Below are 144,179 nucleotides of genomic sequence, written 5' to 3'. Positions count from 1 at the left end.
TTTGTTCTGTCCTACTTCTGGTGACCCATTACTTGCTCTCCAGTATGCATCACCTGTCCGGTCGCTGACTCCCGCCGCTGGACGCTCCCCCCCCCCCCCCCTCGAGGTTTTCATGGTGCCTCCCATGGTGCGGCCTCTGCTTCTGCCCGTGCCTGCTTCCACAAAAAACGTTTCCTCTTACTGCTTGTTTCACCTTATGCTCATTGACATGCATTATATGAAGGGCTTACTTCAAAAGTGGTACAAGTCCATTACCTCCACTTTTTTGCCTATAATGCTTCTGCAATTAATGATCCAAACAAACAGAAAGAAAGGTTCATCTCTATCAAGAAACCATATGCTTGGATATTTCTGGTATCTCAACTGCAGATTTTTCAGCGCTCATTTAACTTTAGGACTCTGTCTCTCACAATGAACAAAAATGGACTTGTACCACTATTGAAATAAGCCCTTCATATAGGAGCGGTGTGTTATCCCTTTTGCATTACATACTTATAGGCAAATCTGCTCATTACCGCTGAAGTAAGTTAGGTGTCATATTCACCTTCCCATTACGATGTATAAAACTCTTATGTAAGGTGCGAAATTGACCTTCATTTATTCTGCCACCTTACAACTCTTCCAGACTCGTTACCTAAAGTCTTTGTTCAAGAAACACTCATAGACTGTGACTTCATAATGTTAAGAGATGACACGGTGCAGCCTGCCCTACAGCCCCCACCTCCCTCCCTACAGAGGACTACACAAAGTACACTGAAGAGCGATGGTATCTTCCCTGTATTAATCAATGGAAAACCTTCAACCAGGGACATCAACTGACTCAAACCCATGTGGATAGTTCAAGATGCCTCACCTGACAACAACACATGTCAAGCAGCCCCCCTCCAACACTTCCCGACTCTCACGGCAGTGAAAATGTACTGTCGACCTTCTTATTACATCAGGACATCCGAGACTTCCTTCCCGAATACCTCCACTTGAAACTCATAGACACTGACCTCCTTATCAAAGTCCAGCTTGCCGGTCGCAAGACTGCAGATGGTCCCATCATAAGCCACATCTGCCAGGCTATCAAATTGCCGCACAACATTCATACTGCCACTCTCACGTCTCGTGTTTTCAACAAAGGAATCCTCGGTGTAGCATTACATGGGTAATCGTCCGAGTAGCCCACGAAATCTTTAAGCAATAATCTTGTCGGGATGGCCATTAAAGTCAGATTACTTTGTGTCACATGAGAGTAGGAGGAGTCAAAACAGGTAGTAACACGTGACGTCATCTCAAGTCGAGACTTTTTTGTAGTGCAATCTTTGCTGAGAGATCGACGCTGTATAAGAATCAATAGGTAATGCCTTTTTTTTGACATAGCAGATCCAATGCTGCGTTGTGCGTGTTTCTTTTTTTTTTTTAATTTGAAAAAAATAATAACTTCTGAGTTGCTCGAGTGCGCGGACAAGTTGTAATCGAGTGCGAATCCTCTTTAATTTTAAAGAACTGACCTGAAACTGATAATCCATAATCCGGAGTTGGTTGGGAAAACATTCTAGAGAGCTACGGCCAAACTCTGTTATAAACAGATCGCGCGCGGACTTTGAAATAATGGCGCGAAGTTTGAGATACGCGGTAGGCTTTCGCGCGTTATAGTCGCGTGAAGGATTTATTGATACTCCCCGTGATTTCTTGACAATAACTTGGTAATAATTATTAAAGAATTAGTGGAAGTTATAGTAATCGTTCTTGGTGCTTACAGTAATTAGGGTTTGATTTACTGTTTGAATACGACATGTATTTACTGTTTGAATACGACATATATTAAACACGGAATAGTCGATTGATTGATACGTTGGTTAGCAACCAATAAACAGATTGTAATTGAATTACTGTAACGATCATTTCAATCATTGGTGACCACTACACGCAAACCAGAAAACTAACTACTGTCGTTGTGAATGACATTTTGAACGGATGAGTTTTGTTTCATCTCCTTGGGATCAATAAACTTCATCCGAAGTTGGAACTTTATAAACTGTGTCGTACTCCTTCAATGTAGTAGATCGATAAAAATTATAGTCTACACAGTAATTTTCACCTTTTGAAAAAGAGAGCGCTTACCTTTTTAGAGAAATGTTTCAGCTTTAGTCATCAGTCTTCCCAAAACGGAGATACGGATGACATTTACACATAGCACTACGTCATCGTGATCAACCACATATGTTCCCCCTTCTCCCTCCCTTTTGTCGAAAACCCTGAGATATGACAGCGGTACGACGAAGGAAGAAGGAGGAGGGTTTGGACAGCCGAGGAGAAAAGAAAAAAAACGACGACGACGGGGCAAGAGAGAGAAAGAAGGAGAGGGGAGGTCACATCGCGACAAAGGCACCACATTTACTTCGAACAAACCACAAACCATCGCTGGCACCATTCAGCTCTGGCGACACATCCTCCCACTGATACCACCAGTCACTCACGCTACAGCCAGAGAAGAGACAGCAACCACTGAACTGAACTGTGTCAAAAACTAGAGAGGTGTGTCTTGTCATGCACTTGACTCTGTAGCAGTGATGCGGTGCGGAGGGGTGATGGTGGTCAGCATACCCGCCCATTGTCAGCTCCCCAGACAGTATTTTTTTGGGTGGGGGAGGGGGGATGGGCCCCACCCTCCCCTACAGCCCTTCCTTCCTCTTATCAAATGTGCCTTCATCAGCCAGGCTTCAGCGACATCTGAATCTATGTACTAACAATAAATCAGTAAAACAGTCGTGTATGTCTGTTTAAACACACTTCTCCAAAACTACAAGACGAATTTTCGTGGGGTTTTGGCAGGTAACTTGAGATTAATTTGGGGCACTGTATAGGCTTTAGTTCATCAAAATCTGATGACAAAAAGAAAAATACAGTGATATAAATTTTTTCTAAAATCATCTTGTCTGTCTCAATGAAAATGCAAATCTCCAAACCTACTAAAAAATGATTCTTATACATCCCCTATATTGTAGATGAATTGTTGGACATTAAATCGAATCATAACCGAGAACTATAATTACCACTATCTGTTGGAAACCTCAGAAGCTACCAAAGTAAGAAATACGCATTAATTTTCTCAAAATACAGGCCATGGACCTGAAAAAAAAAAACCATGCTGCTAAACGAAAGACTCAAAACTATCATACAAAAAAGTAAACTAGAAATACACTTACAGGTTCATCTACTTTTCCAAAGTCTGCTACTATTGATAATGGCTCCCATGAATCTCGAAAATAATATTTGGGCCTTGCGGGGTAGCTGTGCGGTCTAATGGAGGTGGTTTGCCTTTGGCTTCCTACGACCCTAAGGGGGACGAATGATGACGACGACACAACAACACCCAGTGACCTCGGGGCAGGTGAAAATCCCTGACCCTGCTGGGAATCGACCCCAGGACCCCGTGCCCGAGAAGCGAGAACGCTACCGCGAGACCACGAACTGCGGACAGAATGGGTATAGTACGAGATATTTTTGTGGAATTTTCCGTCGGCTCTTGGAGAAACAAAGACATATTAATAAATTTAATACAATGTATTGATGTTCCACAATTTTTAGAAAATTAATAGTTGTATTCAAGTTATTAATACAAGATAGATATATATTTGAAGGACCTTATGCAAATTAAGGAAAATACTTACTCTTTGAAACAGTGAACACAAATTATTACAAAAATTATTAAATTTGTTGCATAATGTGTGGTGTGACTTGGCAAGACAGCCAAGCCACTATGAGGTAGCCGAAAGGCACGCGTTTAAGCTCACGCAGGCTGGCGTGAGGTCTGGAACAGTTAAAGGAGTTGAGTCTAGTAAAAAAAGTAAGTAGCTTCTGGAATACTTAACTTTAATCCATAATTGGTAAACATCGGTCTGACGGTACATGCATCACAAGATAAATAGCAATTGATAATGGCGCCTTTCTAGGTCGTAGCAAATGACGTAGTTGAAGGCTCTGCTAACTATCGTCTCGGCAAATGAGAGCGTAATTTGTCAGTGAACCATCGCTAGCAAAGTCGGCTGTACAACTGGGCCGAGTGCTAGGAAGTCTCTCTAGACCTGCCGTGTGGCGGTGCTCGGTCTGCAATCACTGATAGTGGCGACACACGGGTCCGACGTATACTAACGGACCGCGGCCGATTTAAAGGCTACCACCTAGCAAGTGTGGTGTCTGGCGGTGGCACCACAATGTGAAGTAGCATAACGCATAGATGTGCACACCTGCCCACACCCATCCGCATGCACTGCTAAGCAGCAATGCTGTATGCATGCCTTTTCGTCTTGTGTTGGGGTAGTTGGAGAGGGTTGTATCAATTGTAAGTAGGCTGTTTATGTTTTCTTTATGTAAGTAGGCTGTTTAGGTTTTTTTATTGGTAACGCCACCTCTGTATGAAAATCACTGGCTGTGCTGTGTGCAGTCTGTGGGTAGTTTGCATTGTTGTCTGCCATTGTAGTGTTGGGCAGCGGCAGCTGGATGTGAACAGCGCCTAGCGTTGCGCAGTTGGAGGTGAGCCGCCAGCAGTGGTGGATGTGGGGAGAGAGATGGCGGAGATTTGTAATTTGTCATGAACTGCTATATTTATATATGATGATATCAAGGTAAATACATTGTTTGTTCTCCATTAATATCTTTCATTTGCTAACTATCCCTATCAGTAGTTAGTGCCTTCCGTAGTTTGAATCTTTTATTTAGCTGCCAGTAGTGGCACTCGCTGTATTGCAGTAGCTTGAGCAGCGAAGATTTTTGTGAGGTAAGTGATTTGTGAAAGGTATAGTTTAATGTTAGTCAGGGCCATTCTTTTGTAGGGAATTTTGAAAGTCAGATTGCGTTGCGCTAAAAAATATTGTGTGTCAGGTTAAGCACAGTCATGTATAAATGATCAAAAGGGGACGTTTCATATGTCGATCCTTAGCCGAGGATACCTCACTGGAATCTTCTGATTTTTTGTTGTAGTTTGTGTAATTAGTGTAGATTTTGTTTATTGCTAGCTCGTAATTGTAGAGAAAATCTCCTTTGTAGTTGCAGTCTTTCATTGTTGTACAGTAAAACAGTTGTGGCATGCATGTAGATTTGCACCAAGTATTTCGCAGCTGCAATTAACTAGATATTATTTTCATCCACAAGCATGGCTCCATCAATTCTCTCATTGTTTTCCTCCCAACTGGTCGTTAGAACACAGATTAGAATTTATGTGTGGCTACTTGGAGAATGAACCAGCTGTAAGAATGCGATCGGTAATTCACGATTGCCACAGTGAAGGAGAGTTTTACCATGCCTTCCTCTCAGCATATTGGTCTCAAGCCACACAAGACCGAGTAAAACATGGCATCATAATGATGAAACATTTCGAACAATCTGAATTTTCCAGTCTTGTGAAATATTTTGAAGACATGTTGCATAAGAATCAGTATCTTTCAAACCCATACAGCCCCTCAGAACTCATCCGCATTTGCTTACTCAAATTGCCTGAACATTTACGACATATTATTTTAGCAGGACGTTGTAAAGAAGACATTGAGGCTTTTCAGGGACTGTTACAAGAACTGGAAATTGACACAGACAGTCGCGGGATGCGAAAACAGGAAAACAATCACTACAGGTCACTTCCGTCACAATTCCGTGACGACAGAAACAATAACTGGACACGACAGGTCTATTCTTACAACGCAAATCGTGACCAAAATAGACACCACCCGTACGACAACCGTTGGCAGAGTAGTAATAATTACAGGGAAAGATCACCTCTCCGCGGTAATGACTATTACAGAGACAATCAGAGAAACAGACAATATGGGAACGAAAATAATTATTATTACGGGAGACAGAATAACTTTAGACGCAACGGTCCAGCGCGCAGTTACGATTCAGGGAGAAATTCTCCACCACTTAACCGACAAGAAAGAAACTACAGGAACTACCGACATGACGACAGACGATGTGATCGTAACGACAGACCTGAATTGCATCAGAACTGGCGGGATTTAAACAGGGTAGGGCCCTCTCGTCACGGTGAATTTGTAGAAGTTAGGTCTCCAAATCCCAATAACGACGCTCGCCAACAAAGAGACAATAGGCAATGACTCACACCGCTGGCAGGCACAAAACGTTCTTATGACACTAACGACGCAGCTGCCGTAGCTAGTAATTACGTAAAAATGGAAGACATTAGGGACATCTTACTCCAGGAACACGACGTAAAACATAACAACATTGCATATCCTGTGATTCACATTACTGTAAATGACGTAAAATTTACGGCAGTACTTGACTCTGGCAGTCCCATTTCAGTAATCAGTGAAACAGCCTTTAGCAAATGCAACAAATCGAACGATTGCCCCACACTTCCGTTACGTAAGATTAAATTACAAGGTGCAATCTTTGGAAAAAGTGTAGATGTACGCCAACAAACCAACTTAGAATTCTTTTGTCAAAGCCACAGCTTCTCTATGAACTTTCTTATTGTTCCATTATTGTCGACGGAAATTATACTGGGAGTAGACTTTTTGAATGAATACAAAGCAATCTTAAACTTTCACGATGCTGAAATAACTTTAGAAAAAGAAGGTAAGTCAGTAGCTTTGAAATTTGAAGATTGGCTTTCAAACCATGACGAAGAAATTAATCGGCTTTACCTCCTGTTCGGAATTTTCGACGGAACTTGACGCTAACAATCATTCTGCAAGTACTGACAGGGATGATATCGACGGCGCATTTGACACTAATAAGTTAATTCAGAATAAAATTCAAACAATTGAGAATTGTAATGACACTGATAGGCAGGACCTTTTTGAGATTTTACAAGCACATTCCACAGTTTTTACTCACAAAACAGGAACAATCAAGGGATTTCAATACCAATTTCTTGTTCGTGAGCATACTAAATTTTGTGTTAGACCATACGTAATTCCAGCACATTATAGGGACCGTGTTAGAACAGAAATACAATCTATGCTTGACGAGGGCATTATTGAGCCTGCAGTAAGCTCATAGAACAATCCGTTACATGTTGTTGAGAAGAAAAATGGATCGATCAGGCTTGTCTTAGATTCGAGACGAATCAATACTATCATTATTCCTGAAACAGACAGGCCGCAGACGATGGAAGAACTTCTTCAAAATTTTAATGGTGTAAAAGTGTTGTCTTCCATTGATCTCAGATCCAGCTTTTATCAGATCGAACTTCATCCAGAATGTAGAAAATACACTGCTTTCCTTTGTTCGGCGTTTGTTATCAGTTTCGGAAACTTCCTTTTGGTTTGAACATTTCTTCAGCAGCATTCATTCGCGGGCTAAATTCCATATTACCTGAATTCTTAAAACGTCACATCACCTTATATGTAGACGATATTCTGATAGCAGAAGCCTCATGGGAACAACACAATCGCATCCTCAACAGCGTGTTACATATTTTTGCAGAATCTGGAATTACAGTTAACTTGGAAAAGTCTGAATTCGGTAGGACAAAAGTGAAGTTTTTGGGACATATTATTTCTTCTGAAGGCATTCAGCCGGATCCTGAAAAGTTAGAAGCAATCAGAGCCATTCCAGTTCCATCTACAAAAAGACAAGTCCGCAGTTTTCTAGGTCTCGTAAATTTTTACCGTCGTTTTCTGAATATGCAAATTCTTGTTACACCAAAACTTTGTTCTCTCACTGGAAAAAATACTATTTGGAACTGGGACGAACAAGCACAGTTGGAATTCAATTCTTTGAAAGAATCGCTACTTAACGCGCCCATACTAGCTCATCCAGATCTGTCACAAGATTTCTGCCTTAGCACGGATTCTTCTAAAGTCGGTCTTGGTGCCCATTTATTTCAAGAAGCCATAGAAAATGACACTACCGTTCAGAAAACCATTGCTTTTGCTAGCCGAGTGCTAACGAAATCTGAAAAAAATTATTCCGTTACTGAATTAGAAGCTTTGGCTATCGTTTGGGCATTTAACAAATTCCGTTTCTTTCTTTCTGGTAAGCACGTAAAAGTATACAGTGATCATCGTGCATTACAATTTCTTATGTCTTCAAAATTAAATCATGACAGGTTAAAACGTTGGGCATTGTTTCTGCAAGAATTCCGCTTCACAATAGTCTACATTCCCGGCAAGGAGAACATTGTTGCGGACGCACTGTCACGCGCACCGGCTGGGCTTGAGAAAAGTAACACAGAAGGCAACCTCGAGAAAAATTTCAGTATTTTTTACATTCAGAAAGTCGCCTTTGAAAACTTCATCACCACATCTTTAAAGGACATTGCTCATGAACAAGATAAAGATCCGATTTGGAAAGACATCAAGAGCAAATGGCATGAAAAGACACACACACAGATTCGGCATTATTACCTGGTTAGAAACAACATACTCTTCAAACGCTGCACTGTTGATGACAAGCTATGGGTACTTTGGATTCCAGACGATTTTGTTAATAAGCTCATTTGGTACATTCATTTCAGCTACGCACATTTTGGTCCACGAAAATGTTATCATATTCTTCGAACGACTTGTTATTTTGACAATATGGAAAAGAGAATTCGAAGAGTCTTGTCTATTTGTAAACTTTGTCAAAAGGCGAAACCATCTACTGTCTCACATCGTGCTCCGTTATTTCCTATTATTCCTTCTAAATTAAAAGAATTTGCTGCTGTTGATCTCTTGGGACCGCTTGTCAGAACATCTAATGGATTTTCGTACGTTTTAGTCGCTGTTGAACTTACTTCAAAATTTGTTTCTTTCACTCCGTTACGTAAAGCCACTGGACGATCTGTATCCAACGCCTTTGTTAAAAATTTCTTACGTGAAGTTGGACACGTTAGCAAAGTCATTTCAGATAATGGACCTCAATTCAGATCTGCTGTTCGGTCATGCATGCTTCGGAATCATAAAATCAAACCTGTTTTTATTTCATTGTACTCACCACATTGTAACCCGTCTGAACGGATTATGAAAGAAATCAATAAGCTTTGCAGACTTTATTGTCACAGAAAGCATCAGCATTGGGACAGATATTTACACTTATTTCAAAATGTGCTGAATGAAATGCCTCATGATTCCACTGCTTTACCACCTACTCTTGTACTAAAGAATGAAGAACCACCGAACAGAATCAGAGAGCTTGTACCTTTCCCAAATACACGTAAACTTCGACACAAAGACATAATTGATTTGGCTCTTAAAAATATAAAATCTGCAGCAGACAAAAGGAGAAAACTACACGGTAAAGCAAATGCAAAGAAATTGTATATTGGTCAGAAAGTTTTCATTAAAGCTCATTCATTGTCACATAAGAAGAAACACTTGAGTCACAAATTCTTTCTAGTTTACAATGGACATTACAGAATCCGACGTATACCACATGATAATTGCGTTGAAGTTGAAACTCTGCGTACTAGGAAGAGTAAAGGTTTACACCACATTTCACATGTAAAACCGTTTATTGAAAGATAATCTGCTTTTTAACTTTGTCTTTGCCATATAACTTTTCACTTTACATTACTAGTATGCTGTGTCAGACTTAAGAAACTGTTAACATACAACTATGTTTGAAGTTAAATATCCAGTCTAGAACCTAGGGAACATTTTTAAACAGAAATTACGAATGCATTGTTATAGTGAACAGACGACACAGTGTTGTATTTGTACATTCTTGCTTGTTAGTTGCACGATTACGTAACGACTATAAGGCTCACATACTTAGAACATTTACCAGTACTGCTAATGAGATTTTAATGCAACATTTTGGTTTGCTTGAAAATACATTCTGGGTTTAAAGTACTTTCTGTGAGATACCAGACGACACAGTGGTTAGTTTATGTGACAACTACACGGTTTTATCACGACGCTACTAATGAGTGAAAATTTACAATGTTGCTTTTGCAGTGTTTCTGTTTTATATCTGCACAGTTTTCTGTTTTATTCTGGAAAGTAAAACAGGTTTTAGTAGTAACTTTTGTAGTATAGCTACAATGAGACTGCCTTTTCCGCAGCACAACAATACGTTACAGTACAGTACTTTCTTCATCACGGCAATAAGCGTAATAACCAAGACATTTATACGCAAAGCATTTCACTTTTGTGTATTATGAGGTAAGTACATTGACTTCTGCAGAACTTAGCTTTCGGAGGACGATAACTACGACACTTCCACACAGATTATGTTGCAACAAGATGCACATTCAGCGCTACAGTACACGTATTTGAGTGATTAATTTTGTACTTAAAACATTTATTTTTAAAGATTTTTTGAATTACAAAGAAAGTTTTCCGTGACACATTTCATTCCATTGCTGTAATCTGTAACACCTGAGGGTATAATTACATTAATCCTCAGGGGGGTACACGCTTACTTTGTGTACCATGCGTGTGGCAACCACAAGGAACCCTAGCTAATATGGTATTTGCTTATACAACTTTACACATCGGTACCATATTTCTCTAACACACAAATTACACAGCTATCTGATCATTTAACTGAGAGATAAACATTTTTTTTACTACATCAGTGACACATGTTTACGCAATACACAGTTGGGTAACTTCACACTTATGAAACTGTATTTTGTCTGTACTTTGTAAACTGTTCATATTTTTTCGGAATCATTGTGATACTATGAGAGCTTTGAATGATGTATTTGGTAAGGGAGCATGATTTTAAAATACGTTTGAGGTAGATGACACTATTGAAATGAGCAGAGAATTTTTTTTAGGTTTTGAAATTATTGGAGGAAGCTACGACGATTTTGAGAATTGACTGAGATGTTATGATATTATTACGACGACGATGTGTACTATGCTGTTGAGATATGTTTATGATCAATAAGATGATGCTACCGTATATGAGGAATAAGAAGTATGTTGGAAACCAAGAATCGTACTTTAAGAGTTATGAAATGTGCGTAAATGCGTGACTGTATCACAATGCTGACGAATATTTTATTTGGACACTTATATTTATAGGATTTTATTTCTACAGATTTGCAACGCTAATTCTTGACCTGTGAAATATTTTTATGTGAGACTGTCACTGTAGCGGAAACTGCTGTCGTAAATATTTCCGTAAGAAAGTTAAGTGACCACCTGCACGTAATGCGTCGCGGGCACCCACCTGGGCGACAGCCGCCCGAAAAAAAGCCATTAGCCTTGCAGCGGCACAGGTAGAAAAAAAAAGGGAGGCCATTATCCTGGCTATTGACGTTCCTTTGTAGAAGGCATCGCAAATATTACACGCTCATTACCTGAAAACATATGGTTACTCGTACTTTGTGCTAATTACTGAAATGCTTATGAATTGATGGGAAATATTCGTACATGTGCACACCTGATTATGACAAGTGTCTTTCTACGAGAGTTGAGAGCTACTGACTTACGAAATGCCACATAGCTATTGAATGATGTTTTTATGCTTTGGTTTGCGTAATTGCTTATTTCATTTGACATCTGTTTTCCAGCTGTGTTGCAGCATTGGTTTCATAAAATAAAATAAAATGCATTTGCTAATGTGAACACTTTCTGTCAACAGATCTGTTAAATAATAATTTTGTGATCCACATTCTTCAAAAAAGGAGCACTTGGAAAGGAAAGAACAATAAGAAGGGACTAGTAACAGTAACTGCATACATAATATTCTTTTCAAGTACATGGTAATATTTCTTTTGCAATAAGTTGTTGTGGTGCACCACTTTAATTACTTAGACATTAAGATGTGATTATACATTTCCCTTATCTGCATTGTTATCTTTAGTGTACTATTTTTTTTGCTTGAGCTATGTCATGTTTAGATATAAGCTGCTGTTTGCCAGGCATAGTGCTACTGAACTTTAATTTGTGTTACTCTGCTAAGCCAGATTTATTTTTTTGTTTGCTGCGCATTGCCTCATATTAGTTGTAATGTTGAATTGCTTGGTAATTTAGATTTAGTGTAGCTTGCTTTGCGATTTTCCATTTTTTTCATTGCTGTTTGTATTAATTGTTTTATGTGATGCTGCATTGCCTCGTCCCTAAGTTTAGCATCTGAGCTCAGTAGATTTAAGTTCGCTTAAGAGGGGGTAGCCTATGAGAGAATGAGTTGCGATGAATTTGAAGAAATGCACTGAGTGGCTATACGAGAAAAGTACAGAAAGCAGGTATAGATAGGACTTTTGGAAATAATGAAGAACGAAGGGAGATCTCCGAGAAGTAAAGAAAGTTTTGTTTGCAAAATACTGCAGTACAACAAACCCTGTCCTTTCCTTTTGTATTATCCCACTATATGTTTGTGTACCCTTGTGTATTTGTTTTCTTCCTGTCTCTGTGTAGTTTCATAGAATTTTCTCTTCTAATACTAAGTTACATTCACTATGATGAGGAATACTGTTATCCTCAAATACAATTGGCATTAATAATGTGTTATTTACTTTGTAAAGATGTTTAGACATTATTTATTGTTTTGTGTTAATGCTCATGTGTGAAGTTAATGTTTCGAAAACTATTCTCATTATTTTATATATTTACTTATGTCACAATTCCTGTAACTCTGATGGATATGTTATTTCGATTCCTTTGTAAAGCCGGTACTACAAATGTTATCTGTATTGTTATGTTTTTAATGATGTATTTTGTACCTTTGTTATTGTATTCTTATGTTATAAAATTGTAATTGTCACCAGTTCATGATATATTAGTTACATTTCACTGCACACGTTTCTGTTGGTCATAGTATATGGACAATATGCGAGAAGTTGGGACTGTTAGTGTTTGCACGTGTGTTACTAATTCAGCAAGGGACTGGATAACAGCATTGCTGGTTCTAAGGACAATTCCAAAAACTTTGTGAGTGCACAAGTGGTGGTTTATGGACTCGCTATATTATCCGCAAGACTCTTCAGTGGTGGTTGTGCACCTGCACAGTCACAACAGATGGCTGCTGGCCATTTCTACAAGGACTACAGTGGGTCTACACCTTTGCTGACTCACCAGTACCATTATTTCTACAAGGACTGCAGTGGGTCTGCACCTCTGGTGGCCCACCAATACCGTAATCTCTACCAGGACTACAGTGGGTCTGCTCTGTGATGACCTACCTACCAATACTCTTCAAAATTTCGACTGACTCTGCTGTGGGTTTGCTCTGTTGTGGCCCATTACCTGTATGCATGTCAAGAGTCAGCACTGTCTTTCCGTTGGAAGGACAACACTACTTCTTCAAGACTGCATGGAAATCCACTACTTCTGTGTGCAATTTCTTTTACTAATGAGACTTTGTGAAAAAAAACCCTGTAATTACTATTATGATGAATGATCAGGACTATCTTTATGGACTGTGAGAAAATTTTAGCTTTTGACCAACATTGTATCAATAAGTGTGTGCATTTTATATCTTTGTTACTGTAATTGTGAAAAATTTTTGTCAAATCTGTATTGGCCAGTGCCCAACACCATTTGTAAAAATTTTTTGTGGGGAGCATGGGGGCTATGTAAGTAGGCTGTTTATGTTTTCTTTATGTAAGTAGGCTGTTTAGGTTTTTCTATTGGTAACGCCACGTAGCGCTCTGTATGAAAATCACTGGCTGTGCTGTGTGCAGTCTGTGGGTAGTTTGCATTGTTGTCTGCCATTGTAGTGTTGGGCAGCGGCAGCTGGATGTGAACAGCGCCTAGCGTTGCGCAGTTGGAGGTGAGCCGCCAGCAGTGGTGGATGTGGGGAGAGAGATGGCGGAGATTTGTAATTTGTCATGAACTGCTATATTTATTTATGATGATATCAAGGTAAATACATTGTTTGTTCTCTATTAATATCTTTCATTTGCTAACTATCCCTATCAGTAGTTAGTGCCTTCCGTAGTTTGAATCTTTTATTTAGCTGGCAGTAGTGGCACTAGCTGTATTGCAGTAGCTTGAGCAGCGAAGATTTTTGTGAGGTAAGTGATTTGTGAAAGGTATAGTTTAATGTTAGTCAGGGCCATTCTTTTGTAGGGAATTTTGAAAGTCAGATTGCGTTGCGCTAAAAAATATTGTGTGTCAGGTTAAGCACAGTCATGTATAAATGATCAAAAGAGGACGTTTCACTATGCACCATCTATGCTTATGCGAACAGGCAGACAAGTGATAGGAGCTGACGTTATTGCATTTACAACTTACCACCACTCATCATAACAAAACTACTGACACGTGAGAGTAGCCTCAGGTAACAATCAGTTTTAAATATATGGACATATCCGCATACTGAAATAACAATATAAAATTTTCCAAGTCGAGAGCTTTAACATCCTTTCGTTGAAATTATGAAACAAGAAACGCAGTGGGTCTTTCGATTCCATCAAGTAATAAAATTCTTTTAGCACAAAACGTTGAACTAAGAGTAGGCACATATTACTTTGGATAAAATAAAATGTATTAACTTTGCACTTGAAAAGAAAGTGAAGTATTTTCTGGACATTATGGAAAAAAACTTTACAATAAAATAATTTATTTCTTCTCATTAAATAAAATCAGTCATATGTAGATGATGATCATGAGACAGTATAATATTCATCTTCCACATGAATAAAAGCCGATCTTCTTTTTCTGAGAATTTCTGTGTTTACATATATTTCCTGAAATTCAAATGGAGTGTGTCCTCGGACTAGATAAATTACATTCTAAGACAAAAAAGACACATTATGAAGCAATTATCTGATTGGGAAGCAAAATGGTAGATGTGACGTACATGTACATAAAAATAAATGACTGTTAGTTCAGAAAAAATTGATGATTTATTTGAGAGAAAGAGCTTAACAAATTCAAGAAGTTAATAAAGTGTCGGTTCACTCCTGGCCAATATGCAATCGGTTGTTCAGTTTGGCATTGATTGTCAGAGTTGTTGGATGTCCTCCTGACGGATATCATGACAAATTTTGTCCAATTGGCACGTAAGGTCAACAAAATTCCTGGCTGATTGAAGGTCCCTGCCCATAATGGTCCAAACTGTCTCAGTTGATGAGAGATCTGGCGACTTTGCTGGCCAAGATAGGGTTTGCCAAGCATGAAGATAATCAGTAGAAACTCGCGCCTCATGTAATCAGGCATTATCTTGCTGAAAAGTAAATGCAGGATGACTTGCCATGAAGGGCAACAAAGCTGGATGTAGTGTATCGTCGACGTACCGCTGTGCTGTAAAGGTGCTGCAGACGACAACCAAAGGTGTTGTGCTATGAAAATAAATGGCACTCCAGATCATCACTCCTGGCTGTCGGGCCATATGGCGGGCGACAGCCAGGTTGGTATAAAAACGTTGTGTGGGACATCTCCAGACATGTCTTCGCTTGTCATAGAAGATAAGTTCAAAGTGGGACTCATCACTGAAGACAATTCTGTTCAGTCAATGAGATTCCAGGCTGAATGTGCACGACACCACTGAAAAAGGGTTTGCTATTGCACGAAGGTCAATAGTATTGTATTGTATTGTATGTTAACCGGGGACCTAGAAATGACGGAGAGGCTCCGTCCCCAATGCAGCCACAGTGGTCCACAACCCCACGACGAATACCGCGGTCCACTTCACCCCTCCGCCGCCCCACACCGAACCCAAGGTTATTGTATGGTTCGGCCCCCGGTGGACCACACCGCCCCCCCCCCCCCCATAGAACGTCTCGTCTCACACCAGACGAGTGTAACCCCTATGTTTGCATGGTAGAGTAATGGTGGTGTACGCATACGTGAAGAACTTGTTTTTGCGCAGCAATCGCCGACATATTGTAACCAAGGCGGAATAAGGGGAACCAGCCCGCATTCGCTGCGGCAGATGGAAAACCGCCTAAAAACCATCCACAGACTGGCCGATTCACGGGACCTCGACACAAATCCGCCGGGCGGATTCGTGCCGGGGACCAGGCGCTCCTTCCCGCCCGGAAAGCCGTGCGTTAGACCGCACGGCCAACTGGGCGGGCTGAGGTCAATAGCCAGCCGTTGTGGCCGAGCGGTTCTAGGCGCTTCAGTCTGGAACCGCGTGACCGCTACGGTCGCATGTTCGAATCCTGCCTCGGGCATGGATGCGTGTGATGTCCTTAGGTTATTTAGGTTTAAGTAGTTCTAAGTTCTAGGGGACTGATGACCTCAGATGTTAAGTCCCATAGTGCTCAGAGGCACTTGAACCACTTGAGGTCAATAGTAGTCGCCGCAAGGGAATCTGTGAGATCAGTCTCCTTTCTGTAAGCCGCTTATTAATGGTCCTTATGGTCACTGAAGTACCAGTTGTACGTCGGATCGATGATAATGACGAATCCAGGTCTCTGAGTGCCTCTCCAACGACTGCTCGGTCTCACGTTCTGTCATCTCTCTAGATCGACCACTTCTTTCCTGACGCTGTGTTTGACAGCGGTTCACCCCCTGCCAACATTGTCGAACTGTGGCGTCACTCCTATTCAAATGTCGAGCGATTCTCTGATTACTCCATCCGTCTTCTTTGAGCCCAACTACATGTGCTCTCTCTCAATCCTGACATCTGCGTATACTTGTTCACACGCCTGTTTGCGAGGCAGAATTACTCTCCACCTGAGTACGTGGAATGAAATTAACAAATACTTTTTGCCCTGGTATCTATATCGTCTGCTTAGCATACTCCTAAATGCCAGCCGCACGGTGAAATTATGCTGCAGTGTCACACATTCACCCATCGACCGCCAAAGTTTACAATTTTTCATTTTCCATCGACACCTGATTGAATATCACTTTGTGACCAATCTGCATAACTCCTTCGTGATGCGTCATTTTTTTCCTCTTTTTGTCTTAGAGTGTATTTCATCCGTAGTTCACAATACCAGAACGCAGAAAAGGGAGTTTCATGCATGCAGAGGTTTTGTTGTCTTTTGAACATCTACATTTGCCTTCTTCCTGTGCTTGCTTTCTTCTCTTTCCTCGCGCACAACTACTGTGCTCTGCGAAACTTAAGGACGAGATAGATAAAGTGCAGGAGCATGTTTCCAGAGGTCTCCCAGTCGTGCACAGAAAATTAGACGTCACATGTGAGGTTAGCATGACTGTAGTCCCAAAGTGGATTGGCCCCACAACACGAAGCAGTTGAACGAACAGGAAAAGACAGTGTGTGCTGTGTGTCTATCAGCAGTTAAGTGCACTGTAGAGGTGTTCTTCATTACAAGATGGCCTGGAGATAATTTCATAGGGAGAAGAATCATCAGGAAACTGGAACTGGAAGAAGTAGTAAGGATGACGAGAATAGTCCAGCAGTTTGCTATTGTGTATATATCTGTGTGTGTGTGCGTGTGTGTGTGTGTGTGTGTGTGTGTGTGTGTGTGTGTGTGTGTAAATTGGTAAATTGTGGTAAGGTCTTATGGGACCAAACTGCTGATGTCATTGGTCCGTTAATCTAACTTATGCTATGGACAACACACACACCCATTCCCGAGGGAGGACTCAGTCCTCCAACGGGAGGAGGCTCACAGACCATGAGAAGGCACCTCAGACCGAGTGGCTACCCCGTGAGGCTGTGTGTGTGTGTGTGTGTGTGTGTGTGTGTGTGTGTGTGTGTGTGTATGTGTGTGTGCGTGCGTGTAAATAAAGAAAGAATAATGTGGAAACAAATTGTTCTCTTTGTTTACCTATATTTTAGTGGTATCAGAAGTATTTTCGAACTTTATCAAACTTTTTCCCCATTAGAAAAGCTACAGCAAAATCAGTATTTAATAGAATGACTGAATATTTCAATGCAATAGAAAACCAAAGACAGTACTATTATATAATGGACCCCAATTCATTTAAAAAATCTGGAAGGAAGGGATGGAACAGAATGGCATTCAAGTAAAATATATTTTAGCATACCATCCTGCAAGCAATCCTGTGGAGTGCTATATGCGTTAACTAGGTAGATTGTGTCGAACTTACTGCTACCACAATCATAAGGCGTGGGACAGGTTTATTGCAGACTTTGAAATTACAATGGATACCCTCCACCATGAAACTACAGGAATCACACCCAAAGAAATCCTACTTATCATAAGAGCAAAGGTATAATTGAAGAAACCTTACAATTTCTATCCTCTGTAGAACTAGATTTGAGGGAGAAAAAAGACTTAGTAAGAAAAAGAATAAAACAAAAAGCGGAAGCCAGGCTTGATATTTTCTTGTCGCCCAACACTGTTTTGAAGTGTTACTGATGTTTCATTTACGTATCCCTGTCGGGAAACATCACTGAAACATGGGGCATGTGTAACACTTATATCGATTAGGAGTAGGTTTATTTTAAGTGACCAAATACAAAATTGGGGATTTTGCTCTCGTAAAAACTCACGAAAAATCAAGTGAAATAAACAAAGAAATTTCTAAGTTCAAATACATTTATAATGGTCCCTTTGAAGTGCAATGAATTCCGCACACTAACACATATTACCTTCCACGGGTACACTTCTGCGAATGGTTCATCCAACAATGTGTCAATCCTCATTTCAGTGCAAATGTTCTCTTTACGGATGAGGATTCATTCCAACGTGATCAAATTGAAAATTTTCACAATCAACATGTGTGGGCTGACGAGCATCCGCACGCAATTGTGCAATCACGTCATCAACACAGATTTTCTGTGAACGTTTGGGCAGGCATTGTTGGTGATGTCTCGATTGGGCCCCATGTTCTTCCACCTACGCTCAATGGAGCACGTTATCGTGATTTCATACAGGATACACTACCTGTGCTGCTAGAAGATGTGCCTTTACAAGTACGACACAACATGTGGTTCATGCACAATGGAGCTCCTGGACATTTCAGTCGAAGTGTTCGTACGCTTCTCAACAACAGATTCGGTGACCGATGGATTGGTAGAGGCGGACCAATTCCATGGCCTCCACGCTCTCCTGACCTCAACCATCTTGACTTTCATTTATGGGGGCATTTGAAAGCTCTTGCCTACGCAACCCCGGTACCAAATGTAGAGACTCTTCGTGCTCGTATTGTGGACGGCTGTGATACAATACGCCATTCTCCAGGGCTGCATCAGCGCTTCAGGGATTCCATGCGACGGAGGGTGGATGCATGTATCCTCGCTAACGGAGGACATTTTGAACATTTCCTGTAACAAAGTGTTTGAAGTCACGCTGGTATGTTCTGTTGCTGTGTGTTTCCATTCCATGATTAATGTGATTTGAAGAGAAGTAATAAAATGAGCTCTAACATGGAAAATAAGCGTTTCTGGACACATGTGCACATAACATATTTTCTTTCTTTGTGTGTGAGGAATGTTTCCTGAAAGTTTGGCCGTACCTTTTTGTAACACCCTGTATACAGGAGTCACCTGCTCTTTTCTCCAGTCGCTTTTTGCGCTGGGCGAAGGATTCGCGATAAATGCAAGCTAAGTAAGGGGCCAATGCTGTAGAGTACTCTTTGTAAAACAGAATACTCACTAGGAGCGCCGCAAAATGGCTCCATAGTTCCTATTGCTGTTTTAACGGTGATTTATTATTCCCGCTCCCTGGCGGTTTATCACGTTAATTGTTACCGAGCGAGGTGGCGCAGTGGTTAGACACTGGATGCGCATTCGGGAGGACGACGGTTCAATCCCGCGTCCGGCCATCCTGATTTAGGTTTTCCGTGATTTCCCTAAATCGCTCCAGGCAAATGCCGGGATGGTTCCTTTCAAAGGGCACGGCCGACTTCCTTCCCCGTCCTTCCCTAATCCGATGAGACCGATGACCTCGCTGTCTGGTCTCCTTCCCCGAAACAACCAACCAACCACGTTAATTGTTAGGCTTTTGCCTGCAATTCCGTTCCAGATGTTATATTCATCCACGTTTCCTACCATGCGACTTACGCTTTCCTGTCGTATGTCACTCTTTCGTTCACACCTGGAAAACTTAACAGCTGCATTAAAAATACCTTGTATATCCTGAATTCGCGTCACTGCGCCTATCTCTTCCAATATCATAATATTTTGTAAGGTTTCAAACAAGTTCTTAGGAAACTCAGTCCATATTTCGGTTCATGCATTGGGCGGCAATCCAACAAAAATTATCCAGTGATCTTTATTCTTCCTTCTGTGGAAAGGCCTTTTGATGTCATCACTTTCAGTCAACTTGTACGAATTGACATTTAGAGTCCTAATCCTGTTCACATGGCCTCAACTGGCCTCCATTGATAAATTAGCTCCTCCAATTTTTGTGACACATCGCTCATCTGCTCCCTGTAATACCTACAGCTACCCATCATTCTACACCGACAGAAAAAAAGTCGCAACACCAAGAAATAATTAATGTAGAGTAATGAAATTTCTGGAATACATTTGTCTAGTTAACATATTTAAGTGATTAACGGTCTATTGACACGCAATCAACATGGGTTTAGAAAACATTGTTCCTGTGAAGCAAAACTAGCTCTTTATTCGCATGAAGTGCTGAGTACTATTGACAAGGGAATTCAGATCGATTCCGTATTCCTGGATTTCCGGAAGGCTTTTGACACTGTACCACACAAGCGGCTCGTAGTGAAATTGCGTGCTTATGGAATATCGTCTCAGTTATGTGACTGGATTTGCGATTTCTTGTCAGAGAGGTCACAGTTCGTAGTAATTGATGGAAAGTCATCGAGTAAAACAGAAGTGATTTCAGGTATTCCCCAAGGTAGTGTTATGGGCCCTTTGCTGTTCCGTATCTATATAAACGATTTGGGAGACAATCTGAACAGCCGACTTCGTTTGTTTGCAGATGACGCTGTCGTTTATCGACTAATAAAGTCATCAGAAGATCAATACAAACTGCAAAACGATTTAGAAAAAATATCTGAATGGTGCGAAAAGTGGCAGTTGACCCTAAATAACGAAAAGTGTGAGGTCATCCACATGAGTGCTAAAAGGAACTCGTTAAACTTCGGTTACACGATAAATCAGTCTAATCTAAAAGCAGTAAATTCAACTAAATACCTAGGTATTACAATTACGAACAACTTAAATTGGAAAGAACACACAGAAAATGTTGTGGGGAAGGCTAACCAAAGGCTGCATTTTATTTGCAGGACACTTAGAAAATGTAACAGACCTACTAAGGAGACTGCCTACACTACGCTTGTCCGTCCTCTTTTAGAACACTGGTGCGCGGTGTGGGATCCTTACCAGATAGGACTGACGGAGTACATCGAAAAAGTTCAAAGAAAGGCAGCACGTTTTGTATTATCGCGAAACATGGGAGAAGAGAGTGTCACAGAAATGATACAGGATTTGGGCTGGAAATCATTAAAAGAAAGGCCTTTTTCGTTGCGACGGAATCTTCCCACGAAATTCCAATCAACAATTTTCTCCTCCGAATGCGAAAATATTTTGTTGATGCCGACCTACATAGGGCGGAACGATCACCACGATAACATAAGGGAAATTGGAGCTCGTACGAAAAGATATAGGTGTTCATTCTTTCAGCGCACTACACGAGATTGGAATAATAGAGAATTGTGAAGGTGGTTCAATGAATCCTCTGCCAAGCACTTAAATGTGATTTGCAGAGTATCCATGTAGATGTAGATGTAGAACACGGTGAATGTCAGTGTCAGATAAGTCATTGCAAATGTGAAATGCTGGTACCTTAATAAACGGTGTAACCGCCAGAATGTAGAATGCAAGCATGTAAATGTTCATGCATTGTGTTGTACAGGTCCTGGATGTCAGTTTCTGGGATGGAGTTTCATGCCTATTGCACTGGGTCAGTCAATAAAGGGACAGTTAATGCTGTGGAAGGATGACGCTGGAGTTATCATCCTATGATGTCCCATATATGCTCGACTGGAGACAGATTGATGATCGAGCAGGCCAACATATCGACTCTCGGTAGAACATATTGGGTTACAACAATAGTACGCAGGCGTCGTTGCCCACTGGGAAAACACTCGAAGTGCTGTTAAGGGAGGTAGGACGTCAAACAGGCCGACTTGGAGCAGGAGAGGCACCACAGGACATTTTAATTTCCACTGTCTATACTTTTACACGTAAATTCGTAAAACTTTGACAGCATGACCAGGAAGGATTGAGGATTCACACTCGTAGCAGCGGAAGTTAAAAAACATAACAAAATAATTTTTTACATGCGAAATTTCATCTTTTTTGACTTACTATTGGCTGCATTTGTTGTAATAGGTACACTTTTCTTCATAAGTAAGAGAAACTGTTCGATGAATTTTGCGCAGCATACAAACCATACTAACAGGTGTCTGAAACTCTAGAATCTATTTAATTTATGAAAACATGAATGAGCTGTTACGTTTTAAGCTTTATGTTTAGAAAAAAATAAAATTTTGTAATTAATTATCTCAATTTTTACCACAGTTATTAATAGCTTTGGAAAATTCTAGAGTTTCATACACTTGTAAGTATGGTTTGTATTCTGTGCAAAATTCATCAAAGACTCTCTCTTACTTGTGAAGAAAAATGTACCTATAGCAACAAATGCAGCCACCAGTAAGTGAAAAAATGATGAAATTTCATGTCTAAAAAACATTTATTTTGTTATGTTTTTGCACTTCCACTGCTATGAGTGTGAATCCTGAATCCGTCTTGGTCATGCTGACAAAGTTTTATGAATTTATTTGTAAAAGTATAGACAGTAGAAAATAAAATGTCCTGTGATGCCTCTCCTGCTCCAAGTCGGCCCGTTTGACGTCCTAGCCCCCCTAATGAATGGCAGCACCACATGTCGGATCAGCAGACTGACGTACTATTTTGCAGGCAGGGTGCGTGGATTACTCACGAGAGTGCTCCTGCTGTCATTTGAAATCACATCCCACACCGTAACTCCAGGTGTTGGTCCGGTGCGCCCAGCAAGCAGACAGGTTGGCTGCAGTCCGTAAACTGGCCTCCTTCTAACCAACATACGGCTATTATTGCCACCAGGACAGAACCAGCTTTCATCAGAAAACACAACAGACCTCCACCCTGCGCTCCTATGAGCTCTCGCTTGACACTACTTAAGTTGCAAATAGCGATCGTTTGGGGTCAATGCACGCTACAGGTTGTCAGGCTCGGAGCAATCGTTGAAGTAATCGATTTGCAACAGTTAGTTGTGTCTGGGTGGCAACTGCTGCTAATATTGTTCTTGCAGACGCACTACGATATGCAGAACATGGTCTTCCCTCTCAGTAGTGTCACGTAGCCGTCCGGAGACCGGTCTTCTTTAACCATACATTTTCGTGACCACCGCTGCCAGCAGTCATGTACAGCGGCTACATTCCAGCCACGTCTTTCTGCAGTATCGAAGAAGGAACGTCCAACTTCTGGTAGCCCTATTACACAACCTCGTTCAAACTCAGGCAGATGATAATAGCGTGTTTGTCGCCTTACAAGCACTCTCGACAAAAGTCAAAGGTAACTCGAGCATTTAAAGCAAGCCTGATTTGCATCCTCTCTGTGACGCTATTAGCTCGACTCTAATGTAACTGGCGCGGAATCTGAATAGACATCATCTTTCAGATGTAGAAACACGCCTACCAACATTCGTTTACGTCGCACAACTTCTTGGTGCTCCAATTTTTTCCGTCAGTGTATATCGCTGTACCGAGCCCGCCCTCAGAGTATCAAACGTGTGAGCATTCCTCAAATCCTCATGATATATCACGTACATCCTAGCACCTCCCTCCAAATATAATTTGGCCACATGCCCCACCCGTTCGTCCGACCAACGTCACAGCTTATTAGCTGTTGCTAAGTTGTTCAAGAACGGTAATACATCTTGCTTCACCAGGAAAAAAGAAACTAGGGTAGGGTTATTAGCTATGTTGATGCTAAAATACTGGACGAGGACCTATCCTCTCTTAAGGCATCTGCAACTCCGTATTGTCTACCTTCAATTGTACCACCTGATTTAACAAGTTCTGAACCCCCTTTGAAGCAATAACCTTCTTCACTCCTGATTCGTCCGTTGCAAAGCCTTTGTCCGCAATAAAAGGAAAAATACAGGAGGAAAGGAATCAATACCAATATCACATTCGCGTTTCTTGTACTAAACACACCTAATTCTTACGTCTGAATGCTAACCATGGTTATTCCCTACATTCCCTGCCGAGATATCCCGGCCTCATAAGTTTCAAATAAATCGCAGCAAATGACTGGGCACAAGGAGCACTGTGCCCCAGGTGGTTCATCTGCCCCTATCGACGTCGTTTTATTCAACCTGCAATGTAATGTCTGGTCTTTAAAAATCACGCGCGAGATTTTCGTATTCACTCGCTCGCTGCGCGCAAGCTATTGGTCCTACAGAAAAAATTAACTGGTCTTTTTAGTAGGAATTTTAATGTAGTTAAATTTTGTACTGGGAAACGGTTTCGTTGGAGGCCACGGTTTTCCAGTTATTCAAGAAACCTGCAAAAGTGACCTTCAAACGCACCTCCATCCCCACGCGCATCTCTCACCAGTCAGGATTCCTTGTATGTTGTTTGTAGCATTCCCCCCTATCACTGTACAAAAGTTTCCGATTACACGAACTATTCCCGACATTCGACCTTTTTTGGTCTATATTGCTTGGGCTATTACGCTACCAGCGTATTTCGTTAACATTATTAATATAAACATGCCCATGAGGATGATGAAAGAAAAGGGACTTTTGTAAACGTTATATCAAAACTAACTACGCTCACAATTCGATCCAAACTTAATCCTTACAAGCACAGTTCTTTCCTAGTCAGAAGACATGACTAAAATTTATTTCATGCTGTTAAAATTAATAAAAACGTCAGCTTTACGGTTTGCAAGTGCTAGACTAAACCAGTGGCTCAGTAAGGTCAGTCAATGAAGACCAAAAAAGGTTGAATGTGGGAATTAATTCGCGTTGTCGTAAATTTTTGTAAGGTCAGTCAATGAAGACCAAAAAAGGTTGAATGTGGGAATTAATTCGCGTTGTCGTAAATTTTTGTAAAGTGGAAGGAGAGAGTGCCGCGAACAACGTGTAGCAATACTGACTGGTGGGGGACAATCGTGAGGGTTACTTCTGTACTTTTTTCTTAAGTAACTCGAAAACCGCGTCTCCACCAGCAAAAACAAAATTTAAATTTAAGATTTTGTTGTTAATTTTTTTCTGTAGGACTAACACTTTGCGCGTAGCGAGCGACAGAATATGAAAATCTCGCGCGCGGTTTTTGAAGACCAGATATGACAATGGGGTTGCATAAGCGCCATCGGTTGTGGCAGCTGAATCACCCTTGTAAACACCTAAGTGGGTGCGAACTACCATCTGTCTTCTTATTGTGCACCCTCAAATCACTGAAGTTACCGAGTCCCCTTTCAACAGTTGAGCTTCCCACCCAGCCCTCCAATCTTTGCGATTAGACATTGTTTGTCCAACCCAGTAACACGGGAAAAAAATATACACTACTGGCCATTATGAAAATTGCTACATCACGAAGATGACGTGCTACAGACGCGAAATTTAACCGACAGCAAGAAGATGCTGTGATATGCAAATGATTAGCTTTTCATACCATTCACACAAGGTTGGCGCCAGTGGCGACACCTACAACGTGCTGACATGAGGAAAGGTTCCAACCGATTTCTCATACACAAACAGCAGTTGACCGGCGTTGCCTGGTGAAACGTTGTTGTGATGCCTCGTGTAAGGAGGACAAATGCGTGCCATCACGTTTCCGAATTTGATAAAGGTCGGATTGTAGCCTATCGCGATTGAGGTTTATCGTATCGCGACATTGCTGCTCGCGTTGGTCGAGATCCAATGACTGTTAACAGAATCGGTGGGTTCAGGAGTGTAATACGGGACGCCGTGCTGGATCCTAACGGCCTCGTACCACTAGCAGTCGAGATGACACGCATCTTATCCGCATGGCTGTAACGGATCGTGCAGCCACGTCTCGATCCCCGAGTCAACAGATGGGGACGTTTGCAAGACAACAACCATCTGCACGAACAGTTCGACGACGTTTGCAGCAGCAAGGACTATCACCTCGGAGCCATGGTTGCGGTTACCCTTGACGCTGAATCACAGACAGGAGCGCCTGCGATGGTGTACTTAACGACGAACCTGGGTGCACGAATGGCAAAACGTCATTTTTTCGGATGAATGCAGGTTCTGTTTACAGCATCATGATGGCCGCATCCGTGTTTGGCGACATCGCGGTAAACACACATTGGAAGCGTGTATTCGTCATCGCCATACTGGCGTATCACCCGGCATGATGGTTTGGGGTGCCATTGGTTACACGTCTCGGTCACCTCTTGTTCGCATTGACATCACTTTGAACAGTGGACGTTACATTTCAGATGTGTTACGAGCCGTGGCTCTACCCTTCATTCAATCCCTGCCAAACCCTACATTTCAGCAGGTTAATGCACGACCGCATGTTGCAGGTCCTGTACGGGCTTTTCTGGATACAGAAAATATTCGACTGCTGCCCTGGCCAGCACATTCTCCAGATCTCTCACCAATTGAAAACGTCTGGTCAATGGTGGCCGAGCAACTGGCTCGTCACAATACGCCAGTCACTACTCTTGATGAACTGTGGTATCGTGTTGAAGCTGCATGGGCAGCTGTACCTGCACACGCCATCCACGCTCTGTTTTACTCAATGCCCAGGCGTATCAAGGCCGTTATTACGGCCAGAGGTGGTTGTTCTGGGTACTGATTTCTCAGGACCTATGCACCCAAATTGCGTGAAAATGTAATCACATGTCAGTTCTAGTATATTTGTCCAATGAATACCCGTTTATCATCTGCATTTCTTCTTGGTGTAGCAATTTTAATGGTCAGTAGTGTAGTTCTTTTCCACTCATCGTATTGAAATTACGTTGCGGATTATTGCTAAGCGATGTAGTTTGTTTCCGCTGGCTCGTTTGACACCAAGTGTAATGCTGTTGGGTCTTCGAAGTCACTTATGGTGTCAAAAAGTGCCTGCGTCACACCTCAATGCAGTACGTGACACAGCGGCTGTCAACACAGACACCCGTACTAGGCAGGAAGATCGTTTCCTGTCCCAGCATGGGGAGTGCTTGAACTGTAGATTGTGTTCTACCAATGGCACAATGAGCACGGAGACAGAAAAGTGCATCTGCACTTGTTGAAGTACAAGATGTGAGTCTAATGATTTTTGGAGTTATGTCAATTTATGTCAAACCAAGAAATGTTAACCTATACACAGCCTCTAGACACAGCCATTGGGACATTGCACCATTACCCTAAAAAGTAATTCTCAAAACACAGTGTCAAAGTACAGAACTCCCTTCAAATTAACGTTCTTAATTTTCAGATTTTTATAACTGCATTTGGAACTATGTAATTTTCAGGTGGTAAGTAGCACTTTTCGTATTTAGTTCCTTTTTTTTCATGTCACAAGCAGAACACCAAATTCTGTAGATACACCTTTCACATAATTTGTGTGCTTTGCTAAGCAAGAGTTGAAAGATCCTTGCTTAACTGTACATGACTATGACCCCTGTTATGTTACTATTCAGTATTTTACACTTATTGCACTACGGTTCTAGTGTATGACCTGTAACAGACACCTTTCTCATAAAAATGTATTCTAATCCCTCAGATGGTTATTTCCTCACTTTGTTTGACTTTTCTATGCCCTGTGACTGGTGAGAAAGCTATGTTTCAAATGGAATATTTTATCTGTTGTTTTTGCTAAGTGTAAATTTATCATTTCTGGCGCTGTCTCTATTTTGATTAATTTATTGTCCTTAGATGTGTAACTAGTGTGTTTTGTTTCACTTATTTTGCCACTAACTCACATGTCATCAATGGTATGGGCTGTTAAATAATATCTACAACTGCTCTTATCTGAAAGGAATATTGATGTTACTCTCCTAATACAAATAACTTTCTGTTGTTCTTGTAGAGTAGTTCAAGAGTACTTGTAAGTTACAATGAAGTTTGGAATATTAATTGATGCATCTTGATAACTGTTAAATATAGCTTTTCTAATTTTTGTGTCTGTAAATTGTGGCGCCTGCGTCAGTTGAGGTTTTGATACAGTTGCGCTACATTGCTTCTTGAAGTGAAAATAGCAGTTATGTTTTACAACATTTCGAATGCTTTTTGTGACAATATGGAAGAATTCCCATTTTTCTGTTGGCAGAAAGAGTCTCTCTCTCACCCTAAAGCAGACTAACATTCCATATTGGTATCTTCAAGGATAAGACATGAGGAAGGTGGGTGAGGAGGGGGGGGGGGGGGCGGTGGAGAGAAGAGAGAAAGTTTGTGTGTGTGTGTGTGTGTGTGTTAGTTTCAAACATAGCTCTGTATCCATATCCATTGCTGCCAGTTCAAATCTAGCTGCAAGCTAAAATGCTCATTGCCTCTAACAACACTACAGTAACTGCATGCATCATAACACGAAGTATGAGAAGGAAAGTCACAGCACCACCACATTTCACACACTAACTTTCACTTCATCTATGTTTGTAGTAACTTCAATATGTCTGAATCGCTCACTCATATACGTAATGCAAAGTAATTATCTATAACAGTTGTTCCTCGTCACTTATAACTTCGTTTCCCTATAAATGCAGTCAATCTGTTTTTCCATTTCAGAAAGCTGCTTCAGTGGAATAAAGAGCAACAATCTTGTAGCACAAAATACAAATTACGTTTTAAGCCTGCTGTTCTGTTCAGATCTATATGACCCAAGATGATTATGAATTTCATTTCTGAAAAGTTAAAGACCAAGATAACTTCATGAAATTCAGTGACTGTCAGAAAGTGTATATGCAATATGTACATGAAATATTTTAATTAGTTTGATCACAAACCTTAATAGTGATATGTAATGTTCAAGCCCTAATGATGATATGATACAAATAATATTACAATAATTTCAAATACTTTTTTTTGTTATCTTTAATCATGATAATGCTTTCATCATTCCATCTTACTCTTAACAACCAACAAAATCTTTGTATTTACACCAGTATGCTTGCTTCTTGCTTTTTTCAAGAAATTGTTTAGCACTTTTCAGTTATAAATTCGTATTGTTTCTGCTGAGTTTCAATTGTGGGACCATGGCTACTGGGTCATTGACTGATGTTGAATTCGAGGTAATAATAAATCCTGCAACAGATGAAGGAGTTCTTCGCAAATTTTAAGATCGTGTGTGTATGCATCAGAAAGCAACTGTTCTTATAACAGTGGCTACAGTCCGCAGGCAGTACAAAATAGTGCAAGGCCTTTTCTTTCTAAATATGGGAATACTGAATGGCAGTAACACTCCTGGCACAACATGGTCACCTATCAGCTTCGAACACCATCGTATCCCCAGGGTTACCTGGTATGCAACCAGCAGAATAAGTGATGTAAAAAGTTCATTTTAAATAGTATTTTGTACAGTGATGCAAAATGAAATAACAGAGACGTCACATATTGAGGGGCAGAATATTCTTGGAGAAAGAGGGAAAGTCACTGTAGTAGAACAAGTTGCTTCACGGAAGCTAACAACTCATGCAATAAAAAAAATAATCAAATGAAAAATGGATTTTTTTGAACCCCCTAATGTGGTTTTTCCCCTTAAGGCAAATGCTGGGATACATCATCTGAAAGGGCTCAGCCAGTTTCCTTCCCCATCCTCAACACAATCCAAGCTTGTGCTCCGTCTCTGATAACCTCGATGTCGTTGGGATGTTAAATCCAATCTTCCTTCCTTTCTTTCCTCGAAGCATGATGTATGAAGATCCAGAAGATGGTCGGGGCATCCAGAATAACGATGATGCGGTACGTGTCAGAATCCGCGACAATACAGAAAACCTACTAAACATACATGCCACAAGCTGTGTTCAGAAAGCAATGATAATAAGCACATTGGGTGGAAAATGTAATAAGATGTCACCTACCTGAATCCAAACAGTGTGTAAGAATAAGAGTTAGAAAATAAACGTTGAATCTTTCAAAAATAATTGCTTGTACTTAAAACTGTTGTTTCATAGCTATGATTTTGTTGAAATTTAAACAACTACTCATGTCCAAATTGCAACCAATAAAGTAATGAGAAACATGTGAAAAGAAAAATAATGCAATGCTTTCTAAGGATGACCCCTTATTGAAAACTGTTCTAAATTTGCCCAACACAAATATCAAAATATGAAATTTTCTTGAATTTTAATAAAGCTTGGATTATTATAATCATCATCATCATTATTACTTTCAACGACACATTGGTATAACAATGTCAACAACTCTACAAAAATATAGTGTTGGTGGAAGTTCCTCACAGTGTTTCAATGTCAGGTCATGTGGACTGAAATGGTAAATTTGTGTAGTATAAGTGAACAGAACAGTGGGGTTAAAATGAAGCTAACACTCAGGTGATCAGCTCAAATGACAATTCATCTCATACACAGATTTATTCCACAGTGCAAATTTGTTCAGATGTCATCTTTGAGAATGGTTGCCTTCAATGTGAACTGTCTGCAAGAATGCCGAGAACCCCACTACATTTTCGCCAATAACATCTATAGTACCTGCAGGTAGAATTCTGATCTCAGAACATACCACTTCAGTGTGCCTACAGATTCTTACGATATGCATAGTCCACCATGTTCTACTTCAGCAAAAATGTTTTTGATCAGTCTGTATATGATTAGGAATTCTCTTTACTTATTTCTGGCATTGAACTGTACATCAACATGCAATGTAATAGGTTGATGTGGGAGCATGATCAAAAAAAGAATTATTTTGCATTCTCATGACATTTCATGGCAGCCATGTTGCAATTAGGCAAGAAACCAGATATGAGCATTTTGGCTGGCACACTCAAACACCTGGAGTTTGACATCCAGATAGATCACAGATTTTGACTCTTTAATAAAGGGAGTGCAGCGTTGCTGCCAAATGCCCATATTACAACTTCTATGAAAGCTAAGACCACACTGCAGAATTAGTGGTGATTTAAAATACAGACTGGCAATAGCAAGAAAAACTTATACTAGTATGACAAATATTATTCTCATCAGATATTAATGTGCCATTAAGTCTTTTCTTGTGGTATTTGTCCAGGGTGCTGTTATATGGAACTAATATCTGGATAATAAACTCCATAGACAAGAAGAGAATAAATAGGAGCTTTTGAAAAGCAGTGCTACAGAAGAATGATGAACAGATGAGAATATTGCAAACAAGTTGGTAAAGCAGTGCTGAACTGAACTGGGAAGAAAAACTTTTGGCACAACTTAACTAAAAGAAGGATAAGTTCTTTTAATGGGACATGCCCCAAAGCACCAAGGAAAAATTAATGGTCAGAAGCCAAAGCTAGTCTACAGTGAACAGGCTGAACTGTAGCAATTATTAAGATATCGAGGGATTTGCACAGGATATATTAGCATGGGGGGCTACATCAAACTAGTCTCCAGCCGAAGATCACAACTGGAATACCTCTGTATATTATCATAGATTTTGTTAAAATCAAACAATACTCTTGACTAGTTGCTGGCAGCTTAAGCCAGACTTTATGTTGTGCCTATCTGCAACTCAGCATTTTGTAAAATGTGTATTTTAAAACAATATTATCTGGATTTAGAAATGATCAGAGACTGTGTAGACAGGAATTTCTCGCCAAATGTACCCTGAAGAAAAGAGAAACACTTCAATTAAAAATGTCAAATAATATCACATTGCATTTCTCTCCTCAATAGCCTGCTTATGTACGCATGCCCACTGATAGTTGTAAATCTGGACCCCCTGCTCTGCTTTCCTTTTGAAACTCCTCAGAAATTTCCTAGCAGTTGAGAATTTGTTGCTACTACTATTGTTATTCATTAGTCTGGTTATGGGTCCCATTTCCAGATCTATGAAAGAACAAAATGTTTGGATTTTATGAACAATCTATCAGCCAACACCCTCATTTAATCAACAAATGTACACCCTAGGCACATTGTTTCATGGAATCACAGTGACAGTCTTTTAATGTAATTCTTTTTTTGTGTTTTCCAGCCTCGTGTCATAAAAATGTTAATGTAAAAGATTTTCACAAATATCTATTTGAAAGAGAAGAGGAATGGGGACTAATATAGGAAAGAGAGATCAGAAAATCTGACTTTAGTAGATGATTCCACACACTTTAATACACTGCATAATAACTTGTCAAGTTAAAAAGAAAGTACCCAGCCATGGCACATTGCAGAGTGTCTGTAGGCAGGTGGCATTTGATCCACTTCTAGTTTAAATCTAGCATACCTACAGCAGTACTTACAGTACACTATGAAAAAGTTCTTTTTAATCTTAAATCTCTGTTTAAAAATTAACAAATTTATTGATTAGGTAGTTAACTGTAGCCTTCAGTTTCATCAATCACAGAGCAGAAATATTTACATTTTGGGTGGCTCACCCAGCTTGTTCAATTGAAGATGACTGATTGCTGCATAACCTATTCAAGTGCATGTGCAGAAGATTTGTATTTTGTTTCTTAGTATTTTGCTATCCACTTTTCTTTCTTTTGAGCACATCATCTGAGAATGACTTGCTAAGAATTCTACATAGGTTATCATACCATTTGTGAGACCTGAGGCTGAATATACAATAAAAGAATTTTCTAAATAAAAAGGAGCCAACTACTAAATGATTTGGTCCATTTAAAGCTGCATAACTTGGTGCTGAAATCGACATCCTCATAAGTTTTGTTTGGTATTTCAATGTATCTTCTTTAAGGACATCTTTAAATAAAAATTTTCTGCATTCTTCAATTTCACATTTATTTTATAAAAATACCACAGCTTTAGAGTAATGTGATTCAATGCGAAGTGCACGTAACACACTTATAAATTAACACAGAAACCACTTAGTGGAAGATGTAACAGGAAGAAAGACAGGAGAGAAACATAACACAAATGTCTTCCAAGTGCAGGTAGGGCCACAACACAAACATTTTTGTTGTTCAAGTTTAAAAGTGCAAAATAACAACTGGCAGGCACAGATTTGTGCTGCATGTGCCACTGTATCAGATACACAATGGTTGCACCCCACTGTGTTCTTGGAATGCAACAATTATGAATTACTACATACATTCAATGTATGAGAATTACATAATCAAGAATTGTACATACACAGTAACAAAACAAAAATACCTTTAGTGAAATACAAAATTCAATTAAATAAGAATTTCTCTGCCATCTACAAATGTTAATCTTATTACTTTCAAAATGGCTAAATCAAATTTCTTAAATAATCTGAACAATAATTTCTTGCAAAACATCAAATTTTTGTTCACACTTTCCTTGCAAAATAAGGAGTCCACGCGAATGGAAGAGTGGAATTTTTTTTGTCACTCCAAGACAGATCATTAAGAGTTTTTATATTTATTTCAAACGATTCCCATTTGTACAACACAAAACATAATAAGCTGTATGCCGAATGGGGAATTCTCAACAAGTTCAACAATACTGTCACTGGTATTTTGTCATTTTCCCTCCATCCAGAAACAGTTAAAACATTTAAAATATTTCTGCCACTTCTGACAACACAGCCATGAGAGGTTTGGGTAAGATTTTCTCCTACTCACATTCAACTAGTACTTGTGCCATACATAATGAAACATTTATTCCAAAATCAAACAAAAACTAAGCTGTATCTAATAAGTCTACTATAAGGGCTGCTCACAGGTATCAACTCTTGAATTTTCCAAACAGTTCACAAGATGAGCATTCCTGCAGTCTTTCATTTCACACACCCTGGAATATTTAGCAGCACTTTTCCTTCACACCATCAGTTGTTTCTGCTACTGTTGCAGCAGCAGCAGCTGCCTCGTCGTCCTTCTCCTCCTCCTCTGGAACAACTTCTCCATCTAGCAAAGCTGATGTCACAGTGGTCTCTGCTGTTACGGACGGCTCAGCAGATTCCTGAACACCAGTTATCAGTTCTGTGTCCTCCGCCGGGATGTCGCGATCTCCCCAGCCCCATACACCACCCTCATGGCTGTGTCCATGACCATGATTTTGTTCCGCAGCACTGCTGTGTGTGCCGTCACCCGTTCTCTGAGCTCGCCTCTTCACCATCTCCAGTGGAACAGTCTTGAGGTCATACGCCCAGCCGATGCGGGCCATAAAGTCTATGAAGGCTGTCGTAAAATTCGTCGAGTAAGTACCCAACTCAGCTGTCTTGTAGTCCCACGGGAATACGTGATGGTAATTGTGCCAGCCCTCTCCCAGAGCAAGAACTGCTACACTTAAGTTCTCAGCAGGGTTGATGAACCTGCGAAAGACAAAGCCAAGTACGAATTATCTTACTGAGATAACGCAATGGAAAGTTACTTACACAAAAAATAACATTGTAACAGCAGAGGCAGAGGGTAGCAAAATACATGCCTGTACCTGAGAGATAAAGAGGCACAACTTCAATCTGTGCAGTGAGGGATATGCACCCTTTCAAAACTGCTCAAATCGGCCTTGAGATGGAACATGACTGCCATTCTCCTTCCACAAATAAAGCAGTGTGGGGGGTATTAAAAATATGATCTTCAGTCAAATCTGTGTAAAAAGCATTTGCACCCTTTTCTCTCTCTAGCATGGATATATTAGCTGAGGTATGACTGTGGCAACCTATCATGTTAAAAAACAACAGCAGAAGTTCCCAAGCAATACAGAAGATGTGGGAAAGTTGCAGGCCCACATGCAACAGGAACCATAATTTTCTTTACACCCCCCCCCCCCCCCTCAAAAGTGTGCACCGAAGTGTTCCACGTGTCAAGTAAATTAGATGAGTGAACAACACTTATTTACTATGTAAGACTGTGTCCTGATGGAAAATGAAGTAAGTGTTTGCAATATAAAGAACTATGAAAGATTAATTCATTTCTGTAAGACTGTGGGGTGGGGGTAGGAATGCAATGTACGTAAGCAGTGAGGTGAGGGGATTACTCCATGCACAGTTGAAAATAGTTCAGAAATGTTTTCCATAGCTGCATGCAAACTAAGTTGCAGGGAGTGAAATCTTTGATATTTGGGCTTTATTCATCAACTAGCTGACAGTTTTTTAAGGAAGTGCTTCTAGATGAAGCCAAAAATGTATTATCTTATATAGTTAAGAGTGGGTATATGGATACGTAGTTCAAACAACGGGAATCGATGTTTGACAAAATACTGTCACAATTTGAGTAGACTGCTGACCTTACTGAAGGGAGAAACACTAATTGCGTAACAGAGGAGTGATGGGACGGAGTACTTTAGCTCTGTGTGTTAAGCTGCTGCTTGAATAACAGCTACACAACCATATCCAGAAATCTAAATATGGGAAATACTAAGAGATGCATCATATCCAACATTATAAAATCACTTCCTGGCATATTAAAACTGTGTGCCCGACCGAGACTCGAACTTGGGAGTGCAGAGTGAAAATCTCATTCTGGAAACATCCCCCAGGCTGTGGCTAAGCCATGTCTCCGCATATCCTTTCTTTCAGGAGTGCTAGTTCTGCATGGTTCGCAGGAGAGCTTCTGTAAAGTTTGGAAGGTAGGAGACGAGGTACTGGCAGAAGTAAAGCTGTGAGTACCGGACGTGAGTCGTGCTTCGGTAGCTCAGATGGTAGAGCACTTGCCCGCGAAAGGCAAAGGTCCCAAGTTCGAGTCTCGGTCGGGCACACAGTTTTAATCTGCCAGGAAGTTTCATATCAGCGCACACTCCGCTGCAGAGTGAAAATCTCATTCTGGATTATAAAAATCAATTTACAATGACAAGAGAGCCTCTAGTATAATAGTAATTTAAACTAAGTACAATTTTCACTGAAATAAAATTTTGGGTTCCAAAACATTTCTACGACTATGCATCACATAAATGAGTATAGGGCAGGTTCTGACATAAAACCCAGCAGTAATATAAATTTAAAGAAAGATGAGTAGAAACAGATCCAAATTATATGAGCAATACTTTCAATCAACTTATGTTGAAGGAATGGAAAAACTTCTACTACAGTGCAAGAAATAGGGATGATTATTATCTACATAGGACGAGGTTCGAGTTGAGCGAAACCCCCCCCCAGCTGACAACTGTCAGAGACATTTCATAAAACAAATTATGACAAAATGTATTGACAAAGGCATCTGTTTTCAGATATTTTAAGATTTAGTCTCTTCATTTCTATTTAGCATAGAAGCATACCAGTAGAGAGGATCTCCTTCAAACAAGAAATTAAGACATCTTTGTACACATAAATCAGGAAAAAAGAACATACAATATACATACACTTTAGTTATAAAAAAAAAAATGTTCCTGCTGTTGCTGGCAATTTCTTTGATCCAGGTGCTTGGAAAAAACTTCACTTCGGAATAGAAATCATGAAAATGTGATGTGGGAATTTCACATGGACATCAGTATTGTTAATCACATTTTATCTAATTCAGTTCATGTTAAGGAAATCTTGGATGTGTGTTGGATACTTATCTGAGAGCGACTGCATTTAGTTTTGACTAAATTAGATACATCTGCACGTTATGTTTCGAGTGTAAATACAACTGAAATTGTGTACATCCTGCTGACATCTGTGCTATGGAAACTGTTCGCAGATGACTAAATAAAAAAGAACCAAGTTCCACAATCATGAATCTATTCGATTTCCAAATTATTTGAATAATACTTTACACTTACTTGTCATATGGTTTGTTCCCCCACATGTGAGCTGCACTGTTCACAAGCCACGATATGTTGAGAGTGAGTGTGTATCTAAACATTGTTGCCACAAACCATGCATTTTTCCAGGTCTCACCCCAGCAATAGACTGGGATGCAAGTTGGTATGAGAAAGCACAGAACAGGCATCAGGATCAAATAATACCTGCAAACCAAAATGTTTTGTGTAAATAATGATGAAGATACTACTGTACTACTCTATTATTAGTCAATTTCTGAAGAGACAACAGAAGTGATGAATTATTAGCGTACAATAAAAACCAGAATTGGATTGCAAATTTAAAACAATCAAGTTTTCCTTGAAATCTGCCGCTTCTACAGAATTAGAACCATCACAACTCACCTATCGATTAGATCAGTAAAATTACGCCACATCGCAACACACAGTTTCCCAGGATGATTATACGGTACATTACACACAAATAAAAAATTAAAGCAAGTATGGTGTTTCTTTAAATGATGTGTATTGAAATGTGCATAAACTGGCAAATGAACCAGCTTTGTTAACTTTGAAATGGAAGTGGACAGGGCATGTAGTCAGGAAAATACATGGGCCGCAGTTTAAGTTATTTGCAGGATTTTGAGAGGATGGGAGATGAGCAGATGAAATGAGAAAATTTGTAAAAGCAATGTGGATGTATATACCATAGACAAGTGAGGAGCATATTACAAAGACTAATGGAACACTACTGATCAGTCTGTCACTAAAAGTATGACTTCAAAGGTGAGGGGGAGTGGTGGTGCCAGTATCACACTAGCTGACAATTATTTTCAACATTAATACTCACTTCTTTTGAAACTGAACAACAGAATCTCTTTCCAGATCACTCAGATCTATCTGCTTTCCCTTGAGCATCACGTCTGGATGCTTCCGTACCATGAGCCAACCTACATGTGAGAAGAAGAAACCCCGGGTTGCGTTGTGGGGATCAGCATTTGTGTCTGTGAATTTGTGATGCACTCTATGATCACGAGCCCACTCAAAGATGTGGTTCTGAAACAATGCCAGATTAGAAATAAATATGCTGTATTAATGTCGGAAAATTTGTGAATGCACAGTCAGTTCAAAACATACGGTTAAAACTTTCGGAAGGAGATAAAAAATAAAGCTGTACCTGGAAAGCTAGTGTGTTAAAGACCATCAGCAAGACTCTAAGGGGCCAACGTGCTTGGTAGGAACGGTGGGACCAAAGTCTATGCGCACCAGCAGTGATACCCAAGCCCGATACTTGGTACATTAAGATCGCTACAAAAGAAAAAGTATATTTTTACAGTACACTAAAGAACAGTAATGCCACTGATATTTTAACATTCACACAAATTTTTCAATTAACGACTGCTATCAAACATTTAGAAGATGCTTACCGAAAATGCTGGTCAGAATTTTCGCGGAGCTGAACATCAGGTAAGCACCATACAATGCCGCAAAATGCAAATAAGCAAAAAGGAGGACATTCCGCCAAACAATCTGTCTCTTGTACTCAGGTGCAGGCTTTTTCTCTTCCCCTTCGTTCAGATCCATCTGCTTTGATTCCAGAATCGAATTACCATACGGAACGCCCGTCGGCGTAGATGTGATGTTTGGGGCCATTTTCAATGACGTTCTGCAACAAAGAGTACGATTTTTCATTTTACAATAAGCCGTCTGTATTAACAGATGCCTTTCTATAACTTACTTATTAACGATAAAATAGTTTTCTGCAGAAAGCGTTCAACAGCGAAATCAGACATCATTCGGATACATGTCTAATTTACTAAACGGGAAGTTATGAAGTGCCCGACGCTTGCCGTCGTTGCTAATGAATTTAGATATGGGCCACTGTTAAAATTTCACATAAGAGCATTTACGACATTGTTTAATTGTGCAAAATCTCTGGAGCACTGTGACACTCATTTGTTTCACTGCGTGATAAACAATGCACCGCAACAGTGAATTTTAACTCGTTTCTTATAACATTGCTATCGTGTTTATTAACTGCAGCAGCAATCACAATGACGCCACGCATGTCAGAGCACACGCGATCAACGCGTAATCGCGTCGTCTGTTGTTTCCGTCTGACGCATTCAGAAAGACCGGCCGCTAACCTCGACCTAGCTGGCGCCAATCACGAACTTGAAAACAGCTGAGAGCGAGGCCAACTGGGCAGGCAGGCCCGTGCCGGTGACGCAGCCGCTGTCTGCCGAGATCGAATACAGTGGCCTTGCGCGGCATTGACCAATTACTGTTCCGACGGTGGCGCCTCACGGCAGCCGTCTTCGCAACTGTAATTAGCAGTTTCAGAGATGCTGGAAATTCCGCTGCTGACACTTCATTTCAATAGCCAGACTCTTTATTTTGAGATTGCGGTTTCGAAAATATTGTATTGTTATCTGGGAAAAGCTAGATCATCATCAAAAAGCTTCGTCGTTAGTGATTAGATTTACTTTGCGCTGCAACAGATCCACAGTGAGGAGATCCTCCAAGATGTAGAACACTTTAGAAAAACGAGAATACACAATAATATTTACAAAGAAAAAATTGTGCCAACTTCCACAGAGCCCAAGCGAAGTGGATCCTCATGGATGTTGGGAATAAGTAAAAAGTATTTTCATTTAAAAAGTGATAGCTCCACACTAAACTATAAACACGTTGAGGTGCATATGATAATATTTAGATTATTGTAGTCACAATTATGTGGTTAATGTGCACTAATGTAGTCCAAAGTCCAGAAACTAGTTAGATACAGCTCACCACGGTAGCTACCGGGTGCAAGCTTTTTCATCCCTGGATAACTACTCCTACCAACATCCATTTGGACCTGCTTACGGTATTCATCCCTTTGTCTACCTCTACATTATTTACCCTCACACTTAACGTCCATTACTACACTGACAATTCCTTCATGGCTCTGGATGTGTCCTGTCAACCTTCTTGTATCAAGTTTTGCAATGAATTTCCTATTTTCCCCAATTCGATTCAGCATCTCATTAGTTACTGTATTTACCCAACCAATCCTCATTATTCTTCTGTAGCACTGTATTTCAAAAATTTATTTTCTATTCTAGTGTGAACTACTCACTTTTCACTTCCATACACACAAGATCAGTGGTTTCCATCATGGTGGTATTACCCCCAGAGGGATAAAATGTAATTTTCTGTGGCGTAAAAACAAGAGTTCAAATGTATTTCAGTTAAGAAACTAAATTATTTTTAACAGATCATTACTACTGCCGGCCGGTGTGGCCGTGCGGTTCTAGGCGCTTCAGTCTGGAACCGCGTGGCCGCTACTGTCGCAGGTTCGAATCCTGCCTCGGGCATGGATGTGTGTGATGTCCTTAAGTTAGTTAGGTTTAAGTAGTTCTAAGTTCTAGGGGACAGATGACCACAGACGTTGAGTCCCATAGTGCTCAGAGCCATTTGAACCATTTTTTCATTACTATGATCATGATTTAACCGCCACGTTAGCCAAGAGTGCTAATGCGCTGTTTCCTAGACTCGGGTAAGCGCGCCGGCCCGGATCGAATCCGCCCGGAGGATTAAAGACGCGGGCCGGTGTGCCAGCCATCCTGGATGTGGTTTTTAGGCGGTTTTCCACATCCCACTACCTAAATACCAGGCTGGTCCCTACATTCCGCCTCAGCTACATGACTCGCAGACATCTCAATACGTTCACACTATTCCATGGATTACTCTAGACGCACACAGCTGGGGTACACTAATTCCTTCCCGGAGGGGGGCGGGGGAGGGGGGCGGGGGCGAGCAGGCACGGGGTGGCGGCAGGAAGGGCATCCGGCCACCCCTTAACATTTACGTTGTCAAATCCGTAACTAACCACGCCGAACCTGCGAAACTGCGGGATAAAGGTGCAAACAAAAGAAAGAAAGAAGAAGATTACAATTACAATTATCATCATTTCGTTAAGGAAATAATACTGATTATAAAAGGCACCAATAATTACATTTTTCTTTAAATACCACCATTACTGTGGCAGGGTTAATGTTTGTGTAACAAATGTGGGATCATCATCCTCACACAGTACATCCCCTACACACATACTTTGTACCACATATCTTTAATATAAAACAGAGCATCACGTATACTTAAATATCTTATGGAAATGCTTTCTCTAAGTGGTACATGGTCTCCACAAGTGATCAGATATTGCTTCATTATTCATTTTGCAAAAATAGACGAACTACCAGACAGCACAACACAACAGTAACTATGTAATGGGTACTACACTGCTGCATGGCCTACACATTATTACTATTACGATCAAACGATTTACAGGCACTAGGCGTAATTATTGCTCAAACATTATAATTTATGATAATTTTAAATGTGGTGCAGGATATGAATGAAATAAATATCGGGAGAGAAGTATTTTGTTACAACTGTCTATCCAAAGTACAGATAGCTTTATTTTTTCAGGAGTTTTAAGTAGCACTCGTGTTTCACTGATAATTGCGCTATCATTCTCTAAGAAGGATTGCTAGGAATAAAACGGCACAAATTTTGCCACTAACTCATTAGTTCGTGGTTTATTAAGAAATTTACAATGAACAATTTCTTTCGTCATTTTGAAAATGGATGTCTTCGAAGAAAATTGTTTTTCATTGTGGCGATTAAGTGTATGGGGGGGTTACGAACTCAGTAAGGTTGGAATCCAATTCGCTACACAAATACTCTCAGAAAAGATTTCCTAAGGCAAATTTGTTACCAAAGTTAAATTTCTCTTTTTCAGAAGCATGTTGCATTCTCTCTTCTAAGGTCATCACCAGTTATTTTACTGCTCGAACAGAAAAAAATCACTCTTATATATATATATATATATATATATATATATATATATATATATATATATATAATGTTTTCAGAAAATGTTGACAAAGTACTTAAAAGTATTTGTTAAGCACTTATTATAAGCTTGCAGTTGCTGTAACTTTGCTCTACAAGTGTAATTAAGTTATCTACCTACTTCATAATCACCCACACTTTCCCTTTGATAAGTTTTGCATTGTACAGAAGACAAGATACGGCCTATTAAACTTCTTAAAAGTTAAATAATCACAAATATTTTACGTTAGTAAATATTTTAAAGCCTTCTGCTCTTCGTGAGCCTAACACCAGATTGCCGCGAAGGATATGTCAATGGAATTTTTAATTCGCACGAATCACACATGTAGACACACAAGATAATGCAAACCGGAAGAAGAGAAGGTTGTGCTACTGGCGGGTGACCTTTGAAATGTAAAGTTGCTGTACTGGAAATGAAAACCGTCGGCAGAATTGGCGTAGGGACTACGGCGGGGCACAAAGTAACCGCACCCTTGCATCACGCGAGGGTCATGTGACGCAGGGCAGTGCCTACGTGCTGTGCCGTTGGGCGCCCACGCTGCGGATCCGAAGGCTACAAATGCGCATGCGCGGAATCAGCAGCACGCCGCTCTCGCGTGACGTGGAAAGGGCCAGAGAACCGTCCGTTAACTACAAGTGCTGCTGAAGTATGCAGACTTTGTGTATCCCCATCGTACTTGACTTTTTAACTGTAATTTTTATGGTAACTTGCACGGGTATTGAGTGTCAAGTATTGTTATTCATATACACTCTCACATATAGCGTATATACGCCGTTTGTTAGTGACTTTATCATACTGAATGACGACGACAAAACCCCTTAAATTCTTTTAGTTTCTGTACTTCCTCTGCTTCCAATAAAATCGTCCTGTGTGTACCGATGGGCCGCGATACACAATACTAAAAACACTCAGTATTTTCGGCTATGATGAAGTGGTCTTCCTCAAGGAGTAGAATTCAGATTCGTCCAAAACTATTATCCAAATTATGGAAATATAAATGAAATTGACCAAACAAAGATGCGAGCGATCCGCGTCCCCCCCCCCCCCCCTGTCCAATTTATTCTTGTTATATGAGGTTAGAAGTTGAAGAGATCACTTTCCCTCCCACAGCTTTTTTTCAGTTACTCTTCTTTCAAAGCACAGCCTTGTCTCTGCAACCACACATTCCCCTCTTCGGCAGACTTCCATCCCCAAGTATAAAACATCTTATCTCACTTATATTTTCCTTTAAAGACGATGTTCTCGGTCGTCTTCCCGCTTTGTTCAACGATCTTGCTACGAAAATGAAAATGTTTTGTAAAAGAATACCGCGTCAGAGTGTCCAATGATTTTTGGTTTGTTTTGGCCGTAAGCTTTCAATAGTTCTCCGTTCTCTCCTGTTTCTTGCAGAACCATCTTATTCTTTTTCCTGTCAGTCCAATTATTTCTTTAAATTCTTCTTCAGAAGTAAGCTTCAAGGCGAGCTTTCTCCTGCTTTGCAGACGGCCAGGTTTCGCATCCGCATGTCAGGTCACTCCATGTAAAAGTCTCCACAAGTCTTTGTTAGTAGATAAGGTTATGTGCTTGTTCAGCAGAAGGTTTTTATTTTGCCAGACACTGTTGGGCATTGCTACTCTTCTCTCAATTTCCCTACGACATCTATTATTAGATTTTAGTTTTCATTATTATTTTTGAGATAGAATGTCTACCGTCTCAGAATTGTGGAAAGGATAATACCCAGATTGCTTTTTATCAATGTCGTACAGCGATCCGCGTCTCTCTCTCTCCTCCTCCTCTCCCCCCCCCCCCCTCCCAACACCCAATTTATTCTTGTTATACGGGGATAGAAGTGGAAGGAGGTACGTGGTTCTGCGGCTAATTCGGTGAATGTTTCGCTACAGATCGATAGGTGCAGCGTTCAGTCCTCAATCCGAGGTTTTTTTTCACTTATCACTTCTTTTACCTCTGGGAATGATTTGTGCATGAGAATGCAAAACTGTTAAGTGGTTTAGAGTACACGTTATAATGTAGGACAGTCTACAATTGGCCGACGAAGTACGTTCTCATGTCAGAGGAATGTAACGGCGTAGCACCTTCAATGGTACAATGCCTAGTAAAGTGTGGTGGTTGAACCAATCTTAGGATTGTGGGTAGCTTTACTTACTGAAAGAATGGAGATTGGGGAAATGACATTAAAGTCGGAAACCATACAGACATTTGCTGAAAGTGATATATAGCGAAAAATTTAAATTTGTATCAACCAGTACGCTGCTTCGAGGCTGAGGACTACAAACCTAACCTAATCTGCTTGGTCTGTAGAGAATTCGAGAGACTGTCAAGCATATCATCAATACTGCCCATAGACGCACAATATTTCTACCTAGCACAATATGTTTCCGATGTTTTTGATGCTCTTAATATTCTTGCGCAACCTCTGAATCTCATTCCTAGACGTTCAATATTACTGCGCACCCGGGAAATATTGGCAGTTAAATCACCGTCTAGGGGTCGTTTTAAATGTGATTCGCGCAGGGCGGGATGGGTGATTTTGATGAGTGTATAAGCAGGTTTTTTTTCCATGGTTTAAGACGCACAATATTTCCACCTAGCGCAATATGATTCCGATGTTTTTGATGCTCTTAATATTCTTGCGCAACCTCTGAATCTCAATCTTAGACGTTCAATATTACTGCGCACCCGGGAAATATTGGCAGTTAATTCACCGTCTAGGGGTCGTTTTAAATGTGATTCGCGCAGGGCGGGATGGGTGATTTTGGTGCGTGTATAAGCAGGTTTTTTTTCCATGGTTTAAGACGCACAATATTTGCACCTAGCGCAATATGTTTCCGATGTTTTTGATGCTCTTAATATTCTTGCGCAACCTCTGAATCTCACTTCTGGACGTTCAATACTGCTGCGCACCCGGGAAATATCGGCAATTAATTCACTGTCTAGGGGCCGTTTTAAATGTGATTCGCGCAGGGCAGGATAGGTGATTTTGGTGCGGAGACAAGGTTTTTTTTCATGGTTTAAGACGCCAATGGCATACTCATAAAATCGCTGCTATGAGCGAGCATCACCCTCCACTGTGCACTGCATTGTGGTTCGGGGAATGCATACGTAGGGTGACCAGACGTCCGGATTAATCCGGACATGTCCTCCTTCTTAGCTCTTTTTCCGGGGTCCGGGCGGATTTTCACAGTGTCCGGCTTTTTTGCAAAGTTTAGCGTAATACAGTTAAATTTACAATTCGTCCCGTTCTATTGCTCTTTTCTTAAAGTATCAATAATTGTTAAAGAATGTATGCATGTTATGTCCATAAATAATAAACTCATTTATTAAAATTGAACGATGTTTTAATGGGGAATACTGCAGATGAGGATACCACCCGTCAGCTTTGGACAAGTCTCATGAAATTAGCCAATCAGGAGTGGCGTTTAGGCAGCCGCCTTTGATAAATTTTAAAACTACGCGTAAATATAAAAAACATTGCTCTGGGAATCACCACCTGACCACCAGTAACAATTAACTACTAGTTTTACCGGTAATTCCCGGCAGTCACGTGACTTGTCCAACGCTGACGGGTGGTACCCTCATCTGCAGGTGACCCGTTTGATGTGTCCTCTTTTTTCTTCCTTTGTCCTCCTTTTTGAACAATTGCATCTGGTTTGATTAGATTAGATTAGCTTTTCGTTCCATAGATCCGTGTTGAGATCTTCGTGGATGTGGAATATGTCACCCTCTTTTTTCTTTTCTTTTTTTTTTAAAGCTGAAATAACAATACTAACAGTATGAATATATACAATACATCATTTGTTTCTATTAAAAAATTCATCAATGGAGTAGAAGGATTTGGCCACTAGTAAGTCTTTCAGGCTTCTTTTAAACTGATCTTCATTTGTAACTAAATTTTTTATGTTTGCCGACAAATTATTGAAGATGAGTGTTCCTGAGTAGTGGACCACTTTTTGAACTAAAGTAAGTGCTTTTAAGTCCTTGTGCAGATCATTTTTGTTCCTGGTATTGTATGTATGAACTGAGGTGTTTGTTGGAGAAAGAGATATATTATTTATGGCAAATTTCATTAAGGAGAAAATATACTGAGAGGCAGTAGTTAGTATACTCAATTCTTTGAAGAGGTTTCTACAGGACGTCCGTGAATTTACTCCACAAATAATACGTATTACACGCTTTTGGACTCTGAAAACTTTTGACTTGTAGAGTTACCCCAAAATATTACACCATATGACATTATGGAATGAAAGTAGGCAAAGTATGCAAGCTTTTTCATTTTTATGTCGCCTATGTCTGCTAACACTCGAATTGCAAATTCAGATTTGTTAAGGCGTTTCTGCAGTTCTGTAGTGTGCACACGTAGGTGTTGCAACCCGACTATTTTTATTCTCGACTTCTGACTGCGAGAATGTGCCTGGTGGGGTACAGCAACGCCAGCTGTGTGACACGATTGCGCCACGTTAAGTCTTATCCGTGAGACGAACCATAAAAATGCATCACGCCTCGAGCTGCTCTTCGATAACGTGGGCGAGCACGAACGCCTCCCGTGACGAGGTTGCGAAAGCGGGCCTGCACGGAGGAGAGTGCTAGACACGCAGGGAGGTTGCTCAGCAAAACGGGGAGGTCGGTCACACCAGAGATGGCGCGAGCCTCAGCTGACGGCCGCGGGCCAATGGGGAGCCGGCATAGCGAGCGGGCGCCGGAATCGATACCGCCAACGTGCCGGCCTACCGCAACCTGCCGACGCCAACTCGCTGCACCGCTAGTCCAATGGCATGGCTGCCTATCCAGGGCGACATGCTTCACTGACTGCAAACTATCCTGGGACTAAATTTTCTTCGTATTCACCTGGCAAGATCTTCAGGCCCCTATCTTACTTCATCTACATACATACTCCGCAATCCACCATACGGTGCGTGGCGGAGGGGCGGATCCGGGGGGGGGGGGGGGGGGGGGGGGAGGAGGCAATTGCCCCCCCCCCCCCTGGTGCGTGACCGATCTTTTTTTTTCCGACTGCTTAAGGGGCTGATTGCGACGGCCTATCTAGTATGTTTTACTTGAAGTCGAAGATGTAAACAATGGCACGCAGTTTGACGTAACAATTCAAAAAGAGACCTTGAAGCCTCTCCCATTTAGTGAATAAACTACAGAAGAAACAACTATACTTACGAATAAAATGATAATATTCGCTAAGGCATGAGTGATCTATGTCCCTTTTTTAGCACTTTCTCTGCAGTGCGTATGTAAGATTTTGTTTCTAGTGGCAATTGGGAAAGAGATGGTGTTGATAATTAAGCGATGAACACCGAAGGAATACTTGAAAATATTCTCATTAGTTGCAAATAGTGAGAACCTTACGACAGTCCCTTTTATTCTGCAATTGCACGTTTTCGATCTGGATGAACGCTTCTCCCCCATTTTGGCTTTATTCTCACTTTGATGCGGAATGTGAACAAACATTAATTAGCCAAATGTAATAATGTACACGAAAATAACGTCTGTTGATTCATTCACAATCCATTCTCTCACACAGCAAGAATATAAATGTTACGGTCAGCAGATTTAGACAGATACTGACGTAATTAACAAAATAAGATGATTTCCTGAACACAGTCAAATACCATATTATAACTTTTCGCAATCGAATCGTCATTGCTGCGTATAAACACATGCGCGAATTCGATGGCAACATTCTGTCATATGAAAGCAATTGGTGAACTAATTTCGAAGATTTAAGAATGGAAACGAACATGAGCATTTTTATAGATTATTTTACATTAGCAGACAAACACGGAGTTTTTCAAGTGCACGTGTCGTATTTGAAAAATATTTTTTCGGTAATGCAGTAAGTAATTTCATTAAACACACTTAACACATAGCGGTACACAATTAAACTAAAAGCAGAATATATATATATATATATATATATATATATATATATATATATATATATATGTGTGTGTGTGTGTGTGCGCGCGCGCGCGCGCGCGTGAATAGAGTATTAATGCTTTTATTTGGAATTAATTTTTTGGAAGGCAGGTACCAAAAATTTTGCCCCCTGACCGAGCATCTTCCCTCCCTGTTCCACTCCCTAACAGAACGACGGAAAAATGACTGCCTATATGCCTCTGTACGAGCCCTAATCTCTCTTATCTTACCTTTGTGGTCTTTCCGCGAAATATAAGTTGGCGGTAGTAAAATTGTACTCAGTAGCAAGTCACGAAAAGAACGCCTCCTTTCCTCTAGAGACTCCCACCCGAGTTCCTGAAGCATTTCCGCAACACTCGCGTGATGATCAAACCTACCAGTAACAAATCTAGCAGCCCGACTCTGAATTGCTTCTATGTCCTCCCTCAATCCGACCTGATAGGGATCCCAAATACTCGAGCACTACTCAAGAATAGGTCGTATTAGTCATTTATAAGAGGTCTCCTTTACAGATGAACCACATCTTCCCAAAATTCTACCAATGAACCGAAGACGACTATCCGCCTTCCCCACAACTGTCATTACATGTTTGTCCCACTTCATATCGCTCTGCAGTGTTACGCCCAAATATTTAATCGACGTGACTGTGTCAAGCGCTACACTACTAATGGAGTATTCAAGCATTACAGGATTCTTTTTCCTATTCATTTTCATTAATTTACATTTATCTATATTTAGAGTTAGCTGCCATTCTTTACACCAATCACAAATCCTGTCCAAGTCATCTCGTATCCTCCTACAGTCACTCAACGACACGTTCCCGTACGCCACAGCATCGTCAGCAAACAGCCGCACTTTGCTATCCACCCTATCCAGCCAGACGTGTTTTGTTAATCACCAAAACTAATATAACAAAGCGATAGTAGTATAGTGGCGATTATATGGAATTCAAAGAATGCCAAACTTATTAACACTGTATCAGTCAAGTTCCTCATTGTCTCTTGTCGAATGTGAGTAATGACATCTTAACAGAAATCTATGGTCGATGCAAGAACGAATCCACCACGCAGAAAAAGTTGACTGTTTACAGGAAACGCGAGAAACACTAGGTTAAGATTAGAATTTGAGATGGCAGGAAGAAACAGTAAATAGGAAAAAGTATGGATGTGTTGACAACGTGACAACTACTGGACAGAAAGAAAACTTGGATAAGCCGTGAGGGCAACTACGCCGATGATACAGCCTGGAATAAAATGACAAAGCCTGGATTAATTCTTCAGTGCAAAGTGGTTTGTTCCAGAGCCGTATGGCTGAAATGGAGAAAGACTTGAGTGTTATGCATAGGTACAGCCACGATGCTGGCCGCTTCCGATCTGGTGTTATAGATGCGTAATGAGGGTGGTATCTGACATTTAGGGAGAGGTGGAACACTAGTAGCTAGGAAACCGACGAACAAAACAAGAGCATGAAAATCATTCGCATCCACCCTTACATCAAATGGTTCAAATGGCTCTGAGCACTATGGGACTGAACATCTGTGGTCATCAGTCCCCTAGAACTTAGAACTACTTAAACCTAACTAACCTAAGGACATCACACACATCCATGCCTGAGGCAGGATTCGAACCTGCGATCGTAGCAGTCGCGCGGTTCCGGACTGAGCGCCTTAACCGCGAGACCACCGCAGCCGGCCCCTTACATCACAGGAGCGACGGTGATACTACTGTATCACATTAGTACTACTGTATTACAGTAGTGTTTTCACCCTGTAGCTATTTCACATAGAAGTACACTGTTCTCAGCGGTGGGGGGGGGGGGGTGCAATAATAACTTTGGTCGCCTTTTTGGTATTTTTTTTCTGATCAGTTACTTATACATTTGCACACGACCATCCGGTGTGTCGCGGATGGTACAGTGTCCCAGCGTCATTTTCCCTCGTTTCTTTTCCTTTCGCAGACGGTATGCAGAATGAAAAGCTCTGTACTTTTCTTCATGACCACGAATTTCTCTAATTCTACCGTCGTGATCAATACCCGAGATAATAGTCCGGGGAAGCAGTATGCTTCTTGGTATATTTTCCGTTAGTCCAAGGTAGCAAGGATACCAGACTGGAGAAGAGTCACGAATTGACTGAACGAGGGTTTCATAAGCTATCTCTTTAGTGGGTGTATTACACTTCCTTAGGATTCTTCCAATAAATCCGAAATGGTCAGATGAGTTGTATAAGAGACCTACGTCTGTCACCGCAATTCAATTGTGGCCCGTTGAGCAATGTTACTGACTACGGAACTGAAACTGCATGTATTGAATTACGACACAACCAGATAAACAACTCTGCCTTGGATGGTCCCACAGAGCTGAGGAAATCAATGAAAACCCTAGGACAAGCTTTTAGATGAGAAACTTACAGTACAATGTAATGAAACAGATGTGTATCAAGCGCAGATGTCATAGGTGTCACAATGATTTTCCTTTGTCGTCATAACCCATATTCCTGGGCTGTTTTGAGGGAAGAGACCAAACTGCGAGGTCATCGGTCTCATCGGTTTAGGGAAGGACGAGGAAGGAAGTCGGCCGTGCCCATTCAAAGGAACCATCTCGGCATTTGCCTGGAGCGATTTAGGGAAATCACGGAAAACCTAAATCAGGATGGCCGGACGCGGGATTGAACCGTCGTCCACCCGAATGCGAGTCCAGTGTAGAACCCATATTCCCATATACACATATTGAACATACACAGAGAAGGGGAGCACGAATTGTCACAGTTTGTTTGACCCATGGGAAAGCATCATAGAAATACTGAAGCATGTGAACTGGTATAGAAAATAGAAGTAAACTCTCTCAAGAAAGCCCACTAACAAACCGGCATTAAGTGATGACTTTAGGAATATACTACAATCCCTTACGACTCGCACACATAGGGATCGTGAGGACAACATCAGACATCAGAATAACTGCAGCATGCACAGAGGCTTTCAATCGTCCAAAACTGTTATGCGAATTATGGAAATTCCTACCGCGCTCCATACGTGAATGGAACGGGAAGAAACCCAATGACCGGTACAATGGGTTGGTTGGTTGTTTTGGGGAAGGAGACCAGACAGCGAGGTCATCGGTCTCATCGGATTAGGGAAGGACGGGGAAGGAAGTCGGCCGCGCCCTTTGAAAGGAATCATCCCGGCATTTGCCTAGAGCGATTTACGGAATCACGGAAAACCTAAATCAGGATGGCCGGACGCGGGATTGAACCGTCGTCCTCCCGAATGCGAGTCCAGTGTCTAACCACTGCGCCATCTCGCTCGGTGGTACAATGGGGTGTACTCTCTGCAGGCACTTCGCGGTGGTTTGCAGAGTATAGCTGTAGATATAAATGTAGATTCCTTATTTATGAGGAATATATTTTGTCAGTTTCAAAAGTTGAGAAATGGGCGGCTTAATTGGTAAGTTTTGTGGAAGAAATCCCAAAATTATTCTCACTGATGAAAGAATATGATATTGGGTACGAAGATGCCAAACGCATTGTCCCAACCATCTGTGTTATAATCCTGCTGTTCACAAAGAAGTGAAAGAGGATTCCTTAATTACGGATTGACAGAAGTCTGTTGACTTCGACCAGCTCATGTTTTCTTTCCGGCCAATGCCAGCCTCAACGTTGTTATACAAATTATTGTGTTGTAGCCATTGCGAAGTGTTTATTGTGAGAAGCAGCTAATACACAGAAGCCGGGGAAAAAGTACCTGGAAAGCCAGTAATTAACGAGACGGTTATGCTTATTAGGTTAAGACGACTTGCTTGTATCTCTAGGTCTGCGCTAGATTAAAAACTCTCCACGTTTACGTAACATACAAATCTTTTCGGCAGGATGGAACTTTGTTAGCGTGACAGGAAAAGGGAAATCCGCACGCAGACACGAAATGCTGCACAAGGCTCACGGAGTTATCTTTCATCTATTACATTAAAAGCAACTTCCGCCTGTTTGAACATTCCGCTCGCGAAACGAAAAGTATTTCATATTTAAACCGTGTAGAAGCAGAAAACTAATCGTATGTGTGTTATGTTTTGTGCGGAAGGGAGGGGAAAGGAAACAGTCTATGTAGAAGACGACTTGATCGGCCATTTAAATATTGTGGTGGTAAGGTTCTGTGGGACCAAACTACTAAGGTCATCGGTCCCTAGGCTTACACATTAATTAAGGTAACTTTAACTTATGCTAAGGGCAACACACACACACCCATGCCCGTGGGAGGACTCGAACCTAAAACGGGGGGGAGAGGTGCGAACCGTGACAAGACGCCCAAGACCACGCGGTTATCCCGCGCGGCGAAATACTGTGCATAAATGGACAACAGACCAGAAAACGCAGCATTCACCAACAACGTCGAGAAGGTCTGAGAGATTACCCATTACAACAAACTTTGATACTAAGAGTTATATAAAAGCGGCCACCCACACACAGGAGCATGGAGGGAGGGAGAGAGAGAGAGAGAGAGGGGGGGGGGGGGGAGAGAGAGAGAGAGAGTGTGTCTAAGCACAGCTCCCCCAGGCCGACTTCATGCGATCAATAGCCACGCCCCAGCGACCCTTCAGCATTCTGTGCTCCGGAGCTGCTTCTCCAATGCTCTTTGGTGAAGTTTCATAGTTAAAAATTACTCAAACTCTTGACTGTACCAGTTACACAAATCATGTGGCTATCTGAAGTGAATTTTGATACGGAAACGCTCCATCAGCTGTTGAAATATGACTGTGCTGTTCACAATTAATTCAAGTATTATTTTTTAAGGCTCCACCAGACAATGCCATCTACTGCCCGCTGTTACCAGCTATCAACTGCTGCGAATGGGCGTCTACGAAAGAAAAACAGAGACCGGGGCGTACGAAAGCTCGTGAAATCGAAACCGATAGTTTCACGTCGAATTTCGTACCCTTTGTCATGGACAAATCGAAATTAAAAAAGGGTCAGCTGTAAAACTTACATGGTGACAAAGAGAACATAGCACAATAAACACTTCGCAATGGCTACAACACAATAATTTGTATAACAACGTTGAGGCTGGCAATGGCCGGAAAGAAAACATGAGCTGGTCGAAGTCAACAGACTTCTGTCAATCCGTAATTAAGGAATCCTCTTTCACTTCTTTGTGAACAGCAGGATTACAACACAGATGGTTGGGACAATGCGTTTGGCATCTTCGTACCCAATATCATATTCTTTCATCAGTGAGAATAATTTTGGGATTTCTTCCACAAAACTTACCAATTAAGCCGCCCATTTCTCAACTTTTGAAACTGACAAAATATATTCCTCATAAACTTTCACCAAATTACTCTTAACCACCACTGCCGACAAACAATATAAAGCAAACTTCTTTTATACCTATCCATTTGATCGACCCACGGAAGCCGCCGCTGTGGCCGAGCGGTTCTAGGCGCTTCAGTCCGGAACTGCGCTGCTGCTACGGTCGCAGGTTCGAATCCTGCCTCGGGCATGAATGTGTGTGATGTCCTTAGGTTAGTTAGGTTTAAGTAGTTTTAAGTCTAGGGGACAGATGACCTCAGATGTTAAGTCCCACAGTGCTTAGAGCCATTTGAACCACGGAAGTTGCTTCAAAAGGCTGTATAAACGAAATTATTGCGACGACCACGTTAATACTTCACTCACACTATGGCAAAACGTACATCAATATAATACAAAATCGTTGATTAAAGGTCATCTCTTTGCCACACACTGGTTTTTACTTAGCCCACGCACATACGACGCCAAACGTGTAAAAAACACCAAGTCGCTCTATCAGCATGTTTGTTGACGTGTATCTGTATCCTACGGTTTTGTTTATAAACAAACAGCCTCGCTAATGACTTGTTTGCACCCTACCACCATCCTTCATGTACAGAAAATTGAAGATGTGAATTCATCGACTTAATTTTGAAAAGCCTGTTCTTTAGTGAGAGCTACACCAAAAAAATTAATGAAACAGGTCGTTTCGGAAGTCGTCATCTTTGAGACCACGAATGTCAAAGGCTACATCTTACTGCGAAATCGATAAACAACGATTTATTTACAATGTAACTGGTGCACCATCGCTGGTAAATTTCGATCATATATGAAAATGCCAGTTTCTTGTCCAGAATCAAACATTTCCTTGGTCCGCCTCGGCACCTGCGCTGTCGACGCGGCGGATTGCCAAACGAAGGGACACGGGTTCGATTCCCGTGAGGGTCGGAGATTTTCTCCGCTCGGGGACTGGGTGTTGCGTTGTACTTACGTTCGTATCGTCATAATTGACATTTAACTGTTGAGTTGGCAGATGGGCATCCCCCGAAAGCTAATAAATTGAAGAAAAAAAACATTTCCTTAAATACTACCAGATAATTATTACATTTCAGTGTGCCGCTCCAGCCTAAAGACAGTGTGTTGCCTAGTGGACGTTAGCTGCTACAACAACTGGCCAGTGACTGATGACTACGTTCTGCGAAATGGCGGCGGAAGATTTCATTATTGCCCGCTTCCCGTGTTATGGCTGCCGTGCGGGAGATACCGACCACCCAACGACGAGATGTTAACATCCCCGCGGCCAATAATTGGCGAAATAACGGGCAGTGCTACTCAACAGAACTATTTAAAGATTCGTGTCCGAGTTTTGTTATTATGAGAACATTATACCTCGAAGTGCACAGAAGCGGTTGACACCAATAGCAACTATCTTTATTGATAGTCAGTAACACAAGTGGGGGTAAAAACCTGTTCTACAGTTAACACATCACAGGAAGCTTGGAAATAACGAAGGTCAAAATGGAATCTGCGCACACTCTGCTGCGAAGTGAAAATTCATTCTGCAGACCAAATTAATTAATAAATGCAAACCAGTTAATAAATTGGTGACTCAGACGGTCCAAGTCTTTCATTCTATAATTAACTGCTTAAACGATTAGGTTCCCCTATAGGTGGCTGAACAAGCCGAGCCAATTCAGATGTTGCGGGAAGACAATGGCATACTACTCCAATAAACCCATGCCTGGTTATGCATTATGATGTTCAAACAGGTTTACTTTTAGTTACGTCATAGCGCAATTCAGTGTGCAACTGCACAAGTAGCTCCTACCATTTTACATCCACAATAGAAATCAAATGAAGTGTGAAGGGAGAAAAATCCATTTGTTTACCTGCGGCTTATGTAGAATGAGGCCTAAGCGATAAAACATACACACACAAAATCAATCAGTCAAAAAAGGAGGGAGACGATGAATAACTTCTATAGACTGTGTTCACTGAGCAAACGAGGTACAGTGAAACGAGGTACAGTGATAAAAAAACACGAGCGTTGTTCAAATCTCTCTCTGGTCATACGATGTTTCTGTAGGGTGTTATCTACTGTGCCCAACTGTTTTGCATCTGTAACTAAATCAGCCGTGGTGCTCTCGATTTCTTGCAGTCTTCCGCCTAGAGCAGATAAAGAGAAGTGTGGTAGCTATTCAGTGGCTTGGAACTAGGTACTCTTCGTTATTTGAGGCATAAAAATTGCACAACGTTCTCATTCTACATGAAGACAGACACTAATGCAATTCTTGCCATCTGTTAGAGAATTAACCCTCTGAGTAACAGTGTTTTTATGCCTGAAACCACAATTTTATTAACTTTTAGAAATATCACTGCCTTTCGCATGAAAACACCGATGCTATTGCAAGACAGAGGCATCTAGTGGTACACTAAGGTTTTTCTGCGAATGTATGCACTGTAGGAGCCACGTAACAGCGTTCAATGAAACCGTCTGCGCGGAGATTGTGCCATAGCACAGGGGATAGTGATGTTTTTAATAGTGATCTTATTGAGGAAATCATTGTAAAATTAAGTATATCCAAAGGTATTGTAGCATAATCTGAGTTTGTACTGCTGTTTTCATGAGTTTCTTTTTAATGAAACACTAGAGCAGTGTGTACATTTAACAAATTTATTAAATTTTAGCCCCATTTTTGCTTGTTATTAAGGACTATAATGTATTTCAGGCTCTGTGAGTTCATGGAGGTTTCAAGATTAGGGATTGTGTTTAGGTAAAACGTAAAATTGCTTTCAAATATATCTCAAGAAACGATGGTTGGCTGACAACTGTATACCCCATGGTCTTGTACTCTAATTTTTGGAGGGCCAATGCGCCCCACAAATGATCCAATCACAATCCAGTACCTATGATATGCCTGAATTAGTGGTTGCAATGTGACAATGTCTTGGAAACAATTAAGTGTTTATTTTTTGCCACTTTCTTCATCTATCTACTGTTTACTATGTCGAGGCCGGCCGCGGTGGTCTAGCGGTTCTAGGCGCGCAGTCCGGAACCGCGCGACTGCTACGGTCGCAGGTTCGAATCCTGCCTCGGGCATGGATGTGTGTGATGTCCTTAGGTTAGTTAGGTTTAAGTAGTTCTAAGTTCTAGGGGACTGATGACCACAGTAAAGTCCCATAGTGCTCAGAGCCAATACTATGACGATACACGTCAATTTTGCGAAACTTTTCAAAATTCAATGTTGTTTTATATTGTTGGAACTCAGAGAGTTAAAGAATCTCACTGCAGTTATATTTCTTGTCTATTTTGTCCTTTGTCCCTTCTACAACAGATGTGCCCCCATTCTTGTGAGACCGTGTACTACGAAAAATCTTTATTGTAGAGCTGTTTATAACGCACATCACTAACGTTAATTGTTAAAAACCTGTAAATTCTTTAACATCACGATTGTTCCCAAAACGTGTATAGAAGAATTACTTACCAAGAATGTGTGAGGTGGCTTCCAGCTCATTTGACCAATGTTGTGTGTCGGTTTGTTGTCATAATGCGCATGTGCAAAAAATAAAAATAATGTAGACAGAATTCGTTACGGACAAAAAAAAGAAGGAGGTTTTCGTAAAATATAGGTACAGTATTAATTAGCGTTTCAAGTCTTTGCCATTTATTTGTCAACCGGCGACCCGCCCCACCTTCGCAAGGTTAGAACTAAGTATCTATGACTGGCGACTTTCACAACATTCCTCATCAATCTATCAGTGAAAACCGTATCATAATCCCTACATTTGTTCCAAAGATCAGCCTGAAAATGAGGACAGAAACCGCGGCGAGACTAATTTATAAAGGTTTTAAAAGACAGAGCTCGCCCTCGTGTGACTGATTCGCGAGACCACTATCGAAAGCCTTATTAAAATATCGAACTTTAAAGATGGGCACTTCGCACCGAAATCAGTGCTGTTGTTATTGGTCTTTTGTCCGAGGTTTATTCTGTGCTAGTGTCCTAATCTTTGCATAGCTACTCAAATACTGCAAGTTATAAGAAGCCTAAATACAAACAGTTGTCGGAACTTCGATTAATAAAATATACACCAGCGTCTATGAAAGGTGTGCACTAAACGTCTTATTTGCAAGCAGCATTTCAAGTCGACACTCCAAGGCCTTTGTGCATACGTGCATGTGCTCACGTAGTGGTGATAAGCTTTAAACAATGTTTACAGGTGAGGCATCAGAGAGACCTTGGTTGCCAACGAGGAACAGAGCTCGTGCCAAGAAACAGTGCAAATTCGTCTGCGTTAGCCATTCAAGATGAGATCGGCATGTCGTGCTCAAAATAGCCCAAGTGCAACGAACGTAGCTGGCGCTAAACATACACCGCGGTATAGTCGGGTCCGCTTACAAGAACGAACTGCACTTTGACGCTACATGCTGCCCCGCCACAATGCTGGATCGGAATACAAATAACAGCAGCTGGCAAGGGCTAGTCCCTGGACTCCCTTTCAGTAATTCTTGGCAACTACTTCGGGTCACGAGTTGTCATTCATCAGAACTATCTACACTTTCAGTTTCGACACGACCATGACTATGGCTAATGCATTAATTCCTTCAGTAGTTTCAGTCATTTAAAAAAATATATTTACAACGTAATTATATTATACACAACTGGCGATTAAAATTGCTACATCACGAACATTATGTGCTACAGACGCGAAATTTAACCGACAGGAAGAAGATGCTGTGATATGCAAATGATTAGCTTTTCACACAAGGTTGGCGCCGGTGGCGACACCTACAACGTGCTGACATGAGGAAAGTTTCCAACCGATTTCTCTTACACAAATAGCAATTGGCCGGCCTTGCCTGTGGAAACGTTGTTGTGATGCCTCGTGTAAGGAGGAGGAATGCGTACTATCACGTTTCCGACTTTGATAAAGGTCGGATTGTAGCCTATCGCGATTGCGGTTTATCGTATCGCGACATTGCTGCTCGCGTTGGTCGAGACCCAATGACTGTTAGCAGAATATGGAATTGGTGGGTTCAGGAGGGTAATACGGAACCCCGTCCTGGATGCCAACGGCCTCGTATCACTAGCAGCCGAGATGACAGGCATCTTATCCGCATGGCTGTAACGGATCGTGCAGCCACGTCTCGACCCCTGAGTCAACAGATGGGGACGTTAGCGAGACAACAACCATCTGCACAAACAGCTCGACGACGTTTGCAGCAACATGGACTATCAGCTCGGAGACCACGGCTGCGGTTACCCTTGACGCTGGGCATCACAGACAGGAGCGCCTGCGATGGTTTACTCGACGACGAACCTGGGTACACGAATGGCAAAACGTCATTTTTTCGGATGAATCCAGGTTCTGTTTACAGCATCATGATGTTCGCATCCGTGTTTGGCGACATCGCAGTGAACGCACATTGGAAGTGTGTATTCGTCATCGCCATACTGGCGTATCACCTGGTGTGATGGTATGGGGTGCCATTGGTTACACGTCTCGGTCACCTCTTGTTCGCATTGACGGCACTTTGAACAGTAGACGTTACATTTCCGATGTGTTACGACCCGTGGCTCTACCCTTCATTCGATCCCTGCGAAACCCTACATTTCAGCAGGATAATGCACGACCGCATGTTGCAGGTCCTGTACGGGCTTTTCTGGATACAGAAAATATTCGACTGCTGCCCTGGCCAGCACATTCTCCAGATCTCTCACCAATTGAAAACCTCTGGTCAATGGTGGCCGAGCAACTGGCTCGTCACAATACGCCAGTCAAACTCTTGATGAACTGTGGTATCGTGTTGAAGCTGCATGGGCAGCTGTACCTGTACACACCATCCAAGCTCTGTTTAACTCAATGCCCAGGCGTATCTAGGCCGTTATTACGGCCCGAGGTGGTTGTTCTGGGTAATGATTTCTCAGGATCTATGCACCCAAATAGCGTGAAAATGTAATCACATGTCAGTTCTAGTATAATATATTTGTCCAGTGAATACCCGTTTTCCATCTGCATTTCTTCTTGGTGTAGCAATTTTAATGGCCAGTAGTGTAGGTTTTGGCTAACTTCCGTGATTGTATTACCCATGTATTAATGATAAAGTACACAACTTGAGAAGTAACGTAGCTCTCGGGAACGGGTGGCAGCGCAAAATGAGAGAGCTATGGAGGAACAAGTTTTAACAAATGAAGCACACAAGACCTACGCTGCAATTATTAAACAGAAGACTTGGACAATTCAGTAAAACAAGTCACGGTTGTGCTAGAATGCTATGGTTCAAATGGCTCTGAGCACTAAGCTACTTAACTTCTGAGGTCATCAGTCGCCTACAACTTAGAACTAATTAAACCTAACTAACCTAAGGACATCACACACATCCATGCCCGAGGCAGGATTCGAACCTGCGACCGTAGCAGTCGCTCGGTTCCAGACTGTAGCGCCTAGAACCGCACGGCCACTCCGGCCGGCAGAATGCTATGGAAAAGCCTCTATTCGGCACAGATACTATTTTCACTACTCTGTACCAGGTTTCTACACGTAAATCCGTCCCTCTCTTTCTCGGCCATAAACACTTCAATTTACCCTGTCAGTGTTTTAATGGAGTCGTTTTGTTTACAGCAAGAAAACTACTGTTTACTTAAAATCTGACTGTTGTGGCAATGATACTCAACATACCCGCGCATTGCTTACATTGTCCACTGGAGGCGTAACGTAACGCATACGATCTTCGGCGAGCCCCTCTGACAATGGCTTGTATCATCTGTTGCACTGCCGTGCCGCGTCAGCTGCAAGGCATTGTATACAGAAGTGCTGCGGCCATGAGCTCACGTTCTCATCGTGGGAACGCGCTAGGAATACCCCGACAGTGACCTTGCTACGCGGTGCAGACCTAGCCAACTACCTCATGCATTATGCCACAGCAGACGTCTGCAATCGCAATTACGTCAGCATCCCAGCAGCGCGCAGCCTGACACCTGGTGGAGTCGCCAGTACTATTAGGTTGGCCGTATCGCTTCTCATTCAACTTGCCTCGGCAACGACTTTAGCTCCGCGAAAATCACACTTTTAAAAGTTGCGTCGTTGTGGCCCATATGCGTCACTTGATATCCGAAGACAGCAACTAGCATGTGGCTGGATTACAGTAAAGTAGTACTTTCATCTGTCTTCCATAACGGGACGCTTCTTTTTTGGCCACATATTAATGATTGTCTCTGTTGTGTAACTGTATCACCTAACTGCAGCTGTTGTTTTCGGACGATACAATCATATCTATTAGATTCGGGACAGAAATACAACAATACAGCAAATTCTGCTCAGGAGAGAAGCATCTCTTGCTTTAGATCTATTTAACTGACTCTTAAAAATAAAATACAGTATGGGAATTACGTTTTGTGGAATCTCTTATCAGAGCTAAAACTTTTTTTTTAGTCAAAAATGAGCCGTAGATAAATTAACAACACTCACGTACACCCGGGTAAAACGGAGATTCTGACACCGAAGAACATTACTAGAATGTGCGGCCTGTAGTTGCCATGAAACTTTTTAAAGGTTACAACAGTATCCGTTCAAGGTGCAACCTCGCTCCAGGCAAATGACGGGATGGTTCCTTTGAAAGGGCACGACCGACTTCCTTCCCTAATCCGACGAGACCGATGACCTCGCTGTTTGGTCTCTTCCCTCAAACAATCCATTCCAATCCAAAGTACAACCGCCAAAGGAAATAATTTTTAATTCGTTAGTTCGGACGTAATTATTGTTGAAAAAACTTTCTGTAACATATAACACCAACATATTCACACAAAAGTTGAAAATGATTTGTAACAAACGGGGGGGGGTTAAACCAACGACGAGGCTTTTTTCCTGACAAACCACTTTATATATACTTTACCATTTATGAGGATATATTTTACTGAAACGAATTAAACATGAGAATACTATTAATATTGGGCTCTTCATGTGCTCCGTATTTTATTTCAATTGCATGTCACTGGAAAGCATAGAAAAGTACAGAAACCGCGTGAAGGATACGGGTATAAAATTCCGATTTGTGTTTACATTCCAGAGGAATGACTGCTTGGTTCAACTGGAATTAACAGTACCATTTAGGGAAAAATGTATACTGGGACACTACTCCGACTGCGCAGAGTTTCATAGTCCTCGCAGCCAAATAACACGCAGGCTGACAGCCAGTATACATTTTGTAAGCCGGCCGGAGTGACCGTGCGGTTCTAGGCGCTAGTCTGGAACCGAGCGACCGCTATGGTCGCAGGTTCAAATCCTGCCTCGGGCATGGATGTGTGTGATGTCCTTAGGTTAGTTAGGTTTAATTAGTTCTAAGTTCTAGGCGATTGATGACCTCAGAAGTTAAGTCGGATAGTGCTCAGAGCCATTTGAACCATACATTTGGTAAACATGAGAGTGGTTTTTAAGCCGTTTCCATGTCAGTTTACGCACATGTAAGGCTGATTCCTCATTTGCGTCATAGGCACACTAAATTATAAACATTTGCGTAACAGTAAAGTCTGTGAAAGTCATCCCATAATACAAAAAATGGTTCTAATGGCTCTGAGCACTACGGGACTTAACTTCTGAGGTCATCAGTCCCCTAGAACTTGGAACTACTTAAACCTAACTAACCTAAGGACATCACACACATCCATGCCCGAGGCAGGATTCGAACCTGCTACCGTAGCGGTCACGCGGCTCCAAACTAAAGCGCCTAGAACCGCACGGCCACACCGGCCGGCTCCCATAATACACATTAGTTCTATATGAAAAGACAGAATAAAAAGTGCCTTTGTAGAAGTAACCGCAGGCGCACACAATAGAATCAATACTGATTATCTGCTACGTCACACAGCCAATAAGCATACTCATATCACGTCTCGATGCACGCCTGATATAGCTCGCATCCACGATAAAGGGGAGCACAGTTCCAATACAAAAACATATCAGCTGTTTGACGATACCCAAACTGCTAACGTAGCGACTAAAAGATTCACTATCGCTTAAAAGATTCACTATCGCATAATCTAACACTCTTCAGTGTTACATAACATCTATTAAGTGCGCAACTGTGCTTATTGTGTATCTATGGCCAGTAGGAGCTTTTATCTTTCGCTCTTGGATACTCAGTCTGACATAATGAGGGCGGGGCGGGGGGGGGGGGGGGGGGGGAGAGAGAGCAGCGGCAGAGAGATACAAATAGACTGTAGTATATTTCTTACGACTTTAAACTTCCAAACAGGTTTGTGGGGCGTTCAACTGCTCCGTCATCAACATCCGTACAAAAGCCCAATTTTGACGCAGTCCAATATTTACACAATCCAATCGCGCCACTGTCACTAATAATGATGATGAAATGATGAGGACAACGCAAACACCCAGTCCCCGGGCAGAGAAAATTCCCGACCCAGCCGCGTATCGTACCTGGGACCCCGTGACCCAGAGACAGCAACGCTAGCCACGAGCTGAGGACTCATTGACAGTGTCGTACGCAGAAAGTAAATTTCATCTGGCTCGTAAATTGGCTATTTTTTATTATTGATAACAACATACTGTTGTCACTTTCAAAGGCTTCCGTTATTCCCCAAGGTAACGGAACTTTTACAAAATCCAACTTCTGCATGGAAATCTAAGAATGCTTATTTTGATATCCAACTAATACAGTACAGAATTATTTTTTCATGTCTCTTTCAGATCCATTCCGAGATGTGGTCAGGTGGGTTTCAGCAAACATACACGGCAAAATCACGTGAAAGACGCTTAATACCAGCAACAAATGCGTTATTTTCCCTGTGATAAGAAACAATGTTGCTTAAATTTCGTTCGTACGAGAAAGGTAATGGAAACTGACCACGCAATAATATTGGATATGACGACAAAGATCGAAAAGACGTCTCAGAGAAGTGGAGGTTGATCGGAAAATCGTAATTGAAAGAAAAAGGTTACTGTCAAGACTGATCTTTGACGACGCATACATTATTAATGAAAAATTACTTAAGCAAATGCAGTATGCAGAAAGTGTGTAAAATTTCTGTTGTCCTCAACACCCTCTAAAATGTTTATCATATATTCAAATCTTTGCCTGTCTTAACACCCCCCCCCCCCCTCCAGCCCTCCTTCCATTGTAAGGTTAGTCATTCCTAAATGCGTTAGCAGTTGTCCGACTAACCTATACCTTCTTACCTTCTTCCATAGATCCCTTTCCTCACCTATACTGTGTAGTACTTCATTTTGCACTTCATCTGTCCACTTAATTTTTAACATTCTTCAAACTTACTCCGACCATTCATCCACGGAATTAATTCGCTTCTTCAAGTACTGCGCGTATATCTGCATCTACATCTGCATGACATCTATAGCTACATGGCATCTACCGGTATAGCTACATGATTACTCTGCAATTGACGCTCCAGTGCATGGGTTCATCGAACCACTTCCACAATATTTCTCTACCGTTCCACCCTCGAACAGCGCGCGGGAAAAACGAACACTTAAATCTTTCCGTGCGAGCATTGATTTATCTAATTTTAATACGATAATCTTTTCTCCCACTGTAGGTGGGCGTCAACAAAATACTTTAGCAGTTGGAGGAGAAAGTTGGTGATTGAAATTTCTTGGAATGAAATGATCTCGCCGCAACGGATAACGCCTTTGTTTTAATGATTGTCATCCCAACCCCTATCTTAAGATAATACAATAAAAGCTGCCATTCTTTGAACATTTTCGATGTCCTCCGTCAATCCTATCAATTCTATCTGGTCAAGATCACATACTGTACAGCAATTCTCTAGAAGAGGGCGGACACCTTCAGAATTTGAAAGAGAGTATTCCAGTCAACACTGTCAAAAGCTTTCTCTACAAATGCTAGAAACGTAGGTTTGCCTTTCCTTAATCTATTTTCTAAGATAAGTCGTAGGGGTCAGTACTGCCTCACGTGTTCCAACATTTCTACGGAATCCAAACTGATCTTCCCCGAGGTCGGCTTCTACCAGTTTTTCCATTCGTCTGTAAAGAATTTGCGTTAGTATTTTGCAGCTGTGACTTATTAAACTGATTGTTCGGTAATTTTCACATCTGTCAACACCTGCTTTCTTTGGGATTGGAATTATTATATTCTTCTTGAAGTCTGAGGGAATTTCGCCTTGTCATTACGAACCAGTCAATGTCGCTGCGTTAACAATTATTTGGCTTACCCGAGAGTGCGGCTGCTGTCAAGCGCTCTAAGAGGATTGGGCGACCCTACATGCACAGCATTTCCTAAGCTGGCTGAGATCGGCTTAGGGCAAAAGGTTACGTAAGAAAGCAAAACTTGGGCCTTTAACGCATTTGGGCGAGTCAAAAGAGAAAGCAGAGCTTCCACTTGTACACGCGAGATGGTGGCCAATTTTGAGGATGTTTGCGTATTAACTAATTGTTCTAGCATCAAAATGGTCCGCAATATACTATTTATCACTTCGGTGATGTGCATGAAACCAAGGAGAAGTAATGGCACAATCAATCGTGTCATCGCTCTACGAGCAGCCAACTTTCTAATAAGGTATATGTGTCTTCGTTTACGCGTATGGCGCACCATTAGCTGCTTAGTCCTAAAGTTTTAAGGCAGTAATGAAGTTAAAATCAGTTACGGGGCGTTAAAGCTATAAAATTCCTTAGCCCAAACTCAAAAAATCCAGAAATACGAGCTTTTCATTAGCATAACTCCAAAACACACACACACACACACACACACACACACACACACACACTCTCTCTCTCTCTCTCTCTCTCTCTCTCTCTCCATCCCTCTCTCTACATCTACATCTGCTTTTATACTCCGCAAGCCACCCAACGGTGTGTGGCGGAGTTCACTTTACGTGCCACTGCCATTACCTCCCTTTCCTGTTCCAGTCGCGTATGGTTCGCGGGAAGAACGACTGCCGGAAAGCCTCCGTGCGCGCTCGAATCTCTCTAATTTTACATTCGTGATCTCCTCGGGAGGTATAAGTAGGGGGAAGCAATATATTCGATACCTGTATATAACTGACCGACCCAACCGGCAGGGTGGTGGGACGGCAGTACTAGTTAAGCAACGTCTATGCCATCGACATATACCCCTGCCACAGCTCCAGCAAATAGAGGCAACAGCCATTGAAATGCTGATCAATAACCAGTCCACCTACCTCATTGCTGCATACCACCCCCCAGGTCGCAACATACCTGAGATAGAACTCAGCAGTCTTCTAAACCAGAGTCATAGAATCATCATAGGAGGGGACCTAAACGCAAAGCACAGGGCATGGACCTGTCGTGCCACGAACACCAGTGGTAGGACACTCCTACGATACCTGGATGCTCACCCCGAAGTGGAGGTAATACCCCCAGGAAGACCAACCCATTTCCACCGGGACCACAAGTGCCGACCAGATAAACTGGACATATACCTGGTCAAAAATCTAAACCTCATAACGGAGACAGAGGTCGTAAACGCGTTGGACTCCGACCACGACCCTGTCATCCTGAGACTGGAAAACGAGCAGGCAGATCCTACAGAGGGGAGGAGAGTGACCTTTACCACAAACTGGGATAGGTATAAAACACTGGTAGACCACCATATACCAGACGTTGCCCCAGAAATGCCCCACAAGCGAGATGTCGACGCGGCGGCTGAGGAGTTTACGCGCATCGTGACGACGTGCAGCGAGAGGGCCACAATTAAAATCACGCACCAACACGGGCGCGAAGATCTAACACCCGACCTCGCACAACTAATTAGAGACAAGAAGCGCGCGAGGCGTCTGTGGCAGCAATTTCGGGATCCACAGGACAAAAGGGCAATGGAGAGGATGGCTCGTGAAATCAGAACAAGACTACAACTGCTCAGGTACGAGCGATGGGAGAGAGGCCTACAAGAAGCCTAAAGAAATCCAGAAATGTTCTGGAACAAAATCAGAACCCGAAGAAGCCCACAAAAGACCATCAATCCGCTGCACGGCGTAAACGGGATAGTCTACACACCAGAAGAGAAAGCGGACGCCATGTCGCGCACTCTCGAACGCCAATTCCAAGAGAACGACATCGACGATGACGAGGAAGAGGTTGAGAGAAACGAGACTCCAACAAAGGTCGGACACCTCGTTCGTCGCAACCAGTGAGCGAACAGTGGGTGCTCTCATCAGGCCAATCGGCAACGTTAAAGCCCCAGGCCCTGACAATATCAGACCACCCTTCCTGAAAAACCTTCCCCAGTCCGCCATATCCCACCTCACCGCTATCCTAAACAACTGCCTAAAATTAAACTATTTCCCTTCAGCCTGGAAGGTTGCAAAAATTATTTCGATTCCCAAACCAAACAAAAATCATTTATTCCCACAAAACCACAGACCCATCTCCCTCCTCAACCATTTCTCCAAACTCCTTGAGACCCTAATACAAATCCCACTTCAGCAGTTCCTTGAAATCAACAACATCCTTACCCCGGAACAGTTTGGATTTCGTGCTGGTCATAGCACCACACAGCAGGCCATTCGCTTGGTGGAGCACGTATGTTCCGAAAGACAACAAGGGAACAGCACTGGTGCCATCTTCCTAGATATTGAAAAAGCGTTCGACAGGGTGTGGCATGGCGGCCTGCTTTATAAGATGTCCCAACTCAACTGCCCGTTGCACATACTAAAAATGATTAGATCCTTCCTGACAAACAGGAAATTTTATTCCTCGTTGGATGGCGCCAACAGTCCCATCAGAGACATAGAGGCAGGAGTACCACAAGGGTCTGTGTTTGGCCCCTCCTATACCTTCTCTATAAAAATGATGTGCCCCGAGAGGCGGGGGACCAAATAGCCCTTTATGCCGACGACACGGCACTATATCATAGCGCAAGTAACGTAAACTACATCGGATGCAGGCTACAACGCTATATGAATCGTGTTATCAGATGGTGTAATCTGTGGAAGACCAAAATAAATGCTGAAAAGTGCCAGGCAATCCATTTTACCAACAAAACCAAACCACCAATACGAAGCATCATAGTTGGCAACCAACAGCTGCCATGGAAAAATTCGATTAAGTATCTTGGCCTACAAATTGATAAAAGGCTAACCTTTAGTCAACACATCACAGAAGCGTGCAACAAAGGCCACGCAAGACTAATCCAACTATATCCGCTACTCAAAGGTAGAAAACTCTCAACTGCAGCAAAAATAAAAATTTGGAGAGTGATAATACTGCCAGCTGTGCTCTATGGCTCAGAAGTATGGGGCATGGCGGCAGACACAAACCTATCCAAGATAGAAAGACTGCAGAACAAAGTACTGAGATTAGTAGCAGATGTACCGTGGTACTGCAGTAATGAGGAGGTCAGAGTCATGCTTGGTCATCCTACCATCTATCACATCATCAAGCACAAATCCATCGAATTCTACACATCATGCCATCACTCACAATTTCATCTTATAAATTCCCTCGGCGGGGAAGACCAACCCCGCCAAAAAGCACCTTTCACTACGACTCATCGTCAGTTCTAAATAGTAAATTCTGCGTGATACTCAGTACTCACAGCAAAAACAACCAACATCTAGACAAAACAGCCGCCCCTCCTTCCCCCTAACATACATCGGGAAAAAAGCAACGGTCCCATAAACAAAAACTCAAAAACAAAACGATTTTCGAAAATCAGGATAATTAAAACAGAAGACAGAGTGCCACCGGGTGCTGATTCTTCTTGCAAAAACAAAGGGTGGGAAACCCAGCGAATTCGACGGCTTCGATACCTCATCCAGAAACGCACCTTCTTAAAACCTGGACAGCAAGCTACACCGCGATGCAGAGCGCCTCTCTTGCAGAGTCTACCACTTGAGTTTGCTAAACATCTCCGTAACGCTATCACGGTTACCAAATAACTCTGTGACGAAACGCGCCGCTCTGCTTTGGATCTTCTTTATCTCCTCTGCCAACCCGACCGGGTACGGATCCCACACTGATGAACAATACTCAGTATAGGTCGAAAGAGTGTTTTGTAAGCCAACTCCTTTGTTGATTGACTGCATTTTCTAAGGACTCTCCCAATGAATCTCAGCCTGGCATCCGCCTTACCACCAAATAATTTTATATGATCATTCCACTTCAAATCGCTCCGCACGCATACTCCCAGATATTTTACAGAAGTAACTGCTACCAGTGTTTGTTCCGCTATCATATAATCATACAATAAAGGATCCTTCTTTCTATGTATTCGCAATACATTACATTTGTCTATGTTAAGGGTCAGTTGCCACTCCCTGCACCAAGTGCCTGTCCGCTGCAGATCTTCCTGCATTTCCCTGCAATTTTCTAATGCTGTAACTTCTCTGTATACTACAGCATCATCCGCGAAAAGCCGCATGGAACTTCCGACACTATCTACTAGGTCATTTACATATATTGTGAAAAGTAATGGTCCCATAACACTCCCCTGTGGCACGCCAGAGGTTACTTTAACGTCTGTAGACGTCTCTCCATTGGGAACAACATGCTGTGTTCTGTTTGCTAAAAACTCTTCAATCCAGCCACACAGCTGGTCTGATATTCCGTAGGCTCTTATTTTGTTTATCAGGCGACAGTGCGGAACTGTATCGAACGCCTTCCGGAAGTCAAGGAAAATGGTATCTACCTGGGAGCCTGTATCTAATATTTTCCGGATCTCGTGAACAAATAAAGCGAGTTGGGTCTCACACGATCGCTGTTTCCGGAATCCGTGTTGATTCCTACATAGTAGATTCTGGGTTTCCAGAAATGACATGATACGCGAGCAAAAAACATGGTCTAAAATTCTACAACAGATCGATGTCAGAGATATAGGTCTATAGTTTTGCGCATCTGCTCGACGACCCTTCTTGAAGACTGGGACTACCTGTGCGCTCTCTCTCTCTCTCTCTCTCTCTCTCTCTCTCTCTCTCTCCCTCTCCGCAACTCGTGGTCAAATGGCTCTGAGCACTATGGGACTTAACATCTATGGCCATCAGTCCCCTAGAACTTAGAACTACTTAAACCTAACTAACCTAAGGACAGCACACAACACTCAGTCCGCAGCTCGTGGTCGTGCGGTAGCGTTCTCGCTTCCCACGCTCGGGTTCCCGGGTTCGATTCCCGGCGGGGTCAGGGATTTTCTCTGCCTCGTGATGACTGGGTGTTGTGTGCTGTCCTTAAGTTAGTTAAGTTTAAGTAGTTCTAAGTTATAGAGGATTGATGACCATAGATGTTAAGTCCCATAGTGCTCACAGCCATTTGAACCATTTCTCTCTCTCGATCAGCAAATCTGACGATAGGTATGTCAGTCGTCCAAATAATGTGCTTATAAATGGAAGCGAAGAAAATGCTGAGCACGTGAATGTATAACTTTTTTATCAGTCAAGTTGGGAAAAATATCAGGTGTGTCAAAAAGTACAGCTGCAAATAAACGTTTTATTCATCTATTCTACGAATAACTGAGAAGTTACATGATTCCCGACTGAGCACAAAACTAAAAAAATGGTTCAAATGGCTCTGAGCAGTATGGGACTCAACTTCTGAGGTCATTAGTCCCCTAGAACTTAGAACTAGTTAAACCGAACTAACCTAAGGACATCACACACATCCATGCCCGAGACAGGATTCGAACCTGCGACCGTAGCGGTCTCGCGGTTCCAGACTGCAGCACCTAGAACCGCACGGCCACTTCTGCCGGCCCACAAAACTAAAAAAAGAAAGAAAAAAAAGGAGACTTCATTAGATAATACGTAACTTCGTGTTTGTACAGTTATGCAGTCATTAGCTAGGCATTCTGGAGAATTACGGCACAACTTTTTTTGTTTCACTCGAGGTCAGAAAGTGCAGCAGCCTCGGGCGTGGCCTTGGCAGCGTCGCGTGGGGTAATGGCTCTGCGCCAATCAGCTGCTTTGTTGCCAGTGTCTGCGTTACGGCGCATCGTTCGCGATCCTTTATTCTGCATCGATTACCAGTGCTTATTCTTCTCACTTACCTACTTATGCATCCTGCTCAGTAGCCACTTGGCACCCGTGCCACTGAACTACATTCGCCACCTCCATAAAGTAAGGTTGTCCACCACATGAAGGTTGGTTTGACAACAGAATCGCTTTACCTATGAATGGAGCTATTGCAGGTGTTAATCCCCTGGCCTGTGAACCGACTTATCCAACATTCGGTAGGCCGTTTAACGTCGCGTCCACTGACGTTCGAGATGAAAACACTTTCATGACAAGAATTTATTTTTGACAGTGGCTGTGTAGAATTCCTGATCACAGCATACTACTGACTAGCGTAAAATTCTGAACGTTACAGTATCTTACGAAGAAAACTTGCGCTTATACCACGACAACAATAGCTTGCTTATCCTGAGACTGAGGCCTGACTAGGGTAAACGGTGCCCAGGTCAAACTTCGACTGGCGCTTGCCCCGCCATTCCCAAATTCCGCTACTGTTTGCTCAATCCTCATCATTGTTTAGACTATTTATTGGTTTGTTGAGATCCACATGACTTTATATTGAAGTAAAAGGTATAAATGCAATAATTGTTTTTTGTATGACAGAATTCAAATCCTTCGAAAACACGCAGTCCAAAGTCGCACTGCTTGCAACAATCATACGACTCCCTTTTCAGAGTTTCATTTCCGATGAATGCAAAGTGAACTGACAAAATAGCAAAGGCAAAATAATACTGTTTGTACTTTCGTTGCGTTACCTCACTTGACAAATACACTGGCTCAATCTAGCAGCCGAAAACAAGAAACAAACTTTTCTGTGATAGGAGGAGGCATGTCTTGTGGGATTGTTGTTCATCACAGTCCAATCCAATCTCTTCAACATATCCTTTCATACATCTACACCTTGATCCCAAATTAGTGCCGTTCCCTTCTTCTTTTTCTTCCCCCCCCCCCCCTTCCCCCCCGGTGTAATGTTATCCATATGTGCACCTTTGATGTCCACAGGAAAGATGTTCAAATGGCTCTGAGCACTATGGGATTTAACTGCTGAGGTCATCAGTCCCCTAGAACTTAGAACTACTTAAACCTAACTAACCTACGGACATCACACATATCCATGCCCGAGGCAGGATTCGAACCTGCGACCGTAGCGGTCGCGCGGTTCCAGACTGTAGCGCCTAGAACCGCTCGGCCACACCGGCCGGCCATGGAAATATGTCATTGAGTTCTTTCCGTAGAAGGCATGATGGGATGGTATGTATGCGATGCGACAACGTACTTCAGTGTCGTTCATTGTCTGTCACAGAAGCGATAGTGAGCAGTGGGGAGTCGCCATAGGCAGTGGATGGCACACCAGTGAAGGCCGTACCGAGGTTCAGGCCACTTCTATAACTGACAGCAGAGGAGTTTCGCAAGATTAACACCATTCTTTTCACAGCGAGCTCACAGATACGGTCATCAAAAAAATCGCACATTGTTGCACATGCCGTATTGCTTCTCCGAGTACTTACACTCCGTATTTAAATTATTGGTTTTATATTAAACCGCCAACTTTTTGTAGGTTTCAAAGAAGACAAAGATTATTTTATTTAGTTGCGTTTTGCTATGTTGGAGAGACAGCCCTTCTGTCGCCTCAGTGAGTGGAATGCATCAATGTGTCACGTGATTGGGATGACATCAGAGTTTTTATCAGCCGTCGGCGCGGCAGTCGAGAGCAGAAAGGCATGACGCGGGATATAGCTGCATCTTTTGTGCACCATGTACGGGATGTGCATACACGGCATTGTGTGTATCGAGTACCTCAATTCTGTGAACCGACAACGCGACAGGTCTTCTGCCTTGGGCAATAACGTGTGTGATGGAAACTGCTTTCGACGAATGCGGATTGTAACGGTGGATAGACGGCAACATTGGAGCAAATAAATCGGTTCAATACTGGGCAACAACAGTCTCAGAGCAACCTAACCATTCAGAACCGCCACTTCACTATGGAATACAGAAGCCTACGCACGTATTGTGTCATCGTTTGTCACGGCGTAAAGACTCATGGGGCGCAGGAACAGCGCCCTCTGATGCTCGAAAGGGCGAAAATCGCGGTAAATACTGGTACGTGCCGACTGTATGGTCCACAGAAAGTGATACTCCACTTTCTGAGAGAGGATCGTTTACGCAAGTGACGGGATCTGTTTGCATGGGATTAAATTGAGCCCTCGATGAATCTGACAGTGTCATCGGCGACAATAGGAGACTAGTGTCCAATAACGCGCACCTGCATACAGGGTGTACATAACTAAAGTTCCAGTTTCGAAACACTGTAGATTGAAAATCACTTCTCAGAATGATGTCAGATACAAACAGCAGAGCGAAACGTCACAGAACTAAAAAAATGAACGAAAATTTTACCAAAAGATGACGCTTTATGGTTCTTACCGTAAATGGTGTCTGCTACAAATGACAGATGAACCGCAATACGACGGCTATAGTTTGAGTTGCACATTACACCATCCGTACTGTTCAATGCACGTAATTGCACAAGTTCGGCAGTCAACACTTTGTTGGATAAGCCCATCCACTACGGCAAAGTCGCACGGCATCGAGTGAGAAAAACTGGTTTTTAATTGTTCCGAGGTCAAAAACCGCATAAAAAGCAAAATTACGTCGATTTTTAATTGTCCTGGAGCCATAAAAGGCATAAAAAACAAAATGACATCGGTTTGTAACTGTCGTGATAGTGGCGCAAGACATGTTCAATATGCTGTCCAAGGTTTTCTACCCCAACTTGAAATCGAGAACCAGTATGTTCCACAACAGATCCGAGTGTCTCGGGGTCACGTTAAGAATGAGTTTCGCAATGCCTGCCTTCAGTTCTGCTACGTTCGTAATTGGAGCACTCAACCCAAATGTTTCACATAACTCTACAGTCAGAAGTCATACGGATTAAGATCAGGCGATCTGGACGTCCAGGCTGCAGCGAAATGACGGCTGATGATTCTAACATTTCCGAAATGTCCCTGCAGCAGCTGCTACACTATCTCTGTAGTGTGCGGAAGTGCGCCATCTTGCATGAAAATGACCCTGGCCACATATCCATGCTGTTGAACGGTTGGAATGACGTTGGTGCGCATAGCGTTCACCAGGGACAGTGCAGGTCTCATCTTAGTGATGTGCGTGCGGATTTTTCGCTGCCCATATTCTGCAATTCTGCGCACTGACATGTTCTTGGAGATAGAAATGGCCTGCGTCTGTCCATAGAATGTTCCATGTCATTCATTGTCCACTTCCGTGCAAGCAAGTAATTACAGAGCGAACGTTTAGTCTTGGTGGCAGGTTAGCAGAAAGCAAGTGCAGAAGAGCGATGATTTTGTATGGATAGCAATGCAAGATGCGTCGTAAGATTTTATGCACTGTTCTCGCAGGCCTGTCTAACGTTCAGGCAATTCCCCGGCACTGCCTTTTGCACACCACCGCTCAATCCCTCCTGAAATGCTGTGGCCACATCTTCGACAAATGTCTGATCAATTGCTTTCCTCCCTCTGCCATACTGGACATCAAAAACATGTCTTTTCGAATTTTGCAATAATTTTCTCCAGATCCTTAACAGACGTCGGACCAGTGCCTTTTTTCATACCCCTCAGTGCCCGGAACTTCTGCAAAGCTACTGGCGCTCAGTCACCGTTCCTGTAAAAGAAGTTTACTAACAGTGCGCGATCCTTTATGCAAACAGTCACGTAGGGCGTCTCGGGCGCAAACCGAGGAACAGCTGTGTCCTGCACGTCTGTTTGTGTGCCATTCTAACGCCAATAGCTTTTTTTGTTCCATGACGTTTCCGTCTGCATCAATAATGTGCTGTTCAAATTTGGCGTCATTCTGAGCAGTAGTTCTCTTTCTACAGCGTTTTGAAACTGAACTTTTAATATGGACACCTTGTGTTTACTTACAGAAGTTTGCACTTTCAGTGTCTTGGAATCTGTGCCACTAACGTATACGTCGTTACCAAAATGCAAAAGGGATTGTTACACATTATTTAAGTAAGTGTTCCTAACTCGATTGATTACGAATGTTGCAGTACATCCGAACTGAATGTCTGTCAGATGTCGTTGCATATTAAAAATTTAAGAGCTAGCTTTAGCGTCTTCGATTATGTACACGCTGTGCATTTGTGCTTCGCCGCAAAGTAATGCACTTCATACGATTCTCTATGCGAGGGCTTGGCCTCTGGAACTTTCCTGACCGTGCTACACAGCCCTCGGCGCAGAGGAGGCTCCTCGTCAAGAAACGGACTCCGGTGGGCCGCAACTTCCGTGTTGTGCCCTCGCCTGGACCAGCTGTCTGAGGCCAGGTCGTTGCGTAACTCTGGAGACCGAAGCCGGTTTCATCTACACTTTTACTTCCACTTTCGTCGGAGGAAAGTTCAGCCGAGTACGCAACTTGTGCAATAATTTCTCTGTGCCTTGCGGTAGGTTCTGGTTTAGTTGGGTCCTACGGTTTGGAGCCTAACAGGTATCGTCTGTGATCGATGGCAAGTAAACCAGTTATCAACAAGGATATTGTTTTCAAAGCTACAGCACTGTAATAGTCATAATCGTATTGGAAGCGGTATGATAGTCAACAATCATATTGGAGGTGCTATAGTTAATAATCCTATTGGGGGTGGTATGAGTTGGTCTTCCTTCAGTCCAACAACAAGCTCATCCTTTTATTTATGGCAGTACCTAAATACGGAACAATGGCTTGTCCTTCATCACAAATGGAATGGTGATCACTGGGAAACTGTAAGGTGAAACATTTAGATTACACTGTGAGAAATAATATAAGGACTAGCCTTTTATGTACCGTCAGCGACGGGGTTAACAACTGAGCGCAAGCTGGAGTTGGGTAAGGATGGAGAAGGAAATTCGGCAGTGTACTTTTCAAAGGAACTATTCCGTTAGCTATTTAAATGATTTCGGGAAACCATGGACACTCTAGATCTGAATGGCGGAAAGGGTGTTTAAGCCTCGCCACTACCAAATGCAAGTGTGGTGTGTGTACGTCGTAGAATTTACTTTCATATTTTCTAGAGCAATATAACATAACTGCAGCCGCGTTTAACATACTAATACATCGTCATTTGTAGACTTAGAGAAAGCTTTTGACAATGTTGACTGGAATACTCTCTTTCAAATTTTGAAGGTGGCAGGGGTAAAATACAGGGAACGAAAGGCTATTTACAAGTTGTACAGAAACCAGATGGCAGTTATAAGAGTCGAGGGGCATGAAGGTTGGGAAGGGAGTGAGACAGGGTTGTAGCCTCCCCCCTATGTTATTCAATCTGTATATTGAGCAGGCAGTGAAGGAAACAAAAGGAAAATTCGGAGTAGGTATTAAAATCCAGGGAGAAGAAATAAAAACTTTGAGGTTCGCCGATGACATTGTAATTCTGTCAGAGACAGCAAAGGACTTCGAAGAGCAGTTGAACGGAATGGACAGTGTCTTGAAAGGAGGATATAAGATGAACATCAACAAAAGCAAAATGAGGATAATGGAATGTAGTCGAATTAAATCGGGTGATGCTGCGGGAATTAGATTAGGAACTGGGACGCTTAAAGTAGTAAATGAGTTTTGCTATTTGGGGAGCAAAATAACTGTTGATGGTCGAAGTAGAGAGGATATAAAATGGAGACTGGCAATGGAAAGGAAAGCGTTTCTGAAGAAGAGAAATTTGTTAACATTGAGTATAGATTTAAGTGTCAGGAAGTCGTTTCTGAAAGTATTTGTATGGAGTGTAGCCATGTATGGAAGTGAAACATGGACGATAACTAGTTTGGACAAGAAGAGAATAGAAGCTTTCGAAATGTGGTGCTACAGAAGAATGTTGAAGATTAGATGGGTAGATCACATAACTAATGAGGAGGTATTGAATAGAATTGGGGAGAAGAGGAGCTTGTGGCACAACTTGACAAGAAGAAGGGATCGGTTGGTAGGACATGTTCTGAGGCATCAAGGGATCAACAATTTAGTATTGGAGGGCAGCGTGGAGGGTAAAAATCGTAGAGGGAGACCAAGAGATGATTACACTAAACAGATACAGAAGGATGTAGGTTGCAGTAGGTACTGGGAGATGAAGAAGCTTGCACAGGATATAGCAGCATGGAGAGCTGCATCAAACCAGTCTCAGGACTGAAGACCACAACAACAACAACAACAACACAACAACAACAACAACATCGTATGGGGCATGAACTACGACAATTAATATACAATATATGGCCCAGATGACACGCTTTGGGCCCAAAAATGTGTTTTGGCATTTGAACTGTGTTGCCTCAACACACTGCCCCATAAACGTCAACGAATGAGGGAGTGATAACCAAGCGATTTAGTCCCTTTAATCTTCAAACAAACCAACCAACCAACCAACCAATACTCAAGTCTGGCGGACATTTAACTAGGAGGGTTCCTTTCGGCGTTCGATCAGTAGGCTATATGCTGCCACTTTGGCTCTGACGACACGAGATATGGGGCAGTGATTAAGATGCTGGACTGGCATTTCGGTAGGGGGGTGGCAGGCTTCAGATCCTCTCCCAGCCAAAAAAAGTTTCTTATCGTTTACGCAGGCCAATTAAGATGAATGTCGGATACCAGGAGAGTTCTCTGATGTGGATGACGGCTATTTCCTGTCGCCGTCCTTGTACTAATAAGCTCTTGCTGTCTCCAGTGACCTCGTTACCGATGAGAGTATGAGACAAACTCCATTCTTCCTTCCAACTACATTAACACGCCGGAGGGAGAGGCCTACAAACCGTCTTAACTTGGAACTTGCCAAGAAAGCATTAGGCATACGGGGTTTCTTCCTCTCCCGCCCTCGGACTGACCAGTTTTCTTTGAGTGGAATTCAAATTACAGAATGACTTGTCATTTTATTGCACACACATTATCGCCAGAATGAGGATGAAATGAGTTGGCAGGGAAGAGCCGGCCGTTGTGGACGAGCAGTTCTAGGCGCTTCGGTCTGGAACCGACGATACCGATACGGTCGCAGGTTCGAATCCTGCCTCGGGCATGGATGTGTGAGATGTCCTTAGGTTAGTTAGGTTTAAGTAGTTCTAAGTTCTAGAGGGTCTTGTGACCTCAGATGTGAAGTCCCATAGTGCTCAGAGCCATTTGAACCATTTGGCAGGGAAGATTGACGGTTGCCATTTCCATTGCTGTAGCGACAATATGCAACGTGTGCGGTTTTTTTTTCTCCAAAATGCCATACCAGCCTCACTGTCATCTGCAGACAAGATTAACAGGTTTATATTCTAGCACTACCGAACTAAAGACTGTTGTTGTTTGACACGAACACAGGACCACAAGGGATACACCAAATGATTTTCCCATTTTACTACGTAGTGGTTTCGACCAACGTCCTTTAATCTCTTGAAAATAACAATCTCAATTTGATCTTTAGAAGGATGAGAGTCAGTACTCACGAACATTTTAGTCTTAAGCTGCACAAACACAGCCATATCCGTACCCCCAATGAAACCTCTCTCCGCCGGCCGCGGTGGTCTCGCGCAGTCCGGAACCGTGCGACCGCTACGGTCGCAGGTTCGAATCCTGCCTCGGGCATGGAAGTGTGTAATGTCCTTAGGTTAGTTAGGTTTAAGTAGTTCTAAGTTCTAGGGGACTAATAACCACAGCAGTTGAGTCCCATAGTAAAAAAAAAAAAAAAACACCTCTCTCCGTTTAGCTAACAGCTGGACGACTCTGCTCAGTTGCGGCGCTAGAAGCTACAGCAACATAAAATTAAACAGCTAATCTCAACAGTGGCCCCTTTCACATTAGACCTGCAGAGGTGTTTGCAGCCACATCATCCTGCACCTTTCAATCTTAGTCCTGTTGGTCACATAATTCAATCTTTCGAAGGCAGAACTAACGAAAATCTCCTCACTGTTTCAGGTTCCAAGAAATACCCAATGTCGCGGAATTCACAGACTTCTTGAGTTCAAAGAAGTTTCGAAAAAAAACTTCGACACACAAGACTATGAATGATGTTCAAATAATTATGCTTTTCTACTTGCTGAAGTAGTCAACGAATATAAACCACTTTGCAACGGTGGAATGAATAAAAAACTGAAGAAAAGGAAAGTGCTACATTTTTAATGAGGTTGTACTAAATGGGTTGGTGAAAGCAGATAAATACTAAGTTTTCTGCTACCGCAGGCATCCACAGCCTCTAAGAATTTACTAAAAGAATACACTGTCTGTTGTAGGCTTTATTGTACTTTACTAAAGTCGTGCTATTAGCTAATTTCGGCCATGAGCGATTGTCAAGCACGTTTGCTATACGATGTACTACATATCGTGCTCACTACACGCTTATGTCACAAACATAAAACCATGAGTAGTACTCCATCCTGTTGGATAGGACACTAACAAACAGCCTATGCTGCTTCCTGACAATATCTCATTACTTTGTTACAACAAAATGCTCAGAATGACGTCATGCTTCTTGTGCATTGGCCAGCGCAGGTCTCCCTGTAAAAACAACGTGCATTGCGGTTATTTCCGAAATTCAATTGCACTTCAGATTACGAAAATCCGGCCTCACGATAAGACTCGGTTCCCTCCAACGGAAGATCCTTCTACCTCGAACGGTTGTGAAGCGCTTTTCCTGACGACTATTGTTCACTCAATGACAGTGTGCGTGTGGGAGTGTCCTGTTACGACAATTTAACGAACGTAAAATCCCTACACGAAATAAAAGACAAGCTCGTTACCGATGCGCCATATGGAATCCTCATTTCCTACAGCTAGGAAATTTCTTTTAATTAACAAGGCCACATTCATTAGCGGTCAATGCGTGACTGCTCCGCGCATCGGCGGATCGCTTGTCCATCACAGCGTTAGGTCACAGATATGGTCCGCGTCCTTTCATCTGTCCTGTTCCCTGCTACGTACCGAAGAAGGCAAGCGGCGGAGAAAGTGGGCACAGACTTAGAAAGTGAGAGTGCTTCTTCCGCCTGCTGAGCTGGTAGATGGGCTAAGCCCACAATCTTCGAGTAGGCAGCAGACAGCTTCTGCGCACGCTAACTCCGCGCGGGCTTTCGCGAAAGTACGCTGCAGAAGTCAGACAAACCACCTACAAGGCGTATGCATAGTCCCTGCATTATCATACTGTTGTTGTTGTTGTTGTGGTCTTCACTTCTGAGACTGGTTTGATGCAGCTCTCCATGCTACTCTATCCTATGCAAGCTTCTTCATCTTCCAGTACTTACTGCAGCCTACATCCTTCTGAATCTGTTTAATGTATTCATCTCTTGGTCTCCCTCTACGATTTTTACCCTCCACGCTGCCCTCCAATACTAAATTGGTGATCCCTTGATGCCTCAGAGCATGTCCTACCAACCGGTCCCTTCTTCTTGTCAAGTTGTGCCACAAATATCTCTTCTCCCCAATCCAATACCTCCTCATTAGTTATGTGATCTACCCATCTAATCTTCAGCATTCTTCTGTAGCACCACATTTCGAAAGCTTCTATTCTTTCTTGTCCAGACTAGTTATCGTCCATGTTTCACTTCCATACGTGGCTACACTCCACACAAATATTTTCAGAAACGATTTCCTGACACTTAAATCTATACTCGGTGTTAACAAATTTCTCTTCTTCAGAAACGCTTCCTTGCCATTGCCAGTCTAAATTATATATCCTCTCTACTTCGACCATCATCAGTTATTTTGCTCCCCAAATAGCAAATCGTCGTTTTGCTTTTGTTGATGTTCATCTTATATCCTCCTTTCAACACACTGTCCATTCCGTTCAACTGCTCTTCCAGTTCCTTTGCTACCTACTCCGAATTTTTCTTTTGTTTCCTTTACTGCTTGCTCAATATACAGATTGAATAACATCGGGGATGAATAGCATCGGGGAGAGGCTACAACCCTGTCTCACTCCCTTCCCAATCACTGCTTCCCTTTCATGCCCCTCGACTCTAATAACTGCCATCTGGTTTCTGTACAAATTGTAAATAGCCTTTCGCTCGCTGTATTTTACCCCTGCCACCTTCGGAAACCTCCTAATATCGTGTCGGACCCCCTTTTGCCCACAGCATAGTGCAGCAACTCGACGTGGCATGGACTCAAGTCGTTGGAAATCCCCGCAAAAATATTGAGCCATTGCGAAAGTTTAGCCGCCGTAGGGTTTTGTGCACGAAATTAATTCTCAATTATGTCTTATAAACGTTCGATGGGTGAATATATCATTCGCTGGAATTGTCCAGAATGTTCAACCAAATCGCAAACCACTGTGACCCGATGACATGGGGCACTCATCTATAAAAAGTCCATCGTGTTTTGGGAACATTAAATCCATGAATGGCTGCAAATGGTCTCCGAGTAGCCTAACATAACCATTTCCAATCAACGATCGGTTAAGTTCGACTAGAGGACCCCCTTCATTCAAACAGCCCACACCATTATTGAGCCAACACCATCTTGCACAGTGCCTTGTAGACACCTTGGGTCCACGACTTCGTGGAGTCTGCGCCACACTCGAACCTTACCATCATCTCTTACCGACTGAAGCCGGGACTCATCTGGCCAGGCCCACGGTCTTCAGTCGTCTAGGATCCAACCGACAGGATCACGAGCCAAAAAGAGGCGCTCCAGGCGATGTCGTTCTGTTAGTGGAACTCGAGTCAGTCGTATTCAGCCATAGCCCATTAATGCCGCACTGTCCTAACCGTTTCGTTCTTCGCATATGTCCCACATTATTTTTCGGGGTTATTTCACGCAGCGTTGCTTGTCTGTTAGCACTAACAAAAAAAAAATGGTTCAAATGGCTCTGAGCACTATGGGACTCAACTGCTGTGGTCATAAGTCCCCTAGAACTTAGAACTACTTAAACCTAACTAACCTAAGGACAGCACACAACACCCAGCCATCACGAGGCAGAGAAAATCCCTGACCCCGCCGGGAATCGAACCCGGGAACCCGGGCGTGGGAAGCGAGAACGCTACCGCACGACCACGAGATGCGGGCTTAGCACTAACATCCCAATGCAAACGCTGCTGATCTTGGTCGTTAAATGAATGCCGTCGGCCACTGCTTTGTCCGTGGTGGACACGTGCTACCTGAAACCTGGTATACTCGCGAACTCTTGACGCCGTGGATTTCGGAATATTGAATTCCCTAACGATTTCCTTAATGGAATGTCCCAGGCGTCTAACTCCAACTACCATTCCGCATTCAAAATCTGTTAATTCCCGTCGTGCCGCCATAACCACGTCGGAAAGCTTTTCTTGTATCTGAGTACAAGTGATACCTCCGTCAATGCACTGCTCTAAGTTTATAATTTGTGTACGCAATACTAACATTTGTATGTGCATACCCTATCCCATGACTTGTCACCTCAGTGTATATACACAAGATGTAAGTAAAACCCACATTTACATTCTTCAAGCAGGGTAACAGGTTAAAAGAGTGACTCCGATCATGACAACTTTTAATTACGGTTGTTCCAAACAAAAAATTACTCGACAGCAGCTCCATCCGCACATAAAGAACTGCAGGATCAACGTGTAACAATTTATTTTACCAGTCTATACTTCAGCAGCTTGTATCCCATGCAACGTTCAACACATCGTACTTTAATAATAAACATAATGTACGCCATATCTCATGCCGGTGTAAGTCGTATCTAACAACCACGTAAACTTAGAACATTTGTGAGATCCCATTGAATAACAAACGATATTTCTCGCACGTTATTAGGTGCTTCCAGTATATAAAACATTTTTACGTTAATTAACGTAAATATTCGTGGATATTAGGTTTCACAAAAGTGACAAAGTAACAGAAAGTACACTATCGAACAATGTTCAATATCTACCAATGGAGCTGTTATAGCCACAACCTCGAGTGACTAAACGAAGATCCATTGTTGACTATGGATAATTTTTGTTTCTAATGATCGAACACTGCAACTCAGTGCCATGACACTAGCAACAATTCTGACACTATATTATTATTATTGCGTTATTGTAGAAACACGTAATCCTTACGCAGTCAATCCAGTCCAGACTGGTCAATGACGTAGAACTGATAATAAATAGTAATAAACATGTGCCAGCTTAGGTCTCTTACAGCCAGCCGTACATACGCCATATAGCCCGAACAAAGAGAGGTGTTACCAGCTTTGCGTGGCCAGTGGATGATTTTTAGATTAACATGACAACTACAATTCTTGTGACTCTTAGTATTCGTATAGTGTCTACTGGAAATATGTGTTGCTTAAGAGCAATATTATCTTTTACAGGGTTAACTAATTTAATAATTACGTTGGCAATTGAAGAATCATGAAACTTAAAAAATAAAATTGTGATTTCGTCGTCACCTGACGGGTACGTTTTATTACTGGCTGGACTGTTTAACAATTATTCCTTTTTCTATATACTGTAGCTAATCGGCAGCACTTTAATACGTGGGTCACGTCTGTCTTCAGTTTTAAAGAAGGACCCGAGGGATTAAAAAACCTTTAGATATTCACTGGTAGTTGTGCTTGGTATTGTTCCACAATGAGCATCGCATGGCTGGATGACGTCACAATGATTTACTTGCTCGCGAACTGGAACAGACGCTCTGGGCGTGTCCTCAGGTGACCCCTCACGCCACCATACGAAGCCGCCACCAGCGCCGCTAGCGGAACTCCTGTGTACTCTACCCGCATCGCACCATGCCACGCCATCTCACCTCATGCTCGTTCGGCCAATGGTTGCGACTCTTGGCGATGACGTCACAGTACCACGGAGATCCGGGCGTCGTACGATACTGCTTCTCGAGGAACTGGTAGAATACAGAGGAAATTGCGAAGCAGACGATGACAAGCTATATTGACTTTACCCGCTATCAGCAGCGAACCGAATACACTAAGCAGTGCATTTCAGTGCAGCATTGTTCTAGTTCGACGAGTTTACTGCGGCGAAACAGATTTGGATAAAAAGCCAAAATTGTGTTCCAGGCAAATGGCGAACCTTGTTCGTGATATTCAAGACAAACACTGCTTAAAATCCAAAATTCAGCGCAATTTCAACCGAGTTTTCAATTCTCTCAAAACCTTCACACCTAATATCATCAATGCCTATTTCCCTGGTGTAGATTCCATATTGATAAGACGCAGTTCCTTCCACGCAGCCTGCAGCTGCTGCCATCGCAGTGTGATTGAAGTGCGCGATAGATTCCCACGAAGAAGTTGTGACCTGCGGCTGATGGCAGTGCACGAGGAAAATTATTTTTCTGATTTTCTTGTCGTAAAAAATCCTGTATATAAAGGAAATAAAGCTACATCAACTATTGAATTAGTTTACCGATAGTGGGTTTCCTTTTCATCACTTAAAAAAATCTTTCGGGTTTGCTCATTTTCTTTACTAAATAATACCAATTCAATTTTGAGAATTTTTTCCGTATCTTATTGTTTCACATCACAGCGTTATGATAAAGTGGCTACTTTTTAATGGTTGATATTGGTCATAGCTATTGTGATGCATATAAATTACTGGTCAGTGTCATTGTTAGCTTCAGTCGTGTGCAATTCGTTGGCGTGGACGCACATTTCGTGAAATATTGATCGCGATTTATTCTTATATTTACTGCAGGTACAAAATGACGAGAAAGAAGATGGCATTCTACTCCAAAAGTTACACAATGGAGGAGATGAAACATTCCATTCTTTAGGACAAGGATTGACGAAAGTTTCTTTATGGCACCGCGGGTTCTTCAGATTAAGCACTGCCCAGTTAAAATGTGACCTACACCTAGTCCAAGAAGATCTCAGGACAAACACACATTTGCATCCAATAACACACGACGAAAAATTTGACGTAACAATAAGGTAAGAGGAATCAAAATAGTTCGTAGACTACAGTGATTTAGTTACCATTGGTTTTGTTGTGGAAGAATGAAAACCATTTACAATGATCTCTAATTTGCTGCCCTATCAGGCTGTGCATAATCAGCTTTGGCCAGGAATGACAGGGAAAGTAAATAATGATTGGTTTCATAACGCGCGTCCTGCGAAACCGTTACTACTAACGCCGGCCGGAGTGGCCGAGCGGTTCTAGGCGCTACGTTTGGAACCGCGCGACCGCTACGGTCTCAGGTTCGAATCCTGCCTCGGGCATGGATGTGTGTCATGTCCTTAGGTTAGTTAGGTTTAAACAGTTCTAAGTTCTATGGGACTGATGACCTCCGAAGTTAAGTCCCATAGTGCTCATAACCATTTGAACCATTTCGTTACTACTAACGCAATGTCATGCAGGAGGCGGCGTTTGCAACGCACAGTCAAATGGACCAGTGAAGTACGAGTACTTGGAAAACTGTGTCATAGCGCACGCAGACTCAGTACTGTTTTACACCAGGCCAGTAATTTAGTGCACCTCAGGGAAGGCAAAATTGAAGGTCAAATGTCGGCGTATGCTAACAGATCTGTAAAGATGGGGCGAATCTTGCAGCAAAGCTTATAATGACTCTAGAACAATGCTTTCCAACACTGAGAACGTCTGAAAGATCTTTTGACTGTCTATTTAAAACCGAAGAGTACCTTCTTATTTATTTTAGTTCAAAAACACACACAAAGCACGTGCGCTTCTTGCAATTGCGGAAATAGGTTGTTACGCAAAACATTAACCTAATGGTTTCTGTTTGATAGCTTCTCGAACGCTTTCACCAACGCATCGATTACGGCTGCCTTCCTTTATTTTATGTAGCTACAAAGGGTATTTCATATTCACAAGCACTCCTGTTCTACGGAATCAGTAGCAGCACAACTGTATCATCACTTTAACGAGCCACACGGCCGACGCTCCGTATCCAAGAGGCGACTTACAGGGAGTGCAGGTGAGACGAATTACTAATTCTACTATAGCCAACGGGTGTGCGGGCTGAAATATACCAGTCGAACTTCTGCTTTCCACTTTTCTGGGTCGCACCTGCTACATTATTCAATTAAATTACCAGGCTGAATACTGAAGTATAAGCTCCTTTAGTTACTAAATCACTCGTCACTGAGCATAAATGTAGGCCTATACTGAACGAGACGTCATTTCTGTGGCAGTCTGTGAGTAAAGAACTTCGCTGCTTTCTTCCCAACAGGAAACGCGGTCGTCAGAAGCACTGCCCGTGACGACAACGGAACAAGCCGCAAGCCAGCAGGGGCAAACCGGCAGATATCGCCTTCCACGTGGCAGTCCATCACCGGTCTAAAGCTGCAACACTGCCAGTCTACGCCACCGAGGCAGTCGACTAACCGCCGTATCGTAAAACCTTTACCTCAATATTTATTGGTGCAACTACAATGCAGGCGAGGCGCTAGGCGCTATAAAGGTATTTCTTGAGTAGCACCCTTGTATTGGCTTTATTTTCCCACTCAGTAGTAGTGCTCCGTCTTTTAACTACTTACAGATGCAGTTGACGAGTTGGTAATGTCAAAAATGACAGTTATGGCACTACTAAAAGTGAAACAACACCTGGCACCAGCGCTACAAAACAGTTCGCAACACAGACAAAATATTGGGCCTATCAAACATACGAGAATTCGAGTCACTGTATTAGATAACGAATCCTTTTCTGAAAAGGTAGATAGAACTAAAAAACTTGAAATCAAGTAGGAGCATAATGAATTGTCTCGCAAGAAAGTTGGAATTTTGTGGTAAGGTTCTATGGGACTAAACTGCTGAATTCATCGGTCCTTACACTTACATACTACCTACATTAACTCTAACGTACGCCAAGGGCAGCACAAACACCCATGTCGAGGGATGACTCTAACCTCCGACGGGGGCAGCCGCGCGAACCATGACAAGGCGCCCTTGACGACGCTGTTACCTCCCGCGGCCGTCTCGCAACACATTTCTTGTATAAAATGTACTTGACGCTTGTCACGATACATTTGGATACAATTCCAAGCTTTCATCGTCCTCCAGTGGATTCTACAAGAACGCAATCGTCAAAGATATGACGTGAATCCAAAGATGCAAATGATGTAGTAGTGCTCCATTTAGCCAATAATTCTGTCGATTCAAGCTATCATTGACTTCGTTTACGTCCTTCACATTTTCCAAAAGACGAAAAGCGTATTTCGGAAATAATTATCGCTGTGGTGTTTACATGTTAAGCTCTGAAGCCACGTTAAATGTGGCGTATGGAAAATAGCCGTTCGAGTTTCTGATTTGGAGAACAAAGTCGCAATATCTCGTGACAAATATTACGGACTGCTTCAGGCTTCGTCTAATATTTCTGCTTCTCCTTCCTTGCACAGTTAGTCACACCGTCCTTTTTAGTCGAATATTTTAAAAACAATGACAGCCCAAGCACATTCTATATGCGTTTACATGGGAGCGAAAATCGATGCGGAAGTGGTTAACAGGGAGCTAAAAACGGATTCAGAATCGATTTTGGTGTGTTTACTTGACCTACCAGAAGCGGCATTGGTAAATCCGTTTATGAAATCCGACTTTGGGAGCGCATGGAAACAATATCTATGAACATCACTTTCTTCTCTGACAAAGACAACTCACCGCTTAGAAGAAAACTGAATTTAAATTTAACGTTACATGGCAGTTCAGAGTTTTAATTCCATGATATTTATAAGCTGTTTAATGAAAGTAGCGTTTAAAAGGACATTAATCCCGCTAAACGACAATGTCAAAGACACTCTGGGGTATATAAAACTCCAGTATGTCTTATTCCTAAAAAGTACTGTATGCTGTTTTCCTGTAGTTTATAAATCAATGCCAAATTAAAAACCTATTATTTTTTAAAAAAATTATTAGCATTAGTATTAATATAAGAATCAACACGTAGGTATAGAAAAACACAGACTAAAATTTTTTGCTCCTTAGCTATGCAATATTAAAACTAAGACAACTATGTAACGCACTGTACCGATAATGACAAACACATTCCCAAGAAACAACGTTAAATTTGCTCACGAAATGATGTTGCAGATTTTTGCAGTAGTGTTTCCCAGCCACATGGTTCTTTGAAGCTGGTTTTCACTCGATGCAGTCAAAGCACATCTGCACTCTGTGTTCATCACAAATGATTCTGGGGCACGAAGTGCAGATATTTTGTTTTTCTGTCACAACTGAGGGGACAGAAATTGCATCTTCGTTTGTTCCTGTCTACTTCTGCTGGTCGCCCTGCTTGGTCGGAAGGCACACCTTAACATCGTAGATCACTGTGTAAAGCCTGCGTCAATGAGTCGCCACTTCAACTCGTGCCCGCAGAATAGGTTTTACCACTGATCATGATAGTTGTTTCACGAATGTTCTTTTCACCTTTTGGTTCTCATCGCTCATAATGTACAGAATCACTGCATTTATAGAACTTTGGTCCATAATATCATACCAGACACAATGGCCAGCAATTCTATATTCGACTTACAATGTAGGTGTGACAGTCAAAAGAGCAAGGGTCTCCTTTAGTTACATTATAAAACATTATCACTACAGCTTTCTTCGCAGTTTCATTAACTTCTTTGCTGCAATGCATAAAGGATAAATCGAAATGTTTCTGTTTTTCTTCGGCGAGTTGAGTCACATGCAATAGGCGTCAAAGACAAACAAGGAAGCACCTTCAGCTTTCTTGGAAATGAAAGATAGTGATAATTTTCTCTTGTTATTCCGAACAGTGATATTACTTCGTTGATTGAAGGTCCTCACATAGCAGTATAGTATTTTTTCTTGATAAAGTGGTTTCATTTTACCGGCATATTAATGTGTGTGAGAACTTATGGGACTTAACTGCTAAGGTCATCAGTCCCTAAGCTTACACACTACTTAACCTAAATTATTCCAAGGACAAACACACACACCCATGCCCGAGGGAGAACTCGAACCTCCGCCGGGACCAGCCGCACTTACCGGCATATGCTGCTGTATTTAACACGCAATACTTTTTTGAATTATTGAGCTTTACAATATTTATCCTATATTTATAAGGTTTACTTCTCATGTAAATATAGAATGGGCATCTATCTCTGAGTCCAGAGTTGCTCAGCTGATTTGCCGGTAATCCAATCTCAGATATTATCCTACAATTTTAAATCTGTCCCCCATGATATAGTTGTTCGATAAACAGAGCTTCAAAAGCTGGCAGACCAAAGTTGTTCTAAATTTCTATGACAGTTGGTTACTCCATTCAGACACAACAAACCAAGGAATGATTGTTCGCTTTCAGGTGAAGTCTCAAAAAAGAATCCTAGCTGTTGTTTATCTGTTCCAGTTATTTTGGCCAAATAAGTAGATTCCACGACTCAACTCTGACTCGTCCATTGGCAAGTGGTGGACGAATTAGCAGGTTCCTAGCTAATGAACCGTCAATCTTTTCTGGTTCATGAATGCTCCGCTACTCGTCTTTTCTCCAAATGCGAGCTGCCACGTTTCTTATTCTGTGAAGGTGCACTGATCATTTGGAAGTCCAGACCCTGTGGCCTGAGAATCTTGCAGCAGTCCACCAGATGTCTCAGTGGATTTGAACTTTACATTGATCAGCCAGAACACTATGACCACCGAGCTACTGTCGGTATAAACCCGTCAGGCGATAGTAGCGTCACCTGGCGAGGCATTACCGCTCGTCAAACGCACGCACAGTGCATGTATTTTCATTGAGAGTGTTGTCCATGGGTAGTTTGGGGAAGGTGCGCAATCTGCGTTTGATCGAGGGCAGATTGTGATGGCCAGGAGACTAGGCACGAGCACTTCGGAAACTACACGCTTTGGCCGTTGTTACGGGGGTGCTGCGGTGAGTGTCTTCAACACGTGGCGAAACCAAAGTGAAACCACGTCCAGACGTCGTAGGAACGAGCGGTCACCCTTCATTATGGACACTGTAGGCTGGGCAGACTGGTAAAACAGGACAAGCGGCGAACTGTGGCGGAACTAACATCAGACTTTTTGACTGGACAGAGTATAAGTGCACCGGAACACTCCTAACGATGGGCCTCCGTAGCCGACGATCCATAGAAGTGCCAATGTTAACAAAGGGTTCAAATGGCTCTAAGAACTACGGCATTTAACATCGGAAGTCATCAGACTTAGAACTACTTAAACCTAACCAACCTAAGGACTTCACACACATCCATGCCCGAGGCAGGATTCGAACCTGCGACCGTAGCAGCAGCGCGGTTCCGGACTGAAGCGCCTAGAACCGCTCGACTACAGCGGCCGGCCCCAATGTTAACACCAAGAAATCTGTAACTACTACTGAAATGGACACGTGCCATCGGCACTGGACGATGCTCTGTGGCAGAGCATTGCAGGGTCTGATGAATCCCAGTACCTTCTTAATTATGCCGATGGAAGAGTGCGAATCCCTTGTCTTCCAGGGGAGAAGCTCCCTGACACCTGTACTGCAGCACGGAGACAAGCTGGTGGCGGCTCCATTATGCTCTGGGGGACGGCATCCATAAGTCCAGTGGAGCTCGTGCAAGGCACCATGATGGCCAAGGAGTATAGTACACTGGCTGCAGAATAAGTAAACCTCTTCACGACCATGACGCTTCCAATGCGTTACGTCGCAAGGCCAGGAGTTTGGTGGAGCGTCTCGAGGAAAACAGTGGCGAGTTCCAATTGATGTGCTGCCCCCGCTCCCTCCCAAACTCGCCGGAACTGAACCCGACCAAACACATCTGGGATGTGATTGAACACGGCGTAAGGTCCCCGGAATTTACGGGAATTAGGTGACTTGTGCGTGCAGATGTGGGGCCTACTCCCTCCACCGACCCACCAAAGCCTCAGTTTCCATGCCACGAAGCTTCGCCGCTGTTATCTGTGTCAAAGGTGGACATACTGGCTATTAGGTTGAGGGTCATAATGTTCTGTCTGATCCGTGTACATTACCTCCTCCTCCTCTAGCTTCATCAGACACTTGAGATTCTTCCACAACATGGTCTGGATCCTCATCAATAATACCACCACCGGAAGACATCAGTGTCACTGTGTTCAAGTTATAGAGCCATTATTTACCTCCGTTGCCTGTCAGCAGATTGGACGTAACAAAAAACACTAAAGTAAAGCACAGTAGATAGACAACAGGAAACAGCACTTGATGATCGACAGAAAGCACGTCACGATCGGGTGCTGTGAACCCCACGCCAAATACGAACGTAATTTGCAGACTGACCAACATTTGCCAAGGCTAAATGGAACTGATAACGAAAAAAAATATAGGGTATGGCAGTAGTGTAATACAGGATTAAGGATGTATTCTAGTATCTGACAACTATCAGTTTTAAGAGAGCTGATTTGTTTAGTTGGACTGATAACGAATTGGAAGCACAATAGATAACATACAATATATTTGCTCACGCACAGTACTCGTTACAGGTTCTCGTTACCAAATATGCAAAACAAAATGTAAAGAGGTCAGCGCGAAAGTAATAAAGGACATGATCCTGGATTGCTAAGTACTAGGTTTTCGCAGTTAGCGGTACTCCAACAAATAGGCTAAGCAACATCCCCCACGTTTTCTCGCCTCAGTATGATTCGGCAACTCATTCCCAGTTGTATACTTCGCAAAACTCAACAATGGCGTTGCCATACACTACACGATTAGTGAGTAAAAGATGAGTCAGTTCTGGTCAAAAACTTAAGGTTGGTTTCATGCAGCTCTCCATTCCTATCAATCTCTCTCTCTCTCTCTCTCTCCATTTTAGCATAACTGCTGCATCCCACATCACAGATGGCTAAATTTATCCCCTTTCCAAGAGTCACTCCTCCAAATTAAACAGAGCCCTTAGCGTGTCTCTCAAGTTTTCATTCTGTTTATGTGCATATTTAGCCATCAGCTACGGCACATTCCATTCCATTAACCATCGAACTGGTTCCCTTTCAGTCTCGGCGTCTACTGCTGTCAACAAACCTTACCTTGATTTTTTGTCCACAAGAAGTATTTCGTAATTCGTGATAGTCCTGTATCTCCCTCACTATCTCTTTAGTACTCAGATTAAAGACCAGTGCTGACACAGCAACCTACCTTTAGCTTTCCTGACTTTAGCCTCTTGGATCATTCCGTCAGCGCTGACTACTCCAGTCTGCTTCGCATTAGTCATATACAACATGTCAAGTTGGCCAATCAGCTTCCTAGTCCTGAATCTGTAATAGCCGGTAATTGTCGGATGGGTTTGGTCGCTAGTCAACTGTTTTTGGCTACAGCCAGCGTTACGTAGCTCACAGCACTGTAGTTTTGACTGCTAGGGATGCATCCCTGTACACCATCTCCCACAGTAAAGAGCATAAAGTATTTGATGCCGTAATAACTTTTACTTATGATTAATCTTTTGGATGGTGCGGTAACTACGATATCTATAGTCCATGCGATGTAGTTCATAATTAACAACACCTTTGGCCACGTTTGGTAAGCAGACTTACGTCGAAAGCATGTTGAGGAGCTGGAAAGCTCCGCTGAGAATTACTCAGCCGAAGAGCTAATACACACGCGTGGCTAACACAGCTTCATTTGTGACCCTGCGCTAATTGAAAACGGCGACCGTGCTTAAAGCCGACACTCCGCTATACAGAGCAAGGAAAGTTCGCTTCCACACAAAACTACTGCAACTTTAAAAACCATTTTTTTTCTCAACGACAAAATACACTGTCCGTTAGATATTTTTCTTCTTTTATTTATGTGGGCAGCAATCACTGGTTTTACTGAAGCAGTTACCAGCGCTATCTGTAATCTACAACCATCTTCAGCTCCAATGTTGTAGCATAATCATGTGCCTCTGTGCTACGAGATTTCTTATGCCGCAACACTGGTTCTGAGGATGGCTGTATATTACAACCAGACCGACAATGTACGAGTAAAACCTGCGATTGGTGTCCATATAAATAGAAGAACAAGAATAACACGTTAATAGTGGTATGACAAACGAAAGTGCACAATCCGCCTGGAATGTCTACACAACGCTTTTTTCTATTTATTCATTGTGACTTACAATGAATGTAAACCGTCAGAATACAAGCATGCTCTAATTCGGTCACGGTTCAGAGAAATACGTTTTATTTGTAAGATGTGACTGCTATCATTTGTATATAATATGTATTTCATTACAGTAACTAACTTTTTTCCATCTGGTATTGAGAAAATACTGTCATTTCATAAACGTTCACTTGATACACGATTCTAACAAAACCTCTGTAATGTTCCATTTTGCTAAGGAGGCTTCAATGCAACTGCATGTCTGACTGCATGTCTGACCAGATACTGCGTAATTGCCGGCCGGTGTGGCCGTGCGGTTCTAGGCACTTCAGTCTGGAACCGCATGACCGCTACGGTCGCAGGTTCGAATCCTTCCTCGGGCATGGATGTGTGTGATGTCGTTGGATGTGTGTGATGTCGTTAGGTTAGTTAGGTTTAAGTAGTTGTAAGTTCTAGGGGACTAATGACCACAGCTGTTAAGTCCCATAGTGCTCAGAGCCACACTGCATAATTACCTAGACTGATCACTAGGCGCCAGTCTCAAACTACGTGACGTGATGGACGGCGTCGCAGGGAAACCCCGCCCACTTGGCTGTGAGCCTGTATGTGCAGAGGTGCCAGACTGCGCGGAGGCAGCACCAGATAACCAGCTCTGGCCGTGGCCTTGAAGCTCACGCGACCAGCTGACGGGCCATGAGCTATCTGTGTCACAACCTCTCCAACACCACTCACGTTGCCGTCTCCGCCACGGCTTCGCGGCGCCCAAACGTCATATCATACACATAGCCTTCACAGCGGCTCGCACCTACAGTTCTCCACCCTACGGAACGAAACTGCTACACCGTCTGCAATCGATACAGGGTGTACTGCGATAGCGATGCTTTAGGAATTGATCGATCGATCCTTCCCACAGTACCAGTATGATTCAAACCGTTCGAAAATCGGAAAAAACTTCCAATAGGTTCATGTGTAATTAGTAAAGCAAATTGGTGTTCATCGACGGGTTCAAAATAAAGAAAAACGCGTCTTCCCAAAGTTTCTGGTTATGAACTAAGTTAAGGCGTTCCAAATTACGTCATGTTTTTAATGTTACCGTCCCATGAGTAAAACACTCAGAGATAAGTTACAGAGGAATCTGGTTATAGAAGAAGTGTGCTCTGCACGTCTGAAACGATGGTATATTTTCAGCAGGTAGGAAATACTGTTTAAGATGTACAGCTTCCTTCTCTGGTGTTCATCCTGTCCCACGGGCCTGCTGTTTTCACGATCTGGTAAATTTATTTTCATTTCACTTCGGCGCTGTGCCCGTTCCATTACAAAACTATCCATAGCTACTTCTGTATAGCAAAATTACTCTTCCTACAATTTGTCAGAAGGTTTATGGTACCTCGAAAATTTTATTAAACAACAGTTTCAATAATTAGTCTCCCTCATTTTCCAAACCCGAAACAAGAGTGGAAAACGTCATCGCTATTCGATATTCGAATGCGCCGTTAATACTACATGGTTGCTGATGGGAACAGCTGACTTCATATATATCAAGTGATCTCGACCGGTATTTAATGCTTTCTGATTGTTGCCTACGTTAACTAACGGACAACTCTTGAGTTTACGCCGAGTACAACTACGAAATTAGAAATGACACGTGGAGATGAGTAACTGAATTTATGTTAGACGCATTAAACGCTGTGTATGCTTGCAAGTATTTCGATATATGTGTGTTCCTGCAAATCCTCTGCATTACACTTACGCGAAACACTCTAGGAATCACTAGACTCGTTTCGCAGATTACATACATATTTTCCTTTCTGCACTAGCAGCCTCTTGCGATTCTAAGTAGCAGTAATCTGGGCTATTGATCGTTAGATAGCCTCCTTTGCTGAAGCGCTATAATTGCCCGTTATTACTGCAACAATCAATTACTTTCATTACCGAACACCTAAATTATCCTTTGTTATTTAATCGACAAACATAAATTAATCAGCACTGCTTTAATAGAAACAATTACATGTTCTCCTTTGCTACGCTCATTGTACGCATTTATGGCTAGCTTCCATTCACAGTTAAAGCAAAAATACCACAACAGAAAGAAACGATTACGTACCAAACAACTCATTACATATCAATCAAGTTGTTTAACTATTTCACGCTCTGAAATCTCTTTAGACAGCTCTTATTTCTGAATACGGATAAATAAAAATGCGAAATTTACAATTTTTTTAGCGATTTGTGTGTCACTTCTCACGAAATATGGCACTGGACATAATGATGGGCCAATATGGAAATGCTTACCTGCAACGAACACCACTTGCAGCACAATTAAAGCCTTCGTTGTCTTCCATAAATTTTGTTAATGATTCCTATATAACTAAAACGTTACGTCATGAACGTATAAATACAACGTCTCTCACTTCGTGAAATGTAAAACTTCAGCAGCCTTCGGCTTCATGAATAAGTACTCGCAAATGGAGTCAGTCTTCTCAAAAATATACGGCGTAGGGATATGAAATAGATGTCACATTTGTTCAGTAGCGGAGAAATAAAGTGGAGTCTTCAATTCATTACCACGGTACGGTCAGAGAAATTAGTTGCAAAAGATTCAAACCTATATTACAATACTTTGTGGCTAACACCCATGGAATCAGAAGAGGGAAAACAGAGCAATGGAAGCAACACACTTCACTACAATTTTGGAGAGGCAAGAACGTTCTGGAAAGATGTGTCCAGGTGGCGTTCCAGCTGCAGCATCGAGTACTCGATAGGAAAAAAAATAGCAAAAAATCGACATGGGGAATACTTAAAAACGGCTTAGTAACATACGTTTGTAGAGTGACACGTTTCCGAAGTCCGGTATACACCTCCACTAAAGAACAAGTGCTTTGTTTCAGCCTAGCGTTGCAGTAATCGGTGAAAATTGTGGTCCGACATTTATATCAAAAAATCTATACCAAAGTTACGTTCCACATCAATTCAAATTTTACCGGTACCTACGAGGAATCGTTTACAAATGTACAACGTGGATTCCTCTGTTGCGCGTTCAGATATAAGAATAAACTTAGAGAAATAAAGGCAATTACTTCTATTAAATATGGGGCAGAACAATATGGCTGTCTATTGTTTCGCCATACAAAAATTGCAATCAAGAATTTTACTTACAAACTGTAATGGAGAAAGTTTGATCGCGTTCTGAAGATTTGACAGGAATCCTCTCTTCAGTAGACAGGAGGCACACTATTCTGAACCTTTCTACGGCGGATTATGTAAAACCCTAACTTATCTGCCATGATTATGGCAATTTGACAGAATTAAGCAGAGCAAAGTCACATGAAGGTTACCAGATGTGAATCAATGCGATACAGCACAGAATAACTTCTTCCAGTTTCAATTCAGCTACTTATGCACATCCGTTAGAACATGCGCGACTAACTGGGGACAAACGAAGTGTTTCTGTGATTTGGATTTGACTTTCAAGCGCGGACTCTTTGAAGTTGGAAATTCTAGCAGTTTTTACCCATGAAGTCTACTTAGCGACCAATTAAACATCATGTACTGAGGTGATAACGAGTACAGATCTATGAATTATCGTGCAATGATTTAGGAAATCCGTAGTGACGTATCGTAAGCTATCTAATCAAGCGATGGTTCTTATTTAACTGAAGAGTAACTCACACCGAGCAAGCATCTGACAAAGACTGCTTTACGTAATTTGCAAGTTACACACAGAAAACTTTTGAGGTTCTAGGAATCACCTACATTGTCTATAACGTGTTAACGTCAGAGTTCACTCACTGTAAATTAAATTTATCTAACAATCTGATATCAACAACATAACTTTCTGACAATAGCGAGCTCAAGTTTTTAAAAGGTATACCATTTACCGACGTTCCGCCCCCTCAATATACTTCGCACGCCGTATTTCGCAGGAAACGGCGTTCATCCGCCACACCGTAACGAGCAACATGATGATTATAACATAACAACGCATTGTACCCTTTTGAGGTGAATGACCGCTAGAAGCAATGATATATTTCAGACAGGACTTTCGTGTCCCCATATCCGATTATATTACTGCGATTTTTCCCCAAATAGATGAGAAAAGCAATGATGGTTTCAACTATAAACTCTCATCACACGTTTTCAGGTACAATGAAACCAAACAGAACGTTTTGGGTAAGTATCTATGATGTCGCAGAGAGAGCGGATTCGGCATTCATTTTCCTCCCGGGCAGTGCAAAAGTGACAGCTAGTTGTTATATCTCTGTTCACGATCCGCCATTCTTCTCACTAGTAAATTCGCAGCCTCGTTCCTGCAGATTACACTGCGGGTGGTAGATTTGCACACGTAACATGGTGATATAAATGCTACTTTTCTTTAGACAAACTAATATTGTACATTACCATTATTTATCTTAGTGGAAATTTCCAATTTTCGTTTGGCGTCTTCGATTCGTTACGTACCTTGGTCGATATTTTGCAAATAGAAGCTTAGTAAGTATACTTCCTTTGTTCGTTGTGTATGTTGTTGAATACTTTTCATTACACTGCAATCAATCATGTATTTGCTAGAAACAAATACTAACTAACACTTCACGTTTCCGTATTTAATCTTGGTAATAATGTAAGTCCTCCTCTCCTTCTGAATTAGCACCGGAAATTGTGGACTTGAACGCTTCTCCACAAAATATTTCGTACCACCAACAATAGGTATTCACAAGTCTTACTAACTACTTCACGTTACACTGCGGAAGATACAGCAGTCGAACTCACCACTAGCTCCTTTGACGTTTTCCAACGAAACCCCGCCTGCACCAGCAACCCACCGACGTTCAACTGGCTGTGCTCGGCAGACCGCCGGGTCTATATCTCCGACGCTCACGTGTTCGCCTGGGCGGTTGCGGGTTGGCGGCCAGTCGTCGCCTGACAGCAGTGGGGGAAGCGGCGGGGAACGGGGCGGGGGCACCTGTGTTCCCGTGGGCGCGCAATGCAAGTGTGCTGAACGCAGGCTGGAGTCCAAGGGTCGTGCCGGACCACGCGACCGACATGCTGCAATCCAGAGCTGATCACACGACGCTCGTCTTGTCTGCAAAAAGAAGAGTAACATCTCTACTTATTACATAGGGCAGCACTTCTGACTTGCTATCGGTGTACGAGATTGTGGCATCTGCTTTCGTTTACATCAAAAAGATTCCGTCCATCTCCATTCTTTCTCCTTCTTTGTCCTTTAACCAAATCAGCGAAATTAATTTTTCATTATTTTGTCACCAACACGTCTTTCAAAAGCAAGACGTCCAAAACGCAGAACGAGCCAAACAGCTTGTCCGATGTACATGCCAAGTCTAAGCATTTGTTGATACAGAAAAGGTAACGATTTTCTTAGAAAAATTGCTAATGTATTCACCTTAATATTAACCTACCAATATTAGATAAACAACATTGATTTGGTACAATCGAAGATGCGTTCTTTCCAAACTAGCGACTTCACTTTAAATTTAGAAGAATGAGTTTAATGTGTGAATGCATTAAACAGTATGGTGACAGATTATTGATAATGTGGTTTACTGATAACTTAAGAAATGCTTCTCTGTTTTGTTAATTTATACTTTGACTTGCTACATATCCTGGAAAGTAAAATCCATCCTACGCATTTCAATAAACGAATGAATCAGTGAATGAACGAGAATACTTCGGTTAATTTATGTTCCTTTTGCAACATTTCGTGTATCCTAACGGCGTCGTTCCATGGTACCAGTCAGTGAAGCTGTGAAGGAAGTATCTACTAGACACTAACTCATTTGATTGGCACCTTCCACTTCTTTGGCAAAACCTTTTTCGAATTCTTTGACGAAAACACTGTGGATGTTCTACAGCATTTGTTCATCTTGCGAATCGGCATTCAGAGTAAATTGACATCGTCAGATAGTACACTACTGGCCATTAAAATTGCTACACCACGAAGATGTGCTACAGACGCGAAATTTAACCGACAGGAAGAAGATGCTGTGATATGCAAATGATTAGCTTTTCAGAGCATTCACACAAGGTTGGCACCGGTGGCGATACCTACAACGTGCTGACATGAGGAAAGCTTCCAACCGATTTCTCATACACAAACAGCAGTTGGCCGGCGTTGCCTGGTGAAACGTTGTTGTGATGCCTCGTGTAAGGAGGAGAAATGCGTACCATCACGTTTCCGACTTTGATAAAGGTCGGATTGTAGCCTATAGCGATTGCGGTTTATCGTATCGCGACATTGCTGCTCGCGTTGGTCGAGATCCAATGACTGTTAGCAGAATATGGAATCGGTGGGTTCAGGAGGGTAATACGGATCGCCGTGCTGCATCTCAACGGCCTCGTATCACTAGCAGTCGAGATGACAAGCATCTTATCCGCATGGCTGTAACGGATCGTGCAGCCACGTCTCGATCCCTGAGTCAACAGATGGGGACGTTTGCAAGACAACAACCATCTACACGAACAGTTCGACGACGTTTGTAGCAGCATGGACTATCAGCTCGGAGACCGTGGCTGCGGTTACCCTTGACGCTGCATCACAGACAGGAGCGCCGGCCGAAGTGGCCGTGCGGTTAAAGGCGCTGCAGTCTGGAGCCGCAAGACCGCTACGGTCGCAGGTTCGAATCCTGCCTCGGGCATGGATGTTTGTGATGTCCTTAGGTTAGTTAGGTTTAACTAGTTCTAAGTTCTAGGGGACTAATAACCTCAGCAGTTGAGTCCCATAGTGCTCAGAGCCATTTGAACCATTTGAACAGACTGGAGCGCCTGCGATGGTGTACTCAACGACGAACTTGGTTGCACGAATGGCAAAACGTCATTTTTTCGGATGAATCCAGGTTCTGTTTACAGCATCCGTGTTTGGCGACATCGCAGTGAACTCACATTGGAAGCGTCTATTCGTCATCGCCATAGTGGCGTATCACCCGGCGTGATGGCATGGGGTGCCATTGGTTACACGTCTCGGTCACCTATTGTTCGCATTGACGGCACTTTGGCCCGGCGTGATGGTATGGGGTGCCATTGGTTTCACGTCTCGGTCGCCTCTTGTTCGCACTGACGGCACTTTGTAAAATTGGACGTTACATTTCAGATGTGTTACGACCCATGGCTCTACCCTTCATTCGATCCCTGCGAAACCTTACATTTCAGCAGGATAATGCACGACAGCATGTTGCAGGTCCTGTACGGGCCTTTCTGGATACAGAAAATGTTCGACTGCTGCCATGGACAGCACATTCTCCAGATCTCTCACCAACTGAAAACGTCTGGTCAATGGTGGCCGAGCAACTGGCTCGTCACAATACACCAGTGACTACTCTTGACGAACTGTGGTATCGTGTTGAAGCTGCATGGGCAGCTGTACCTGTACATGGCATCCAAGCTCTGTTTGATTCAATTCCCAGGCGTATCAAGGCCGATTTCTCAGGATCTATGCACCCACAGTGCGTGAAACTTTCGTCACATGTCAGTTCTAGTATAATATACTTGTCCAATAAATACCCGTTTATCATCTGCATTTCTTCTTGGTGTAGCAATTTTAATGGCCAGTAGTGTATAACTATCGACATCAGCTTCAATGGCGGGTTAGTCGACACATGGGGCGTAGATCACGGCATAGGTTGGTTGGTTGATTCGGGGGAGGGGACCAAACAGCGAGGTCATCGGTCCCAACGGATTCAAAAATGGCTCTGAGCACTATGGGACTTAACATCTGACGTCATCTGTCTCCTAGAACTTAGAACTTCTTAAACCTAACTAACCTAAGGACATCACACACATCCATGCCCGAGGCAGGATTCGAACCTGCGACCGTTGCGGACGCGCGGTTCCAGCCTGAAGCGCCTAGAACCGCTCGGCCGCGGTCCCAATGGATTAGGGAAGGATTGGGAAGGAAGTCGGGCGTGCCATTTCAAAGCAACCTTCCTGCCATTTGCTTGAAGCGATTTAGGAATGTTCGAATGTTTGTGAAATCTTACGGGACTTAACTGCTAAGGTCATCAGTCCCTAAGTTTACACACTACTTGACCTAAATTACCCTAAGGACAAACACACCCACCCATGCCCGAGGGAGGACTCGAACCTCCGCCAGGATCAGCCGCACAGTCCACGACGAAGCGATTTAGGAAAATAATGGAAAACCTAAATCAGGATGGCCGGATGCAAGTTTCATCTGTCGTCCTCCCTAATGCGAGTCCAGTGCTAACCACTACGCCACCTCGCGCGGTGCAGCATACCTTGAAGTTCGTATAGCATGGTGTTGCAACCTCATCTAAATTATGCCTGCATAATGTGCGAGTACGGCACAGTTTCGCAGCAGTTGCTGCAGGCGCGCGGCACTTGCCGATACAAAGCGCTGCTACTACGCGTACGAACCTTAGGATCCATTCGACAAATGTAGCACTACTCGAAACGTGTGAAGTAGCGCACCAGAAATTTATTCTTGGAGATGAACTGAGAAAAAAAAATTGCAGTCTGGATCTACAAATGGACAGCATCATTGGAGAATACAAGCAAGTTTCAGAATCTCGTCGAAAAAGCGCCAATCCTGATCTGTTAGAGGCAGTACGAAAATATCAAACAGGTATTGGACTTGCATATTAGTATAGAACATAAGCCAGTAACGCATAGCAGCAATTTAGAAAACCCTCTACAACAATGGCCAACAGATGTGTGTGTACTGATGGAACCATATATAATTGCGTTAGCAGTACCTATGAAAAAAGTGTACTATTCCGCCCACCAAAATAGCCTTCAGTGTACACATCATAGAACGTAGTGAAAGAGCGCTATGATACAGTATAACGACTTATACTGATCATACCAAATAGCTGCTACAGTATCAGGAATACGAAAAAGTTTGCAAATGTATAATTTTTATGCACCATGGGGTAGGCCGGGATTGTGGGGAATTATATCATCGACCAACTGGCAAAGAAGACAGCAAATAAAGTAATATAAGAGAGATGCCTTCCAGCTGGCAGTTTAATAGCTGTAGTCTGAGATATGTCCAAAAATAGCACGTGGAACAGACAAATCAATTCACATGTACCGAAGTCACAAGGTCATCGTGAAAAGTGGAATAGTTCACATAACTGCTGCGGTAAAGGGAACAAGGAACGGTTTGCAATGACCATTGCCAGACTGAAATTCACCGTGGCCGCTGCTGTCAACACATCCATATAATTCTCGTCATACCACCAACACACGACGACTTTGGGGAGAAGTAGAGGTCAACCACATGCTACACTACTAAGGCGTCAAAACACATATTACAAAGGCGTCCTGAAAAGTAATGCCTCCGAATTTTTTACGTCAAAACTTTCAAAGCTTCTTATAAAACGAACGGTATTAACAGTCAACATCATGAATGCATTTTTGCAGCCCCCTGCCGCTAGAGGGCTCCGAATTGTAGCATTCAACATGTCGGTGTGTAACGTAACTACACTACTGGCCATTAAAATTGCTACACCAAGGAGAAATGCAGATGATAAACGGGTATTCATTGGACAAATATATTATACTAGGACTGACATGTGATTAAATTTTCACGCTATTTGGGTGCAGAGATCCTGAAAAATCAGTACCCAGAACAACCATTCTGGCCGTAATAACGGCCTAGATACGCCTGGGCATTGAGTCAAACAGAGATTGGATGGCGTGTACAGGTTCAGCTGCCCATGCAGCTTCAACACGATACCACAGTTCATCAAGAGTAGTGACTGGCGTATTGTGACGAGCCAGTTGCTCGTCCACCACTGACCAGACGTTTTCAATTAGAGAGAGATCTGGAGAATGTGCTGGCCAAGGCAGCAGTCGAATATTTTCTGTATCCAGAAAGGCCCGTACAGGACCTGCAACATGCGGTCGTGCATTATCCCGCTGAAATGTAGGGTTTCGCAGGGATCGAATTACGGATAGAGCCACGGGTCGTAACACATCTTAAATGTAACGTCCACTGTTCAAAGTGCCGTCAATGCGAACAAGATGTGACCGAGACGTGCAACCAATGGCTACCCATACCATCATGCCGGATGATACGCCAGTATGGCGATGACGAATACACGCTTCCGACGTGCGTTCACCGCGATGTCGCCAAACACGGATGCGACCATCATGATGCTGTAAACAGAACCTGGATTCATACAAATAATGACGTTTTGCCATTCGTACACCCAGGTTCGTCGTTGAGTACACCGTCGCAGGCGCTCCTGTCTGTCAAGGGTAGCCGCAGCCATGATCTCCGAGCTGATAGTCAATGCTGGTGCAAACGTTGTCGAACTGTTCGTGCAGATGGTTGTTGTCTTGCAAAAAAAAAGTCCCCATCTGTTAATTCAGGGATCGAGACGTGGCTGCACGATCCATTACAGCCATGCGGATAAGATGCCTGTCATCTCGAATGCTAGTGGTACAAGGCCATTGGGATCCAGCACGGCGTTCCGTATTACCCTCCTGAACCCACCGATTCCATATTCTGCTAACAGTCATTGGATCTCGACCAACGCGAGCAGCAATGTCGCGATACGATAAACCGCAATCGCTAAAGGCTACAATCCGACCTTTATCAGAGTCGGAAAAGTGATGGTACGCATTTCTCCTCCTTACACGAGGCATCACAACAACGTTTCACCAGGCAAGGCCGGTCAATTGCTATTTGTGTAAGAGAAATCGGTTGGAAACTTTCCCCATGTCAGCACGTTGTAGGTGTCGCCACCGGCGCCAACCTTGTGTGAAAAGCTAATCATTTGCATATCACGGCATCTTCTTCCTGTCGGTTAAATTTCGCATCTGTAGCACGTTATCTTCGTGTTGTAGCAATTTTAATGGCCAGTAGTCTATGTTAGTAAGTGAGAACCAGCGTGCTTAGTCGAGTTTCGGATTCGAAGAGTTCGACCATACATGGAGCACACTCTCCTCGTCCTTCCACATGACAATGCCAGGCCACGCACGAGCGCTGTGACATTTGCAACAATCCGACGCCTTAGGTTCACTGTCGTCGATCACCTTCCATATGGTCCCGACTTGTCACCATTCGATTTTCATCTGTTCCAAAATTTATAGAACGTCTTCGAGGACTTCATTTTGATAGTTATGGAGCGGTGTAAGCAAAGATGAGGTTGTGGTTCTGTCAACATAGTCAAGCATTCTACAGTGGTGGTATCAACAAACTGGTCTCGTTGGGAGAAGAGTGGCCGGCCGCGGTGGCCTAGCGGCTCTAGTCGCTTCAGTCCGGAACCGCACGACTGCTGCGATCGCAGGTTCGAATCCTGCCTCGGGCATGGATGTGTGTGATGTCCTTTAGGTTAGTTAGGTTTAAGTAGTTCTGAGTTCTAGGGGACTGATGACCTCAGATGCTAAGTCCCATAGTGCTCAAAGCCATTTGAACCATTTGGAGAAGAGTGTTCTTCGTGCTGATAAATACGTAGACATAAAGAATAAAACTGTAGAATGTTAATAACGTTTGTTTTATCTGAAAAGCGTTAAGAGTTTTCACGTAAAAAACTCGAAGCAATTACTTTTCAACACGCACTCTACTTTGGCTACACCTAGACGCAGAAAGGAATCAATCTGGCTGTTTACAGAGCTGGTTAAAATAAAAAAATAAAAAAGAACTTGCCTCTAATGTTTTGGTACTCTTGACAACGGTGACTATAAACATAAATTACTGTGGAATTCATTTTAAAAGCTGACAAAATATAATCTCAAACAGTTTGTGTGCGAGTGCGTTTATTTTGCTTATTTAGAAACTAGTTAATGCATTTCATGTTTTAAATTACTTAGCAGTTTGTGGAAAAGCAACCCTGTAAGTGTACCCAGAAGCCAACAAAATAAAGCAATAGAGAAATACTGGAAAAGATTGTGTTTAAACTTTTCGTATGTAATTTCTTCCCCAAACTTGTTCACCCCTATGGTTTCGTTTTTGATGACGATACTTGTCTGGAGATGACAATGTAAATCGAAAGTCGGTTCACGAGATGGATCAATACTGCCGCACATACAGAGTTTGTGTTTCCACCAAGGTGCGTTCTGCAGCCTGGCATCCGCATCTTCGGATTTTGAAACGCTATCTCTCTCTGTCTTTTGCGTCTTTGGGAGAGGACCAGTGATCTTCATGTCTTCGTTAAGGATATTTTGCTATCTCTGTTTAGATCGTCCACCTGTTAGCCTGGTCTCCTGGTTGCATTCAGTTTTGGTAACGCTAGGAAATGCTCCTCTCCAGACCTCGCCATACCAGCAAAGATGGCCGTCCCTTATTTTCTCCACATTCATCGTGTCTGCCAGTGTTCCAGTCTTAGAAGGATCACCAGGTGGGATTTCCCAGTCTTAGTCGGGAAGACACCATCGGAATACTAAATGTCTTTTTCCAAAGCTGTTTCACAGAGGAAAACTGCACTGTAGTTCCTTCTCTAGATTGTCGCACAGATGACAAAATGGTAGATATCGAAAAAGACGACAGAGGGATAGAGAAACAATTAAAATCGCTCAAAAGAGGAAAGGCCGCTGGACCTGATGGGATATCAGTTCGATTTTACACAGACTACGCGAAGGAACTTGCCCCCCTTCTTGCAGCGGTGTGCCGTAGGTCTCTAGAAGAGCGTAGCGTTCCAAAGGATTGGAAAAGAGCACAGGTCATCCCCGTTTTCAAGAAGGGACGTCGAACAGATGTGCAGAACTATAGACCTATATCTCTAACGTCGATCAGTTGTAGAATTTTGGAACACGTATTATGTTCGAGTATAATGACTTTTCTGGAAACTAGAAATCTACTCTGTAGGAATCAGCATGGGTTACGAAAAAGACGATCGTGTGAAACCCAGCTCGCGCTATTCGTCCACGAGACTCAGAGGGCCATAGACACGGGTTCCAAGGTAGATGCCGTGTTTCTTGACTTCCGCAAGGCGTTCGATACTGTTCCCCACAGTCGTTTAATGAACAAAGTAAGAGCATACGGACTATCAGACCAATTGTGAGATTGGATTGAAGAGTTCCTAGATAACAGAACGCAGCATGTCATTCCCAATGGAGAGAAGTCTTCCGAAGTAAGAGTGATTTCAGGTGTGCCGAGGGGGAGTGTCGTAGGACCGTTGCTATTCACAGTATACATAAATGACCTTATGGATGACATCGGAAGTTCACTGAGGCTTTTTGCGGATGATGCTGTGGTATATCGAGAGGTTGTAACAATGGAAAATTGTGCTGAAATGCAGGAGGACCTGCAGCGAATTGACGCATGGTGCAGGGAATGGCAATTGAATCTCAATGTAGACAAGTGTAATGTGCTGCGAATACATAGAAAGAAAGAACCCACATCATTTAGCTACAATATAGCAGGTCAGCAACTGGAAGCAATTAATTCCATAAATTATCTGGGAGTACGCATTAGGAGTGATTTAAAATGGAATGATCATATAAAGTTCATAGTCGGTAAAGCAGATGCCACACTGAGATTCATTGGAAGAATCCTAAGGAAATGCAATCCGAAAACAAAGGAAGTAGGTTACAGTACGCTTGTTCGCCCACTGCTTGAATACTGCTCAGTAGTGTGGGATCCATTAATACACTAAGCAGATTCAGAAGGATGTAGGTTGCAGTAGGTACTGGGAGATGAAGAAGCTTGCACAGGATAGAGTAGCATGGAGAGCTGCATCAAACCAGTCTCAGGACTGAAGACCACAACAACAACAGTGTGGGATCCGTATCAGGGTTGATAGAAGAGATTGAGAAGATCCAACGGAGAGCAGCACGCTTCGTTACAGGATCATTTAGTAATCGCGAAAGCGTTACGGAGATGATAGATAAACTCCAGTGGAAGACTCTGCAGGAGAGATGCTCAGTAGCTCGGTACGGGCTTTTGTTGGTTTCGAGAACATACCTTCACCGAGGAGTCAAGCAGTATATTGCTCCCTCCTACGTATATCTCGCGAAAAGACCATGAGGATAAAATCAGAGAGATTAGAGCCCACACAGAGGCATACCGACAATCCTTCTTTCCATGAACAATACGAGACTGGAATAGAAGGGAGGACCGATAGAGGTACTCAGGGTACCCTCCGCCACACACCGTCAGGTGGCTTGCGGAGTATGGATGTAGGTGTAGATGTAGATGTAGATCTGAACAGAACTTTGTTTCTCAAACATGACGTTAAACAAAAAGTCATGGCAGTCTGGTATGGGCTGCATGACACGCACCCCCTGTTTGGAGAAATTCCACTCACAACGAAGTAGATATTACTGTTTGTATGACTGCACACAGTGTATCGATAAATTTGAGAACAACCCATACTGAGAAAATTTATCCCATTACGGAATTAGCCCACCTCACCTAAGGAACAAGAACCAAAGTATTGACAAACGTCGCAGACGGAGTGGCCGTGCGGTTCTAGGCGCTACAGTCTGGAGCCGAGCGACCGCTACGGTCTCAGGATCGAATCCTGCCTCGGGCATGGATGTGTGTGATGTCCTTAGGTTAGTTAGGTTTAATTAGTTCTAAGTTCTAGGCGACTGATGACCTCAGAAGTTAAGTCGCATAGTACTCAGAGCCATTATTGACAAACGTCGTTCGCTCTATGGTCATCAGATGCTACCATCCAGAATTTGATCAAGGAAAAACTGTTTGATGCCTGGAGTCTTGCTGATACTGCAGAAACTCGCAAAACGAAATGTGTTGGTTAAATACCAAACCTCTTATTGTAGATTTAGCAGGACCCTTCTGCTGGCGTTCACCTTCCGTATCTGACCTGGAAGGCTTTTAATCGGCTACAGACGGGAATCTCAAGATGAAAAACCAAAATTTTGAATGGTTATATCTAATGGGGATTGCGTATCTATTAGATGACGATCAGTTTGGCTTCCGCACAAGAGGGTCAGTTTTGACGTTGGAACTGATAATAGAAGTAAGACTGAGAGGTGGCATGAGCCCCCTCTCATATTTCTATCTTACTCTGGGTAATTCGGTTTTCCTCTCTAATTGCATGCGATGAAAAGTCGCTATTCCTTCACATGCGGACTTCCCACGCAGCGTCTCTCGTCGCCCGGGTGGTCCGGTGACAGGCGGGTTCTGCTGAACTTCAAAGGGTTAAGCCGACGGGTGTCAGGGAGTCGAGTGGATGCTTTCCAGGCGCTGACATTGTCATAAGAGCAGGAGTGACATGCCCACAGGGATCTGATGGAGCGGCTGGGCTAGGAATTCCGTTACTTCGCAGAAACTTAGTGAAAACACTTTCTGACGAGCTACCAGCGAGGCGTGGGGATGACTTGTGTTCCCAGGCAGTCTTGGCGGGCAAATTCCCGCATTTTCTGCAAAATCGTGACTGTGATTGGCTTGCTCAGGGCATATCTCCGTGACGTAGCAAAATCGGCGCAGAAATTGGCCCCAAGAATCTCCATTGGTGGAATGGTAGTGCTTCGGCAATAGAATGGAATTTTCCGCCGGTTTTCGAGTTGCTGATTGGAACGTTTAACCACGACCACTGTCGTGGGGGCGGGAATGTTCTGTGTTCGGCTTGTACGGGTGCTCTTGAGGGAGTCGGCTCTCGTCTTTCGGTCGGGGTAGATTACAAGACTGAGCTCTCGCTGCTCTGGACAGCCTGCCTTCCGTTGGCTGTCTAATATACTTTCATTTAATTGCAACTGTTTGACGAAGTTGCTGAAGTTTCGACTTCAACCTAACTTTCCGAGTACAGTTGGCAATTGTACGTTCTGCGTACAAGCGACCTATGTTGTCCGTCTTGAGCAGCTTTGGCTAAAGTTGACTGTGTCGGAGTTACTGTGTGACTTCGCTTGTTAAAATCAATCACTGTACCGTCAGTGATTGTGTGGCGAGCCTTCTTCTTCTCCCTCGGATGCGCGTTTGTATTGATAGGAAGTCTTTCGTCTGGAACAACCAGGCCAGGAGAATTTGTTTCGGGCTATACTCGCGACATCATCATCACCACGACGGGACGTCAAAGCAACCAGCCATCGCTTACAGTACGCCAGATCGTGTCCTTGCAGTTAAGAAGACAGCTTGGTAACGTACGTCCGCAGCACCGGCAGATTAGAGAATTTGCTCTGTGATAATCGGAGCTCAGCAGAGCTTGCCTGTTCCCATCTTTTCTTACGTGGTTCTGTCTTGGAAGTTCATTGCCTGAGTTCTCACTACTGTAGCAGCAATTAATGTTGGGTTGGCTGGGTGTTTGTCTTAAGATTTGAGTTACAAGGAATTGGCTCCACATACCACTTGGTCATAAACGTCACAAGCTAGTTTATGGACAACTTCACCTTCACAGCATTTATTTGAGTATCCAGTTTGTCGTATTGTAATTGTTTCGTGTGTTTTGTTTATTATTTTGAGTTCAGTCATAATAAATCAAATTGTTGTTTTGGACAGAACTTTCATTCTGTGGGTCGGTAAAGCAACCCTTTCATTTCTCACTACGTTAATGAAACTTTCCTTTATCAAATTAAATTATTGCGGGTGCCAAACTCTTTTCTACTCCACTTGCAGGGTCGATTACAGTCAGTTCGCGTTTCTTCTTAATCGATGTGCAACAGCAAAAGTCGGAGTTAGAAAAGGTGGGGGGGGCTTAGAGCATCATTTCCATATGAAGATTCTAGAAGAATTTAGTGTTAAATACACCGATAGCCCCGGCACCTCGCAAGACTTAAGAAAAATCAAGAGATTTTTATAGGATGTGTCGCCCTGGAAAAAGCGTTCGACGATGTAAAATGGTGCAAGATGTTGGAAATTCTGAGAAAAAGGTGACTGTGCTGCAGAGAAATACGGATAATATGCTGTATGCATAAGAACCAAGAAGGCGCAGTAAGAATGGGAGACCAAGAACGATTAAAAATAGTGTAAGACAGGGATGTAGTCTTTCGCCCCCACTGTTCAGTCCATATATCGAAGAAGCAAGAATGGAAATAAAAAAAAGTTCCAAGAGTGGAATTAAAATTCAAGATGAAATATGTCAGTGATAAGACCCGCTGGTGAAGAATTAATTACATGACGTTTTGAATGGAATGAACAGACCAATGAGTACAGAAATTGAATTGAGAGTAAACCGAAGAAATACGAAAATAATAAAGGTTGAAGAAATGAGTCTAGCGATAAACTTAACACAAAAATTGGGGACCAATAAGTAGATGAAGCTAAGGAATTCTGCACCTTGGAAACAAATCAAAACATGGCGGACGTAGCAAGGACATGAAAAGCAGATTCGCACAGGCAAAGAGGAAATTACTGGCTAAGGGACGCGTACTAGTATTAAACGTCAACCTGAATCTGAAGAAAAAATTTCTCAGAATGTATGTTTGGAGCGTAGCGTTATAAGATAGTCGTTTGTTTAGCTGTTTATTAAGGAGGTAACTGGGACATTAAGGTGGTACCTGGGACATTGAGGATGGGACGAATCCTCCTATTTGTATAACTTAACCTGAGCCCATAATTCTAGGACGGATGGATTCATAACTATTAGGTACTTTTTTATGCTGCTCACTGCTCATGTCAGAGTGGTAGCCATATATATATATATATATATATATATGTATTCCACGCAGTCACTGGACAGTTCCACTTTCTATATATATATATATATATATATATATATATATATATATATATGTGTGTGTGTGTGTGTGTGTGTGTGTGTCGAACTGCTGTCGTTCCGCAGTTGGTCTACTGGAATACTAAGAACATAGAAGTTGACCTGTGAAGAAGTATGTCTTCCAGTCAGTACAAAGAAAACTACACTGTCTGCTTATAGTTTTCATTATTTGCCTGTAAACTATGTGGAAATCTATGTTACACATCTCTTTCCGTTGCTCTACTGGAGTGCTCGCTATTCTTTGCAAAAAAACTGCATTTCAAAATCATGAGGATGGAAGATGGTGCTGTATATACCATAGAAGGCTGTATGCCATAACAATTATCAGTGCCAAGAAAAGGGTTATGAGTATGCTCTGTCTGCTAATAGTTTGAATTATACACCTACAAAATAGGAGAAAACTTAATACAGAAATATAGATATTATATATTTTGCTGGGGAACATTTTTTTCACACTCCAAAGACCGTCTTAAAATGACATAACACGCATCAAAATTCTATGTCGAAACATAATACCTAAAAGAACCAATATACTGAGCAGACATAAGACATTCCCTATTAAATATTTCGAGTATAAAGTATATCAGCTGACAAAAGCTCCTGCCAGAGGAGAAAAAAAGGCAAATATGGTTCTCTTTAAAAGACTGACTAGACTGACAAAAAAGTGGGGAACCAACTGCCTCAATCTTCATTCCTCCTTTCTCACCAAAAATTTTGGCATGTGAACATATTCATGACCATTAACACAGAAGTCCTTTTACACACTCGTCTCTTACAGTGAAGCCTGCATACTCAGGATCACCCTCTCACTGCCACTGTCTCTCTCCCTCTCTGTCCATTTGTCTCCCACTGGCACTTTGTCTCGTCTGTCTCTCCCACTGCCACTGTCTTCATCCAGTTCGCTTCCTCTTGACCAATGTCTCCTTCTCTACGACTTTCACTGTCTCTCTGCTCCACTACCATTGCCTGTGTCCCATTTTTTTCCTTTCCTCTCCTCTGTCCTTGGTTATGGTCTGTTTTCCCACAGGCTGGCAAGCTTTAATACATGACTAAAGGCGATGGAAGAGAGTTGGCAATTCAATTTTTTGTGTGTTAAATTTCGCTGATACAGAAGATCCACCCCCCCCCCCCCTCTCCCCACACACACACCAAGCCTGTCTATGGTCTCCACTCACCTCACATTTTCATTTCCACTGTCTCCTCTCTCTTTTCCTCCCACTACTACAATCTCCATCCATCTCTCTCACTGACCATCACCGTCTCCTCTCTCTCTGCTACTGTCTTCATCCATCTCTCTTGCTCCTTCAATGCCGCTTTCTCTATCCCACCGCCACTGTCTCCTCTTCTTTCTCTCCTACTGGCACTGTCTACCCTCTCTTCCAACGTCATTGTGTCTCTGCAACTCTCTTTCAGCAGAAAAAAGCACGAATATGTCCGTGCACCAAAAGTTTTGGTGAGGAAATCAGAATGAGGACTGAGACAGCTGGTTCCTCACTTGAGTCTTTTAAAGAGGAGCATATTCGGCTTTTTTGTGCTTTGACAGTAGCTTTTTTCAGCTGGTTCCCTTCTTTCCCCTGTTAAAGCAGGCCGTGCTGCTTATATAAAACGAATTCTGTAGGTCAGTAAGGTTTTGACAGTTTACTTATATTCTTCGTCACATTTACATACTGTGACAAACAACAAATAAGTATGTATAATATAAGGTTAACACAAAATCGTCTCCCATATAACGCAAGTTCACTTTCCAATACTTTATATGAAAACGCACAACATTCTTAGGCTACACCTATACAGCTGTACCAAAAAATGGGATGTTTGATTTGTAGGTACAAAGAATTTCCTATAACAAAATTACTTTTTGTAAGTTGGTTACGCTGCCAGGTGGCACCATCGAATAATTTTCAGGTCAAGACAGCTTGTATAGGCGAATACAGAGACAGAACGCCTTTAGTTTTACTGGTGAAAGAATGGTGACTATAAACATAGTTTGGTGACCTCAGAACCCTTGCGTTTACCACAAAACCCTCGTCATGTCATTCGTCAGCTGACACTACATTTACACGTCATACTGGATATTATGTGCGTATTTTACTTGTATAAGTACAGCAACTATGAACCTCTGAATCTCTGTAACAGATAATGATACCGATAAAAGTTTCGAAGCTCCCTGAGAACATCATCTTAGGTACATATGGTAACCATTTGGAAGATTTGTGATGAATAGAAATTATAGAAGTGGCCGTCCCTACAATTGGTACTTTTGGTTCCCACAAAATCATGGTTTTTCAGGGTTTTCTCAGGAACCGCCCGTAACAAATGGGGTTTCTGAAAGCCATCTAAGGCTCACCATCCAGAACAATTGGCCTGTTATCTCTGTGATCAATAGAACCCGAGATATGACCCCCTGAAAAATTGCGTTTTCGCCCACGGCTTTTAGGTATGTATTGGTACCGTGCACTGTCGTTCACAGACGGATATGAAGCGCTATTGTCGTTCTGCATTTTGCCTACAGGGGTGATAGGAACCCATGGAAGTTGCCTGATGCAGAATTACACCTTCAAGACAATCAACACTGAGAAATGGTTATAAATTATGTTCTCTCTACCAGTAGTTTTAATAGATCGTTAATAGATTCTCCAATGAAGACAGTATACGTATTGTATATAAGTGTTATACCCCTGAAGCTGGAGAAACATATTTTTCTCAACCTAGGCCGTTGTTCTCTGTAGTACCATGAAATACAGATATTGGCGAATTAGGGTTTGATTGCTGTGAATACTGTTGTTTCACAAGACTTAAGATAAAGAAGAAGAAGAAATCTTTCATACACACTTAAAACACACCTTATTATTGAAGTTGATATGTTAGATGTATGAAAAAGAATACTGGAATTGTAAGAGGTCGAATTAAAAAAATGAAAACTGAAGTATTTGGCGAAAACACTTGCTGCAAAGGAGAAATATAGAATGTTATTGGAAAAATAAGATGCTATTGCAGATGCGCAGGCTAGACTCATGTATTAGGCTGCGTTCACACTGCCGGCCGGGCCGGGCCGGGCTGACGCGTACTGGCTCGGCTCGTGCCTATCCAGCTCAGGCCGACGTGTAGTGCATTCACACTGCGCGCCGCGCCGAGCCGGGACGGCGAAATGGGGGAAAATCCACTTCTCCGATTTTCATGTTCTAAAAATTCTTAGCGGTATATAAGACTGCGCCACATCGTTTTATGAACTCATTTTTTCCTTAAAAGCGTTACTTACGTCGTGAAAAAAGAAAAAGTCTACTTTTCGTTTCGAGTGATTTCTTAGTTTCGTAACGCTTCCCAACCGATTTTGAAGAAAGTATGCGGCTAAAGAATCTGATTTTTGTACACGTGGTAGTGCAACATCTTAGCTTCGTATTGAATCATTTATCTTTCCATATTTCTTGACAGTCATTGTGAAATGATGCTAATTGTCAACGTTGTGCACTTGATTTACAAATCTTGTAGTGAAAAAGTTATGTAGCGGTTAGCTTACTGTTAGATCCGTTTTAGACCATACATTGTTGGGAATGAAATGTAGCTAAAAGTACCAAAAAGTTTTTGAAATGATAATGATACTGATATCTGTCTCTGGTCTCAAGTAATGCGAGCTATTCAGTGGCGTCAGTGCCGCGTCCGCAAGCCACGGAGTTCGCGCGGTTACAGCTTGGTTTAGTGTAGTCATATAATGCAGGACAGAAAAAAACTAATTACTAGTGATCAGCGCAGACCTAGTGCCGGCCCCTGTTATTATTTTAATGGTCTCATTCTCTAGATAAATCCAAATGTATAAGAATTTTTCCCTCGGCTACTGAACAATTCATCTGCTATGCTTTTATAATTGGCCACACGTTGCATCACAAAAGACAAACAATTATTTGTCATCAACATCCTACAATTAGTATGATGTACATTTCGTATTTCGAACTAAAAGATAACTGAAGCGCAATTCTGTAGTCTCGTTGTCTACTTTGACAGAAAAAATAATGGAGAGTTAATGAAACTACTGTAGATCGGCGATCGGCACAGATGTGCGTTTCATTGTTCTTCATTGTTTTTTTTTTCTTCCTTGGCGGGCTGCGCTGCACTGTCAAGGTAATCCCCACTCTTTGGCTAAATGACTGGCGGGAGGCCAAATAAATAAATTTAAAAAGATCTCCACCCTTCGACAGCTGACAAGCAAGTCAGTAGAAAACGCAGCTGCAGTCAACAGTTGCTCGCCTTTAGCTAGTCTGTGCTGTCGTGTAGAACAATGTCTTCACTCTTTTATTGGTATTGTTTTGACTCTGCAGTAACTCGTCGGGTTTTGAAGTACAGAAGAACTAGGAGGTTATGGATTCATCCTATGAATAGCGACAGACATTTAGGAGAGTTTTTTTCTTTATATGAAGAACTTAAAAACTATCCTGAAAAATTTTATTCAAATTACAGAATGAATCATAGTACATTTCAGTATGTGCTGCAGAACATTCAAGACAAAATTTCTAAACAGAACACAAATTTTCGCAGAAGTATAACAGCAGAAGAAAAATTGTGTATAACGATAAGGTAAGATTCGTTAGTACACACTTTTTGGTTTGCAGTAGAACTTTGTACAGCATTCGCTACCTCCAGTTAATTGTAGTCATGCTTTTGTATTTTAAATTTCACAAACGCTAACCTCTGAGGGGAAGAGAGTTTATGGGACTCCTGAGAATCATTAGGAAGTAATTAGCTTCGTCATTTTGGCAATGTCTTGCTGTGCCTTCAACGAAGAATCGCAGAAATACTCCTTCAGAATTTTCCAACTTTTTTCTTCTTTTTTCTTCATGATGCAGCGCTTGGCAATGGTGATGGTTCATCATGTGGAGCCACTGATGACCTCACAGAATTCTTTTCATTACCTTGTAAGATAGACAGATTGATAGGCGAAGAGTTTTGAGATAATGCCCTTTGACTCAGTGGTTCTATCTCCACTCATAAGGAACTGCCACAGCATGACTTTACAATGCATTATCATCTGGTAGGAACACATTTCCGTCCCTCAGTGACACTCATATCTGTCTCCGTTTACAAGTAAATGCTAACTATTCAGTGGCGGCAATGCCGCGATTGCTGGCAAGCTATTGTTGTAAATGCATGTAAATACGGTAGATTAAATAAATGAAATAAAAGTAATTTCGCATGTATCATCATAATAAACGTAATTTTTCCTCACTGATTGTGAAATGTGAGGTAACATCTTAAAATAAAAGACGTGTGCAGTCACACTTGTGATTAAAGCAGAAGGGAGACGTGTGATGCGTGTACTGCAGAAGCTGTAGTGCTGCTCCACAGGCTCGCGCCTGCGGTCGGCTCGCGCCGGCAATATTAAACACTCGGGATGTCGTCGGCTCGGCTCCGGGAGGCTCACGCTGTGTCGGCGCGGCCCGGCCGCCAGTGTGAACACCGCAATTCAAAACCATGTGTTTGATATCGAAGCGGGCGGCGGCCCGGCCAGGCTCGGCTCGGCCCGGCCGGCAGTGTGAACGCAGCCTTACTTTAAACACAGTGTAGGGAAAAATCTAGATATGCGTGGGGCATATAGAAATCAGAATTTGTGGTACATGCTAATGGAAAGCGATCATATGTTGAAGTGCTCTCAAAATCAGTGGTTCAATTGATATTTATTATATTAAAGGATACAAAAAATTATATACATCCACTCCCATACGAATCAGCTAAAGAAAGATGGTTAAGATGTGTATAAGCGTGGCAGACTGGACATCGCGCCTCTAGCAACAGAAAAGCGTTTTACAAAGTTTATCAAGGCAGCAAGATAAAATGGTAGAGCAGAACTAACAAAATGTACCGTAGGTGAATGTGCATGAGGTCGCCGATCCGATTACGTTACTGTTAGCGCGTATTGAAGAAATGTCAGAATTAAAAACGGAATTAAGAACGGAATAGCAGAACAGTCAAACAACAGTATGAACTTCATATAGTGCAGAAACTGAAACTTCACCCTTGAAAAATTAAGAATGACTGTGCTGGTCAACTTCTATGTTATTTGATTTTCAAACAGCTGAGCAGAACTCAACATACTTAGACAGTTCTCTCTTTACTTATTTCGATCGTCACTAAACTGCCACACTATATTTTTTAGCGCAACACAGTTTGACTTTCAATAATCCTTACAAAAGAATGGCCCTGACTAACAATAACCTATACCTTTCACGAATCACTTACCTCAGGAAAATCTCGTTACTCGAACTACTGCAATACAGCGAGCGCCAATATTGCCAGCTAAATAAAACATTCTAACTGCTGAAGGCACTAACTACTGATAGGCATAGTTAGCAAATGAAAGATTTTGATAAAGAACAAACAATGTATTTACCTTAACAGTGTTCAAAAGTCATCATATATATATATATGTATATATATATTCATGACATCCATCTTTACAAATTTCCTTTTTCTGGTGGACACACGACCAGATCGTCCGCTTATAGTAACATCTCAAAAGTCTGGCATCTCTCTCTCCACATCCACCACTGCTGGTGGCTCACCTGCAACAACCCAACGATCCACCATTGCTGGCGGTTCACCTCCAACTGTCCAACGCTATGCGCTGTTCACATCCAACTGCCCAGCACTACACAAGCGAATATTCCAACCATAAGTCCAACCAGCCACAGTCTGCACACAGTGCAGTCAGTGATTTTCAAACAGAGTACTATGTGGCGTTACCAACACAAAACCCTAAACAGCCTACTTACAAAATGAATACCCCTGAGCTCAAATTAAGATGGAATGGCAGTACAGGAAATTGGTAACTGCACCCTACGTAAAGGAAGGCGGTATACTTTCTTGATTCCAAGTCTAATGGGACTTGCCAAAATGATGGTCTTAAATCCTGACACTAGGAAATTTTTGGATTAATTCCTCTGTATTAGGAGGTTCTGTTCATACTGGAAGAATAATTTTATTTATTTCTCTGGCACCCCAAACCAATTGAACGCTTCTATCTGACTTGGGTACCATGTGTAATGGACTGCAATAATGACTATGTATGACTCAATAACGTCCAGCTAAGTGTTAACTTTATTTCTCTGTTGGTGGCAGATCTTAGTACCCAAGGAATGGAGTAATACCTGTGACAGTATGTTTTATATGGTCTCATCTTTAAATGACAGACATATCCTCTTATAATGCCTGGTTTCTCTTTAAACACCATAGCATAATCCTGTAATAATTGTTTTAAGTCACACTTGTGCTGAGCCATTAGAGAATTATATTCAGTTACTTTTGTGTTAATCTGCTCTAATATGCTAAGGCTTGAATCACTAGTCATTGGGTTGATGATCTTGGCCCTATGGAACTAGATTTGTAGAATGAAAAAAAAAAGAAATTATATGATGATGCATCTCTCATCAACCCAAAATCTAATGTCATGATTGCATGACAAGAGTGCATTGACAAGAGTGGTTTTAATACTGTCAAATGCTATCACACACGCATGAGTCGATTCTCATTTGCATTCTCTATTGCACTAGTCAACAGTATTGGTCAGCTGTGTGTGTCGTGCTCACCTAACCACTACCAGAAAAGTCTGTATTGTTCCATTCGTTGCCCTAATTTCACATTTTAAAATTTCGATTTTAAAATATTAAATGCGCCTGGCAAAAGCTTTGCTGAACTCGGAACAGGCCAAATTCAGTGACTAAACTCGTTTGTGCATTAGATACCTGTTGAGTTGCGCTACTGAGTACAGTTTGCGACTCTACTACTTGATCCTGCAATGCAGTTTTAGTTGCTTGAAATTCGATTTCTAATTCAGTCTGACAGTTTTGAAATCATGTTTGAAGTTAAGTTTTTAACGCTGTATGACTATTATGTAATTCAGTTCTAAGAACCTGAACTACATGATTTGGTCACACCATTTGTGGATGAAATGATAATTGGAACATCTGTTTGGGAGCGACATGTTGAGATATTAAGATGAGTTCTGGAGAATTTCCAGCTATTAGGGGTGACTGCCAACCTCAAGAAATCAAAATTTGCACTAACTGATATCAACTTCCTAGGACATCTGATTTCATCATGTGGGATTTTCCCTACAAAAAAAGGTTAGTGCAATAGAGGATGCACTATCACCGCATAATGAAGCCCAATTAAAGGCATTCTTAAGATTAGCTTCATTTTATTGTTGTTTCATACCAAATAAAGTCTTAAATTCCGAATAATTGCTGTCTCTATTAAAGAAGAATGTGTCATGGGAATCGACTCATGGGTGTGTGATAGCATTTGACATTATTAAATCCACTCTTGTCAATGCACCTACCTTACATCATGCAGTCATGACATTAGATTTTGGGTTGATGACAGATGCATCATCATATTGATTTTTTTTTCATTCTACAAATCTAGTTCCATAGGAACAATTTGAGGAGCAAATCTCCAAGGTCACAGAACATGTCAGTACATGAAATTACAACATAAAAGTAATGACGGATAGAATAAAATGTTTATGGACCCAAAAAAGGATAAGATTATAGGAGCATGCCAATTTCAGATTCAGTTAGTTCATGGTGTACATACCCTTCGTGCCACATCTCTTGCAAGTCAAATGCTCACTAACTGTGAACGAGCTTATACAACCACAGAATTGGAAGCATTGGCAGTTATGTGGGCTTTCGAAAATTTCATTATTATCTAGCAGGAGCACAGTTTATTGTGATCACCAGGCACTAAGCTTTCTGAATAACTGCAGGCTTTTACATCCTTGATTAGCTAGTTGGACGCTTATTCTACAGACATACCGTTTTGAAATTATGTACTCCCATGGCAGAGACAACATTATTGCAGCTTCCCTGTCAAGCCTACCAGAAGAACTAACTGAAGCTATGGAAATAGAAAACCAAACAATGGAATTTAAAGTTATGCTAATGAAGGATGTAAAGGGTGCGTCTTAGAATGTCCAGGAACATGGGACAACTACAACGAACAGATCCTCGTTGGAAGCGCGTCATTCAGAAGTTTCAGGCAGAAAATTCAACAAGGATAAATGAGCGTTATCAATTGCATGATAATGTCTTATTTCACAGGAGACATCCTCAATCAAACAATTGGTGTGTTTCCATTCCACACGACTATATTCAGAATTTAATATGGCGCACACACACGTAGTTTGGGGACATTGTGGAGTGTACAGACGCTCAGAAAATATTGGAAGATTTTGCCATATTCCCAGTCTAAGAAGAATTGTGCAAAGCACAATGGAGAATTGCCAAATATGTCAGCAGGCAAAATTATCGAACCACAGCACCAGAGGAACAATGTTGTTGTTGTTGTGGTCTTCAGTCCTGAGACTGGTTTGATGCAGCTCTCCATGCTACTCTATCCTGTGCAAGCTTCTTCATCTCCAATTACCTACTGCAGCCTACATCCTTCTGAATCTGCTTAGTGTATTCATCTCTTGGTCTCCCTCTACGATTTTTACCCTCCACGATGCCCTCCAATACTAAATTGGTGATACGTCGATGTCTCAGAACATGTCCTACCAACCGATCCCTTCTAATCAAGTTGTACCACAAGCTCCTCTTCTCCCCAATTCTATTCAATACCTCCTCATTAGTTATGTGATCTACTCATCTAATCTTCAGCATTCTTCTGTAGCACCACATTTCCAAAGCTTCTGTTCTCTTCTTGTCTAAGCTATTTATCGTCCACGTTTCACTTCCATACATGGCTACACTCCATACAAATACTTTCAGAAACGACTTACTGACACTTAAATCCATACTCGATGTTAACAAATTTCTCTTCTTCAGAAACGCTTTCCTTGCCATAGCCAGTCTACATTTTATATCCTCTCTAGTTAGACCATAATCAGTTATTTTGCTCCCCAAATAGCAAAACTCATTTACAACTATAAGCGTCTCATTTACTAATCTAATACCCTCAGCATCACCCGACTTCATTCGACTACATTCCGTTATCCTCGTTTTGCTTTTGTTGCTGTTCATCTTATATCCTCCTTGCAAAACACTGTCCATTCCGTTCAGCTGCTCTTCCAGATCCTTTGCTGTCTCTGACAGAATTACAATGTCATCGGCGAACCTCAAAGTTTTTATTTCTTCTCCATGGATTTTAATTCCTACCCCGAATTTTTCTATTGTTTCCTTTACTGCTTGCTTAATATGCAGATTGAATAACATCGGGGATTGGCTACAACCCTGTCTCACTACTTCCCAACTACTGCTTCCCTTTCATGCCCCTCGACTCTTACAACTGCCACCTGCTTTCTGTAGAAATTGTAAATAGCCTTTCGCTTCCTATATTTTACCCCTGCCACCTTCGTTAGTTGAAAGATAGTATTCCAGTCAACACTGTCAAAAGCTTTCTCTAAGTCTACAAATGCTAGAAATGTAGGTTTGCCTTTCCTTAATCTAGCTTCTAAGATAAGTCGTAAGGTCAGTATTGCCTCACGTGTTCCAACATTTCTACGGAATCCAAACTGATCTTCCCCAAGGTCGGCTTCTACCAGTTTTTCCATTCGTCTGCAAAGAATTCGCGTTAGTATTTTGCAGCTGTGACTTATTAAACTGATAGTTCGGTAATTTTCACATCTGTCAACACCTGCTTTCGAACAATACATCCAATTATTATTGAAGAACTACTACATGTTGTCAGCGTGGATGTAATGGGAGCACTGCCTCGTGTTAGAGGAAATGTTAAATACATTGTTGGATTTATGATCTGTTAACTAAATATGTAAAACTATATCCAATCAAGGCATGTACTGCGCAGTCCATCATCCACAGGCTCACGACAGATTATGTTCTGCATATTGGAAAGCGATACATTTTGTTGTCTGACAATGCAGCCAGTTTTATAGGACACAGATAAAGAAGTTATTTATGAGACAACGAGATTAGACAAATTTTAATTTCCAGATTCCACACAGAAGTTAACCTGATTGAGAGTTTTTTTGTGAAGTAAATAGATTTATGAGGACATATTGCCACCAAACAGACATTCTGGATGGATTATCTGCATCAGTTTTGACGAAGTTTATAATTTAATGCATTCATTTACGAAACTAATGAAGGATAAGGGAAAAAATAATGAGTGGTTTGATTGTACATGCTTCAGAAGAATCTCAGGAGGCCAAGATTCGTCGAGCATTAGTCACAATGAAGAGAAAAGCTCAGCAGAGGAAAAATTATTATGAGCAACAACTGAAGAAAACACAGACTTACGAAGTGGGCATAAAAGTACTACTAAACATCCACCCAGAGGCATCATTGTTTAAAAGGAGGAACAAAAGATGCTCGCTTGTGCACTCAGAACCTTAAAGGATCATTTCTGTAACTAATCCTGGAACCTACATATTAGGTCAGCCGAACAATATCAAAGTGAAGAGAATGTACCCTCATCACGATGTGAAACCATACTACACAAAGGACTGATGTAATCGGTGACTAATAATTTTAGAAAAGGTTTAAACATCAGTTTTGCACTACTGTTTAGTCAAATTACACTCACTGGCTCAGACGATTTGTTACATATAGATATTATGCTTTTTTAACTGTGTGTTTATTTATTTTTATTGTTTCTACCAGCATTGCAACAATGATATCATGTTATTTTGTTATTTCTTCTAGTATTAAGTGATGGGTGCTAACTTTTCAGTGTCTATGAAAAGGATGTTAGTGATTTATTCCTACATAGCGTACACACAGACGTACACAAGTACTTATAGGTGATAGGCTTTAATGTTAGTGTTTTCTATCTATTACTGATCTGTAAATATTCGCGAGGTGTCTATTCAACTCCTTCGGGCGTATTTATTTGCTCTTTTGCCTCTTTTGTGTTAAGAAACCCATCCCCAAGAGATGAGTCAGTAGAGATTCACATGAAAATGTATATACCCTAAGATACAACTGCATCTCATGCTAGTACCCGTACCATATTCATATTGTAGCTTATTTATATTAAAGAATGTTAGAACGTGCATGAACAGAAATGACTGTGGGACTATCTGTTTGCTAAGAACATTCGGACACAGTGTTTTCAGAGAACCATTTTCCTGCGCAATGACTTTCAGGAACATATAATTATGTGTACGAACTTTGGGCAGTGATTGACATACAATTTTATTGAAACGTGTTTCTACATGACTTTTAAATCTGTAATTTTGTGCCGGCCGCGGTGAACTAGCGGTTCTAGGCGCTTCAGTCTGAAACCACGCGGCTGCTGCGGTCGCAGGTTCGAATCCTGCCTCGGGCATGAATGTGTGTGATGTCCTTAGGTTAGTTAGGTTTAAGTAGTTCTAAGTCTAGGGGACTGATGACCTCAGCTGTTAAGTCCCATAGTGCTTAGAGCCATTTGAACCATTTTTGTAATTTTGTGAAGACTGTGCTGGCACATAATGTAATGTAATCCATCATGAAGACATAGTTAGTGTCACTGATTGTGATCAAATCTATTTGCACGAACACCTCTGACGTTTTCGCTGATTTATGTGGACCAGGTAATATACAGTGACTGTGTAGTCAGTTATTAAATTCTTGGACATAAATTCTGAATGCGAATTTGTAAGGCCCACAGATTCATTGTGCGAGAATGGACTATCTATAAAAACTCATCCATTTCTCACAGGCGTCGAAATTGACTTTTCAAAAATTCTAATGGCCTATTAAGACTGTTCCATGTCCTATCTTAGAGCTGATTCCCGTACCAACCTCAAGATCCATGTCCAACGCCCATCTTGAACCGGTTATTTTGTAGTCCTGATTTGGTCGACTTCCCGTCAGCTTCTTCGACACCTACCACCTACACACCAGGACGACACAAGCAGACAATAATTGTACATATTTATAAGACTGTAAATTCTATGCTATACGAGGCATGTATCTAACAAATGAGAGAGAGAGAGAGAGCGAGAGAGACATGGAAAATTTCCTGAAATCTAGTCATCAAACACGATTTATGTATAGAGACATCTCAACTCATTCATGTATTGTTGATATACAATGACAAATTCTTTGCATTTCTCTATTCTGAAAGCCATGATGCGGTTTTTGCTGTCATCCATGCTCGAATGAGGAGGCAAGTTAGAATCAAGGGTAGTCTTTTCCAGTGTTCAGAACTGTGATGCAACTTTGTGAACATTACACAACACATAAAGGTACATCATCACAAGTAAATACACACACCAAAAAAAGTTTTGCGTCACCCCAGTTCCTAGAACTCCTGAAGACAGACGTTGACTGTGGATATTGTATCACAGACACAGTCCCTTTGAGTGTTCAGAGATGTCATTAAGCCCGCCCAAAGATTTAAACAACCATACATGAGCAGCGCCTATTAGACGGAGGGGGACCGACAGCCGATCAGATCCAGTCATTCCACCAGGATGGAGGTATACAGCTCGTGTTGTCTGTAGTTCAACCATGCCTCGACGTTCAATACCGCGGTTCGATCGCTTCCACATTGTTACTTTGTGCCAGTAAGGGCTCTCAACAAGGGAAGTGTCCAGGCGTGTCGGAGTGAACCAAAGCGATGTTGTTCGGGCATGGAGGAGACACAGAGAGACAGGAACCGTCGATGACATTCCTCGCTCAGGCCGCCCAAGGGCATCCACTGCAGTGGATGACAGCTACCTACGGATTATGGCTCGGAAGAACCCTGATAGCAACGCCACCATGTTGAATAATGCTTTTCGTGCAGCCACAGGACGACGTGTTACGACTCAAACTGTGCGCAATAGGCTGTATGATTCGCAACTTCACTCCCGACGTCCTTGGCGAGGTCCATCTTTGCAACCACGAAACCATGCAGCGCGGTACAGATGGGCCCAACAATATGCCGAATGGACTGCTCAAGATGGCATCACGTTCTCTTCACCGATTAGTGTCGCATGTCTTCAACCAGACTGTCGTCGGAGACATGTTTGGAAGCAACCCGGTCGCGCTGAATGCCTTAGACACACTGTACAGCGAGTGCAGCAAGGCGGAGGTTACCTTCTGTTTTGGGGTGGCATTATGTAGGGCCGGCGTACGCCGCTGGTGGTCATGGAAGGCGCGGTTACGGCTATACGATACGTGAATGCCATAGTGCAACAATATCGGCAGCATACTGGCGAGGCATTCGTCTTCATGGACGACAATTCGCGGCCCCATCGTGCACATCTTGTGAATGACTTCCTTCAGGATAACGATATCGCTCGACTAGAGTGGCCAGCATGTTCTGCAGACATGAACCCTATCGAACATGCCTGGGATAGACTGAAACGGGCTATTTATGGACGACGCGATCCACCAACCACTCTGAGGGATCACCCGCCAAATCGCCGTTGAGGAGTGGGACAATCTGGACCAACAGTGCCTTGATGAACTTGTGGATAATATGCGACTACGAATACAGGCATGCATCAATGCAAGAGGACGTGCTTCTGGGTTTTAGGGGTACCGGTGTATACAGCAATCTGGACCACCACCTCTGTAGGTCTCGCTGTATGGTTGTAGAACATACACTGTGTGGTTTTCATGAGCAATAAAAAAGGCGGAAATGATATTTATGTTGATGTCTATTCCAATTTTCAGTACAGGTTCAGGGACTATCGGAACTGACGTGATGCAAAACGTTTTTTGATTTGTGTATAAATGTAAATAAAACTATTATCATTGTCATGTCAAACATGAAAAATGCTCAACTGGACAAAAACTTAATACCAGTGATGTGTGATCGAAAAGCTTGAAAGAACTTAACAGTGTGTTAGTAAAATTGTGAAGTATAAAAGGTTTGTGCGGGGGTTCATCATCGTTTTGCGCCTCACTCTTCTGACCTTCGGGGGAGGCCATTGTAATGTCATAATTTAAAATAAATAGTTTTATTAAGTGGAATGACTGACATTGTGCGATGTATGTAGGAATCATGGGCGCAGAGGGATATGAACGACGCTATCATCTCTGAGTTAGGCATAATTTTTGTTGTCATCTGTAATGTTAATTCTTCTGACTATTGTTCTTCGGACTATTGTTCTCGTTAAAATTATCTTGAAACTACTACAGCTCAGTAGACGTATTGTATCAGAAGAAATAAAAGAATTCATCCCAAATGATTAATAGGTGAGACTAGAAAGTAATTATTCTTCTACAATTACATTATCATAAATATCTAGAGAGTTCCAGATAACTACGTTGACAAGCATTTAGAGAGATGCTGGAAACGCGGCGAACGACCTTGCAATCCCACGATGATTCTCTACGGACCCAAGAACTCGCAGTTAAATAGCGTTAACAGCGCTTTATCAACATTTCGGCACTAAACACACTACGCAAACGACGAGTTCATGTAGTAGTACATCAGTTGAAAACATTATATTCCAACAAAACAGAAAACGCCGCAAGAAATCAAATGATATAACAATATGAAACAGAAAATAGTATATCAGTTGAAAACATAATATTCCAACAAATCATAAAACGTCGTAACAAATCAATTGATATAACCACGTGAAACAGAAAATGGATCTCTTCTGACGTCTTTTCGCCGTGGAAATGATATAACAACGTGAAACAGAACATAGATCTCCTCTGATGTCTCAGAGTTTCAGGGAGAGCATAAGGGAACAATTGACAGGAATGGGGGAAAGAAACACAGTAGAGGGATGAAATAGTGAAGGCAGCAGAGGATCAAGTAGGTAAAAAGACGAGGCCTAGTAGAAATCCTTGGGTAACAAGAAGAAATTTTGAATTTAATTGATGAAAGGAGGAAATATAAAAATGCAGTAAATGAAGCAGGCAAAAAGGAATACAAACGTCTAAAAAATGAGATCGACAGGAAGTGCAAAATGGCTAAGTAGGGATGGGTAGAGGACAAATGTAAGGATGCAGAGGCTTATCTCACTAGGGGTAAGATAGATACTGCCTACAGGTAAATTAAAGAGACCTTTGGAAAAAAGAGAACCACTTGTATGTATATTAAGAGCTCAGATGGAAACCCAGTTCTTAGCAAAGAAGGGAAAGGAGAAAGGTGGAAGGAGTACATAGAGGGTCTATACAAGGGCGATGTACTTGAGGGTAATATTATGGAAACGGAAGAGGATGTAGATGAAGACGAAATGGGAGATATGATACTGCGTGAAGAGTTTGAGAGAGCACTGAAAGACCTAAGTAGAAACAAGGCACCGGGAGTAGACAACATTCCATTAGAACTACTGACAGCCTTGGGAGAGCCAGTCCTGACAAAACTCTACCATCTGGTGAGCAAGATGTATGAGACAGGCGATATACCCTCACACTTCAAGAAGAACATAATAATTCCAATCCTAAAGAAAGCAAGTGTTGACAGATGTGAAAATTGCCGAACCATCAGCTTAATAAATCACGGCTGCAAAATGCTAACGCGAATTCTTCACAGACGAATGGAAAAACTGGTAGAAGCCGACAACGGGGAAGATCAGTTTCGATTCCGTAGAAATACTGGAACACGTGAGGCAATATTGACCCTACGACTTATCTTGGAAGATAGATTAAGGAAAGGCAAACCTACGTTTCTAGCATTTATAGACTTAGAGAAAGCTTTTGACAGTGTTGGCTGGAATACTCTCTTTCAAATTCTGAAGGTGGCAGGGGTAAAATACAGGGATCGAAAGGCTATTTACAATTTGTACAGAAACCAGAAGGCAATTATAAGAGTGGAGGGATAGGAAAGGGAAGCAGTGGTTGGGAAGGGAGTGAGACAGGGTTGTAGCCTCTCCCAGATGTTATTCAAGCCGTATACTGAGCAAGCAGTAAAGGAAACAAAAGAAAAGTTCGGCGTAGGTATTAAAATCCATGGAGAAGAAATAAAAACTTTAAGGTTTGTAGATGGCATTGTAATTCTGTCAGAGACAGCAAAGGACTTGGAAGAGCAGTTGAACGGAATGGACAGTGTTTTGAAAGGAGGATATAAGATGAACATCAACAAAAGCAAAACGAGGATAATGGAATAGTCGAATTAAGTCGGGTGATGCTGAGGGAATTAGATCAGGAAATGAGACACTTAAAGTAGTAAAAGAGTTTTGCTACTTGGGGAGCAAAATAACTGATGATGGTCGAAATAGATGGGATATAAAATGTAGACTGGCAATGGCAAGGAAAGCGTTTCTGAAGAAGAGAAATTTGTTAACATCGAGTATAGATTTAAATGTCAGGAAGTCGTTTCTGAAAGTATTTGTATGGAGTGTAGCCATGTATGGAAGTGAAACATGGACGATAAATAGTTTGGACAAGAAGAGAATAGAAGCTTTCGAAATGTGGTGCTACAGAAGAATGTTGAAGATTAGATTGGTAGATCACATAACTAATGAGGAGGTATTAAATAGGATTGGGGAGAAGAGGAGTTTGTGGCACAACTTGACAAGAAGAAGGGATCGGTTGGTAGTACATGTTCTGGGGCATCAAGGGATCACCAATTTTGTATTGGAGGGCAGCATGGAGGGTAAAAATCGTAGAGGGAGACCAAGAGATGAATACACTAAGCAAGTTCAGAAGGACGTAGGTTGCCGTAGGTACGGGGAGATGAAGAAGCTTGCACAGGAAAGAGTAGCATGGAGAGCTGCATCAAACCAGTCTTAGGACTGAAGACAACAACAAACTGACGTCTTTTCGCCGTTCATGACATAGATCGAGAAACTCAACTGGCAGTGAGTATTAATCTTTCTGCTGCTGGCACAACTCTCCTAAAAGAGGTGTCATTTTTGAGAAATTTTAGGGCCTACACAATTCAGTGACAGTTCGAAATGTGTATCTTCCATTCGGAAAAAAATACGAAATGGCCCTTATTCCAAGTCAGCTCTAAGGTGATACACTAGTTTTAACGCACCATTCTGCTCCCTACTTTTTAAAAGAGCGGTCGCCCCAAGCGATGTTTCTTCGTTTTCTTTTTCTGATGATCATCTCTTTGCAGTAAAACATATGCTGCAGATGCGGCGACTGGTAAATCCACTTCTTCCATCATAATGTCCGCCCCGATGGCTTGCCGGCACGGTAGCTCAGCGTGTTCGCACAGAGAGTTGGTTGGCCTCTGTAATAAATACCTGGGTGGAATGATCAACAAACGAACTTGAACGGAAGTCATGTGACGTCCGCAACGATCAAACATAACGATCAACAACGAACAAAATGAAAAAAAAATAAGAAAATAGCTGAGTGGTCAACGGGGCGGTCTGTCACGCAAAGTGGCTCGGGTTCGATTCCCGGCTGGGTCGGAGATTTTGTCCGCTCAGGGACTGGGTGTTGTGTTGTCCTCATTATCATTTCATCATTATCAGTGGAAGGCAATGAGAAACCACCACTGGAATCACTTCCCTAGACGCTCAAGCGGTAGACCTCTCTGACGAGGATTGCCCCATGGCAAGACAGAATACAAAGTTCCCTCATATTATCGGCTGGTGAAATTGTAATTATAAAGCTACTTTACAACAATAACAAAATGGGGGCAAAGTCGGCAAGTTATCAGCTCCAACTGCGATTCCAGATGGCGAATCCCTTCGCCCCAAGATGCTCGTTTGTGTGGATGAGAAGCCGAACGCCAATGCATTGGCGAGCAACGTTCGGCCGAATCCAGTCTCTTGTCTTTCGTCGGCCTGCTGTGTACGAGCCTTTACGTGGATGTAGAACCGTACCACAGAATATTCTGTGACCGCGCGCTACTGAGACCTGCGAACGCGCGGCGGCAGCGGACGCATAAAGAGCCAGTAAGAGATGACACAAGCGGGCGGAGGCAGTGATTGAAACGCATCGTTACGAGGGCAGTGGTGCTGCCGGCTGGTGAATCACCGCTAACAACGGCCGTGCCGCGCAGGAAGCATTCGCCGGCCGTGTGAGGAGCGTGTGAAGGGAGCAGAACTTGCATGCGTGGCGGCCGGCTGGTGTGACGTGTCAGCAAAGTGGCGTGTTGCCGCCGCAGCGGGTATCACACCACACCGCGCTGTGATGCAACGGCGCAGCTCGGCGCAGACACCGATAGCTGTTCACAGCATCGAGTTTCCAGGAAGGTGCTCGCCACTGGCGCACCACTGCAGCTATGACTGCTGCAAATTAGCGTACCAGTTGTGTCACTTTAGTCAGGGTAGATGGGTATACGTTCTACGTTTACGTACAGGGCGTAAACGGTATAAGCTGCCAAAATTATACAGACCGTACATCTCGGTGTGCTTTACAAAAAAGTCTAATGGAATATCGCATCACGTTCTTTATTTTTGTGTTTCTAAAAGACATATATGTAGTATTGGTTGAAAACAATCTTGGTTGCAATTTCAGTTTTCGACGCGTTTCGCCTTATTTAGGCATCTTCAGGTTATCTACATAGAAAACAGAGAACAAATACATCTATTTAAGAATCGCGATCGCGTTGTGCAGACTTGGATAACCTATAAGCATGTACAAACAGATCACCTATTGAAAGAGCAAATACCTTAATTCGGTATTTCTTAGAAGAATCCTTTAGTCAATGTAGCCAAAGGGCATCGTCGAGTATATCAGGCCAACATCGCCTTCGTTAACCTCAGTAAAAACTAGAAATATAAAATAGTAAAATCATTACCTTTTCTAGATGGACGCGAGAGGCACCAAGATCTGCATAACGCATTCCCGTTCACTGCCTGAGCCCCCATCTTAACTTTTACTCGCTCCTGTGAACGGGAACGCGTTATGCAGATCTTGGTGCCTCTCGCGTCCATCTAGAAAAGGTAATGATTTTACTATTTTATATTTCTAGTTTTTACTGAGGTTAACGAAGGCGATGTTGGCCTGATATATTCAACGATGCCCTTTGGCTACAGTGATTAAAGGATTCTTCTAAGAAATGCCGAATTAAGGTATTTGCTCTTTCAATAGGTGATCTGTTTGTACATGCTTATAGGTTATCCAAATCTGCACAACACGATCGCGATTCTTAAATAGATGTATTTGTTCTCTGTTTTCTGTGTAGATAACCTGAAGATGCCTAAATAAGGCGCAACGCCTCGTTGAAAAATAAAAAACTAAAATTGCAACCAAGATTGTTTTTAACCAAACTGTTAAACACTGGTTTGCTATATGCCACATATGGATTGGAAGAATTTCTGCATATATGTAGGTTTCATATTAGACGCTTTTCTGTTTACATTGCCAGTTGACGGCACACGATCTTGCTTGTGTATTACTGACATCAACGTGGCGGTCGTAGAAAGTTCATTAACGCACCGCCGGCCGAAGTGGCCGTGCGGTTAAAGGCGCTACAGTCTGGAACCGCGAGACCGCTACGGTCGCAGGTTCGAATCCTGCCTCGGGCATGGATGTTTGTGATGTCCTTAGGTTAGTTAGGTTTAACTAGTTCTAAGTTCTAGGGGACTAATGACCTCAGCAGTTGAGTCCCATAGTGCTCAGAGCCATTTGAACCATTAACGCACCAGAGCAATGTAAACAATGGACGTGTGTGACGACGAGGCTTGGCGGTACTACCCAAACAAGCTATGTAAACAGTCACTGGGTTGTCAAGTACGTGTAATTCGTTTTACGTAAACAGTGAATTATGTACAACCAGACGTTTTATCTTTGACAACATTCAAATGGTTCAAATCGCTCTGAGCGCTATGGGACTTAACGTCTGAGGTCGTCAGTCCCCTAGAACTTAGAACTACTTAAACCTAACTAATCTAAGGACAGCACACACATCCACGCCCGAGGCAGGATTCGAACCTGTGACCATAGTGGTCGCGAGGTTCCAGACTAAAGCGCCTAGAACCGCTCGGTCACAGAGGCCGGCTTTGACAACATTACCATAACGAAGATCCTGATAGTAAAGAAACGCTAACGTCAAATAAAATGTCTTTCCTTTAGTACAAAAGCAACCAATTACCACGTAATTTGTTGTGCAATAATTAGAATCAACTGTTTCCTCTTTTTACAACAATACCGTAACGAAAATTAAATTCAGATAATTTTCTTTTTCTGCAGCAGTACCGTAAAGAAAACGAGACCCACATTACTTTGTTTCCCGTTACACCAATACTAAAAAATTGTTCGAAATGCCCATCACTCGCTTCGACACATGCTTCAGTACGGCGAACCCAGTTTCGTCACAGTCGTTCAGCACAGGCACATTTGCCTTTATGGTATCGGCAGCTTCGAAAATCCTCTGCGTAACTTCGTTCACGTTATTTATTTGCTGACCATAAATAAGTTCTTTCAGTCCAGTGGATTTAAATCAGAATTGCGTGCTAGCCATCGACGTAGACCAAGACGTCCTATCTATCCATTGTCCTGGAAATCGTCTATTCAAAACTCTTCGTACTCTGTGGACGATGTGTGGTGGAGTTCCGTCATGGAGGAACCACATGTTATGACGTACGACTGTTGTTGTTGTTGTGGTCTTCAGTCCTGAGACCGTACTCTTTGCTGGTACAAAAGGCGAGGTCCTCTTTATGCGTAACATTCAAACGACTGCAGCTCTAAATTGACTGTCCATAGTCGTAAGGATTAAAAAAAAAATAAAGTAAAACTGCCGGATATATTTATTCGGAATAGTTTTGAGTCCACCTCCTGAAATTTCTACCACTCCTGAAGCATACCTGCAATTTTGTTAGCGACTTTCCTGCTACACTTCCCAGCCGGAAAGCAGATGATACGATCGTTTGAAGTTTTACTTCTCACCTGTTTATCTCCATGAGATGAAATGGTGGATTACACGCAGCAAAAACGCCTCAGTACAATAGAACATCTGACTGGTATTCAGTAAGATCTCTGCGTTTGTCGTTCATTACGACAGGGGAGGAAGTTAGCTTGCAACACAAGAGATCGCACATTACGTATTCACTCGTGCAACAGGCGACATGTACGACATTGACCAATCTCCTCTACAATATGCAGACATACTTTCAAGTTCCTGCAAACGAACGTCAGTGCTGTTGAGATACTGCGTGCAGTCAAGGGTTGAAGTTGACAAGTGAGTATTTACACTCGAGATCCTGATTGCAAGAATAAATTCCCTGAAAGTTACTGGCGGTTGATAGAGTTAGCGATCATGTCCATGAGAAAATAAATTAGAGACAGTTGCGGTGTTGGAGATGGCGTGACACTGACGTCATGGCGAATGGAAGAGTTGGGAATGTCACGTGGTTGGCATGTTTTCAGACCCTTCAACTGGCCGTGGTGTGACAGTCGCACGCAGCAGGCCACGATGGCATACCCCAGTGCATCTGTCACAGCAGAGAGTCGACAGCGATATCTTGTGGCGTAGCTCGTTATTCCGTAGGAGTGACTGGGCTGGTACAGCCCTCAGGGAATGTCGTGTGATACTGCGTCACGAATCGGCATGTTGAGGAAGGCACACCTGTTAGTAACAGACCCGAACTTTCAGGAACAGTTAATGTAGAGGAGGGCGTCAGTGATCATAAGGCTGTGATAGCATCTATGAGTTTTACAAAGAACATCAAAAATGGCAACAGTGACAGGATACAAATTCAGAATTATCTACGTAGTCAACGTTAATAAGGACGAAGCTGTGGAGCACTAATGACTAAAATTCAAATGCATTGTTCAATATATGTTGTTGTGGTCTTCAGTCCTGAGACTGGTTTGATGCAGCTCTCCATGCTGCTCGATCCTGTGCAAGCTTCTTCATCTACCAGTACTTACTCCAAACTACATCATTCTGAATCTGCTTAGTGTAATCATCTCTTGGTCTCCCTCTACGATTTTTACCTTCCACGCTGCCCTCCAATGCCAAATTTGTGATCCCCTGATGCCTCAGAACATGTCCTACCAACCGGTCTCTTCTTCCTGTCAAGTTGTTCCACAAACTCCTCTTCTCCCCAATTCTATTCAATACCTCATCATTAGTTATGTGATCTACCCATATAATCTTCAGCATTCTTCTGTAGCACCACATATCGAAAACTTCTGTTCTCTTCTTGTCCAAACTATTTATCGTCCATGTTTCACTTCCCTACATGGCTACACTCCATACAAATTTTTGTGTTAGCAGAAGAGCCAACACTGTGTTACGAGTGGAGGCCTAAATGCACGCGTTTTAGCTCACGCAAGCTGGCGTGAGGAGGGAAGAACTATACTGACGTGAGGTCTGGAACATGACAAGGAATGAGAATTCAGAAAGCGGACGTAATTAGTTTGATACTTAACTTTAATCCATTAATGATGAACATCGCTCTTGACGGTACATGATTCACAATACTAGCTGTTCAGAATACATTCTTGAAGTAATTATAGTAACAGAATATGGCGCCTTGCTAGGTCTTAGCAAATGACGTAGCTGAAGGCTATGCTAAACTGTCGTCTCTGCAAATGAGAGCGTATGTAGACAGTGAACCATCGCTAGCAAAGTCGGCTGTACAACTGGGGCGAGTGCTAGTAAGTCTCTCTAGACCTGCCGTGTGGCGGCGCTCGGTCTGCAATCACTGATAGTGGCGACACGCGGGTCCGACGTATACTAACGGACCGCGGCCGATTTAAAGGCTACCACCTAGAAAGTGTGGTGTCTGGCGGTGACATCACACAAATACTTTCAGAAACGACTTCCTGACACTTAAATCTATACTTGATGTTAACAAATTTCTCTTCTTTAGAAACGCGTTCCTTGCCATTGCCAGTCTACATTTTATATCCTCTCTACTTCGACCATCATCAGTTATTTTGCTGCCCAAATAGCAAAACTCCTTTACTAATTTAAGTGTCTCATTTCCTAATCTAATCCCCTCAGCACCACCCGACTTAATTCGACTACATTCCATTATCCTCGTTTTGCTTTTGTTGATGTTCATCTGATATCCTCCTTTCAAGACACTGTCCATTCCGTTCAACTGCTCTTCCAAGTCCTTTGCTGGCTCAGATAGAATTACAATGTCAGTTCAATATATCTTACACCAATATGTACTGAGGAAGGTATTCAGACCTACCCTGGTTCAATAGGTGCGCGAAAAAGTAGCTGGGAAAGCAAAGAAAGCTTCATCACAGATTTAAGTCAAAATCTAGTTGACAGACAAGGGCTGAATGAAGAAAACGCGAAAAGGTTCAATGAATTTTACGGTAAGACACATGTTATAACTCATCATTGATGTACGGGCACTGGTACGGTGTTGACGGCAACATGGATTAACACATGTTCTATCGGGGGCAGAGCTTGGGATCTTGCTGGCCAGGGGAGTACCTAAAAATCACGCCGACAGGTCATAGAGACACGTCCACTATGTGGACAAGCATTGTTCTCTTGGAAAATGCAATACGTTAGGGGCTATCAGAGATAATGCATGTGGACGCAAGATGTCAGTGACGTACAACTGTGGCGTCAGAGTTACCTCAAATACTACCAGCCATGACCGGAAGTCATACCCGATGGCAGCCCACACGGTGACAGCAGTAAGACCCCCTGTGCCTCCACAACGGAAGAATAGGGTCTCTCATCAAGTCGCCGCCATATTGGCCGACGACGGTCATCTGGGGTCTGCAGAGCAGTGATTCATCGCTTAACATACACTCATGCTCATAAATTAAGGATAATGCTGGTACGTGGTGAAACAACGCTCTGGTGGGCGGTTTGCGGGTTTAAATCACCTCAGGGTATGACCATGCGGTGCATTTGACCTGCGGTCGTCGCACGTCGCGCTGACAGCAGCCCACATACGCAAAGGTGTGTTGGTGCATGTCAGAGGACGGTGCAGTGAGTAAGCGTGCAGACGTTTTCAGACGTGCTAATGACTCAAAGGACACATATTGATGACGTTATGAGGGGTAGAATACTAGGGCGACTGGAGGCTGGTCAAGCACAGCAGGTCGTAGCACGGCCCCTCCGTGTGCCACAAAGTGTGATCTCAAGATTATGGCAACGATTCCAGCAGACAGGAAACGTGTCCAGGCGCCGCAGTACGGGACGACCACAGTGTACAACACCACAAGAAGACCGATATCTCACCATCAGTGTCCGCAAACGGCCACGGAGTACTGCAGGTAGCCTTGCTCGGGACATTACCGCAGCCACTGGAGCACTTGTCTCCAGACACACAGTCTACAGGCGACTGAACAGACATGGCTTATTCGCCCAGAGACCTGCAAGGTGCATTCCACTGACCCGTGGTCATAGGAGAGCCCGTAAAGCCTGGTGCGAAGAACGCAGTACATGGTCATTGGAACAGTGGTCCAAGGTTATGTTTCCAGACGAGTCCAGGTATAGTCTGAACAGTGATTCTCGCCGAGTTTTCATCTGGCGTGAACCAGGAACCAGATGTTGTTGTTGTGGTCTTCAGTCCATGACTGGTTTGATGCAGCTCTCCATGCTACTCTATCTTGTGCAAGCTTCTTCATCTCCCAGTACTTACTGCAACCTACATCCTTCTGAATCTGCTTAGTGTATTCATCTCTTCGTCTCCCTCTACGATTTTTACCCTCCACGCTGCTCTCCAATGCTAAATTTGTGATCCCTTGATGCCTCAGAACATGTCCTACCAACCGGTCTCTTCTTCTTGTCAAGTTGTGCCACAAACTCCTCTTCTCACCAATTCTATTCATTAGTTATGTGATCTACCCATCTAATCTTCAGTATTCTTCTGTAGCACCACATTTCGAAAGCTTCTATTCTCTTCTTGTCTAAGCTATTTATCGTCCACGTTTCACTTCCATACATGGCTGCACTCCATACAAATACTTTCAGAAGCAACTTCCTGACACTTAAATCTATACTCGATGTTAACAAATTTCTCTTCTTCAGAAACACTTTCCTTGCCATTGCCAGTCTACATTTTATATCCTCTCTACTTCGACCATCATTATTTTGCTCCCCAAATAGCAAAACTCCTTTACTACTTTAAGTGTCTCATTTCCTAATCTAATTCCCTCAGCATCACCCGACTTAATTCGACAACATTCCATTATCCTCGTTTTGCCTTTTTTGATGTTCATCTTATACCAACCTCTTAATGTCCTTGAAAGGGACCTGTATGGAGGTCGTGGTTTGATGGTGTGGGGTGGGATTATGATTGGTGCACATACACCACTGTGTGTCTTTGACATAGGAACCGTAACAGGTCAGGTGTATCGGGACGTCATTTTGCACCTGTATGTCCGCCTTTTCAGGGGTGCAGTGGGTCCCACATTCCTCCTATGAATGATAACACACGGCCCCACCGAGCTGCCATCGTGGAGAAGTCCCTCGAAACAGAAGATGTCAGGCGAATGGAGTGGCCTGCCCGTTCTCCAGACCTAAACCCCATCGAGTACGTCTGGGATGCTCTCGGTCGACGAATCGCTGCACGTGTTCAAACCCCTAGGACACATCAGAAGCTCCGCCAGTCACTGGTGCGAGAATGGGAGGTTATACCCCAGCAGCTGCTCGACCACCTGGCCTAGAGTATTCCAACCCGTTGTGCGGCCTGCGTACCTGTGCATGGTGATCATATCCCATGTTGATGTCGGGGTACATCGGCAGGAAACAGTGGCGTTTTGTAGCACATGTATTTCGGGACGGTTTTCTCAACTTATCACCAATACTGTAGATTTACGGATCTGTGTCGTGTGTATTCACTATGTGCCTATGCTATTAGCGCCAGTTTTGTGGAGTGCCGCGTTGTGTGGCGCCACATTCTGTAATTATCCTTAATTTATGAGCATAAATGTAGATCGAAGCCACTCACCATCAGTCCGTAGTCCTCGGTCACGGCTCCACTCCAAGCGCGGCCGCTCGCGTTGTGTTAACGGCAGCCTATGCTTGGAACAGAAATCGCCCAGTCCAGCTGCTGCTAGCCTCGAATTACACAGAATCACGCAGCAGTGCAACACGATCAAATTGTTGTCGTTGTGGTCTTCAGTCCAAAGACTGATTTGATGCAACTTTGCATGCTACTCTATCCTGTGCAAGCTACTCTCCGAATAACTACTGCAAACTACATTCCTCTGAATCTACTTACTGTATTCATCTTTTGGTCTCCCACTATGATTCCTACCCCCTCCCCCCTCCCCCCCCCCCCCCCCACCGCTCACTTCCGTCCGGAACTAAACTGGTGATTCCTTGATGCCTTAAAACATGTCCTACCAACCGTTTCCTTCTTTTGGTCAGTTTGTACCACAAATTTATCTTCTCCTCAATTCCATTCAATAGCTTCTCATTAGTTATGTGATCTATCCACCTAGACTTCAGCATTTTTCTGTAGCGCCACATTTCAAAAACTCCTATTCTCTTTTGTCTAAACCTTTATCGTCCATGTTTCACTTCCATACATGTCTACACGCCATACAAATACTGTCAGAAAGGGCTTCCTGACACTTAAATCTATACTCGATGTTAACAAATTTCTCTTCTTCGGAACGCTTTCCTTGCCATTGCCAGTATACATTTTACATCCTCCCTACTTCGACCATCATCATTTATTTTGCTTCCAAATAGCAAAACTCATTTGCTACTTTAAGTGTCTCATTTCCTAATCTAATTCCCTAGCATCACCTGATTCAATTCGACTATATTCCATTATCCTTGTTTTGCTTTTGTTGATGTTCATATTATATCCTTCTTTCAAGACACTGTCCATTCACTTCAACTGCTCTTCCAAGTTCTTTGCTGTCTCTGACAGAATTACGATGTCGTCGGCACACCTCAAAGTTTTTATTTCTTCTCCCTGGACTTTAGTCCCTACTCCAAATTTTTCTTTTGTTTCCTTTACTGCTTGCTCAATATACAGACTGAATAATTTCGGGGATAGACTACAACCCTGTCTCACTCCCTTCTCAACCACTACTTCCCTTTCGTGGCCCTTGACTCTTACAACTGCCATGTGGTTTCGGTACAAACTGTAAAGAGAGTATTTCAGTCACCATTGTCAAAAGCTTTCTCTATGTCTACAAATACTAGAAACATCGGTTTGCCTTTCCTTAACCTATCTTCTATGAGAAGTCGTGCTGTCAGCATTACAGTATTAACAATCGCAAACAAGAAAACCACATACTTGTACTGAAATCATCACTGCAAAGGATTCTCCCATTACATTCGGGAACAAAAACAAACCCACAACAGTAAGAAAATATTTGGGGGTCCATTTAGACGAAAGACATAACTTCGACGAACATATACGATCCGACAACGGACAGAGCAGAGAAAGTACAACATAAACTAGCACAAATAAACTCACCAATTACAGACTACAAACAACATTCCTGCGAACGTACTACTGTGCACTCTTTGAATCAGTATTGAGCTTTTATGCAATTGCATGGGCACAGCACTAAAACTCTCCACGAACAGAATAGTTTTCAGGCGAGTGCAGAAAAGTGTGTTGCTAACACATTCTGGTCCGTTCGGTACAACATCAATGGTAGCACTGTATGTGCTGTTAAGAATGTGTCCTGTCGACATTACTGTCAGTTATCGCGCCGGTTGAGAGTGGTCATACCTGACACTAGACAATATTACTGGAGAATCATGAAAGGTGGCTACACTGAGTCACAGCGCTAGAGATTGCGCCAAAGGTTATTATTCCGCCGCCTCCACTGGGCAGTAATAGTTCAGAGGATGTCGACGACAGTAGTTGTTGCTCTGTTGGACGAGAGAGTTGACGCTGTTCGGTTGGTGTAATGTATAGATGGAAGAAGTTGCAATTGTCAGAATATATTTAAGAAAGGGAAAAAAAGATTTTTTTACCTTTTTACCTCATTATATATTGACGAAAATATTCCATTACACCAGCATCATAAATCAAAAGCCCATCTTTCTCAAATACATTCTGACAATTGCAACTTCTTCCATCTAAACATTACACCAACCGAACAGCGTCTACTCTCTCGCCCAACAGAACAACAACTACTGTCGTCGACATCCTCTGAACTACTACTGCCCAGTGGAGGCGGCGGAATAATAATCTTTGGCGCCATCTCTGGCGCTGTGACTCTGTGTAGCCACCTTTCAATCAATACACAAAAAGCGCGAACTTAAACTCTGGCGAATGGAGACGTGGCAACAAGAATGGGGGATTAGTGATAAGACGTATTTACGACATATTTTCTAATGTCCAGGAGTGGTTAAAAATGAACTGTATGAATCCTAGCTGTGGCGTGGTTCACTTTCAAACTGGACACGGCCCTTATTCTACACACTTATACTACGTGCCGTTGAGAAATATCTCAAACTGCACATCCCGTGAAATTAGAACCTCAGGGCACATCGTCCTGATTTGTAGGCAGTTCAGTAACCTAGGGCAAACAGGCCGACGCAGAAACTCTCTAACAAAAGATACTATTACAATATAGTGCCCAGCATGGAACACTCTAAATACACTAGACGACACCATCTCTGTAGCACTGCATACGAATACATAAACAGAAGACAATACCGTGGAGAACAAAATTTGCAGCACTGAGACAGTTTCTACAGGGTATGTGATTACAGTGATACGCGAACGAGCAAGAGGCGAAGATGCACTTAATGTAAGACATTTATTAAGAAACAACTACTAAGTAAATAAATATAAAGTAGATATACTCTGAAGAGCCAAAGATACTGGTACATCTGCCTAATATCGTGTAGGGCCTCCATGAGTACGCAGAAGTATCGCAACACGATGTGGCATGGACTCGACTAATGTCTGAAGTAGTGCTGGAGGGAACTGACACCGTGAATCCTACAGGGCTGTCCATAAATCCATAAGAGTACGGGGGGGTAGAGACCTCTTTTGAACAGCACGTTCCAAGGCATCTTAGATATGTTCAGTAATGTTCACGTCTGGGGAGCTTGGTGGCCAGCGGAAGTGTTTAAACTCAGAAGAGTGTTCCTGGAGCCACTCTGTAGCAACTCTAGACTTGTGGGATGTCGCATTGTCCAGCTGGAATCGCCCAAGTCCGTCGGAATGCACAATGGACATGAATGGATGCAGGTGATGAGACAGCATGCTTACGTACGTGTCACATGTCGAAGTCGTATCTAGACGTTTCAGGGGTCCCTTATCAGTCCAACTGCACACGCCCCACACCAATACAGAGCCTCTACCAGCTTGAACAGTCCCCTGCTGACAAAAATGGTTCAAATGGCTCTGAGCACTATGGGACTTAACATCAGTGGCCATCAGTCCCCTAGAACTTAGAACTACTTAAACCTAACTAACCTAAGGACATCACACACATCCATGCCCGAGGCAGGATTCGAACCTGCGACCGTAGCGGTCACGCGGTTCCAGACTGAAGCGCCTAGAACAGCACGGCCACACCGGGCGGCCCCTGCTGACATGCAGGGTCCATGGATGCATGATGTTGTCTCTACACCCGTACATGTTCATCCGCTCGATACAGTTTGAAACGAGACTCGCCCGACCAGGCAACATGTTTCCAGTCATCAACAATCCAATGTAGTTGCTGACGGGCCCAGGCGAGGCGTAAAGCTTTATGTCGTGCAGTCGTCAACGGTTCGGCTCCGAAAGCGCTTATCGATAATATTTCGTTGAATGGTTCGCACGCTGACACTTGTTGATTGACCAGCATTGAAATCTGCAACAATTTGAGGAAGTGTTGCACATCTGTCACGTTGAGCGATTCTCTTCAGTCGTCGTTGGTCCCGTTCTTGCAGGATCTTTTTCCGGCCGCAGCGATGTAGGAGATTTGATGTTTTACCGGATTCCTATTATTCACGGTACACTCGTGAATTTGCCGCACGGGAAAATCCCCACTTCATCGCTACCTCGGAGTTGCTGTGTCCCATCGCCCGCACGCCGACTATAAAACCACGTTCAAACTCCCTTAAATCTTGATAACCTGCCATTGTAGCAACCGTAACCGATCTAAATCTGCGTCGGGCACTTGTTGTCTCCTGTAGGCGTTGCCGACCACAGAGGCGTATTCGGCCTATTTACATATTCTGTATTTGAATATGCATGCCTAGAACAGTTTCTTTGGCGCTTCGGTGTAGATAGTGACCGGTTGTATAACCGTGTAAGTAGGTTTTTGTAGTAGATGCAGGTAGTGACCAATATTGTACCAGAGTGGCACTATAAATCTTTATATAGGTGTATATACTCGTATGAGATTTATGTTCTGATAATTGTAATCATGGTTCACTTAAGATTGTACGTCTTGTAACTAAAGACACTAACACAGTTAGGCTACAACACTTTTTTGGGTAAACAGAATAACATATGAAAATTAAAGGCGACCGGACGTCAATGGCTCGATGAAACATTCCTATGGTTTCACCTCCAGATGCCAAGGTGTCGGGACAAACTTCTGTTCCGTACTCTATCCTATTCTCTGTTTTTTCCCTTAAGAAAACAATTATAATTGTACATATTTGTTAATTGAAGTATAAATGCTGCGTAAAAAAAAAAGAGCTGGGGACGAGCAAACGTGCAAGTGGCAGTTTGGAACGGGAATGACCTCTTCGTAACTTAAATTCTCAGTGTCATGCACAGTGGCTAAGATACTTAAACAGCCGTCAATAAGAAATTAGGCAGGCAGCCATAAAAATACGGCAGCAGTTTCAAGAAAGTCTCCAACAATTGGTGTGAGGTAACACAGAAAATTGCAGTACTCCATTACTTTTCCTCGGACAGCAGGCGCAGATGTGAATGGGTTACGAGGTGCTTGGTGCACAATACGGCAGTCCGCCCTTTTGGTTACCAGATGTGTTCGACCGGATCCTAGCGATGACTGTGCCTGTCCTCACCTCCCCACGAATTGCATATCGGGCCACTGTCGCATCTTAATGCGCCACAAATCTGGATATTGTACGATTCGACCACCCAGCCAAATGAACACCCACGAGGCGTTCCCTTTGGAATCCTTTCGGGTGCTGATAATGCTGACTCACACGATAGAAAAAATGGAGAAGATCCAACAAAGAACGGCGCGATTCTTCCTGGGGATCATCCAGTCGGCACGGGAGCGCTTCGGAGATGAACAAATTCCAGTGGCAGATAGTACAAGAGAGCAATTATGCAACACGAAAAGGTATACTATTGATATTACAAGTGAATGCTTTAGTGTATTACAGACACTATAAAGGAGTAAAGGCGATTCGCCACGAAGATATTTTCCGAAACTGACGGAAATAGGTAGACGTAATAGACATGTCCAGAAAACAAATGATTACCATTTCAGAAAAACTGGCTGATTTATTCGAGAGAAAGAGCTTCACAAATTAAACGAGTTAGTCCACCTCTGGCTCTTATGCAAGCAGTTCTGCAACACCACAAGATGGTTAGTAGAAACTCTCGTCTTGTGCGAGTGGGCATTATCTTGCGGAAATAGTAAGTCCAGGATGGCTTGCCGCGAAGGGAAAAACGGGACTTTTGACTATCGTCGACGCACCGTAGTGCTGTTGGGTGCTGCTGATGACACCCAAAGGGGTCCTGCTATGAAAACAAATGTCACCCCACACCGCCAGTCCTAGTTTTCGGGCCATATGTCGGGCGACAGTTAGGTTGGTATCCTACCAACGTCCGGGACTTTGTAATATTGTGCCCTGTCCGCGACGAAATAACATACTACACTACTGGCCATTAAAATTGCTAAACCAAGAAGAAATGCAGATGATAAATGGGTATTCATTGGACAGAAATATTATACTAGAACTGACATATGATTACATTTTCACGCAATTTGGCTGCATAGATCCTGAGAAATCAGTACCCAGAACAACCACCTCTGGCCGTTATAACGGCCTTGATACGCCTGGGCATTGAGTCAAACAGAGCCTGGATGGCGTGAACACGTACAGCTGCCCATGCAGCTTCAGCACGGTACCGCAGTTCATCAAGAGTAGTGACTGGGTATTGTGACGAGCCAGTTGCTCGGCCACCATTGACCAGACGTGTTAAATTGTTGACAGATGTGGAGAATGTGCTGGCCAGGGCAGCAGTCGAACATTTTCTGTATCCAGAAAGGCTCGTACAGGACCTGCAACATGCGGTCGTGCATTATCCTGCTGAAATGTAGGGTTTCGCAGGGATCGAATGAAGTGTGGAGCCACGGGTCGTAACACATATGAAATGTAACGTCCACTGTTCAAAGTGCCGGCAATGCGAACAAGAGGTAACCGAGACGTGTAAACAGTGGCACCCCATACCATCACGCCGGGTGATACGCCAGTATGGCGATGACGAATACACGCTTCCAACGTGCGTTCACCGCGATGTCGCCAAATACGGATGCGACCATCATGATGCTGTAAACAGAACCTGGATTCATCCGAAAAAATGACGTTTTGTCATTCGTGCACCCAGGTTCGTCGTTGAGTACACCATCGCAGGCGCTCCTGTCTGTGATGCAGCGTCAAGGGTAACCGCAGCCCTGCTGCTGCAAACGTCGTCGAACTGTTCGTGCAGATGGTTGTTGTCTTGCAAACGTCCCCATCTGTTGCCTCAGGTATCGACACGTTGCTGCACGATGCGTTACAGCCATGTGGATAAGATGCCTGTCATCTTGACTGCTAGTGATACGAGGCCGTTGGGATCCAGCACGGCGTTCCGTATTACCCTCCTGAACCCACCGATTCCATATTCTGCTAACAGTCATTGGGTCTCGACCAACGCGAGCAGCAATGTCGCGATACGATAAACCGCAATCGCTATAGACTACAATCCGACCATTATCAAAGTCGGAAACGTGATGGTGCGCATTTCTCCTCCTTACACGGGGCATCACAACAACATTTCACCAGGCAACGCCGGTCAACTGCTGTTTGTGTATGAGAAATCGGTTGGAAACTTTCCTTATGTCAGCACGCTGTAGGTGTCGCCACCGGCGCCAACCTTGTGTGAATGCTCTGAAAAGCTAATCATTTGCATATCACAGCATCTTCTTCCTGTCGGTTAAATTTCGCGTCTGTAGCACGTCATCTTCGTAGTGTAGCAATTTTAATGGCCAGTAGTGTATTTTCCTTTCCTATCGAAATATCAAAAGTAAAAGATATAATTTAACCACAGAGTCAATGAACTGCGTTGCAAGTCAGCGAATTTGTACGTCCAGGATAATGGAGAGCGGCGCAACATTATGATCTGTAGTTCGTTCTATATAAGAATGCGCGCTCGTCTTTTCTCTCTCTTCTTCTTTAGTCGCGCCTTTCCGACGGCGTCTTACGCTATCAGACTCTTATTTTCTTCCATTTTGTTCACATGAACTGAACTTGTATTCCTGTTAAAAATTTGTTTAATTGTACCATTATTATCGCCAATTGCGATTACTGATATGACTTTACAATGAATAGTTTTTTCTGTCGTCCAGAGTCGGGCTAAGGTTATTGTAATTTCTACGTATTTCGCCGGAATACCGCAAAAAATTCTTTGTTATGTTCAAAACTGTGAGATGTCTGTATAAGAAGCTTCTTTCGTTAAATAATACTTGTTTAATTTGGCATTTCTGCTTTCATTTCATAGTAACGATCATCAATCCCCAGCTTATAAATGTTACAGATTTTGATTTACTACATTTTTTCTTACGTCGCCAACGCGATACCCACGAAATTAAATTAAATTATTCTGAATTTTCTCGCGAGGCGAGGGGACAGTTAGTAATTTCCCTGAGATTATAGAAACCCAAATTAAACGTTTTTCGGCACTCCACGAGTCTACCGACTTTCACTTCAAACGCCCGCATCTCGTGGTCGTGCGGTAGCGTTCTCGCTTCCCACGCGCGGGTTCCCGGGTTCGATTCCCGGCGGGGTCAGGGATTTTCTCTGCCTCGTGATGGCTGGGTGTTGTGTGCTGTCCTTAGGTTAGTTAGGTTTAAGTAGTTCTAAGTTCTGGGGGACTGATGACCATAGCTGTTAAGTCCCATAGTGCTCAGAGCCATTTCACTTCAAACAATAAAACAGGTAAAAAAGGGAACAGTATTAACTAAGTAGTGAAGTGATTTTTTTTACCTAGTTGATAATATCGAGTGCATTTTCGGGCAAAAAATAATTTTTATTATAGAGACTAAGAAAGTGATGTGTGTGTGCGCCGTGATGACTGGGTGTTGTGTGCTGTCCTTAGGTTAGTTAGGTTTAAGTAGTTCTAAGTTCAAGGGGACTGATGACCATAGATGTTAAGTCCCATAGTGCTCAGAGCCATTTGAACCATTTTTGTGTGTGCGTGTGAAATATTTAGGTTCATTTTGCTTTTCATTAAGTAGATTTCCTTTTGATTG

General features: G+C 42.5%; 1 protein-coding gene across 1 annotated transcript; it reads right to left on the bottom strand.

Moving 5' to 3' along the window:
- Positions 1 to 32,608: 32,608 nt before the first annotated feature.
- Positions 32,609 to 96,378, bottom strand: LOC124594898 (acyl-CoA Delta-9 desaturase-like). The gene is made up of 6 exons (XM_047133373.1): positions 96,230 to 96,378; positions 37,914 to 38,152; positions 37,664 to 37,794; positions 37,337 to 37,542; positions 36,508 to 36,693; positions 32,609 to 34,120 (listed from the first exon to the last, which is right to left on the bottom strand). The coding sequence occupies exons 2-6, from the start codon at positions 38,137 to 38,139 to the stop codon at positions 33,610 to 33,612; spliced, it is 1,260 nt and encodes a 419-aa protein (XP_046989329.1). The 5' UTR covers positions 38,140 to 38,152; positions 96,230 to 96,378; the 3' UTR covers positions 32,609 to 33,609.
- Positions 96,379 to 144,179: the final 47,801 nt, after the last annotated feature.

Source organism: Schistocerca americana, chromosome 2 (assembly GCF_021461395.2).
Source record: "Schistocerca americana isolate TAMUIC-IGC-003095 chromosome 2, iqSchAmer2.1, whole genome shotgun sequence".
NCBI lineage: Eukaryota > Metazoa > Arthropoda > Insecta > Orthoptera > Acrididae > Schistocerca > Schistocerca americana.
Note: the sequence above shows the minus strand (reverse complement) of the source record. Positions and strands in the feature narration are given on the sequence as shown.

What these genes read in the sequence shown, in the direction of transcription:
- LOC124594898 (XM_047133373.1), bottom strand. Translation starts at nt 38,139, where the DNA reads ATGGCCCCAAACATCACATCTACGCCGACGGGCGTTCCGTATGGTAAT. An exon ending in GTTGTTCAGTTTCAAAAGAA is followed by an intron (nt 36,694 to 37,336) that starts GTGAGTATTAAT and finishes TTTGGTTTGCAG; the next exon opens with GTATTATTTGATCCTGATGC. An exon ending in GGGAACAAACCATATGACAA is followed by an intron (nt 34,121 to 36,507) that starts GTAAGTGTAAAG and finishes TGTCTTTCGCAG; the next exon opens with GTTCATCAACCCTGCTGAGA.